This window comes from Theropithecus gelada, chromosome X (assembly GCF_003255815.1).
Source record: "Theropithecus gelada isolate Dixy chromosome X, Tgel_1.0, whole genome shotgun sequence".
Taxonomy (NCBI): Eukaryota; Metazoa; Chordata; class Mammalia; order Primates; family Cercopithecidae; genus Theropithecus; species Theropithecus gelada.
In genome coordinates, this window is record NC_037689.1 from 131894693 (window position 1) to 132023034 (window position 128342).

Consider the following 128342-nt stretch of genomic DNA (forward strand, 5'->3'; position numbering starts at 1 on the left):
GGATCTTCTTCATCATTTTCATCAATGTTTCATAGTATTCAGAATACAGGTCTTTCATCTCTATAATTAAAATTATTCCTAAGTATTTTATTTTTTGGTAGCTATTGCAAATGGGATCGTTTTCTTGATTTCTTTTTTGGCTAGTTCCTCATTAGTCAAAATCACACAAAATCATACTGATTTTTCTACGCTGATTTTGTAGGTTGCAACTTTACTGAATTTGTTTATTAGTTCAAATGATTTTGTTGGTGGAGTCTTTATGGTTTTCTGTATATATCACCCTGTTGTCTATAAGCAGGAACAATTTAATCTCCTTCTTTCAAATTCAGATGTGTTTTTTTCTGGTCTAATTGCTCTTGTAGGACTTCCAGTACTATAGAGAGTAAAGTAGTAAAAGGAGACATCCTTGTCTTGCTTCTGATTTTAGAGGAAAATCTTCCAGTTTTTTAACATTGAATGTAGTGTTACTGGTGGGTTTGTCATATGTGACCTTTATTGTGTTCAGGTACATTCTTTCTATATCTAATTTGTTGAGAATTTTTATCATGAAAGGATGTTGAATTTTGTCAAATGATTTTTCTGCATCTATTGAGATGATCATATGGTTTTTGTCTTTCATTCTGTTAATGTGATATCACATTTATTTATTGATTTTCCCATGTTGATCTAGCCTTGTTTTCCAGGGATAAATCTCAGCTAGCCATTATGTATAACCCTTTAATATGCTGTTTAATTCAATTAGCTAGGGTTTTCTGTTTGTTTGTTTATTTTTTTTTTGAGACAGGGTATCACTTTGTCACCTAGGCTGGAGTGCCTCTCACTGCAGCTTCAACCTCCTGACTCAAGCAATCCTCCCACCTCAGCCCTCCAAGTAGCTGGAACTACAGGTGCATGCCACCATGCCTGGCTAATTTTTTGTATTTTTTGCAAAGACAGGGTTTCGCGGTGTTACCCAGGCTGGTCTCGAAATCCTGAGCTCAAGTAATCTGCCCATCTTGGCCTCTCAATTTGCTAGTATTTTATTCAGGATTCTTGCATTTATGTTCATCTGAGATATTGGCATGTAATTTTCCATTTTTGATATCAGGGTAAGGCTGGCCTTATAAATTGAGTTTGAAACTGCTCCCTCCTCTTCAATTTTTTGGAAGAATTAAGAAAAATTGTCCTTCAAAAATGAAGAGATAAATGCTTTCCCAAACAAAAGCTAAGCAAGTTCATTACCACTCAACCTCTTTTTCATGTGTGTAAGATTAATCTATGTCGTAGATTCATTTCAATTACCTAGTTATTTATATATTTTGTGCCTATACAATCATGCATTACTTAACAATGGGATACATTCTGAAAAATGTGTCATTAGGCAATTTTGTCATTGTGAGAACATCATAGTATACTTACACAAGCCTAAATAGTATAGCACACTACACATCTAGGCTGTATGGTATAGCCTATTGCTCCTAGGCTACAAACCTGTACAGCATGTTACTATACTGAGTACTATAGAAAATTGTAACACAATAGTAAGTATGCATGTATCTAAACATATCTAATCATAGAAAAACATTTCTAAACAGTAAGAATATGGCTGGGGGCAGGTGGTGCACACCTGTAATCGCAGCACTTTGGAAGCCTGAGGAGGGCAGATCACTTAAGTTCAGGAGTTCGAGAACAGCCTGGGCAACATGACAAAAACCTCTCTCTACAAATAAATGCAGAAATTAGCCAGGCATGGTGTCACGCATCTGTAGTCCCAGCTACTCAGGAGGCTGAGGTGGGAGGATAGCTTGAGCCCAGGAGGTCGACATTACAGTGAGCCAAGATCATGCCACTGCACTCCAACCTGGGCAACAGAATGAGACCCTGTCTCAAAATATATTTATATATGGTATAAAAGATAAAAAATGGCGCATCTATATAGAGCACTTACCATAAATGAAGCTTATAGGACTAGAAGTTGTTCTGAGCATGTCAGTGAGTAAATGGTGAGTGAATGTGAAGGCCTAGAACATTATCGTACACTACTGTAGACTTTATAAACACTGTACACTTAGACTATACTACAGTTATTTTTGAAATGTTCTTGCTTTTATAACAAATTAACCTTAGCTTACTGTGAATGTTTATAAAGCTTACTTGATAAACTTTTTTAACTTTTGAACTCTTTTGTATTAACACAGCTTAAAACACAAGCTCATTGTACAAGTGTACAAAATATTTTCTTTCTTTATATTCTCACTCTGTAAGCTTTTTTATATTTAAAATTGTTTTCACTTTTTAAACTGCTTGTTAAAAACTAAGACACAAACACATGTATCAGCCTATGCCTATACAGAGTCAGTATCAATATCACGGTCTTCTACCTCCATATTTTGTCTCACTGGGAGGTCTTCAGGGGCAATAACACAAAAGAAGCTGTCATCTCCTATGATAACAATGCCTTCTTCTGGAATATCTCCAGAAGGACTTCCCTGAGGCTGTTTTACAGTTAACTTTTTCTATAAGTAGAATGAATACACTCTAAAATAACAACGAATTATCTCAGAATAGATATGCTTATTCTGACCTTCCAAGTTTGACTTGCATAACATTGTTGTCATCTATACTCATCTATATCACCCTAAGTTCATATTTTTTGATATGCACCTTGCAGGATGGCCTCAGCACTATGTGGATTGAGTAATTGGATTTGAACAAATGTATTAAATATCTCCATAGCTGGGAAACATGGGGACAATTTAACATTGGTTTCTGAAAACATTCACATATTTTGGAATACCAGGTTGCTCAAAACTCAGTTCTGATATGTTGTGTCTTTGATTTTTATCCCCAGTGGCAGTTTTTTAATTGGCCTTTTACCTGGATATAAAATAATAGTGCCTACCACCACCATCAAATTGACCTGGTGCTCTAATGCCAGTTGTACATGAAACACTTGCTGGCATGTCTTCATTGGCACTATAAAATGTGGCTACAAAGATAGGTTCTCAGAGTAAGAAGTCTACGTCGGTTAGGATTAACTTTGCCCCAGAACTCTGTTATAAGGCTCTCTCAAATGTAACTGTATGAATCTGGATGGGATGATGGACTCAGTTCTATCTGCTCAATGCCATTGTGCAGAGAAGCACCCTAATGTATAAGCTTTTTGTTCCCACCAAAATTCATATTAAGGCTTGGCCCCAGTGTGGCAATGTTGGCAAGTGGGACCTTTAAGAGGTGGGGCCTAACGGGAGGTGTATCATACTTTATTTTTTGTAGGAAACAAGCCATATTTAAACAATAGCAGGTAGACTTACTTTTTAAGTAAGTAATAGAAAATAAAGTATGATACATTTTTCTATGAAACTTTCTTTTCTGGTTCGTTCTGTTTCACATTTTATTTAAAATGATCAAAAAAAAGAGGATGTTTAGGTCATTTACTGAGTCAAACTTCCCTGATTCAAGCTTTCTCATTATAGCAGTTACAGTCTGTGAACTCCTAAGCACTAGTCAATAAAAGTCTATGAAAGTACAAAGCTTTATTATTCATTGTGAACTCCATTAAAAACTCAACCAGACAACAAGATGGCGCCGAAAGCGAAGAAGGAAGCTCCTGCCCCTCCTAAAGCCGAAGCCAAAGCGAAGGCTTTAAAGGCCAAGAAGGCAGTGTTGAAAGGTGTCCACAGCCACAAAAAAAAGAAGATCCGCACGTCACCCACCTTCCGGCGGCCCAAGACACTGCGACTCCCGAGGCAGCCCAAATATCCTCGGAAGAGCGCCCCCAGGAGAAACAAGCTTGACCACTATGCTATCATCAAGTTTCCGCTGACCACTGAGTCTGCCATGAAGAAGATAGAAGACAACAACACACTTGTGTTCATTGTGGATGTTAAAGCCAACAAGCACCAGATTAAACAGGCTGTGAAGAAGCTCTATGACATTGATGTGGCCAAGGTCAACACCCTGATTCGGCCTGATGGAGAGAAAAAGGCATATGTTCGACTGGCTCCTGATTATGATGCTTTGGATGTTGCCAACAAAATTGGGATCATCTAAACTGAGTCCAGCTGCCTAATTCTAAATATATATATATATATATCTTTTCAACATAAAAAAAAAAAAAAAACTCAACCAAACTTTACATTTTGTTCTCAGATGTCACTCCTGAATCTAAGATTAAAATTTTGAGTTTACTTTTCTCCCTCAAATGATATTTGCTTTAAGAAGCACTTAGGAACATTTCAAAATTTTGTTATATTATTCATCAGACTTTCCTCAGCCTTCTGTAACCAGGAAGTCTGGCCCACTATTTTTCTCTGTAACGATATAAAGGAATTAGAGTAGAGGCTGGGGTCTCTGATGTGATTACAAAAGAGTCTCTTGTAAACTAAATAGCTGAAAAAGAAACTAAAGTTTCCTAGGTCAACCTGCTTTTGTTTAGGTCCAAATGAGGTTTGGTGAAGAAATTGGAAGGTAGAAGGTGAATAGACCTTATGCAGTCTCTAGGGTAGGAAAGAGGAAAGCATTTTCATATCATTATAGACTTTTCAAGTCTGGAATAATTAAGGAACCTTAAAGATTATCTACTCAAATCACCCATCTGATGCTAAAATATCCTTTATAACACCATCACAAACTATTTGTCTAGCCTCTGCTTAGACACCTACAACAACAGTTAATAAAGCCAATTCCAGTTTTCTCACATTGATTTAAAACCTTGGCTTCCACCAATTAATTCTAGTTCTATTTTATGAACTCATTCAGAAAGAGATTAATGCCTCTTCCTCAAATATTTGAAGACAGCTTTCATATCCTCCACAACATGGCATCACTAGGTTGAACACCTTTAGTTTCTTCGTGTGTTCCTCCTATGAGAGTGGTGGTGGTTAATAAATATTTGTAGAATGAGTCAATAAGTGGTTACTCTTCTTTGAATATATTTCATCTTGTCTACATAATTTCAAAAACTAATATTTATGAAGTACTTACTATGTGTTACTTGATTTAATCTTCACAGCAACCATATTATTATCTTTATTTTACAAGTGAGGAAACTGAGACATCAAGAGGTTAAGTCACATGCCTAAAGTCATAGATTTAGAAATAACGAAACTGGGCCGGGCACGGTGGCTCACACCTGTAATGCCAGCACTTTGGGAGTCCGAGGCAGGTGGATCGCGAGGTCAGGAGTTTGAGTCCAGCCTGGCCAAGATGGTGAAACCCCGTCTCTACTAAAAATACAACAATTAGCTGGGCACAGTGGCAGGCTCCTATGATCCCAGCTACTCAGGAGGCTGAGGCAGGAGAATCGCTTGAACCCGGGAGGTGGAGGTTGCAGTGAGCCAAGATCGCACCACTGCACTCTAGCCTGGGGGACAGAGCAAGATTCCATCTCAAAAAAAAAAAAAAAAAGATAATGAAACTGGAATTTGATGTAGGGCAGGGTAATGACAATAAAGCTCATATTACACTATTCTCTGTTTTTGAAAGTGTAACTGGAAAATGAACACCAACACCAGAAGTGTGGAACAGAGTAAAGTATGACCAGCACCTCCATTTTCGATATTATATTTCTACTAACATAACCTAACATCAGATTAATGTTTGAAGGGACACTTAAACACTATTGGCACACATTCAGCTTACTCTTTTAAAGGGACAGCATTCTCAAACTGTACTCATGCCGTTGGTTTTTTGAACGCAAGTACATGAACTTGTATTTTTCCCCTGCGAAATTCTTGTCTCTTGATTCAGTCAGTCTCTCTAACTCATCAATCTCTTTGACTTTGAATCTTGCTGACTAATACAGTTATCATTCCTCCATGTTTGTGTTGACTGCAAAACAAATTAGCTAATCATACCTTCTATATCTTCTTGAGAAAACTGATGGGCAGAAAAAGTCTGCAGGAAGACCCCTGTGGCAAACCACTGGAAACTTCCTTCAAGGGTACCATCATTTCACTTTCACTTTCATCATCACCCTTTGAGTACAATCATTCAGCCAGTTGCCAATTCACCAGATTGGTTAAACAGTCAACCCATTCATTATTCACAATAGCTGAAAAGTAGAAGCAACCCAAGTATCCATCAACAGATGAATGCATAGGCAAAATGTGATATATGCATACAAAAAAATTCAGTCTTAGAAAATGTATGAAATTCTGATACATGCTATAATATGAATGAACCTTGAAAACATGCCATGTGAAATAAGCCAATCACAAAAAGACACATATTGTATGATTCCACTTATATGACATACCTAGGTTAGTCAAATTCATAGAGACAGAATGTAGAATAGAGGTTACCAGGAGCGAGGGGAAGGAGGAAATAATAAGTTATTGTTTAATGGGTATAGATTTTCTGTTTGGATCGATGAAAAAGTTCTGGAAATGGAGACTGGTGATGGTTTCACAAAATTATGACTGTACTTAATGCCACTAAATTGTATGTGTTAAAATGGTAAATTTCATGTTTCATGTATTTTAACATTTTTTAAAAGCCAGTCAACCCATATTTGTTCACTTGTCAAACAGCCCTTGTCAAATGCCTTACTGAAGTCCAGTGCACTATACCTATGTTATATGATCAAGCAGTTTGGTAATCCAGTCAAATCTGCCTAAATTACCCTGCCAAAGAGAGAAATGAAATTATATATATATACACACACACACACACATATATACATATATATAATTCCAGTTGGTCCCTTTTCTATCCAGGTACTCAAAAGCATTTTAAATAATGCTTGCTAGAATCTTACTTGTGTCAACATCAAACATGTCTTTGGACGAAAATACTCTGTAGTATATTAAGTATCAAGCACCCAGCATTCATCATTCAAATCATTATTTTACATGTTAGGTATGTCATCGTTTTACATGTGGGAAAAACTGGGTCTCAGAGAGTTATTTATGTGACTTAACCAAAGTCACATAGTAGTAAGAGTCAGAGCCAGGATTCATCACATTGTTGTCTACTTCCAATGACTTCACATATTCCTCGAAGCTCTTTTGCCTACTTTCCCTCCTGTAAAGTATTTCTTTTCTCCACAATTCTTCAATCAGCAAAGAAAGGAACACAATAAGAGTTTAAGAATTAGATCCTTCTCTATGTCATCTATCAAACTGCATCATCAGCTCGAAGCACTAGGTATATATCTTTCCCAATATTCCTCCTCCTGCTGCTCTGAATATAAATTTCCTAAGAGTCTTTTTCAGTTTGCAGCATTTATTGCAAGTTTCAGATCTTTTAGAGCTCCTTGTCACTATTCAAAATTAGTTATGCCACCCTTTATGTATTTGCTTTTGCTTATATGTCCTTCCCTTTTTGTTTTCATTCACTCATTTTTTTTTTTCAGTTAGCAAATGTTAACTGAGTACCATATGGGTTAGGCACTGAGAGTATGGTGGTTAGCATGATGAGCACCGTTCCTGTCCTCATGGAGTTTATATCTAGTGGGAAAAACAGTTGAGAAGACACTTGTATTACAATGGAAAAAGTGCTATGATAAGGGTAAACCACTGAGTTCTGTGAAACCTTAGAGGAGGGAAACCTAATCTTAACCCTATTAAAGGTGCATTGTAGGACAAGTGAAGGGAGGTAAGGCAGAACCATGGAAATCTTCCAGGAAATAACACGTGAAGTGAATTTTAAAGGATTATTGTGAGGCTTGGAGGAGAGGTCAGGGAAAGCAATTCACACTAGAAGGGCCAAAATGTTCAAAGGCCAAGAAGTAAAAGAGAGTTGGATGACTTCAGAGAATATGAATAATGTGGTGTGGCTGAAATATAGGATGAAAGCAGAGGAGTACATTTGTTGGAGATGGAAAAAGTATGTAGATCACAATAGTGCAAAACCTCGTAAACTATACATAAACTATGCTAAGGTGATTGGACTTTATCCTGGAAGTTATAGGAAGTGTTTGATGATTTGAAGCAGGGAAGTAGCATGAAATGAACATCTTATTTTCTAGCCAATCTGAAAGCAGAGTGGAGAATGAATTGTGTGGGGATATGAACAATGGAAGTGTCAAGACCAGCGAAGAAGATGCTATATGGGGTAGGAGGCTAAAAACTTAAGAGAAAAATCTCTGAAAATCAAAGCAGAGTTTTCTAGTCTCCTGTTGCTGAGGAGGCAAAGAGCAGCATTAAAAACTCTCCAAGAGGAGAGCCCTGGTAAGCATTGCAGGCCCTGGAGGAGTCTGCTCTGGGAACAAGTGAGAAGCAAACCAGCCCAAACATTACCAAACTGCAACCAACCCTAACTAGCTAAGCCCCTGACTTGGATAAGATGATTGAGCACCAGAGCAAGGATTCATCACAATGTTGTCTACTTCCAACGACTTTATATTAGATTGGTGAAAAAGTTATTGCAGTTTTTGTCATTACTTTTAAATGGCAAAAACCACAGTTACTTTTGCACCAACCTCATATATTCCTCCAGGCTCCTTTGCCTTCTTCCACTCCTGCAAGACATTTCTCTTCTCCACAATTCTTCAATCAGATGAGGATAAGATGATTGATCACTCATTCTATCTGTCTAACAGAGGAAAGCTCTAAGAAAAGGATGAACACTTTCTGAAGGAAAAGAACATGATCAGGATTCAGAGTTTCTACAATGTTTAGATACAATGTCCAGCATTTAATTAAACATTACTAGGTATGCCACAAGAAACAAAACTATAGAAATGGACCCGTAGGGAATCCAGAAATTTGAGTTAACAAAAACTTTAAAGTAAAGATTATTGATGTGTTGAAGAAAACAGAGAAAATTGATAAAATAGATAGTAAGTTGGAGAATTTCACCAGAGAATTGGAATCTATAAAAAAATAATCAAATAGCCGGGCAAGGTGGCTCACACCTGTAATCCCAGCACTTTGGGAGGCCGAGGCAGGCAGATCACCTGAGGTCAGGAGTTTAAGACCAGCCTGACCAACATGGAGAAATCCTATCTCGACTAAAAATATGAAAAAAAAAAAAAAAAAAAAAAAGCCGGGCATGGTGGTGCATGCCTGTAATCCCAGTTACTCGGGAGGCTGAGGCAGGAGAATCGCTTGAACCTGGGAGGCAGAGGTTGCAGTGAGCCGAGATTGCGCTATTGCACTCCAGCCTGGGCAACAAGAGTGAAACTCTGTCTCAAAAAATAAAGTAAAATAAAATAAAATTCTAGAATTGAAAATCAGTATTTGAAATTAAGAACTAAATATAAGCATTTAACAACAACATACACCTGGGAGAAGACAGAATTGGTGACCTGGAAGACAGTTAAATGCAGAGCGCCCAAGTCAAAGCAAAGCAGAGAGAAAAAAGAATAAAAATTTAAAAAAGAACAAACAAACATGTGGGACACATTGCAAATGTCTAATATACATGTAATTTAAGGCCCAGAAGGAGAGGAAAAAGAACAAATGGGGCAGAAGTAATTTTGACGAGAAAATGGATGAATATTTCTCTAAACTGAGTAAAGATGTCCAAGAAATTCTGTGAACCACATACAGAATAAATACACATATACAAAAAGATACACATAGGCAGATCATTGTAAAACTGTTGAAGAGCAAAGACAAAATCTTAAAAGTGGCCCAAAGAAAAAGGACAAATTATCTTCAAAAAAGCAAAATAAGTTTTAAAACTGACTTCTCCATTCCACCTTTTAGCATTTTAAAATCAACTCACTTAAAATCAGGGATACATTTATGATTATGCCTTTAGTTCTTCTCATTACAACTCCAACTGTCAACACAGTCACTTTCTTTCAGTGCTATCAACACTTCCATATTATCAACAGGTTCTTCAGAGTGAGGCACATACTCAGTGGGAGGCATTGCGGTATGACAGAAACAGCATGGTTCTGCCTCTAATGAGCTGTGTGACCTTGAGCAAGTTGGTTATCTTCTCTAAACCTCGGTGATGCTTCTCATCTGTAAAATGTAGACGGAATCCACCTGTTAGTGTTAGCGTGGCAATTATGTAAGAAATACTTTTAGCACAGTAGATATTATGATATAGGATGTCTATGAAGGCAGCCAATATCTTCTTTTTTGTTCTTTTTTAAAGATTTTTTTTTTTTTTTGAGATGGAGTTTGGTTCTTGTTGCCCAGGCTGGAGTGCAAAGGTGCAGTCTCAGCTCACTGCAACCTCTGCCTCCAGGGTTCAAGCAATTCTCCTGCCTCAGCCTCCTGAGTAGCTGGGATCACAGTCATGAGCCACTATGCCCAGCTGATATTTCTTTTGTAGCTTTAGTAAATACAGGGTTTCACCGTGTTGGCCAGGCTGGTCTTGAACTCCTGACCTAAGGTGATCCACCCACCTTGGCATCCCAAAGTGCTGGGATTACAGGCGTGAGCCACCCCGCCCAGCCAGCCTATTTTTTAAGAGCGGTTTTAGATTCACAGCAAAATTAAGGGGAAGGTAAAGAGATTTCCCATATATCCCTTACCCCCACACATGCACAGCCTCCCAATATCTTGTTTTGGGATGTAAAATTTTCAGCAGAGTAAGTAAACAGTTGACCAGATGCTTCACTTTCTTCAGAAAGAGAAGCAACTTCCACCATCTGATGATGAAGAGTATGATGGTGATCATGATGACTCTAACTACCGTTTATTAGAGCATTCACTATGTGCCAATTTACCCTTATTTACTCTGAACAGCAGCCCTATAAAACATGAGCTATTATAATTCCACTCTACAACTCGGGAAACTGAGGCTTAAAGAAGTTAAGCGACATGCTTAGAGTGGCAGAGCCAAGATCCAATTCAATAGGTACCTGACCTGGAAGTTTGTGCTTGGATTGTTAGATGACCCCCACCACTTGCCTATGCCAGGCTGGCCGTGGCCCTTGGCAAGTCTGTTCACACAGTCCATATGAAAGATCTGTGTTATACCCCACAGTGGCACCACTTCCATGCCTCCTTCCATTAGCCTGACTCAGTTTATTCCTTGGTTTCTTCACTTTGTGATCTTTGTACTTGCACATGAATGCCTCTGGAGTCCCAAACTGTATTTCCCTGTGATTTTGTCTTTTAATGTAGTTACCATTCCGCTGTATTTTGAACTTTCCTTTCTTCTGCACTTTGCACTTGCCTCAAAGGCATCTCAGTCCTTTCCCACAGGTTTCCAGTCTCCTTTAGTAACACTGTTTCAGTTTAGTAATTAAGATTCAATCATGCTGATTTCTAAGCTTCACTCTTTGATTCCATTCAAAGCACTCTTTTCATAGGGCAGGAAAGAGTTTCCAACAGGGGTCTAGAAGAGAGTAGGGAGTTTCCTTCTCTCTTGCTCTCTCTGCCCTCTTCTCTGCACCAAGGACTTTAGAGTTGGGATAGGAAAAAGTGAGTGGAAAGCAGACTGTCATTTTGTCTGACCATCTGTGGTGAGATTCTGCTCCCCTATTTATGGGTCATCATTACAGCAGAGTGGATAGTAATGATCCTCAGAATATATAATACACCCAGAGGAGATTCAAGATGTTCCGTTTGTGCTATAAGAAAACACTAGAACTTCTACCTATATTTCTTCTAATTCAAATAAAATTTTGAAAGTCAGCTTTACTAACGTTTAATGTGCATATCGACATCAAAACTTTCCCAAATCCATGTATCAGATGATCACACACAAGGCCTAGAGGATTCTTGAGTAAGAGGGAGAGTTCCACAAAGCAAACGGCTTGCCAGTAGTACTCTACCACACGCCTTGGTTTTTGCAATTTACCTGTGGAGGATTGCTATGGTTCAAAGATGGCGTCCCCTCCAAAATTCATGTTGAAACTTAATTCTCAATGCAACAATAGTAAGAGGTGTAGCCTTTGGGAAGTGATTAAGTCACGAGGCTCTGCTCTTATGAATGGGATTAGCACCCTTATGAAAGGGCTTGACATTGAAGGGAGCATTCTTTTGCCCTTCCACCTTCCACCATGAGAGGATACAGATTTCCTCACCTCCAGAGGATGCAACAACAAGGCACCATCTTGGAAATGCAGATCAGTCCTTTAACAGACACTGAACCTGCCCATACCTTGATCTAGGAGTCCCAGACTCCAGAACTGTGAACAGACAAAGACAATGGTTAAATGTATTCATGTATATTGTCTAATTTTAGCTAAACCAATCCTAATACAATGTAAAAATGATTTGAACAGACCTTTAAAAAGAACCCATAGAGGGTGGGTGCAGTGGCTCGTACCTGTAATCCCAGCACTTTGGGAGGCCAATTTGGGCTGATCACTTGAGGTCAGGAGTTCAAGACCAGTCTGGCCAACATGGCAAAACCCTTTCTCTACTAAAAATACAAAAGTGAGCTGGGCAAGGTGGTGTGGGCCTATAGTCCCAGCTACTCTGGAGTGGTGGTGTGGGACAGGAGAATCCCTTGAACACGGGAGGCAGAGGTTGCAGTGAGCTGAGATTGCACCACTGCACTCCAGCCTGGGCAACAGCGTGAGACTCCATCTTAAAAAAAAGAACCCGTGAATTGAAATGAATGCTAATAAGGTAAGCACAAACAAATGAGAAAATGGCAAAGCAAATGTTTCTCATTCTCCCAGTATAAGCGCTTCTTCATCTCTATTTCCTGGTGAAGACTGAAATACTGTAATTAGATATGAAAAAGTCAGCTAAAAGTTTTTGTTTTTTTGTTTTTTTGTTTTTTTTTGGAAACAAAAGTTTCACTCTGTTGCCCAGGCTGGAGTACAGTGGCATGATACAGGCTCACTGCAACCTCCACCTCCCAGGTTCAAGTAATTCTCCTGCCTCAGCCTCTCAAGTAGCTGGGATTACAGGTGGGCACAACCATGCCTGGCTGATTTTTTTAATTTTTAGCAGAGACGGGGTTTCACCATGTTGGCCAGGCTTGTCTTGAACTCATGGCCTCAAGCAATCCTCCTGCCTCAGCCTCCCAAAGTCCTGGGATTACAGGCGTGAGCCACCATGCCTGGCCCAAAAGTCTTTCTAATTATCAAGAAGACTATTAGAAATATGGATTTACATTCACATTTTTTGTCTAGTTTGCTTTACTATGCAGTGTTATTCTATACACTTCAGTATAAATAGTTGAAACATAAGCATCTCTCCTGATCCAATTATGTTGCCTGTTCCCTTTATTCTTTGATACAATATAAAGAGATAGAGGGGCCGGGCATGAGGACTCACTCCTATAATCCCAGCACTTTGGGAGGCTGAGGTGGGAGAATTGCTTGAGCCCAGGAGTTTCACACCAGACTGGGCGATGTAGTGAGATCTTGTCTCACTATGTTTTTTATTATTATTATTATACTTTAAGTACTGGGGTACCTGTGCAGAACGTGCAGGTTTGTTACATAGGTATACACGTGCCATGGTAGTTTGCTGTACCCATCAACCTGTCATCTACATTAGGTATCTCTCCCAGTGCTATCCCTCCCCTACCCCTCTACCTCCCAACAGGCCCTGGTGTGTGATCTTCCCCTCCCTGTGTCCATATGTTCTCATTGTTCAACTCCCACTTATGAGTGAGAACATGCAGTGTTTGATTTTCTGTTCTTGTGTTAGTTTGCTGAGAATGATGGTTTCCAGCTTCATCCATGTCCCTGCAAAGGACATGAACTCATCCTTTTTTTATGGCTGCATAGTATTCCATGGTGTATATGTGCCACATTTTCTTTATCCAGTCTATCATTGATGGGCATTTGGGTCGGTTCCAAGTCTTTGCTATTGTGAACAGTGCCACAGTAAACATACATGTGCATGTGTCTTTATAGTAGAATGATTTATAATCCTTTGGGTATATACCCAGTAATGGGGTTGCTGGGTCAAATGGTATTTCTAGTTCTAAATCCTTGAGGAATCGCCACACTGTCTTCCACAATGGTTGAACTAGTTTACACTCCCACCAACAGTGTAAAAGTGTTCCTATTTCTCCACATCCTCTCCAGCATCTGTTGTGTTCTGACTTTTTAATGATCGCCATTCTAACTAGCAGTCTCACTATATTTTTTAAAAATTAGCCAAGTGTGGTGGTGCATGCCTGTATTCCCAGCCACTCTGGAGGCTGAGGTGGGAGAATTACTTGAGCTCGGGAAATGGAGGTTGCAGTGAGCCGAGATTGAGTCACTGTACTTCAACCTGGGTGACAGAGCAAGACCCTGTCTAAAAAAAAAAATCAAAATCAAAATCAAAAGAAATAGATGGAGAAAAAGAAGGATTCCAAAATAATTTCAAAGTTTTGATCCTGGATGATTGGAACAGTTAGGATGTAGAAAGTTGAGAACACAATGCTAGATAATGTTGCTTTTGGGCAAGTTAAGACTGAGGTCAAAAGAAGATGTTTCTGAAAAGCCTCAGTAATGCACACACACACACACACACACACATACAATAGTGCATATAGAGATATATACTTAAAGACTTTCACTTTGAAGAACTTGAAAAAGTAGATTTGTAAATTAAAATTTCTATAAATGGAAGCGTATTGCCACAGAATGCTAAAGCAATGTACTATATAAGACTTTTTATAAAAATATGGATATTAAATGTTGAGTGCATTTGTAACTAATAACACATTTGGAGTGAAAAGTGTCAGTTCTAAAGTGGTGGTACATAAAACAGTGTAAGCACCATGCCATTTTAGTCACACATTTTGCAAATAAAACTTTTTATTTATTTTATTTATTTATTTATTTTTGAGACAGAGTTTTGCTCTTGTTGCCTAGGCTAGAGTGCAATGGTGCAATCTCGGCTCACTGCAACCTCCACCTTCCAGGTTCAAGCAATTCTCCTGCCTCAGCCTCCTGAGTAGCTGGGATTACAGGTACCCGCCATCACGCCTGGCTAATTTTTGTATTTTTAGTAGACTCTATTAAACATGGTGGTTTAGTAGAGTCTACTAAACATGGTTTCACCATGTTGGCCAGGCTGGTCTCGAACTTCTGACCTCAGGTGATTCGCCCACCTCAGCCTCCCAAAGTGCTGGGATTACAGGTGTGACCCACTGCGCCCGGCCAAAACATTATTTTTAAAACATGATTTCTCAACAGAAACAATGGTAGAGGAAACACAAAGTAATGGCACTGTTACAGTGTGAAAAATGACTGCAAAATCACAAGTCCATAACCAGTGAAAATACTCTTTAAAAATAAAGGTACCATAAAGACATTTTGGGCAAACAAAATCTGAATGAATTTATAGTTAGCTAGCCTGAACTGAGTGGAGTTCTTCAAGCAAAAGGGAATTAATCCCAGATAGACAATAAAAAATGCAGGAATGAATGAGGAGGAATGGACAGATAAACATGTGGGTAAAAAGAAATCAATTTGATTGTAGATAGCAGTAATAGTAAACTTTCATAGAATTAAAATGCGTGATAACACTATGGAATTTGGATGGGGTTCATCCCAATCCCTAATTTCAGGGTTGGGCATGCAATACTGACCTGGCCAATAAAATACCATGATGACTGGTTAAGTGAGGGGTATATGACCAAAGATGATGCCATAAGAACCAGCAAGTACCAGCCCTAAAATTAATCAAAAGTATCGTGATGTAAGCATTCTTTTTTCATTGGGGTTGCTAAACAGCAGGATGTAAGCCTTGAGATTCCAAGCTATCTTAATGTAACAGTGAGATGGCTTATCTGAAATGAATCCAGAACAGAAGAAAGCAGAGATGATAGATGGAGAGAGATTGATATTGGATTTAAGTTCCTGGATCCAGCCATATCTGAACCTAGTCCTACCTCTGAAATTTGCAAGTGTATGTGTCAACTTCTTTCTTTCTTTTTTAACAGTGAACACAATAATGGAAAATGAGGGTGTAATTGGAGTTAAAGAGCTTTTGGATTAAAATATTATCGGGAAAGTGGGAAAAAATAATTAGTATTAGGCCCCAGTAAGTCAAAGATGCATGTGTAATCTCTAAGGTAACCACTAAAAAGTAAAAAAAAAAAAAAAAAAAAGTACAACCAACCAAGCTAATAGAATAGAAAACTTGAATAACAACAATAAAAGATTAATCTAAAAGAAAATGAAAAAGAAAAGTGAAGGAAACATAAAATAGTATGATCAAATAGAAAAATATGTGGGAGTTGGCCGGGCACAGTTGCTCACGCCTGCAATCCCAGCACTTTGGGAGGCTGAGGCAGGCGGATCATGAGGTCAGAGGATTCAGACCATCCTGGCTAACATGGTGAAACCCCGTCTCTACTAAAAACACAAAAAAATTAGCCAGGCGTGGTGGCGGATGCCTGTAGTCCCAGCTACTTGGGAGGTTGATGCGGGAGAATGGCGTGAACCCAGGAGTCGGAGCTTGCGGTGAGCGAAATCGAGCCACTGCACTCCAGCCTGGGCGACAGAGCGAGACTCCGTCTCAAAAAAAAAAAAAAAAAAAGAAAAGAAAAGAAAAAGAAAAATACGTAGGAGTTAAAAACCCCAAATATATTGCTAATTAAAAGTAAATGACTGGTGATGAAAATGTTCTAATGTTGATTGTGGTGATGCTTGCATAACTCAGTGACTATACTAAAAGCCATTGAATTATACACTTTAAATGGGTGAGTTGAGTGGCGTATGAATTGTATCTCAATAAAGCTGTTTTAAAAGTGAATGGGGGCTAGGTGTGATGGCTCACACCTATAAACCCAGGGCTTTGGGAGGTTGAGGTGGGAGGATCACTTGAAGTCAGGAGTTCAAGACCAGCCTGGGCAACATAGTGAGACCCTGTTTCTACGCGCACACACACACACAACAACAACAACAACAACAACTAAAAAATTAGCCAGGGGTGATGGTGCGCACCTGTAGTCCCAGCTACTCAGGAGACTGAGGCAAGAGGACCACTTGATCCCAGGATTTCGAGGTTACAGTGACCAGTGATGGCACCATTGCACTCCAGCTTGGGCAACAGAGTAAGACCGTTTCTAAAAAATGAAAAACAAAAGGCCAGATGCGGAGGCTCACGCCTGTAATCTCACCACTTTGGGAGGCCAAAGCGGGAGGATCACTTAAGCCCAGCAGTTCGAGAACAGCCTGGGCAACACGGTGAGACCATATCTCTACAAAAAAAAAAAAAAAAATTTAACCAGGCATGGTGCCATGTGCCTGTGGTCTCAGCTACTCAGAAGGCTGAGGTGAGAGGATCATTTGAGCACAGGAGGTCAAGGCTGCAGTGAGCTGTGTTTGCACCACTGTGTCACCCAACATGGGTGACAGAAAGAGAATCTGTCTCAAAAAAAAAACAATAAAAATAAATAATAAAACTAATTTCAAGTGAATGGATTAAATATACGAAACAATCAAAATTGTTAGACTGAATAAAGATAAAACCCAACTACATACAGCTTACAGAAGATACACCTTAAATATAAGGTTGAAAGTAAAAGAATGGAGAAAGATATATCCTGCAAGTACTAACCACAAGAAAGCTGATACTGTTGTACTATGTATAATATCAGACAAAACATGACTAGAGATAGAGAATAATATTTTATGGTGATAAAAGAATCAATCCACCAGGGAAATATAGCACATTTTAAAGCTACATGCACCCATAACAGACATAAAGCAAAAATTAATGGAACTAAAGGAGAAATAGACAAATCCACAACTATCGTAGAAAGTTTAAATAAATGCTTTTTTTATGGCTGCATAGTATTCCATGGTGTATATGTGCCACATTTTCTTAATCCAGTCTGTCACTGATGGACATTTGGGTTAGTTCCAAGTCTTTGCTATTGTGAATAGTGCCGCAATGAACATACGTGTGCATGTGTCTTTATAGCAGCATGATTTATAATCCTTTGGGTATATACCCAATAATGGGATGGCTGTGTCATATGGTACTTCTAGTTCTAGATCCTTGAGGAATTGCCATACTGTTTTCCATAATGGTTGAACTAGTTTACAATCCCACCAACAGTGTAAAAGTGTTCCTATTTCTCCACATCCTCTCCAGCACCTGTTGTTTCCTGACTTTTTAATGATTGCCATTCTAACTGGTGTGAGATGGTATCTCATTGTGGTTTTGATTTGCATTTCTCTGATGGCCAGTGATGATGAGCATTTTTTCATGTGTCTGTTGGCTGTATGAATGTCTTCTTTTGAGAAATGTCTGTTCATATCCTTTGCCCACTTTTTGATGGGCTTGTTTGTTTTTTTCTTGTAAATTTGTTTGTGAGTTGATGGGTGCTGATGAGTTGATGGGTGCAGCACACCAACATGGCATAAGTATACATATGTAACAAACCTGCACGTTGTGCACATGTACCCTAGAACTTAAAGTATAATAATAAAAAATAAAAATAAAAAATAAACTCTAATAAAATCCTAAAAAAAAAAAAAAAACCAAATAAATGCTTTTTAGTAGATGATAGAACAAGGAAACAAAAAATTATTAAGAAGATAAGGCCGGACACGGAGGCTCAGGCCTATGATCCCAGCACTTTGGGAGGCCGAGGCAGGTGGATCATGAGGTCAGGAGATCAAGACCATCCTGGCTAACATGGTGAAACCCTGTCTCTACTAAAAATACAAAAAAATTAGCCAGGCGTGGTGACAGGCGCCTGTAGTCCCAGCTACTCAGGAGGCTGAGGCAGGAGAATGCCGTGAACCCGAGAGGTGGAGCTTGCAGTGAGCCGAGATGGCGCCACTGCACTCCAGCCTGGGCAAAAGAGTGAGACTCCATCTCAAAAAAAAAAAAAGAAAAAAAAAGATAAAAGATTTAAATAACAAAATTAACCATCTTCTCTCTCTTTTTCTCCCTCGTTTTATATATATATAAGTATATATAGAGCGAGCCATGTGCTACATGACAACATTTTGATCAACAATGAACTACATGTATGACGGTGATCCCATGAGGCTATAACGGAACTAGCTGAAACTTTCCTGTTGTCTAGTGACAGCATAGCCATCATAACATCGCAGCACAATTACTTTTTAAAAACAAATTTAGTAAGGCCAGGCATGGTGGCTCATGCCTGTAATCCCAACACTTTGGAAGGCTGAGGTGAGTGGATCACCTGAGGTCAGAAGTTCAAGACCAGCCTGACCAATATGATTAAACCCTGTCTCTACTAAAAATACAAGATTAGCCGGACGTGGTGGCAGGCACCTATAATCCCAGCTACCCGGGAGGCTGAGGCTGGAGAAACGCTTGAACCCAGGAACCGGAGGTTGCAGTGAGCCGAGATTGCGCCTCTGCACTCCAACCTGGGCAAACTCCGTCTCAATAAATAAATAAAAATAAAATAAAATAAAATAAATTTAGTGTAGCCTCAATGTATAGTGTTTACAAAGTCTACAGTGGTGTACGGTAATGTCCTTGACCTTCACATTTACACACCACTCACTCACAGAATCACCTAGAGCAACTTCCAATCCTGCAAACTCCATCCACGGTAAGCGCCATGGATGTTGTGTCATTTTTTCTTTTAAACTTTTTTTTTTTTTTTTTTTTGGGATGGAGTTTTGCTCTTGACACCCAGGCTGGAGTGCAGTGGTGCAATCTTGGCTCACTGCGACCTCCGCCTCTTGGGTTTTAAGCAATTCTCCTGCCTCAGCCTCCCGAGTAGGTGGGATTACAGGGATGCGCCACCATGCCCAGCTAATTTTGTATTTTTAGTAAATTTTGTTTTTAGTAGAGATGGGGTTTCTCCATGATGGTCAGGCTGGTCTTAAACTCCTGACCTCAGGTGATCTGCCCGCCTCCGCCTCCCAAAGTGCTGGGATTACAGGCGTGAGCCACTGCGCCGGACCTAAACTGTTTTTTGTTTGTTTGTTTTTTTACTGTATCTTTTCTATGTTTAGATATACAGATACTCACCATTGTGTTACAATTGCCTACAGTATTCAGTACAGTAAAATGCTGTACAGATTTGTAGCCTAGGAGCAATAGTTTATACACTATAGCCTAAGTATATAGTAGGCTATACCATCTAGGTTTGTGTAAGTATACTCTATAATGTTCACACAACGACAAAATCACCTAATAGCACATGACTGTATATGGAATGAGAGACAGAGAGGGAGGTTTGTTAATTTTGTTATACACACACACACACACGACACACACACACACACATAAACACTCTACTCAACGACAGAATATGCATTATTTTCAAATACAAATGTAACATTTACCAAAATTGACCATATACTAGGTCCTAAAGTGAGTATCAACAAATTTCAAAGGATTCAAATTATTCAGAGTATATTCTCTCACCACCATAAAAGCAAGCCAGAAATCCATAACACAAAGGTGACTAGGAAATTATTGACCGGGCACTTTGGCTCACGCCTGTAATCCCAGCACTTTGGGAGAGTGAGGCAGGCAGATCGCTTGAGTTCAGGAGTTCAAGACCAGCCTGGGCAACGTGGCAAAACTCCATCTCTACCCAAAATCCCAAAATACAAAAATTAGCTGGGTGTGATGGTGCACACCTGTAGTGCCAGCTACTCAGGAGGCTGAGGTGGGAGAGTCACTTGAGCCCAGGAGGGAGAGGTTGCAGGAGCAGAAATCATGCCACTGCACTCCAGCCTGAGCGACAGTGTGAGACCCTGTCTCAAAAAAAAAAAAAAAAAAAAAAAAAAAAAAAAAAAAAAAAAAAAAAAGGAAAGGCAGGAAGGAAGGTAGGAAGGAAGGAAGGGGGATTCTCAACTATGTGGAAAGTAAGCAACATACTTCTAAATAACGAATGGGTCAGACGGTAAATCACAATGGAAATTTGAGAACATTTTAACTGAATGATTATGAGCATACAACATTTCAAAACTTCCAGAATCAAGCAATGCATAAAAGGTCATTTATAGCCTCAAATGCATACATTAGAAAAGAAGAAAAGCTGAAAACCAGTAATCTAGTCTTCCATCTCAAGAAGCTAGAAAAAGAATAGCAAATAGATACCAAAAAAGAAGAAAGAATGAAATGATAAAGTAAAATAATTAATTAACTAAAAAACTAACATGCAATCGAAAAAAATCAATAAAGACAAAATTGGTTTTCTGAAAAGGATAATAAGTTTTATAGCCCTCTAGAAAGATTAATCAAAGAAAAAGAGAAAAAACACCAATCACCAATATGAGAATAAAAAAGCCTACATCACTATAGGTCCTATAAACATGAAAAAAATAATATCAGAATATAATGAACAAAATTTAAGGCCAATAAACTTGATAATTTGTATGAAATAATGAATTGCTCAAGAAACATAACTTAAAGCTGGGTATGGTGGTGCACACCTGTAGTCCCAGCTACTCAGGAGGTTGAGGAAGGAGGATTGCTGAGTACAAGAGTTTAAGTCCAACCTGAGCAACATTGCAAGACCTCATCTAAAAAAAAAAAAAAAAAAAGTCACAAAACTTACCACAAGTGACTGCTATAGTCTGAATGTGTTCCCCAAAATTCATATGTTGAAACAATTGCCAGTGTGATAGTATTGAGAGATGGGGCCTTTAGGATATGATTAACACATGGAGGGCAGAGCCCACATGAATGAGATTAATGATTATATAAAAGAGGCTTCAGAGAGTTGTCTAGCCCTTTCATCTCTTCCACCATGTGAGGACACCGCAACAAGATCTTGCCATCTAGGAAGTAAAGAGCAAGCCTTCACCAGATGTCAGATCTGCTCTAATGGGTGATGTCTGTGAAAATGAATTAATAAAAATGAAAAAAACAAAAAAGAACACTGTATTTCCTGAATTTGAATGTTGGCCTGCCTTACTAGTTTGGGGAAGTTCTCTTGGATATCACACACCGGGGCCTATTGTGGGGATGGGGGATGGGGGAGGGATAGCATTAGGAGATATACCTAATGGAAATGACAAGTTAATGGGTGCAGCACACCAACATGGCACATGTATACATATGTAACAAACCTGCACGTTGTGCACATGTACCCTAGAACTTAAAGTATAATAACAATTTAGAAAAATAATGCTACTGTCCCAGACAACAATTATATTTCTTGTATCCAGGAGCAGGTTATTCCTAAAGCCTATACTTAATGGCAATTGCTTTAAGGTTTGCCTAAGGAAAATGTTTAAATATTAATAAACCAGTAACCCATTCATTGATAAAATTCCAAAAAAACAGAAAAACAAAAAAAAAGAAAAAACAAAAAAGAATCAAAAAATCTGCTGGTGCCTTGATCTTGGACTTCCCATCTTCCAGAACTGTGAAAAATAAGTTTCTGTTGTTTATAAATTATCCAGTCTAAGGTATTTTGTTATAGCAGCAGGAATGAACTAAGATATTGACACAAGAAAAAATAGGAAATCTAGTTATCCATTACAGAAATTGAACCACCTTATTAGGCACCTTCCCAAAGAAAACCCCAGAACCTGGATGGCTGTACAAGTGAATGCTTCTAGAAATCTAAGGGAAAAAAGAAAGTTAATCTTCACAAGCACTTTCAGAGAATAGAAAAAAATGAACACATTTAAATTATTTTTATGAGGCCAAAATGACATTTTCCTCAAAACTTGACAAGGATTATAAGAAAAGGAAATTACAGAAAATTATCTCATGAGCATAGATTCAAAATTCCTAAATACAATATTGCCAAAGAAACCAAGAGCTACATACAAAGAATAATATATCAGAAACGAGATGAATTTATTCTGGGAATGTAAAAGTTAACATTTTAAAATGAATAAATATATTTACAATATAAACAGAAAAAGGAATAAATCTTATGACCATCTTGATAGATGCCAAACAAATTTTAAATACAACATTCATTCATGATTAGAAAAAATACTCATAGCAAATTAGCAATAGAAAGGAATGCTTTTAATCTTATAAAGTATATCTACAAAAAATCAACATTAAACATCACTTAAGGATGAATTTTTATTTATGTTTTAATTTTTTAAACATATATTTTAGGTTTGGGGGTACATGTGAAGGTTTGTTGCACAGGTAAATGTGTGTCATGGAGGTTTGGTGTACATATTATTTACTCACCCAGGTATTAAGCCCAGTACCCAATAGTTATCTTTACTGCTCATCTCCCTCCTCCCACCCTCTCTCCTCAAGTAGACCCCAGTGTCTATTGTTTCCTTCTTTGTGTTCATAAGTTCTTATCATTTAGCTCCCACTTTAAGTGAGAACATGCAGTATTTGGTTTTCTGTTTCTGTATTAGTTTGCTAAGGATAATGGCCTCCAGCTCCATCCATGTTCCTGCAAAATACATGATCTCATTCTTTTTTATGGCTGCATAGTATTCCATGGTTTGAATGTACCACATTTTCTTTAATGATGAATTATTCGAACATTGTTTCCTGAGATCTGGAATGGGAAAGTGTTACTACCACTTCTGCTCAACATTAAACTTGGTGTCCTAGCCAGTGCAATAAGACAGGAAAAAGCAATAAATAAAGAATACATGATAGGAAAGAAATAAAACTAGTATTTGTAGACAATATGATTGTGCACAAAGAAAATCCAGAAGAATCTACAGAAAATCTATTAAAATTAATGAGCAAATTTAGCAAGGCTGCTAGATAGGTTTATCTTTTAAAAACAGATCAAGTATACTTCTATATGTCAGCATTAAATAAATATAAAATGAAAAAAACATTGTTTTTTTGAGATGGAGTCTCGCTCTGTCACCCAGACTGGAGTACAGTGGCACAATCTTGGCTCACTGCAACCTCCTCCTCCTAGGTTCAAGCAATTCTCCCTGCCTCAGCCTCCCAAGTAGCTGGGATTACAGGCACCCTCCACCACGCCCAGCTAATGTTTGTATTTTTAGTAGAGATGGGGTTTTGCCATGTTGGCCAGGCTGGTCTTGAACTCCTGACCTCAGGTAATCCACCCACCTCAGCCTCCCAAAGTGCTGGGACTGCAGGTGTGAGCCACCACACCCGGCCGAAATTTTTAAGATACCATTTACAATAGTATCAAAAAATCAAATAATTAGGGGAAAAAAATCTAACAAAGGATATCCAAGAGCTTTATACTAAAAACAAAATATTGAGAAAATTCATTAAAATTTCATTTTAAAAGTATTTTATAAGAGAGGAAAAAGCAATAAATAAAGAGTACATGATAGGAAAGAAATAAAACTAGTATTTGTAGACAATATGATTGTGCACAAAGAAAATCCAGAAGAATCTACAGAAAATCTATTAAAATTAATGAGCAAATTTAGCAAGGCTGCTAGATAGGTTTATCTTTTAAAAACAGATCAAGTATACTTCTATATGTCAGCATTAAATAAATATAAAATGAAAAAAACATTGTTTTTTTGAGATGGAGTCTCGCTCTGTCACCCAGACTGGAGTACAGTGGCACAATCTTGGCTCACTGCAACCTCCTCCTCCTAGGTTCAAGCAATTCTCCCTGCCTCAGCCTCCCAAGTAGCTGGGATTACAGGCACCCTCCACCACGCCCAGCTAATGTTTGTATTTTTAGTAGAGATGGGGTTTTGCCATGTTGGCCAGGCTGGTCTTGAACTCCTGACCTCAGGTAATCCACCCACCTCAGCCTCCCAAAGTGCTGGGACTGCAGGTGTGAGCCACCACACCCGGCCGAAATTTTTAAGATACCATTTACAATAGTATCAAAAAATCAAATAATTAGGGGAAAAAAATCTAACAAAGGATATCCAAGAGCTTTATACTAAAAACAAAATATTGAGAAAATTCATTAAAATTTCATTTTAAAAGTATTTTATAAGAGAGGAAAAAGCAATAAATAAAGAGTACATGATAGGAAAGAAATAAAACTAGTATTTGTAGACAATATGATTGTGCACAAAGAATATCCAGAAGAATCTACAGAAAATCTATTAAAATTAATGAGCAAATTTATATAATTATATAATTAATGAGCAAATTTATATAAAAGTATTTTATTTTTTAATTTTATTTTTCCATAAGTTATTGTGGTATGGGTGGTATTTGGTTACATAAGTGAGTTCTTTAGTGGAGGTTTGTGAGAACCTGGTGCACCCATCACCCAAGCAGTATACACTGCACCATATTTGTTGTCTTTTATCCCTCACTCCCCTCCCCCTCTTCCCCCAAGTCCCCAAAGTCCACTGTATCATTCTTATGCCTTTGTGTCCTCATAGCTTAGCTGCCACATATCAGAAAGAACATACAATGTTTGATTTTCCATTCTTGAGTTACTTCACTTAGAATAATAGTCTCTAATCTCATCCAGGTCATTCCAAATGCTGTTAATTCATTCCCTTTTATGGCTGCATAGTATTCCTTCATATATATATGCTATCATATATATATGTTATCATATATATATACACATATATATGTTATCATATATACACATATATGTTATCTCATATATACACATATATATGTTATCTCATATATATACACATATATATGTTATCATATATATATACACATATATATATATCAGAATTTTTTTATCCATTCATTGATCGATGGGCATCTGGCTTGGTTTCACAATTTTGCCATTGTGAATTGTGCTGCTATAAACATGCACGTGCAAGTATCTTTTTCGAATAATGACTTTAAAAACAGAGGAATATACCATATATACCATGTTGATGGAGTATAAGAATCAATAAGATGAAGATGTCAATTATTCCCAAATGCATCTATAAACTCAGTGCAATGGCAATCAGAATCTCAATAGGTTGTTTTGATTTCATTAAGAAATTAACACATTGATTCTAATATTTATGTGGAAATGCAAACAGCCAAATAGCCAAGATGATCTTGAAGAACAATGCTGGACGACTTACACTGTAACACATCAAGACCTATTGTAAACCTGTAGTAATTAAAACAGTGTGGTATTTGCACACAAAAAGACAAATAGATTAATGGAAAAGAAAATGGCCAGAAACACATTCACATATATATAACCATCTGATTTATGATAAAGGTGATAATAAAATGGGGCAAAACGATCTTTTTAGTAAATGGTGTTAAATGTACTGGGTATTCCTGTATACAATAATTAATAAATCTTGATCTCTTACTTCACACTATATATATATGTGTGTATATATATACACACACACAGATATATGTAATACATATAATTTTCAGATGTATTGTGGATCTAAATGAGAACAGTAAATCAATAAAACTTCTACAAGAAAGCAAAGGAGAATATCTTTACGACCTTAGCAAAAGCAATGATTTCTTTAAATGGACTTAAAGAAAAATAAATAAATAAATAAATAAATAAATGGAACAAAAGGCACTAACTGGCTGGTCATGATGGCTCACACCTGTAATCCCAGCCCTTTGGAAAGCTAAGGTGGGCGGATCACCTGAGGTCAATAGTTCGAGACCAGCGTGGCCAACATGGTGAAACCCCATCTCTACTAAAAATACAAAAATTATCTGGGTGTAGTGGTGAACGCCTGTAATCCCAGCTACTCGCGACACTGAGTCAGGACAATTGCTTGAACCTGGGAACCTGAGGTTGCAGTGAGCCGAGATTACACCACTGCACTCCAGCCTGGGTGACAGAGGGAGATTCCATCTCAAAAAAAAAAAACAAAACACACACACAAACAAAACAAAACAAGGCATTAACCATAAAAGAAGAGCTGATAAAGTGGACTAAATTAAATTCAACAAATTATTTTTATTATGGGATGCTATTAAGATAATAAAAAGCAAGACACAGAGTGGGAAACTATATTTGTAAATTAGATAGCTGACAAACGGCTTACCTCTATTCAAAATACATATGGAATTTCTGTAAATTGGCTGGGTGCGGTGGCTCATGCTTGTAATTCCAGCACTTTGGCAGCCTGGGGCAGGAAGATTGTTTGAGGCCAGAAGTTCAAGATCAGCCTGGGCAACATACTGAGATCCTATCTCTACAAAAAAATTTGAAAAATTAACTTGGCATGGTGGCATGCACCTATAGTCCCAGCTACTTGAAAGGCAGGAGGATCCCCTGAGCCCCATTTGAGGCTGCAGTGAATTATGATCACACCACTGCACTCCAGCCTTGGTGACAGAGTAAGACCCTGTCTCTAAATAAATAAATAAATAAATAAATAAATAAATAAATAAATAAAATTTTTAAAAAAGAATTCCTGCAGATAATTAAGAATAGGGCAATCAGGTAGAAAAATGGGCAAACAATCTAAACAGGCATTTCCCTTTTAGCACTGCTTTAGCTACATCCAACAGAGTTTGATATGTTGTCTTTTCATTTTAATTCGTTCAAGATAATTTCAAATTTACTTTCAAATTTCCACTTTGACTCATCGATTGTATAGAAATCTGCTGCTGAATTTTTAAGAGCTTGGAGAGTTTTTTTCTTTTGTTTGTATCTTTCTGGAATTGATTTCTACTTTAGTTCTTTATTACAGTCAAAGAAAATCTCAATTCTACCAAATGTGTTTTGTTTTATGACCCAGGATATGGTCTAGCAGGCTTACTTTACAAGAAATACTAAAGGAAGTTCTTCAGGCTGAATGTAAGTGATCCCAGATGGTAATTTGAATCTACTTGAAAAAACAAAGGCACCAATAAAGGTAATTTTATAAATATGTAATTATAAGAGACAGTATCAATGCATATTTCATCTCATTTCTTCTCTTAATTTAAAAATCATTTTATTAAACAATATGTGTACAATTATATTGTTGTACCTATAACATAAAAATGGCATATATTTGACAATAAGAGCACAACAGAGGTGGGTGGGAGCAAGTTGTATTAGAGTAAAAAAATGATGCTAAGTGGTAACTCAAATCCACAGGATCAAATGGAGAGAACCAGAAATGGTAAATAAGAAAGTAAACTTCATGAATATATACCTGTTTTCTTTCCTCAGCTTCGTTAGTAGACACAAAATTGTATATTCTTTTTTTTTTTTTTTTTTTTTTTTTTGAGATGGAGTCTCGCTCTGTCTCCCAGGCTGGAATGCAGTGGCACAATCTCGACTCACTGCAACCTCCGTCTCCTGGGTTCAAGCGGTTCTCCTACCTCAACCTCCTGAGTAACTGAGATTACAGGCGTGCACCACCACACCCAGCTAATTTTTGTATTTTTAGTAGAAACAGGGTTTTGCCATGTTGGCTAGATTGGTCTCAAACTTCTGACCTCAGGTGATCCACCCGCCTCGGCCTCCCAAAGTGCTGGGATTACAGGTGTGAGCCACTGCGCTCAGCCAAAATTACATATTCTAACAACTATAACTGTATATTTGGGTTTGGAACACACATACATGTAATATGTATAACAACAGCAAAAAGGGGGAAGAGAGAATAGAGCTATATAGGATTAATGCTTATTATACATGTCACTGGAATTAAGCCGGTATAAATGTGAAGTAAATTCTGATAAGTTGAGATGTACACAAGAAGCCCTAGAGCAACCACTAAAAAAATAAAAATAAAAAATAAAAAAACCCAAAAAATACAGTGAAAAAGATCATCAAAGGAATGAAATAGTTACGCTAGAAAATATTCATGTTGTGCAAAAGAAAGCAGTAAAGAAGGAATACAGGGATAGAAAGGACATGGGATATATAGAAAACAAAATGTGAAATCGCAATGTAAATCCAACTATATCAATAATAAAATTTAAAATAGATGGACTAAAGAATCTGATCCAAAGGCATAGAATGTCAGACTGGACAAAATAAAACAAGATCCAACTATATGCTGTCTACTGGAGGAGACACACTTTAGATTCAAAGATACTAATAGGCTAAAAGTCAAAGGATGAACAGAGATATATCATGCAAACAGCAACAGTAAGAAAGCTGGAGGGGGTATACTAATATCAGACAAAAGTCATTACTATTGACAAAGGATATTTATATAAATAAAAGAGTTGACCCATCAAAAACATACACCAAGTATAAACTTATATGCACTTAACAACAGAGCCCCAAAATGATACAAGAAGCAAAAAACAAGATGTAAAGGGAGAAATTAAATAAATCAACAATAATAACTGGAGACTTGTACCCCACTTTCAATAATAGATAGTCAGCTGGGTGAGGTGGCTCACTGCTGGTAATCCCAGCACTTTGGGAGGCCAAGGCAGGCGGATCACTTGAGATCAGGATTTCAAGACCAGCCTTGCCAACGTGGTGAAACCCTGTCTCTATTAAAAGTACAAAAAGTAGCCAAGTGTTGTGGCACACACCTGTAGTCCCAGATTCTCAGGAGGCTGAGGCATGAGAATCGCCTGAATGCAGGAGGCGGAGGTTGCAGTGAGCCGAGATCATGCCACTGCACTCCAGCCTGGGTGACAGAGCAAGACTCCATCTCAAAAAATAATAATGATAATAATGGATAGAAAAATTAGGCAAAAGATCAAAAGAAAATGAAAGTCTTGGAAAACACTATAAACCAACTAGAGCTAACAGATGTATATAGAGAGAACACACCAAACAACAAAAGCACATGCATTTTTTTCAAGTGCACATGGAACATTTTCCAGGATAGACCATGTGTTGGGCAATAAAACAAGCCTTAATACATTTTAAAATATTAAAACCACACAAAGTGTGTTTTCTGATCAATATGGAGTAAAATTAGTAGACATTAATGACATAGAGAAATAGAGAAATTCATAAATTTGTGGGAATTAAATCACACATTCCTAAATAATGAGCCAAAGAAGAAATTACAAAATTACAAAATACTCTGAGATAAATGAAAATGTAGACACAACATATTAAAATTTATGAAATGCAGCTAACATATTATTTGTAGCTATAACCACCTACGTTAAAAAAAGATTCAGATCAATAGCTTAATCTTCCACTGTCAGAAAGTAGAAAAGAAGAGTAAACTAAATTCAAAGCAAGTAGAAGAAAATAATAAAGATTAGGATGGAAATGAATGAAATAAAGAATAGAAAAAAATAGAGAAAATCAATGAAACAAAAAATCAGTTCTTTGAAAAGAGTAAGAATATTGAAAACATTTAGCAAGACTGGCCAAGGGGGGGAAAAAAAAGAAAGAAAAGTCAATTCACTAAAAGCAAGAATGAAAGAGAGGACATTACTACCAACTTTTCAATAGAAAAAGGATTATAAGGGAGTACTATGAACAACTATATACCAACAAATTAGATAACTTAGATGGAATGGACAAATTACTAAGAAGACACAAACTATAAATGATGTAAGAGAAAATCTGAATAGACCTATAATTAGTAAACAGATTAAATTAGCAATTTTAAAAGTATTCACAAAAAAAGGCTGCACTGGGCCGCGCGCAGTGGCTCACGCCTGTAATCCCAGCACTTCGGGAGGCCGAGCCAGGCAGATCACCTGAGGTCGGGAGTTTGAGACCAGCCTGACCAACATGGAGAAACCCCGTCACTACTAAAAATACAAAATTAGCCAGGCATGGTGGTGCACACCTGTAATTCCAGCTACTGAGGAGGCTGAGGCAGGAGAATTGCTTGAACCCAGAAAGAGGAGTTGCTGTGAGCCAAGATGGTGCCATTGCATTCCAGCCTGGGCAACAAGAGCAAAACTTGTCTCAAAAAAAAAAAAAAAAAGAGGCTGCACTGGTAAATTCTACCAAATAATTAAAGAATGAATACCAGTCCTTTACAAATTCTTCCAAAAAATAAAAAAGGAGGGAATACTTCCTAACTGATTTTATAAGGCAGTATTACTCTGACACCAAAACCAGACAAAGTCATAGCAAGTAAAGGAAACGAAAGACCAAAAATTCCTTATGAAAATAGAAACAGGCCGGGCGCGGTGGCTCAAGCCTGTAATCCCAGCACTTTGGGAGGCTGAGAAGGGCGGATCACGAGGTCAGGAGATGGAGACCATCCTGGCTAACACGGTGAAACCCCGTCTCTACTAAAAAAAAAAAAATACAAAAAACTAGCCGGGCGAGGTGGCAGGCGCTTGTAGTCCCAGCTACTCGGGGGGCTGGGGCAGGAGAATGGCGTAAACCCGGGAGGCGGAGCTTGCAGTGAGCTGAGATCCGGCCACTGCACTCCAGCCTGGGCGACAGAGCGAGACTCCGTCTCAAAAAAGAAAAAAAAAAAAGAAAAGAAAAGAAAAGAAAATAGAAACACAAATCCTCAACAAAATACTAGGAAAGTAATCCAGCAACATTTAAAAAGGATTATACACCATGACCAAGTGGGATTCGTCCCAGGATTACAAGACTGTTTTAATACCCAAAATCAATTAATGTAATACACCATATCAATAGAATAAAGGACAAAAACCACATGATCATCTCAATAGATGTAGACAAAGTATTTGACAAAATTCACCACCTCAATGATAAAAGAACTAAACAAACTAAGAATTAAAGAAACTTTCTCAACCTCATAAAGGACAACTGTGAAAAACCCATAGCTATTGTAACATGACTCTTAATAGTGAAAGATCGAAAACTTTCCACCTGAGATGAGAAACAAAACGTGCTTGTCTCATCTCAACACTTTTATTCAACATTATATTAGAGGTTTTAGTGAGAGTTTTGGCAAAGGAGAAAAAGGCATCCGGATTGGAAATGAAGAAGTAAACCTGTCTCTATTTGCAAGTCACATAATCTAGTATGTAGAAAATCTTGAGGAATATACTACAAATGCTAGAACTTTTAAGTGAGTTCAGTGAGGTTGGGGATACGAGACCAACATACAAAACTCAACAGGATTTCTATATACTAGTCATGAACAAATTGAAAATAAAAATTTTTAGATTATTCAATTTACCATAGCATCAAGAAGAATAAAATACATAGGAGTAAATTTAACAAAAGAAGAGCAGACTTGTACACTGAAAACTACAAAAAAGTGTCAAAAGAAATTAAGGCCACATGCAGCGGTTCACACCTGTAATCCTAGCACTTTGAAAGTCCCAGGTGGGAGGATCACTTGAGCTCAGAAGTTTGAGACCAGCCTGGGCAACATAGTGAGACCTAGTTTATAAAAAATTTTAGGCCAGGCGTGGTGGTTCATGCTTGTAATCCTTTGGGAGGCCGGGATGGGTGGATCACTTGAGGTCAGGCATTTGAGACCAGCCTAGCCAACATGGTGAAATCCCATCTCTACTAAAAATACAAAAATTAGCAGAGCATGGTGGCACATGCCTGTAATCCCAGCTACTCGGAAGGCTGAGGCAGGAGAATTGCTTGGATCCTAGAGGCAGAGGTTGCTGTGAGCCAAGATCATACCACTGCACTCCAGCCTGGGTGACAGAGCAAGACTCTGTGTCAAAAAAAAAAAGGGGGGGCTGGGTGCAGTGGCTCACGCCTGTAATCCCAGCACTTTGGGAGGCCGAGGTGGGTGGATCACAAGGTCAGGAGATTGAGACCATCTGGCTAAGACGGTGAAAACCCATCTCTACTAAAAATACAAAAAAAAAAAAAAGATTAGCCAGATGTGGTGGTGGGCGCCTGTAGTCCCAGCTACTTGGGAGGCTGAGGCAAGAGAATGGCATGAACCTGGGAGGCGGAGCTTGCAGTGAGCCAAGATCATGCCACTGCACTCCAGCCTGGGCAACAGAGCAAGACTCCATCTCAAAAAAAAAAAAAATTAATTAGCTTAGTGTAGTGGTACAAACCTCTTTTACTACATTCCAGACTGCATGACAGAGTGAGACCCTATCTCAGAAAAACAAAAAAGAAATTAAAGACCTAAAAAACGAAAAAGCATATGATCATGGATCAGACTTATTATTGTTAAGATGGCAATAATCCCCAAATTGATCTACAGATTCAATGCCATGTTTTATAAAAATCCCAGCTTGCTTTGTTGCAGATTTTGATATGCTGATCCTAAAATTCATCTGTAAATTCAAAGGACCCAGAATAGCCAAAACAATCTTGAAAAAGAACAAAGTTGGAAATTTCTTATTTCAAAACTAACTACACAACTATAGTAATGAAGATAGTGTGGTACTGGCATGAGGCTAAAATATCAATCAATAGAATAGCATTGAGAGTCCAGAAATAAACTCTCACATTTATGGTCCACTGATTTCAACAAGGGTGCCAAGACAATTCAACAGGGGAGAGAATGGTGTTTTCAACAAATGGTGCAAGGACGACTAGATATCCACATGCAAAAGAATGAAATTGAACCCCTACCTCCCAGTATGTACAAAAATTAAAACAAATTTATCAAAGACTTACATGTAAAAGCTAAAATGTCCTCTCAAAAGTGTTTGAGCATGGAATATATATATTTTATTAAGCAAAAACATCAGGTTTTTAGACTTGTAGGAATTAGTTCCCAGCTCCTGAAAAATGTTCATTCACTTTATAGTGTCAGGCTGCTTTTGGTAAACCAGCTGTTTGTCAATCAGGTTTTCAGCGTCTATAAATTAATCATATAGGTTTATTCATGTCTAGAATGTCCATCATTTTTAAACACTGCAAACCATATTGGATGCCATCATAAGTTAACCCTCTCTTTCTTAGAGAAAATGGCTTTAAATTACAGAAATAACTTGTAATTGTGAAATCAAAATTGAATTCCAAAGAAGTTAGTGGTTTGGTAAGGAAACTGAGAAAGTTTTATTTAATTTGACTGTTCTTTTCTGGTGACATTTTATTTGGCGTTCTAAAGCTGTCTGATTTCCAAAATTTACATTTGTACTGTCTGCTGAATATGCAAATAGATGAGCAAAGTTTAGTTTGTTTTTAGACAAGATATCAACAATCTTTTTTGTTTTATATTTTCTGCAATTTAATTTTGATCATCATAGAAATCAAGAAGGTGATTTGAAATTCCATTTTTCAAATCAAAGTACCTAAAATGTAGGAGAAACAGTGATTTGACAAGTCGCTTGATATACTACTGTACAAAGCTTGATTTCTGGTAAAATCTGACAAAATCAGTGCTACACTGTATGAGGGAAGCACATCTCATACCCAGATTTTCCCTTTTGTTCACCCACAGGACATTTAAGTTGCAATCTCTTAAACAGGAAATGTAACTTTATTCAGTTTCATGTATGAATGATACAATGATACATATTTCTGCATGTGGCATATTTAGGTTAAATCAGTGGCCATCAATTTTGAGTTAACATTAGTGTCTTTGGGGAAGATCAAAAACTTTTCATTGGTTTATAGTACTTATCCATCTCACCCTGGACTGTGAGATTCAGTTTCCATACGTTCTTTCATATCCATCTCTGCCGTGCCTAGTCCCAACTTGTTTTCTGCTTATTGCCCAGTATGCTCTGTTTTGGTTGTTTACCTCCCTAATGCAAGTTGTATGTGTCCTTCTATCTATTATTAAAACAATATGGTCATTTAGTCTTCTTTTTTGGTAATTTCTGGGTCAAGCTGGGGTTAGTATTGTAATCATTCTCCTTTTATCTGAGCACTTAGAACACATGGTTAGCATATTTATAATGTTAAAAATCAAAGTAGCCCTATCTCCATAAAAATCACACCAAGTAATCCACAGGCAAAGTCAAAGATACAATGTTAACTGTTCATGATTGCAATGCTCAGAAATTGCACACTTAAGTTGCATCCCTTGGAGTGATGCAACAATGGATAATCCATTATTGTGAACTGCAAATCATGGTTGCCATCATGAGTGGTCAGGGTTAAAAACAGTAACAGGACCGGGCGCAGTGACTTATGCCTGTAATCCCAGCACTTTGGGAGGCTGAGGCGGGTGGATCATCTGAGGTCAGGAGGTCGAGACCAGACTGGTTAACATGGTGAAACCCCATCTCTAGTAAAAATTCAAAAATTAGCCGGGCATGGTGGTGCGCACCTGTAATCTCAGCTACTCAGGAGGCTGAGGCAGGAGAATCGCTTGAACCAGGGAGGCGGAGGCTGCAGTGAGCCGAGATCACACCATTGCACTCTAGCCTGGGCAACAGAGTGAGACTCCATCTCAAAAGAAAACAAAACAAACAAACAAACAAAAAACAGTGACAGTGACTATGGGCATCTATGCCATATCCACTTGACACTAAAAACAGTATTGCTTTCAACCCTTATTTTGGGAGACCGGGTATGGATTTGGTACCTTTGCCCTAAAACTTGAGCAACCATTGCTGAAAAATGAGACTTTTTTGCATTCTGGGGAGGGCTTTCCTGGAATACAGGATTTTTAGCACTAAAACTGGGATAGTACCAAGGAAATCAGGATGATTGGTCACCCTATTATGCCTTTAGTAGCTTTCCAGAGCACTGAAATAATTGTTTTTGATGTTTTTGTCCAGCTTTATAGTAGTTGCTTTTGGAGATCTGTTAACTTCCTTAATTCATCATGCTGGAAGTGAATCTCTGACACTATTATGTACTTTACATATTATTTTTAGTGTGTCTCTGTCTCATTAAAATGTAAACCCAATGAAAATAGAGATTTTTGTCTGTTTTGTTCACTGCTGTATTCCATGTACTTGATACATAGTAGGCACTCAATAAATATTTTTTGATGACTAAATGAATTAATGACATTTGAAGGAATGTGGAGGAGAGAATAATCAAACTAGGATAAACTAGTTAGTAAGGTAGTAGAATGGTCCAGATTAGAGATTGTAGAGATACTGGAGATAATGAAAAATACACTGACTCAAGAGACAGTTAAGAAGCAAAATTGCAGGCTGGGCACAGTGTCTCAGCCTGTAATCCCAGCGCTTTGAGAGGCCAACATGGGCAGATCACCTGAGGTCAGGAGTTCGAGACCAACCTGGCCAGCATGATGAAACCCCTCTACTAAAAATACACACACACAAATATTAACCAGGCGTGGTGGCAGGCACCTGTAACTTCAGCTACTCGGGAGGCTGAGGCAGGAGAATCGCTTGAACCTGGGAGGCAGAGGCTGCAGTAAGCTGAGATAGTGCCATTGCATTCCAGCCTGGGTGACAAGAGCGAAACTCCATCTCAAAAACAAAAAAAGCAAAATTGCCATGATTAATGATGAAGTGGAGATGAATGTGGGGAGTGAAGTAGAGGGCAGTGTCAAGAATAATTCCTTGGTCTTTGGCCTGCAGAACTGAGTGGATAGAAGTGTAGTCACTGAGTTGGGAAACAGTGGGCCAGTACCAGGGAGAAGATCATGAGTTCTCTTTTAGATACATTGTTTGAGATGCCTTTGAGATAACTAAGCAACTTCAAATAAGCAGTTGGATATATGATCCTAGAATTGAGGGGAAAAATGTTGGCTAGAGAGATATTGGCTGGAGAGATAAATGAGTGTGTCATCAGTCCCAGTGGTAATGAACATGGTAAATAATGTGATGAGTGTGAATGATTACCAAGAAGAGAGAAGAGAGGGCCTAAGATTAAGCTGCGATTGTTACTCTGTCTGCACTCAATTTTTACTTCGATTAATGAAATAACTTGATTGTAAACTGGAAGCTAAGTTAGGATTTTAAATCACAAATATCTTAAAGATTTTGAAATGCAACAATTAGAAGAGATTTTCAGGTTTTCTCCTATTTTTCCCTTAGGGCTCATTTTTAGAGATAAGGTATGTTTCACAGTAGAGTTTAGTGTCCATTGGTTATTTTGTTTCATTTTAATGTTGGTTATAGGTGACTATGGAGCGTGATGGTTCTAACTTTTTAGGTATTTATCAAATCCGCTTGTGTGTGCAGCACTGTGCTAGGTGCTATGAAGATATACATAAGACATATATCTGTGCTTACTTGAGGAATTTTCAAACTATTTGGAGGAAGAATTGTATATTAAACTTGAAAGAGGGTCGGGCACGGTTGCTCACGCCTGGAATCCCAGCACTTTGGGAGGCCAAGGCTGGTGGATCACCTAAGGTCAGGAGGCTGGCCAACATGGTGAAACCCCATCTCTACTAAAAATACAAAAAATTAGCCGGGTGTGGTGGTGGGCACCTATAATCCCAGCTACTTGGGAGGCTGAGGCAGGAGAATGGCTTGAATCTGGGAGGTGGATGTTGCAGTGAGATAAGATCGCGCCATTGCACTCTAGCCTGGGCAACAAAAGTGAAACCCTGTCTCAAAAAATAAAATAAAATAAAAATAAAAATAGAAAACAAACTTGAAAGAGACTTTAAAGATCTTCTGGTCTTCCTTCATATTTTACAGAATATAAAAGCATGTCCCAGAAACAAGAAATGACTTTCCAAGTTCAAAATGAAGTGATAGAAATCTGAGTAGAAGCCAGGGCTCCCGATCTCTAGCCTAACCAAGTGCACTGCTCTTTTTATAAAATCATGTATTCATTCAACAGATATTTCTTGAGTGCCTACTGTGTGAACGTACTGCTGCAGGCAGTAGTTTTAAATCATGCTACTTTTTCATCTGCATTCACCTCACCTCTGGTGACTAATAGTTGTATTCATAGTACTGGGGCATTCAGTAAGCAGAGTTGAGTGACAGCTGGATGTGGCTTACAGCTGGATCATCCACTTTCAATTTATAATCACTTCTTAGTGCCTGAAGGAAGAGGAAATAAGTGCTGGATTAACATATGAAGCAATTAGAGAATAATATATGTTATACGATATATAATTAAGTGCTAAATTGTATTGCATGACTGTAAGGGCAACAGGGAGGAACAGGAGCCAAGGCCCAGAGTACGGACAGCTATCTTAGATAGGACAAGCTCTTCCAAGAGTAGTAACCATCGGATCTCTCACATGTTCATCTGAGAAAGTTCAGCAAATATTTATTGTACAGGCAGTGTGCTAGGGATATCTCCCAGGGATATAAAAAGAATAAGACATGGTCCCTTCTCCCAAAGATCTAGTGGGAGAGACAGATGAAATACTTTTAATTTAAATATAATACAGTAAGTGATGAAATAGAGGTCTGGCCAGAGCGCTATGGAAGCAAAGAGGAGGGCGGCTTCACCTAATCAAAGGATAAGGTCAAGGCTTTTTGGACGCTGACATGTGAACTGAATCTTCAAGGCCACTAGGTCTCAGCTAATCCAAGAATGTTGCAAGAGGAGTTCTAGGAAGCAAGAACAGCATGAATAAAAAACAAAGACCCGGCCGGGCGCGGTGGCTCAAGCCTGTAATCCCAGCACTTTGGGAGGCCGAGACGGGCGGATCACAAGGTCAGGAGATCGAGACCATCCTGGCTAACACGGTGAAACCCCGTCTCTACTAAAAAGTACAAAAAACTAGCCGGGCGAGGTGGCGAGCGCCTGTAGTCCCAGCTACTCGGGAGGCTGAGCCAGGAGAATGGCGTAAACCCGGGAGGCGGAGCTTGCAGTGAGCAGAGATCCGGCCACTGCACTCCAGCCTGGGTGACAGAGCGAGACTCCGTCTCCAAAAAAAAAAAAAAAAAAACAAAGACCCAGTCGGGGCGTGGTGGCTCACGCCTGTAATCCCAGCACTTTGGGAGGCTGAGGTGGGTGGATTATGAGGTCAGGAGTTCGAGACCAGCCTGACCAATATGATGAAACCCTGTCTCCACTAAAAAATACAAAAATTATCTGGGTGTGGTGGCAGGCGCCTGTAATCCCAGCTACTCAGGAGGCTGAGGCAGAAGAATCGCTTGAACCTGGGAGGCGGAGGTTGCAGTGAGCCGAGATTGAGCCATTGCACTCCAGTCTGGACATCAGGGCAACACTCCATCTCAAAACAAATAAACAAACAGCAGCAACAACAACAACAAAAACCCAAAAAGAAACAAAGACCTTTGTCTCCTATTCTCCTTATCAGGAAAACTGGAGACAATTAACTTAGCTATTCCTAAGTAAAATAAGATAAAAACCACTCGGTATCGCTGATTATAAACTAGCTCTTGTAGCTAACTTTTATTGAGCTCTATGAGCCAAAAATTGTGGTAAGTTTCTCACACAATCCTTATAAAACTCCTTGAGAAAGGTACTCCTAGCATCCTTAGTTTACAAATGAGACAATGAAGACACTGAGAAGTTAACCTGAAACCAGGATTTGTGTCCAGGCCATTTGATTCTTTGCCTTCCTGTCTGAATTATGTCCTATTGTGAATATTAGCTTCCCACAAATCTTATCCATATGGAATTACTCTACCTTTTAGACTTATTATTATAATATTTGAGAGTAGTGTATATCTGTCTGATCATGTTATTTAACCAACAATCAAAATAGGGCTGTTGGTTACAGGAACAAAGGTTCTCAGGCTCACTGGAGAAGCTAGTGGTAAAGCTAGTTTTTCGTGCCGGTCCTCACTAAAATACATGCCTAAGAATGATATTAATCAGAATGAAGTCTCTTGGACATTTCAATGTAACTGATGAGACAGCCATGTTATTATTTTTTTCTTTTTTCACTTTGATGGCTGCAGGTCAGTGGTTCTCATATATTTGTGTATATCACGATCTCACCTGGGGAGCTTGTTTTAAATATATAGTTGCTGGGCTCCATTTCACACATATGCCAGAGTCGCTGGGGTAGGAATCAGGCTGCTAAATTATAAGCAAATTCATGAAATGATTTCATTCCATTTCAGTTCCACTTCTCCCCATTCTTCATTAGATTCTCCTTCTCTCTCCAGGGCCTTACTTCAGTAGATATTTACTAAGTGCCTACTATTAACCAGGCACAGAGTTCTATGGGCTGAGGATAGAGCAGTGAACACAACAAAACAAAGCTCCTGCTCCAATAGAGCTTCATTCTAGTCGGGAGACAGATAATAAACACATGAGCAAGTAAATAAGAGGTAGTACAGCACAGTGATTAAGAGCTTGTGCTCTGGAGCTAAAACAAATGTAGCCCTGAAACATGGTCTTTCCTCTTCCTGGTTGTTTGAATTTGAGCAAGTTACTTAATTGCTCAACAGTTTCTTCCTCTGTGAAATGGGACTAATAATATTCCCTGCTTCTCAGTGCTATTGTAAGGATCTAATAAGACCATATACACAAAGTACCGAGTGCAGTGCCTGATACATTGTCTGCAGTCAGAGTTAACTCCTTTTGAAATGACTCATGATTGCACCAGTACTGTGAAGTTTAGTTACTTCTGCAATATTGCCATCAACATATTAAATTAAGTTCAGCTTCTGTGTTTATTCAGCACTCAATAAACAATGTTGTAGAGATGTTGTTGTGTCTCTAAGCATTTCCCCTGCCACAGTTGCTAGTTTCCTGAGCTGTGTCTATACCATACCCAGCCTCAAATTGCTAAACAAGGAAGAGATATCAACAACAAAGTCCATCAGAGTCCCCAGCTCCTCAGTTAGTTGCCTGAGTATTTCCATCGGCTGGATAGAATTAAGAACGTTGACTGGACACAGTGGCTCATGCCTGTAATACCAGCACTTTAGAAGCCCGAGGCAGGTGAATCATCTGAGGTCAGGAGTTCGAGACCACCCTGACCAACATGGTGAAACCCCGTCTCTACTAAAAATACAAAAATTAGCCAGGCATGGTGGCAGGCGCCTGTAATCCCAGCTATTCAGGAGGCTGAGGCAGGAGAATGGCTTGAACCTGGCAGGCAGAAGTTGCAGTGAGCCGAGAACGTGCCATTGCACTCCAGTCTGGGCAACAAGAGCAAAACTCTGTCTCAAAAAAGAACAAAAAAGAAAAAAAAAAAAAGAATGCTATAAAGCCTCACCAATACAGTAAGTGAAAATTAAAAAATAAGCAACAAAAACTAAGTAGACGCTGGAAACCAACACTAGTAGGTAGATCAATCAGATGATATGACAGTGAAGGGATATATTTTTAAAAACCATCTTTCATATTTGTTGGGACAAGAACATTCACAATCATCATTATCTCTCTTGTGTCTCATAACAACCTCGCAATTCTCATTTAATTGATGTGTAAATTAAAGCTAAGTGCAGCAAATGAATTGCCCAAGTAACCTCTGCTAGTTAGTGGCAGGCCAGTGATTAGTACTCAGGACATCTGAATCTTATGCAGCATTTCATACAAATAAATAGCTTTTTTTTCCCCCACAGGAACATTTAAAATGCTTAATCCATCCACTTGAAAAATAAAGAATAAGAAATACAAAATGTATTCAATATACAAAATGCAAATACATAATACTTCATTTTCTTTTTGCATTTGTCATGTTTGCAAGTTTACATTTGTTTATGCGATTACATGATTCAAGCCCATCTCCCCAACTACACCAAAATGAATCATATCAATTTTTAATCTAACACATACTAGGTGATCAAGATGTATTTAATGAATACATGAGTGATCTACTGGTGTTGATTATAATCAGGAGGTCACATGTAGGTGAATTTAGTTGTTGGTTTAAGGAGGAGCAGAAATGCTAGCGGTATCTTATACAGAAACACTGAAAATGGGCAAAGGAGTCACTTCCTAGTTGCTGAAGAGGATGATTTGCATGTACTGGAGTTCGTGATTTGAAGTCAAGAGCAGGGCTGATCTAAGCAGAGCAGATGCGGTTGCTAAGCATTGGTTTACAGGGTAGTGAAAGTCAAGGGGCTGTCTCAATTCTTTAAAAAAGAAAAAAAGGGGGGGTTTCTTAATGCTTAGTCCTTAACAGATCTACATCAGAATACCTGGGTAGTTTAAAGAGGCAGATTCTTGGATCCAAACCTTCAGAATTTCCAGGGGGCAGTGCCAAAAAATCTGCACTTATAACAAGCTCTCCGGGTATTTCTCACTTCCAAAGTTTAAGAACTACTAGACCTGGAATAGGTCTAAGACTGTATCTGGGGAAGAGTCAGCCTTATGTTAATATTATAAAGTAAGAAGAAGAGAAACCTATGAAAGAAAAAAAGAGCAGCCAGAGAGCCAGAGTCAGGGCATTGTTGTTATGAGCCAAGGGAGGTGAAAGTTTAAGAACAAGTAGATGACCAAAAATGTCAAATGTAACAGAGATATCAAGAATGAAGACAGACCAGCCTGGGCAACATGGCAAAACCCCGTCTCTACAAAAAAAAGTACAAAAGTTAACTGGGCGTGGTGTTGCGCACCTTAGTCCCAGCTATTCAGGAGGCTGAGGTAGGAGGATCACCTGAGCCCAGGAGGTCGAAGCTTCAGTGAGCTGTGATCACGCCACTGTATTCCAACCTACAGAGCAAGACCTTGTCTCAATTAAAAAAAAAAAAAAAAAAAGAAGATAGAGAAAAGCTGTTGAATTTGGCAAAAAGATCAACTGTGGCCTTGGAGTATATTTTTTATAAAGTTGTGATGTAAAATACAGACTTTTCTGGGCCCTGACCTGTCCTTCGAGACCCAACTAAAAACATTGCCTCCCAGTGATGTATTTCTTGGACTGAGTCCACCAATCCCTGTGGTAGATAATTCTATTATAGCAGTTCACCTATTATACTAAAATTCTGTTCACCTGTTTTTCTTCCTTATTAGACTGAGAATTTATTGAAGGCAGAAGCTGTGCCCCCTTTTTTTTTTTCATCTGTTTGCCCCCCACCAGCTTTATTGAGATCTAATGGACAAATAAGAATTGTACATATTTAATGTATACAATTTGGTGTTTTGATAAGAAGCCATATCTTGTTCCTTTTCAAATCTCCAGGGTCTGGCATAATACCTGGCATACAGAAGATGTCTGTAAATGCCTGCTGAATGAATGATTGGAGAGCAATTGGAGGCAAAGGAGCAATTGCAGTCTGGCAGTGAAAGGAGATGAATCCCATAGTTTGAAGGCAAATGAGAGCAGGGCAGTAGATGCTGCTGGAGCAGGTAATAAGTAGGGAATCGGATTCTCCAGAGCATGGAAAAGATGCAATTAAAAGCACAGCTTTGAAAAGCTTTAGAAAGCAAGCGGGACAGCTCTTTCTCTGAGTCTTGAAGGCAGCATGAGAGGGTAGGTGTATAAGATAAAGTAGCTTAGCTCAGATGGCCCTTTGCTAAATAAGTCATGAAGTTAATGCCTTTGCTGAGAATGAGGTGGAAAAAGTGAGATCTTGAGCCTGAAGAAAAAAACTGGAAGAGTGTTGGTAAGAGTGTATTGGTGAATCAGTAAGAGATGACTAGATCTCATGCTATATCCCCAGGCATTAAGGGCATGTTATCACAATCCGATTCCTTTCTGTAGACCTTGAAATAACAGGCTGCATCTATCAGTCATGCTAATTGGGACTGGCTACCAGACTTGGGGCCTGGAAGTAACTGGAGTCACTGATATCTCCCTCTCCTGAACTCTCTCTGCACTTCCTTTCCACCTTTTAAGGCACTTAGTGTAGTTTATCTCCTATTGTAACTATTTATCTTTTTCTTGGTAGACTGTAAACAATTGAAGGCAAGGGCTGTGTCTTAGTCACTGTTGTGTCGTACCTCAGCATAGTGCTTTGTACAAAATAGGCAGAAGATGTCTGTACCAGCCACACGTCTCTAATATAGCATTTATCACATCATACTGTATATGTCTGCTTGCTGTCTCTTCTTTTTGACCATGAGCTCAAGGGCAGGGTTTGAGTTGTATTGATCTAGGTCTCCATTGTGTTTGGAACTTAGTAGTTTTGCAAGTGTTTATTGAATCAAAGTTTGTTGAAATGAATGCATGGATGAAATAATGAATAAGGAATAAAAGATAGCAAAATGTGGGGATTTGGGGCGGGGACTTAAAAAGATGGCATACTGCCTAGGCATTGTATTTTGTCAGTCTCATCCTGGCATCAGTAAGTGTGTAAAGCTGGTAGAAAATGATGCTGGGAAACCTGTCTTCTTGTACACCATAAATGTTTGGAATACACATTCTGGATCTTCTTATGCAAATCTTGAGCCACTCCCTTTCACAGCATAGGGCCTTGGGTAAAAGGGCTAAGGGTTCCTTGCAGCTAAATGGCTGATTTGTCCACCCTTATTAGGTACCTATTTGAAGAGTTTAACGTCACACCACCATGGTCACTGTTTGCTTGGGAAATTACACTTTAAAGTTGACATTGCAGAGAAAAGTAAAAAGACTGACGGAACAGTATAGAAACAGCACTGGACCAAAACAGTGGAAATCCACCCCCACTACAGGAAAAATGGCTCTTGAAGAGCATCTTTAAAATTTCACTAGTTTGTTAAGGCTTTTGTTGTTGTTGTTGTTGTTAAAGTCTGTGACGCCCATAGCAAATAACAAAAGCTAACACTTACATAGGGCATACTATATGCCTAGGCATTATTCTGTGTGATTTACATGTATTATCTCATTTCTCACAACTACCTTTTGAGACAAATACCATTATGATCTCCATTTTGGACAGGATGAAACTGAGGGACTGAGAGGTAATACAAAGCAATCAAGGTCATACAGCTAGAAGTGGCGGAGCTGGAGTTCAAACCCAAGCATGGCTCCAATACACCAAAGAGGAAAGCACTCGTCTAGGTGTCTGGTTTACATGTGTAGATTATAAAGAAAATCACCTTATCATTTCTGATTATGATAATCCCAGCATTTATGGAGAGTCTATTATATGCCAGGGATGCTAATAACACGCTTTAGTTGCATTATTTCATTTCTTCCTTACCACAAACCCGTGAGGCACTATTTTTATCCCCATTTTAAAGACCAAAAAAAAAAAAGGTATAAAGGTTAAAACGATTCGCCCAAGGATTGAAATGCAGGCAGGCTGACTCGACTACGAGCTTCTCAGTCTTTCCTGGCAATAAAATGAACGGAGGACCTGAAAGAGATGCCATGAGAGTACAATGAAATAATGGATGTGAAAAGGCCTCGGTGAACAAGTGCAAGGGATAAGGCCTGTCTACGTGAATCACTGTTGTGAACTGGTTACCCAGGGCCCCTGTCCAACGGTTTCCAGTCCCAACCCTGCCCCTTCTCCGCCCAACCCACAGCGATATCTTTGAATCTCTTTATCTCCTCGGATCCTGCCCCCAAACACTTGGCGGAGCGGCGGAGCGGAGAATAGAAGGTCCGCGCGCGAACAGGAGGCGGGGCCTGCCGCCTCGAGCCGTACAGGGGGTGGTTTCTGCACATGCGCTGTGTCTCTGCGGCTTCAGCGGCCCCCTCTCTGCGGCCAATCAGGGCCCGCGGCGCGCTCGGGACGTATCAACGCTCTGTGGGTCGTGTGCGTGCGAGGGGGGCGACGTAAGGGCGCTCCGCGAGCCCGTCTCTCCTCGAATGAAAGGAAACAACCTCCGGCGACAGAGCCCCGCTCTCAGGCACTGCCGGAGAACCGAGACCGACTTCTTTCTCTTTACCCTCATTGGCGCTTCTCTCCTGCCGTCCGCCTCTGGGCCCTGCCGGTGAGTCCCCACGGAACCCTGGGGCCCCCCATTCTCTGCCCGGCGGGAGAAGACAAGGAGGATGGCGGTGGCCAGGCCGCCGCCCCTGCCCGTTGTTAAAGGGGACTCTTGGTGGTCTCGCTTTATTGTCAGGGACCCCAGAAGCGCCGCTCATTGTAGACGCTTGGCGGAGAGGCTGCTGAGAAAGTGCCTTGGAGGTGCAGAAGGAGAGGTTAGGCTTACGCCTAGACTTCGGGGGAGGGGGCGCAACATTTGAGGAGGGAAAAAACTGGGAATTTTTAGTTTTTGCCGTTGCTTAGAACATATTTGGGAAGGAGGGAGACTCCCAGTTTGGGAAGAGTAAGAGGAAGATTGTTAGGATGGCAAAAGAGCTAGCCTTACGGAATGAGGAAAAACTCCGGGGTGGGGGGAATTAGGGGTGAAACTGGGGTATAAGGGGAAGCTTACAACGAAGACTGTGAGAGGGCTAACTCTTGGGGGAGGGGGCATAAAGAAAGTGGTAGGATGATATTTTCCTGGATTCGGGAGGATCGGAAAAGGACGTTTAGGGGACCCTGACTTTACGACGGAAAGGAACCTGCTGAAGTGTTTTAGAGGAAGATAGTTTTGTGACTTTAGCGCTTGATTAGAGGGAGATCTTGGAGTCTAGTGTGTATTGGGGGAATAAATAACGGAGAGGATCCGGTACTTTATGTGTACTGTCTTTCATTATATGGATGAACACCACGATATTCTTTTCCAATTTCTGTTCATTTTGATATTCTGCGTGGAAGTTAGAAAATCTTTTGTTTTTAGAAAACCTTTTATTTTCATCGCCTTACTACGTAATGTCAGGTCTTATTTATACTGTTCAAATTATTTCTCTACCCTTGGGTTTGAAACAACTGGAAAATTCCTTTAGTTTCCTTTTGAATAACCGCAAAAAGCAGTGCGAAGCATGTAATAATATCGTGCAACCAAATTCAGGTGCCCTTCCGGTATATCTTATTCGTTTATTTCTGTCCACTGTAACTTTCCTGTTAGAAATACTGCTTCTTTGGGGAATCACGTTTGTTATCTATTTTGATTTGTATATTTCAACTTGCTGTCGCGTGGAATGTTTTAATCTTCCGGAACTGCAGTTTTTGTTGTTTTGTTTGTTTTTCTGTGAAAATGCTTTTTCAGATACCAGGCATTGAATGAGCTCTGGAGTTGGTTCTTGAATGCTCTCTCTGATGTTTCAGGTTGTTTCTACCTTGGTGCTTCACAGCATCTTGGAAAATCAGAAATGCATTGATTGCTTAAGCTTAACTAATCTAGCTTTTATTTTTTTTTTTCCAGGCATTTAAATTATGTATTACACGCTGTTATTGTTGCCTCTCTATTTCTGCTTTGTAGTGTTTTCCATAATGCGATGTTTCTTTTAAAGAAAAGGCTTCATTGTTGCGTGAAAGCATCAAACTTTGATCTCTGCATGGCCTGAAAAACCTTTTAGACTAAAATTAAAATGCCATATAGCTGTGGATCATTATGAACCCCTTAGTATTGGTCCTTGGAATGCCCTTATTCTACTTAAGTAGAGACCACAAATGTGACAACATTAGATAAAAATCTGTACTTTTATGATAAAGACATTTTTTGCTAGGAGTCATTGTTTCCATGATGTTCTCCACTTCATGTTTTACAAGGAGACTAAAAAAATTACCAAGATATGCACAGATGTATTATTTGAATTTTAGTGGAAAAATCCATTTAGTAATTGCACATTGGGGAAAGTTTTTAATTGGTTTGGTGCACTTTTTTTGTGGCTCTTGTTACTTTACAAATTAAATTTAAACTGATTACAGAGAAAAATACACTAGAATATTTTTGAATGCAAAATAAAGTGTACCTTTTTTCTCTTTTAGATTTTGGGGTCTTTGATATCTAGAAAAGCAGGTTCTCAAAATTAGAATGAGAAATTAGCCTGTTTATAAATTGGAAGAGGCAGAATTCAATATAGATAGAATTTTGGGGATGCCATTTCGGAATTAATTTTAAGAATACGAAGTGATTTTTTCCATTCTAGAAATTTTCTTTATCTTAAGCCAGTTTTATAGCCAGTGCTAGGATTGTTTGGAAATTACACATTAAAGATGTCTGTACGGGATTTGATTTATACTGTGCCATCCTTTCAGCTGGCCAGGATGACCGGGAGTAATGCTGAATACATTATTATGGTGATTTCAGAGTGCCTACTATTCATTGCATAGTAGTAAAGAAACTAATTTAGAACTCAAATATAATAGCAAATTCTGATGCTGTTTATGGATTTTGGTATTTTGCATAGTTGATTCTAAAAATTTAGGCAGCTATATTCTTGATAAAGCAACCGAACACATACTTGCCTGAGCAAATGCAAACACACTTCCCTTTTGTTTCTTTTGTTTCTCTGTTATGTCCTTTTTTTTTTTCCTTTAATCCTAAAAGTATTTGCTGCCTGTTTTCAATCAGTTTCACGGTTTATAGCCAGTGCTATGAATACAGTACTATGGTAAAGTATCCGTTGCCATTTGGAAGACTGAGATATTTAAAATTATAGATAGCATTAAGAGTTTGTTAAACCTATCAAAGCAGAGACTGTCAGGGCCTTTGAAGTTGTGTTTAAAAGAAAATTCTAGACATAAATGGATGAGAAGACATGTTTTCTTTGTAGCTTCAGGTTAGATTTTGATTATCTGAATTTTATATTGAAAAGCACTGAATAGTTTGTAGATATTACCTTCCTAGCATACAACTGCTACTGTTCTTGTTGGTGAACTAATGCTTCTCGGAAAGCTGCAATGTAGTGTTAGAAAATTTTTTTTTAACGTAGTGTTATGAAACTGTTCAAATATATAGACAAATGGAAAGAATTTAGCAAATTAATTTTAAGACAAAAGTTTGAGATTTTTCTTGATTGTGATGTGTGTTGTGGCAACCTGGATCTTGAACTGCTTAGTCCTGTTGATTTGGGAAAACTATACAAATCAAGTAACTGGTTTTAAATTTCTTCTGAGGAATCCATATTAAGATTGATGATCTAAATCTGAAACCTTTCATGTTACAGCTTTCCTTCCCTTTTTTTTGACTACCCTGTACTACCTATAATTATAATGTGACCAAATTTAAGGCTCATGCAGAAAAAAATTTCTTCCTTTACACAATATTACTAATTTAAGTATGGAAGTTACTACATTTAGAAAACCACTATCAGTTTGTGACTTTAATTGATAAGCAGGCTTGGAGTAAATCTTAGAATCATATAATATGGTTGTTTTATAAATAATTGGGTCTTAAAGTTTGCATTTTTAAATAGACTGTTAGAAGCTTAACTTTTTATTTACTTGAAAATGGAATAGAATAGCAAAAATTAATTTATTAAAGACATATACCTGATTTTTTTTTAACTCAGAAATAATTTTTAAAGTGCACCAAAGTCGTAGTTAGGTAAATTCATTTTACTTTTATTGTTTTATCAATATGTGAACTTTGAGAAATTGTTCAGTTGTAGAATTCTGTTCCCACGGAGTATTCTGAAGTTTCCTTAGTAGCTTTTGCCCTGTTCTTAAGAGGTATAATTCTTTATCTCCTTGAAAGGGCACCTAGCTACACACGAAAAATATTTTACATTAATTATGCCAGCAGGTGATAATATTATACATTGTACATTTTTATCCGCACAGAAATAGTGTCAGTTATTTCACATATCCTCCAATTTGGGAGCGGTTTGATTTTTCTCAGTTACTCTAAACTTCATTTAGCTATCTGTCTGTGTATCTGTCTGTCTGTATTGATTATGGAGGCATCTTAGATTTTAATGTTAATTTATGTATACTAAATAACCATTTAAAAATGTATGTATTAAAACCTAGGTCAAACATTAAACAACTTACTTGAATATGTATAAACTGATTTTAAAACGAAATGAACTTTGTTACCTTTCTTATTCTCTGTAGCATTTCTTGGGGCTTCAAGGGGCTTAATTTGTCTGTACTAAATAAATATTTTAAAATGTGTATATTAAAACCTAGGTCAAATTTTGAACAGCTTTAATGAATATGTATAAACTGATTTTAAAATAAAATTAACATTGTCGCCCTTCTTATTCTCTGTAGCATTTCTTGAGGCTTAAAGTGGCATTCTAAAGGCAATTTAAAAATCATGTCAAGCTCAGTTGAACAGAAAAAAGGGCCTACAAGACAGCGCAAATGTGGCTTTTGTAAGTCAAATAGAGACAAGGAATGTGGACAGTTACTAATATCTGAAAACCAGAAGGTGGCAGCGCACCATAAGTGCATGGTAAGTATACCGGCAGTAACAGAGACCTTGAACCAATTCATGAGAATCTTAATAACACATGAATGTTCCTGAATACTAAAAAAAACCAAAAACCAAAGAAAACTCAGTTAAATTTTAAGAAATGGTTTATCACTGATGCTATGCCATTTTTACTAGAAAATTACCATTTAAATTTAACATCTTATTTACTGTTTTACTGTAATTAATTTATATATGAACCTTGATTTTTTTTTAATGTAATTTATAGCTCTTTTCATCTGCTTTGGTATCATCACACTCTGATAATGAAAGTCTTGGTGGATTTTCTATTGAAGATGTCCAAAAGGAAATTAAAAGAGGCACGAAGCTGGTAAGTTGTTATTTCTGCCTCTTGAGAATAAAAATTATTTAAACTCATTAAAGAGGAAATTGCTTATTTTAGAGTGTATTGCATTATTAACTAAGTATAATTTTAAATTGCAGGCTTTTTTTTTTTTTTTTTCCTGAGCCAGCAAAATCCAAGGCCGGGTTTATCTTATTTACCACTCAACAAAAAGGAATGAGTCAATATTTATACTATTCAATTTTTTTTTGCTTTTCAAAGAGAATTAAAATCTTTTTGGAGGCTGTTTACTTAGAAAACAAGCAGTTTGGTTAATTCGAGTATATATTGTGTTAAAGTCTTCATGCAAGTTTATTTTTCATAATTCTGATATGTTTTCATCTCCATCATAAAGTTATTATGGTCATTACAAATGAAGATGACAGTATCCTCTCAACAGGAAAGTGTTAGCTCTTGCCGAATGAAGTATTTTATTGTAGTTCAGCTGTATAACACAACATTTATGACTTTGGATAACTTTCAGTGAATTTCACAGGAGCTTTTCTGAAGCTGTGTTAGAGTAATGTTCCTGTAATTGTCTTCACTACCAATAACCATATTAGTAAGATATTACATTGCTCTATTGGAATAGTAGTGTCATCTCAGTTGGTACTTATGACACATTATGGTTTACTTTGAAACAATTAATGGGAAGATTTATTTTTATTTTTCTCATTTGAACCCTTTATTAAAATTACATCCATAAATGTACCTTTAATAGCTTTGCTCTCCAGTTTCATTTTTTAAAAGATAGGTTTTGCCAAACATATAACTGTGTTTGTAGTTACTACATAACCTCTTATTTCACAAAGACTCTGAGATGGTAGTTTTTGGATGAAATGGTAATGGGAAGGGGGGGCTATCATTTTGATGATCAGGAATGATATGTTTTGAAAAGTAGTCTTCTATTAATAGTTTTACATAAAAAGCAATATGAAGAAATATGGGTTCAAAGATGACATTTGAGATTTGCTTTAGGATAGTCTCAAATCCTAGTATCAGTATTAGTACAAATGAGAATTCAGAGGTCAGACCAATTTTGTTGTAGTGAGACCTTAATTATGAAAATGTTTATCTTCCCCATCCTAAAAACCGTAGATAGTAATAGAAAGCTCTGTTTTGTTTTGTTTTTCTTTTTTCTATCTTTTTTTTTTGAGACAGTTTCACTCTTGTTGCCTAGGCTGGAATGCAGTGGCGCAGTCTTGGCTCATGGCAACCTCTGCCTCCTTGGTTCAAGTGATTCTCCTGCCTCAGCCTCCCAAGCAGCTGGGATTACAGGCATGCGCCACCATGTCTGGCGAATTTTGTATTTTTAGTAGAGACGGTGTTTCACCATGTTGGTCAGGCTGGTCTTGAACTGTAGACCTTAGGTGATTTGCCCACTTCGGCCTCCCAAAGTTCTGGGATTACAGGCGTGAGCCTCCGTGCCCAGCCTAGAAAGCCCTGTTTTTTAAATGTGAATTTTATTTGATGGTTTTAGGTTTCTTCATGTTACTCTGCTGATTTCTGAGAACTATAGCACTATGTTTTTATTTCCTAGTCCTTAAAACAAATGCAGATATAAAAAAGAATGATACTTACTTGAAAGTGATTGTGCTGTAAACCTTATTACCCCTTTATTTATTGCTTGACATTATGAATATCCCTGGAAAATATTTCTGTATCTTGACTCGTTAGCATTTTGTCACTTGACACAGCTCCTATAGTCAGAACAAAAGCAGTTTTGGTCCCTAATGTTGAAACATTATTAACAAATGCAATGCCTAGTGTTACATGTTATGTGAAGCAACAGCACACATCTGTCAATATTGCTAAGTTCAATGGAGATTTAATATATTTGGACCTATTTGTTGAAGCATCAGAACTTTGTATGAGTTTTACTATTATAAATTGTTTTGATTAATTTTTAGTGTTATAGTGTAGGGAGATAATTTTTTCCCCAAGTGTAGTGTGTTATAAATAATGAAACTTGTTCCTTGATCTAGGGAATGGAACAATACTGGGAATTGAGAACACACGCTTTAGTAACAGATTTGAGTTTGAATCCCAGCTCTGTCCTTTACTAGCTAAGTGATCCTGAGTAAGTTATTTACTTCTCCAGGCCATGTTTTCCTCACCTGCAAAAGGGGATAGATAATGACAGTACTTGCCTCCCAGAATTATTGCCAGAATTAAAAGAGGAAGTATATAGGATTTAAGGTGGTGCTGGGCACATGATTAGGACTTGATAAATAGTAGCCACCACTTATAGTTATTGTTTTTGTTTGTTTGCTTGTTTGTTTTTGAGATGGAGTCTTGCTCTGTTGCCCAGGCTGGAGTGCAGTGGTGTGATCTTGGCTCACTGCAACCTCCACTGTGTTCAAGCAATTCTCCTGCCTCAGCCTCCCGAGTAGCTGGGACTACAGGTGTGTGTCACCATGCCTGGCTAATTTTTAAAATGTTTTTTATTTTTAATAGAGACAGGGTGTCGCCACATTGCCCATGCTGGTCTTGAACTGACTTCAGACCATCTCTCCGCCTCGGCCTTCCAAAGTGCTGGGACTACAGGCATGAGCACTGAGGAATACTGGCAGAAGGGAAGAACTTTTGCTCCGTTTCCTTCCCTTAGAATGTCACAGTTTAAACAACTTATATAGGGGATAGGAGTGTAACATTTATACGTTTAGGTTTGAAATAATTTTTGAAACTCCTTTTAGCCTTCAGTTTTGCTGCTTTCATTATATCATTTTTATGTGATGTGCTATCAGGTAACCAAAATTCTAGATTTAGGTTTTATTCTCTACTATTCCCTGTGTCAATTTGTCTAAGCAATAAAAGGGCTATCAATCAAATAGGAGGGGGAAAAAAAAGAGTGAAAAGCTTTATGTAACTAGATAAACTACATATAAACTAGTATAAACTAGGTAATCAGCTTCCCTGATTGACCTTTTTTTTTTTGAGACGGAGTTTTGCTCTTGTTGCCCAGGCTGGAGTGCAATGGCGCGATCTTGGCTCACTGCAACCTCCACCTCCTACGTATAAGCAATTCTCCTGTCTCAGCCTCCCAAGTAGCTTGGATTACAGGCATGCACCACCATGCCCAGCTAATTTTTATGTATTTAGTAGAGACAGGATTTCACCATGTTAGTCAGGCTGGTCGCGAACTCCTGACCTCAGGTGATCCACCCACCTCGATCTCCCAAAGTGCTGGGATTACAGGCATGCGCCACCATGCCCGGCCTCTAATTGACTTTTGAAGGCATTTTATCCTGTGAGCCTGTGAGCCTGTTTGCTCTGGCTCCTGTTCATCTGGATTTCTAGGTGAAAAGTAAGTCATGAACACTCATTGAAAATCATCGAAAACTGGAGTACTGACCCCTCTGTGCTTTCAAGACAAATTTCAGTCTGTACCTGGTGTTGACTCCAAAGTTGCTTGCTTGCCCCAAAGAAAAGAACAGAGATAAGGAGGCTAGGGCTTGAGGTTAAAGTGTATGTATCAACAGCCAGGTGGGTCAGAGTTGAGGATGAGAGGGCTCAGTAGAGCAGGAGGTGCGTGTGTATGGTTTTTATGTTCTTGCTGCCACAAGCAATTTTCCAAAGTTCATGTCAGCCACAAGGATCGAAGGCGGAAAGCCATTCTGCATGAACATTTTCATCTCCTTGACACCATCTTTCATTATATAGCACCAAGATGGACCAGGAAAAATTTGCCAGAATACTAAGGCTTTTATGATTTGATGCCCTGTTTTTTCAGTTTAGACAGATATATATTTTTCCAGTATGATTCCCAGTTTCTACTGAAGCCATATGGAGATACCACATCTGTACCATCTATTCTTACTCTCCAGTCATCTAGCCAAGAAATGCAAATTTCCAAGTAAAATTATGAGTTATCACTGCTTTTTTGAATTTGTATAAGGAGATACTTGAGAGAAGGATATTTGAAGAATTTACTGTTTCTGGATGAAGCTAGCTGGTGAGATTACTAAGGGTATCTACATTGGATAGCTTTTTTTTTTTTTTTTTTGATGGAGTTTCGCTCTTGTTGCCCAGGCTGGAGTGCAGTGACGTGATCTCAGCTAACTGCAACTCCACCTCCCAGGTTCAAGCAATTCCCCTGCCTCAGCTTCCCAAGTGGCTGCGATTATAGGCACCTACCACCATGTCCAGCTAATTTTTTGTATTTTTAGAAGAGATAGGGTTTCACCATGTTGGGCAGGCCGATCTCAAATTCCTGACCTCAGGTGATCCGCCTGCCTCTGCAGATAGCTGTTATTCTAATTGGTACCGGTGTCAGATTAGATCACAGATTACAAGAAGAGAAAAGAGTTCAGAAGGCCATTTAGTTCACCTTTCTTACCCCTATGCAAGATTTCCTACAAGCCACTCAAGATAAGATCTTTGGCCTGAGGATTGGCTGACACTTGTAATCCCAGTGCTTTGGGAGGCCGACTGGGAGGATTGCTTGAGGCCAGGAGTTGAAGACCAGCCTGGACAACAAAGCGAGACCCCTATCTCTACAAAAAAATATAAAAATATTGAAATGTGGTGTGTTCCTGTAGACCTAGCTACTCTAAGAGGCTGAGGTGGGAGGATTGCATAAGCTCAGGAGTTCAAGGCTGTGGTGAGCTATGATTGTGCCACTATATCCATCTAGCCTAGGTGATAGAGTGAGGTCCTCTCTTTAAAAAAAAAAAAAAAAGAAAAATTTGCCCTGTTCTTAAATATATCAAAAAATTGTGATTCTACCCAAGTAACCTGAAACAAGACCAGTAATATATAACACTCCTCAGAGTTGAGAAATTCATCCTTCTGTATAAATTAAGTATTTCTCTTAATTTAAAGCCATTTTAGATCTGTCTCCTTCCATTAAATAAATATTTGGGGTTTTTTTTTTCTTATTAAAAAATCCTTTATATACTTGATGACTGTCCTCAGGTCACTCCTAAACGTTCCCTGTTTTCAAACTAAATTTTACTCATGTCTTATGAAATCCTCTGAACAGTTTTCCTGCTTTTTCTAGTAGTAGAAATAGCTAACATTTGTTAGACACTTAACGTGTGCTAGGGACTGTGCTAAGTTTTTAAATTATATGATCCTTTTTAATGCTTATAATCATGTTGTGAGATAGGGAAGTATTCTCATCTTACATGTGAGGAAATTGAGGCTCAGATGAGTTAAGTAACCTGACTGTAGCTAGTAAGTGGCAGAGCTGGGATTTGAATCCAGGGTCAGTTGACTCCCAAGCCAGAACTCCTAATCACCAGGTTACGCTAGACTGTCTTTTAAGCTACACTCCAAAATCGCATTTAAAGAAACAATGATTACAGCTTAGCAGTTTTCTAATAAAGATGGAAATAGTACTGAATTTAGGACATAATCAGACTCCTATTAATATGTTCTATTAAGTAGTAATATCTTGTTAATTTTTAGGACAAAAACCCTATACACATCCTATGTAAGAATATTGTGATATTACCCTCCACATATATTTGTAGCCTCTGAAAATAAAAAGACGATTTCCACATAGTCTTCACTTTGTTATTTATTCAGTACCAGTGTAGTACTTAGCATTTTAAAGAACAGGGTGTCTTCTGTCTGGGAGGAGTCTTACCTGTTGAGATAGTTCAGACTGCTTCCTAGAGCTGGTAAGATTTAAAAAATGGAATGAGTCTAGGAAATATTAATAGGTTAGCCATACCAGAATAGGTCTTTGAGACCCATCCCAGTTGAGTAAGGTGGGATGATTGCAGGGTCTTCCAGCATTAGAGAGGAATTTCAACTCAGATAGGAAGGGATGGGGAAGGGTAAAAGCAGGATTTTTCAGGAGACAGGTGATACACAATAGTCACTGTGAAGAATGAAGTATAATGATGGCAGCATATTTGTCTACTCTACATAGATGTTCTGCAGGTATGTTAAACTCAACCTGTCTAAACCAGTTCATCACCCGCCCCTCCCCAAACCTGATTCTCTTTCTGAATCCTTTACCATCAACTCTTCCTTCTTCCATATCAGTCATGTCAGTCCTATTTGTGGGATGTCTGCCTTTTCTTTCTTAATGCTACCCTATGTCCAGTCTTGCTCCTCCCACCCTTCCAGCATACTACTGATAGTTACCTGATCTCTGCTTTTAAAAGCTAATGCCACTCCCTAACTGGAAACCTTTCATGATTTCTTACTGCATACAATACAATGTCCAGAGGCCTCAGCCTGCCATTCAGAAGTCTTGTCTTAACCCACTTTTTCCATCCTTATCTCATTCTCTCTCCTCTGGGTTTTCCAGGCATCCTGTCTCTGACCCCATTGCGGTGCACATACTGATTTTCACCTCTGCTTGCGGCTCTTTTTTCCTCCTAGCTGCCTCTTAAAAGTTCTATCTCTTTTTGAGATCCAGCTTAAGCTTCACACTTTGTTTCTGTCATATAGCATAACACAGTATGCATTGTATTTGATACACATGTGCAAGCCTTTCTTCTCCACTGTATTGTTGACTCTGTGAGAGTAAGACTGTATTCTCTTTGCCCAGCCTAGCATGACATGGGGATAATGCATAGAAAACTCTTCATATGGTGCTTGATGTCTTCTTTGTGCTCAATAGTGTTCTAATAAATGAGTGGGCACTCATTGTTGGTGGACTTTGAAGATAGAAAGGGCTTCAGCTGGATAATAGTGTGAAGCCTTAATAACAGGCTAGGTATAAATTGACTAGGGAAGTCATGGTGTAGCACAAAATTCCTCTGTTTTGGTTAATTAGTGTTTTAGTGTTGTTTGCAACTTGAGCGGTTTGAAAAGGGAGGAGAGTAATTTAGAGGGAAAAATCAGGTTGGTTATTTTTTTCCAGAGAGTATAGAGAGCTGTGTGTGCCTCAAACATGAGAGTTTTCATGTTTCTTCAGCCTTCGCTCCCTCAGTATAGTTTTGTGTTTATTGTTTCCTTGGGTATTAGTCAAGTTCCCATACAATATGGAGTTTAGAATTTACCTGTTTATCAAATACTTGAGTGCCCACTTTCTACCAGCACAATGCTAGGTACTTTGAATGTAAACATGAATAAATATGGTTTAGCCTTAGAAGTATGTAAAGAATGACACAGGAGAGCTGGGAAAGAGGATCACAATTAATTATGAGAAGTCAGAAGACTCCATAGAAAATGAGAGTTGAAATGTGTTCCTCCAGGAGAGGGAAGCTATGGAAGTCAAAGATGAAGAGTTTCAAGGAGGAGGAAGTGGTCAAAAGATATTAAATAAGTATTAAATGCCAGTGCTATTTATAGTAGATTGTGTGATTTACTTAGCATTCAGTAGGGGCAAAATGGAATACCCACATTGTATAGAATGCTACCACTTTGCTTTCTGCAATCACAGAAGCTGAAGATTCTAGATGACTCTTGGTGCTACTAAATCCTTAGAGCAGTGGTACCTAACCAACTCTACTAAATCAGAAAAGGGGCATGGGTGAGGGTTGTGCTGCAGACAGGTATCTTTTGAAAAAGATTCCCAGATTTTTTTTTTTTTTTTTTTTTAAGACGGAGTCTCACTCTGTCGCCAGGGTGGAGTGCAGTTGTGTGATCTTGGCTTACTGCAACCTCCATCTCCCTGGTTCAAGCGATTCTCCTGCCTCAGCCTCCTGAGTAACTGGGATTACAGGCACGCACCAGCACGCCCAGCTAATTTTTGTATTTTTAGTAGAGATGGGGTTGGGGGTTTCACCATGTTGGCCAGGATGGTCTCGATCTCCTGACCTCGTGATCCGCCCGCCTTGGCCTCCCAAAGTGCTGGGATTACAGGCGTGAGCCACCATGCCCGGCCTCCCAGGTGATTTTTGATGAACAATGCTGGTTATGGACCATTGCCTTGGGTCAGGGGTTGGCAAACTTTCTGTAAAGGACCAGACAATATTTAAGGTTTCGCAAGCTATGTAGTCTCAGTTGAAATCACAGACAATACACAAAGAAATGAGCGTGGCTGTGTTTTAATTAAACTTTTTATTTACAAAAAACAAAGTTTTTTGTAAATAAAAATATTTTTACTTTAATTGTAAAAAAATGTAAATAAAAATATTTACAAATAAAGTTTGTAAATCCCATGGATTAGGCCCACAGGATGCCTTCTGTAGGGAGGAAAAGAGGTAAATTTTCTTCCTGAAGATTTGTTCAGTGGCCTCATTGTCATCTGTGTACCTTAGTGTACATGCATTGTGAATATATTCATATAAATGTGAATTTTTTTAAAAGCTCCAATTATGGCATGCAGATTAATTTTAATGTATGCAGATATTTTACCAGTCATTTATATTAAAATGAACTTTGCTTTACTTTTGAGGTGATAAAGGAGAATGAATGTAAGGTCAAAGAGAAACTTGGAAGTGTAGTGGTGGAGAAAATTGGGTCTTTGGCTATTACTGAATAAATTTTTTTTAATACACAATTTTTTTATTTGCCTCCATTTAATACTTTTTGGCAATTGGGAATACTGTCAAGTAATTTCATTAGAAAATCCTCATTTATTTTTGCTAATGGAGGAGATCCAAAACCAATAATATAAACAAAACATATTCTTGGTTTTGGGGGCTATCTCGGTACTTATTTGAGCATAGATGTGGACGAGGTGTTCTTCACAGACTAAATACAGCAAGCGGCATAGCAGTTTAGAGTACCCTCAGCTGGAAAAACCCATACCCGAGAAAAGCTTGGACATAAAAATCTGAGCTCAGAAAATGTCTGTCTGAATCTTTCAATACACAAAAAGAAACTTCAGAAACTCCAATAAGAGAATTTATATTCCTTGTCGGTCATGATGCAGAAAGTTGGGTAGAGTTGGAGTGTGTTATTCTGAGCAAGGACAGGAGATGAGGTTAAGGCTTAGTTCATTTCCCTCCCATTTCCAAGACATCTGAAATAACCTATTCAGTAACTGCTTAGATTTAGCCTGTTAAATCTAGTAAAAATTTAACGAGTACTTTTCAGTGGCCCTATTTTTTAGAAGTACCTGGAATTTAAGGTCCTAATCTGTTTTTCAAGCAACTTGTCACTTTTCAATGACTGACAGCTTTCAGATTTCACTGTTGTTTTCTGGCTTTCCATTTAAACCTTAAAAGTAGTGTTAAGTTTGTGTTTTTATGAGACCTCCTTCAAAATGCTGTTTTTAACAAATAGTAACTAAAGGATCATACAAACAGTTTTAAGTTCATATTCCACCCTCCCATGAAGTGGCACTTTTTAAGGAATTTTTAACACATAAATTTAACAAATAAAAACTAAAACAGCAGTTAACCAGATAATTCAGAGCCAGAGCCATTCTGTTGTCTAGTTATTTGGATATGTGAGGTATTACTATAAATAAAGCAATGAAGCTGGAGTTAAGGAGCATTTTTGGGTGCATCTCTGAAAACTTGCCCCAACTGTACTGTCACTTTCTAGTATTTATTGGGGGTAATATTATCTGTTATTAAAAACAAAACCAAAAGTCAAGCACCTGCGTAAGGTAAGCTGCTCTCACTTTGTTCTTGGCTCATATCTCCTGTGAAAATATCCTCGGTACAGTGTTCCCTACTCCAAGAGCTTTTGGCATTTTTTTTTTCTTTGCCTACAGGCTCAAGAACGTGACCTCTTTTTGTACCCTCCTTTGCCTTGTCTGTGCATTCGTAGCAGTTTTCTTGGAGCAGATTTCTTGAGAACAGTTGACTGCTTGGCTGTGAGAATGTCTGTCTATACACTGGTAGTCAGTTACTGACAGACATATTATAGGGCGATGAAGCTGGACAAAGCTAAGTTGCAGGCAGCCTTTCCTCCCTCAGTTCCTATGGCTCTGTCTGACCATTAGGTTCCAGCTTTTCCCCAAGAGCCTATCGTAGAAGTTGACAATCTCATTTTCATTTTACTCCCCTATAGTTACGGAGAAAGCAGTATTTTGCCTTGTGCTCTTTAAGACTTCTTTTTGCAAACTGAATTTCAGTCCTGTCCTAGTTAAGTTGACTGAGGAGCAGGTATGTCCCAGCCTCTGGCTCCTACCCGACATTAGCTAAGTCTCAGTCCATTTAGTTCCTTGTGTCTCCTCTCATGCATGACTTAGTTCCTCTTTCATCAGTGGGTCAGCTCCTTGAGACTCTGCTTATGTTGCACAATTTAACCTTAAGTTAGTGTAGCTTATAGAGATGCCGTGCAAATATCTGTAATAAGACAGGGCCTCTTTTTCCAGTATCCCTAATTTGAAGCTGGTAATTAATTACTAAGGTTTGCTAGGTCGACTAGGTAGCAAACTGAATAGGAGAGTAAAAGAAAAATCATTGTTAATGAAGAAATTTTCACCTCTATCTAAATTAAGAACTTGAAATCAGGATACAAGCAGGATAAGCTGAGAATTAACATGTATGCCTATGATGGGGGCAGGAATTAGCCCTCAACAGAATGTTTGATACACGGAGCAGGCCTTTTTTGGGGGGATTGGGGGAGAGATCTTCCATTGTTCTTGAAAAACACGTTTCTGTCAGGTTAACTTTCATTTTCCCACGTTTAAGGAAACCATGGATACTGTGTAAGCATGATGGTACATGGCAGTTGACAGTCATTTTGCTGAAGCCCCAGTAGGGACTGTGGTAAATTGGAGAGCAAATGTTTTGTGTAAAGGGAGATACTGGAGCCATTATTAGGGTATAACCAACCAGGTGCCTTGTGGTAGAGGGGTCCCCATTTTCTAGTTATTTCACATTTTTCTAGGGAACACCTCTGTTTTATTTTTATTTCCTATAACATTTTTTAAACTGGACTAGCCACCTATCTGGTTTCTCAGCTCCTTTAATTTTTCTTTTTATCTCATCTTAGTTCTCAACCTTGTTTCTAGTGGGGCTAATCTTTTCTCTGAAACATTCTTGCCGCTGTTGATTCTGTGCTCCTCCAACTGGATTGATCTCCCCAATTTCACCATTCCCAGTCCTAGATCAGAATGTTTAAATATTTTTAGAAGTAGCTGAAGATAATTATGTTAAATCTGCAGGTATTAGAAACATGAATGAGAAAAAATATGCCGTAAGATTAAAATCGTCAATAATAGAGTATGTTTGCAGTGACATACTTACTGAGCACTACTTTGTAAGGCACAGTGTTAGTCTTCAAAAATAAATTCTGTATAGAATGAATTGATTGATAAAATTTATGTATTTATAAAGATAATTAGCCATATAATGGAGTAAAATGATAAGCGCCAAAATGAACAGTTTATATATATATGTATCTGTTAAGTCCCATAGGAGTTTAGAGATAAAGGATTGTTTTAGAGGTTGGAATATAGCATGGTAGACTAAGATAATTTTCCCTTTTTGTATTCATAGGTAAGCAAGCAAATGTAAACATTGTATTTTGGTTATATTATGGATAATTTTTGCTATTTTGTTAGCACCTTGCCGGAAATTCGACTGCTTATATGTGAATGCTGCATAAAATAGGTCTTGTGAATTCTAATTTAGCAAAATTCCAACTCCTAACCTTGTAAAGAAGTTTCCACTCTGAAAATATTTTTTATTGATATGTCTTCCTCTTTCTTCTCTTTCTTGAGTGAAACTGACTATAAAAGTAAAGTAAGCTTTAAAAAAATTATCTGTCTTGAGTTGCTATAATTAACTGGTTATTTGCAAAATGCATTTGTTTCACCATAGCAGCTTAAAACCAGTTACTTTGGGCAGATTTAAATTTATAACCAGCCAAAAACTATTTTGGTATATTTTGGGTTTTTGGTTCCCATCTTATTCTCACCAGACTGAGAGATGGGTATTGAAAGCATTTACTAGAGTTTTCCTAATTTGTTTTTTAAATAATATTTTTGCATATGAAAGTACTTTTGCCCATTGTAGAAAAATCAAAATACAGGGCATTATAAAGAAAACCAGCCACCCAGAGATAGCCACTTAGCATTTTGCTGTTTTTACTTCTACCTGTTTTAAAGAATCTATGTTATAAACATAGTTGGGTTCATAATTCACATAGTTTTGTATTCTGCCTCATTTTTTTAACTTAACATTACACATAGATCTTCCTGTGCCATTCCAATTTATTTGAAAAGAATGGCTGTAGAACATTTTCTCGTTTGTATAATTTATTTAAACATTTTTCTTTTTCTTTTTCTTTTCTTTCTTTCTTTTTTTTTTCTTTTCTTTTTTTTTTGAGATGGACTTTCACTCTTTTTGCCCAGGCTGGAGTGCAGTGGTGCAATCTCGGTTCACCGCAACCTTCGCCTTCTGGGTTCAACCGATTCTCCTGCCTCAGGCTCCCGAGTAGCTGGGATTACAGGCATGCACCACCACACCCGGCTAATTTTGTATTTTTAGTTGAGACGGGGTTTCTCCGTGTTGGTCGGGCTGGTCTCAAACTCCCAACTTCAGGTGATGTGCCTGCCTTAGCCTCCCAAAGTGCTGGGATTACAGGCATGAGCCACTGCACCCGACCCTAAACATTTTTCAGTTGTTGATAGGTGGTTTTACATTTTAGACTGTTCTAAATAATTCTACAGTGAATGTGCTTGTGCATTAATTGCTTGAGTCTGATTAATTTTTAGACTAGATTTATAGAGTAAAATTACTGGCTTAGAGAATACAAATTTAAAAAAAAAACCTTGTTAAATCAGGCAAATTGCATTCTAGAGAGTATGTACCAATTTCCAGCTGTATACAAGAGTGCCCATCTTAACTGTATCTTGTCAATGTTGAGCTCAATATAGTATTTTAAATGGCACCTCTCTTTTCAGTTTTGCTTGCTAATTGAATTTAATAATTTTTTTTCAAAATGTACCCATCTAAACCTGTTTTAGATGTAAGTTTCAAGATAAACTACTTTCCCTAAAGTTCTTAGTGAAGTGGGATAGTGTTTGATGCTTTAAAAAAATAGATTGCAAAATAGCATGTGTAGAATTACGTTTCACGTAAGCATTGTAATACTGTGAGGCATCTCTGCTTGGTGAGTATGAGTGATTTAAAAATTTTCTTTGTGCTCTTTTGTGTCTTCTAAAATTTCTTTAATATAATAGAACTTTGTAATTAAGCAACAGTTCAAATGCTCTACCTCCTTAAGAATTTATAAGCCATGCAAAAGCTTTGCCTTCTTGATAATTTGGCATAGTATTTCTTTTTACAGTAGTACTTTGAAGTTTCTGTATTTATTTAAGGAAGAAAGGGGTATTTCTTGTATCAATAGTGGGCACTGACCCTCATGTTTTCTGGGAAACAGCTGTAGCAAGACTGTTTCTGTTTCTTATATATGAATATTTTTAAAATGATAGCTTGAATGAGAGTGTGAGTGTTTGACTTGCTTAGAGAAATGTAAGAAATTTTATTGGAATTTATATTAGCCTCTTGATACACCAATATTGCTTAGAGGCCGAGTAATCCAAAAGTTAGGAATGCTAAGTGTTCTTCATGTTCAAATTAATAAAAAGAGGGATGAGAACACTTTAGAACAAGATGTCCAGCAACCAAGTAACAAATGAACAGTTTTTTAGATTTAGCTTGTTATGAATCTATTTGGGCATGTCATCTACAGTTAAATGGCCTCATTATAAATGTTCACTTGGTACAGTACATTATGATATGTTAATCAAAACCACTGAAAGTCATTGTTACATAACTTTTTAAAGATAACTTTTTTCCTAAATGTAGAGTATGAGCTAGTTAATCAATATGAATTATCCATTAAATTCAAAAGGTAAGGTATAATAAAATACATTGAAAGCATCTGTTATATGTTTACCTGAATTCGTAATGCAAGAGGTAAGTGACATAGATTAAACTGAAGTACCGTGCATATTTTCACAATATAATCAACTTGACATCATAAAATAGTCTCAGAGCTCAAGGTATTAAAAACACTACCTAATTCTTTTATCCTCTCTCCTTCCCTCACTTTAAATGGATTTTACCAGGTTTTCAAATAGTAAGTTATGTGAGATTTTTTTCCCACAGAGTCTCATTAATTAAGTGGAATTTCTTTTTTTTTTTTTTTTTTTTTTTTTTTAAGACGGAGTCTCGCTCTGTTGCCCAGGCTGGAGTATAGTGGCGCGATCTTGGCTCACTGCAACCTCCACCTCCTGGGTTCAAGCAGTTCTGCTTCAGCCTCCCAAGTAGCTGGGGTTACAGACGTGCGCTACCACGCCCAGCTAATTTTTTGTATTTTTAGTAGAGTTGGGGTTTCACCATATTGGCCAGGCTGGTCTTGAACTCCTGACCTTGTGATCCGCCCGCCTCTGCCTCCTAAAGTGCTGGGATTACAGGCATGAGCCACCATGCCTAGCAATTAAGTGGAAATTTTAAGAGAAACATTTTTTTCTGGTATGAGACATTTTTTCCAGTTACTTATACCCAGGAAGATCTGGATTGCATAAAAAGTTCTCTTTTATAATGTTACATACAGCTCACATTCCTGAATTACAGTATTTCAAATTTTCTCTTGACCATAATGAAATAATAGACATTAATAATATTCTGTTAATTTTGTCAGTGTTTAACGTGGGAACAAAATACCCCAGAAGAGTTTTATTCCGGTTATTCTAAGGAGAGAAAACAAGAAAAATAGCATTAATTACAAAAGTTTTCAATAACCAATTTGTTTCCTTGACAGAAATTGATATGCCTCTTATCTGATATACAGCCTTAGAAAGTCACATACTAATAATAATATTTTGTCGTTTTGCCTTAGATGTGTTCTTTGTGCCATTGTCCTGGAGCAACAATTGGTTGTGATGTGAAAACATGTCACAGGACATACCACTACCACTGTGCATTGCATGATAAAGCTCAAATACGAGAGAAACCTTCACAAGGAATTTACATGTAATTATTTAACTTCTCTTTAAGTTTTTTTTTTTCTTTTTTTTAATAATTATACTTTCTTTGGGCTTTTGTAAAAATTTTTCCCATTTCAAAGCATTTCATCGTCATCATAAAGGGTGTTTTTGATAAGAAATTTAATACTTAGAGAAATAGTACAGAAAGTTTAATAATATTTTTTGAATCCAGCTAGTGAATGGGGGTGAAGTGTACTGCTCATTTTCTTAACTTGAAAAGTGAGTTTAATTTAGTCTGCTTACTAATTTTTGATTTCTTCATTTTTTATAGGGTCTATTGCCGAAAACACAAGAAAACTGCACATAACTCCGAAGGTACATCATTTAGCCACGTTTCAGCCACTTTTCAGTTTCAAGAAGAAATTTGAGTACAAATTAGTGAATTGTACTATATCAATTTTAACCATAAGATATATCTCAACATTCAGTACATTTAGAAGAATTGAGAAAAGTGTTAGGATAAACTAATGTGCATAGTAAAAAGATCTGAACTTTTTTTTTTTTCTGAAACGAAGTCTTGCTCTGTCACCCAGGCTGGAGTGCAGTGGCGTGATCTCAGCTTACTGCAACCTTAGCCTTCCAGTTTCGAGCAATTCTCCTGCCTCAGCCTCCTGAGTAGCTGGGATTACAGACGCACGCCATCATGCCAGCTTATTTTTGTATATTTAGTAGAGACAGGGTTTCACCATGATGGCCAGGCTGCTCTTGAACTCCTGACCTCGTGATCCACCTGCCTCAGCCTCCCAAAGTGCTGGGATTACAGGCGTGAGCCATCGCGCCCAGCCAAGATCTGAACTTGTAAGAAAACTTTTACCCCAAAGTCCTTGTAAAGTATATGTTGAAAATCTATCTTTAGTAAGAAATTACGCTGGTGGCTGCATGTTTCGTTTCTTTTTTTTTTTTGAGATGGAGTCTCACTCTGTTGCCCAGGCTGGAGTGCAGTGGTGCAATCTCGGCTCACTGCAAGCTCCGCCTCCTAGGTTCACACCATTCTCCTGCCTCAGCTTTCCGAGTAGCTGGGACGACAGGCGCCTGCCACCACGCCTGGCTAATTTTTTGTATTTTTAGTGGAGACGGGGTTTCACTGTGTTAGCCAGAATGGTCTTGATCTCCTGACCTCGTGATCCGCCCACCTCGGCCTCCCAAAGTGCTGGGATTACAGGCGTGAGCCACCGCACCTGGCCTCGTTTCTTTTCTGTTTTCTTTCTTTTTTTGAGACGGAAGCTTGCTGTGTTGCCCAGAGTGCAGTGGCGCAATCTCGGATCACTGCAGCCTCTGCCTCCTGGGTTCAGGCGATTCTCCCGCCTCGGCCTCCTGAGTAGCTGGGATTACAGGCACCCACCACTACACTCTGCTAATTTTTGTATTTTTAGAAGAGACGGGATTTCGCCATGTTGGCCAGGCTGGGCTTGAACTCCTGACCTCAGGTGATCCACTCTCCTCGGCCTCCCAAAGTGCTGGAATTACAGGCATGAGCCACTGTGCCTGGTCAGCTGTGTGTTTCTTTAAGGATGCTAATTGGGATCCTTGCTACTGTCATATTATAAATGATGTGAACTTGGTAATAGTAGTACATTTTGTGATCACCAGGCTTTCTGTTAAATTTTTATTCACATTTGTAGTACTTAAAAAAATGCGAATGTGTTAATAAGTAACCAAATTTAAAATACAAACTTTAAACATTATTTTATAGTTTGTTTCTACTTAAATTTATATAAAACCAGGTTAGTCATGTTTATATGTAGTTAGCCAAGTTGTACTTGGTCTGTAAAAAGTATGGGAAAACTCTGATACTGAGTTCTGACTTGTTTCAAACATTTTCAAACAGATGGTTTTGATACTTTTACTAGCAATATAAAATGGCTTAGATGTAATCTGCAATTGTTCTATTCCTTCATTTAGATTAGAAATCTTTAAAATTTTTGTTTGCTTTTGAGAATATGTTGCTTAGAATTATAATGGTTTGAGCACTGTTGTTTTAGGAAGTTGTTTCTTTTATAAAGATTTACCTAATTATTGATATTCGCATGTTAAAATTGGTGGCCCTTTTTGATCTCTAGATCTTGGCTTTTGTAATACAAAACAATATTGTTTCCACTTCTGGACTTGAGATTAGTCCAAATACTTTAAAGTATTGGTTAAAAACACAGTCATTAGCAAAATCTAGTCTTTAAGGTAAACAAACTGGATAAATAATAACAATGTTTTTCGAGGTGATAAAATATGACGCAAAAAAACCTTAATAATGCTTTTCTTCTGTTTTCTCCTCACTGAATTCTAGAATTGAATTGGAAAATCCTTTGTGAAAGATTGAGTATGCTTTTCCACCTTTAATTATTTCAGATTTTAACAGTACATTTATTTCATACTCTTTAAGATTATAGTGGCCCTGTATGGTTTTTTCTTAATCAATTTTTAATTTTTGTGAGTACAGAGTAGGTGTATATATTTATGGGGTGCATGAGATATTTTGATACAGGCATGCAATGTTAAATAAGCACATCATGGAGAATGGGGTATCCATCCCCATTTCAAACAATCCAAGTTAAGCTGAGGATTTAGACAATGTTATGCTGTATGTTAAGCTGAGGATTGAGACTATGTTATGCTGTATGTTAAGCTGAGGATTGAGACTCATGATCTGATGAATACAAGTATGAGCACACTGAGACAGGATATTTGAGATAATTAAGGATGATTAATATATACTGATTAATATAAACAGCTCCCATTTTATTCCCTGAATTTCTGAAGCTGATAGTACCATCTAGTGGTAGGGAGAAGTCACTGCAAACTATATAAAGGAGAATAATTTTGGCCATGTTTTAGCACTGTGAAACTTAATAGTGAGAGATCTAAATTCATACTTTTCAAGACAACTTTTCTTTTAATGTAACTGGCAGCATTATTATAACTTCAGATTTGTGATACAATTAATTTGAATTTGGGATTCGATGTGTACGTCTGTAGAACAGTGGGCGGGGGTTTGTATCATTTTTATATATAGTGTATTTATATTCACATTGTGGACCTTGAAAGAATAATTCTATAAAGTATTAAAGCTTTATGTTTATTGATTTCTGGCTTTTATCACATTGATCTATATCAAATTTAGTTGATTTTGAGTGCTTTGTCAGAAACAGAACTTCCAATTATTCCATTGTTCTAATGGGAAACGTATGTTCTCCTTTATGATCGTGATTTATGATGGGAGGTTATAGGATTGTATTTCAGGGACTGTCTTTTAAGAATTGTGCTGCACTAGTCTCCAGAGCAAAGAGGAATGAATATCTATGGTAATGTCTTGGTCATTTGCCATCTGTGGCTCAATACTTACTTTGCTAATACTTGATATGATAAATGCTATTAATATATCATTCAGTCTGCCATGTTAGCTTTATATAAAATGAGCTCTTTTGAAATACTAAATTTGAGAATAATTGCATAATATAGCAATTCAATTTTCCCATCACAAATAAAATATTATTGAATATTAAATACCTAAAACCTATGTCATCCGTTTTGCTTCAGAAAAAGTGGACTGTGAATTTGAAAAGCAATTTAAAATCTATATGGAGTTTTTAACTATCATTATGTCACTAGGTTATTAGAATGCCCATCCCAGGAACTATATGTATTTACCTGTTAGTGGTGATGGGCTTAGATAAGCTGCCTATAAAATCATTCCAAACATACAAGAAAGCATTTCTGGGCTGGCGCAGTGGCTCACTCCTGTAATCCCAGCACTTTGGGACGACAAGGCTAGTGGATCACCTGAGGTCAGGAGTTCGAGACCAGCCTGGCCAACATGGTGAAACCCCGTCTCTACTAAAAATACAAAAATTAGCTGGGTGTGGTGGCGCACACCTGTAATCCCAGCAACTCAGGAGGCTAAAGCGGGAGAATTGCTTGAACCCAGGAGGCGGAGGTTGCAGTGAGCCGAGATTACGCCATTTGCACTCCAGTCTGGGTGACAGAACAAGACTCAGTCTCCAAAATAAAAGGAAAGCATTTCTGATGCAAAATATCTCCCCTATCAATGGTGACAGTTAACTGAGGACACAGTCCCTCTGGAATTATATACAAGCTGGTAAATATATTTCAGCTACTATTTGCCAGGCCTGTTAGGTAATTGGGGAGATAGGGATAAATTAGATGGGTCTCTGCCCCAAAGGGCTTGAAGTCTAATGTGAGAGATGTACACTAAATAAATAGTTGCACAAGTAATAGGTTACAATTGTAATAAATCATATGAATGAGAAATTAGAGTGCCATGAGCAAATGTTTGGGGGGACCTGTGAGAAAATTTCTTTTAAATTAAGTCTTAAAAGACTAAAGAGGATTATGCAGAAGGAACAGGATCTTTGAAAACTTAGACAGGAAGGAACTTGATACTTCCAAGGAATTGATAGAAAGCTATGTAAGTAAAAGATAGATCGGGGCAGGCATGGTGGTTCATGCCTGTAATCCCAGCATTTTGGGAGGCTCCAGTGAGGAGATGGCTTACGGCCAGGAGTTTAAGACCAGCCTGGACAACATAGCGAGACCCTCTCTCTACAAAAAATTTAAAAATTAGCTGAGCATGGTTCTGTGCACCTATAGTCCCAGCTACTCAGGAGGCTGAGGCAGGAGGATTACTTGAGCCCAGAATTTCAAGGCTGCAGTGAGCTACGATCACGCCACTGCACTCCAGCCTAGGCAACAGAGTGAGACTCTGTCTCTTACTCAAACAAACAAAAATGATAGGTAGAGTGGCACATGAGGTTGGGAGGAGAATACATGGGCCAGATTGGTAGGGATTTTGAATATCATCCTAAGAACAGCAAGAGGTAATTGAGGGTTTTAAGCAAACAGAATGGCTTGTTGTAGGAATCCTGTTTAGTAATGATAGCAGGCTTGGACTAGAGTTGTAATTACGGGGTTGAGCAGAAGTAGACAAATTTAGGAAGAGTGTTTGAAGATAGAATTGATAGCACTTAGCAGGTGCATCCAGTATAGAGATGAGGGAAAAGAGATATTAGAGATGACTCCAAGGTTTCTGGCATATGCAAATGGGTGACTGATGTTGCCATTTGCTTAGATAACAGGAGAGGTGAAGTAAGCTTTTGGGGAAAGTTGATGACTTAAGTTTGAAAGATCAAGTTTAAGATACCTATTGGCCGGGCGCGGTGGCTCAAGCCTGTACTCCCAGCACTTTGGGAGGCCGAGATGGGTGGATCACGAGGTCAGGAGATCGAGACCATCCTGGCTAACACGGTGAAACCCCGTCTCTACTAAAAAATACAAAAAACTAGCCGGGCAAGGTGGCGGGCGCCTGTAGTCCCAGCTACTCGGGAGGCTGAGGCAGGAGAATGGTGTAGACCCGGGAGGTGGAGCTTGCAGTGAGCTGAGATGCGGCCACTGCACTCCAGCCTGGGTGACAGAGCGAGACTCCGTCTCCAAAAAAAAAAAAAAAAAAAGATACCTATGAGCTAGTTAAGTGGGGATATCAGAGAAGCAGATGGATTGATTATATGGTTCTTGTTCTCAGAATAGAGACCTTGGCTAGAGATAGAAATTTGCCAAGTGAGAGTATAAATAATTGCATCTTTGTGAGTGGAGTAAAAATCCCCTAAGGAGAGAGTTCAGAAGAGGAAAGGGCTTAGGACTGAGCCTTGAGGAACTTTTAACAATTAAAGGCTGGGTATAGAAGGATGGGCCTGCAAAGGGAGAGAGAAACAATGGCTAGAGAGGGAGGAGGAAAGTCAGATTAGTGTTACATCCTGGAAACCAAAGGAAGGAAGAGAGTAGTTCCTGAAGGAACCAAATGGTCAACTTGGTAGACTGTTGAAAAAGCATCCATTGGATTCAGTGACAACGGAGCCATGGGTGACCTTAGAAAATAGTTTGGGTAAAGTAATAGGGGCAAAAGCCATATTGATATGCACCTCGGCAAATGGGAAGTGAGAAATTGGAGATTTGTGACATGGCATGTTACATACATGTCAAAATTCATAGAATGTACCACACTAAGAGTACCCTAATGTAAACTGTGGACTTCAGGTAATAATGATATGCCTATATTGGTTCATCCATTGTAACAAATGTACCACTCTGGTGTAGGATGTTAAGAGTAACACAGGTAAGCCTCCTAATAAGTTTGCTTGTAAAGGGGAGGGGAATAGTTAGAAGGAAGTTAAAGGGTGGCTTTTTTCCCTTGATTAATAGACTTTATTTTTAGAACAGTTTTAGGTTCATAGCAAAATTGAGCAGAAAGTACAGAGTTCCCATATATCTCCTGTTCCCCAACCCCTAACACACACACACACACACACACACACACACACACACACACAGCCTACCCACTATTAACATCCCACACCAGACTGGGTGATATTGGCACATCATTATCACCCAAAGTCCATAGTTTAAGTTAGTACACTCTTGGTGTGGTACATGCTATGGGTTTTGACATGTATATAATGACATGTACCTACCATTACAGTATCATACAGAATCATTTCATTGCCCTGAAAATCCCCTGTGCTCCACCTGTTCATCCCTTTTCCCTCCTAAACCTCTGGCAACCACTGATACTTTTACTGTCTCCATAGCTTTGCCTTTTCCAGGATGTCATGGTTGGAATCATACAGTGTATAGCTTTTTTCAGATTGGCCTCTTTCACTTAATTGCCTTTTATTTTTATTTATTATTTTGAGACAGAGTCTCACTCTATCACACAGGCTGGAGTCCAGTGGCTCAATCATGGCTCACTGCAGCCTCAGCCTCCCAGGCTCAAGTGATCCTCCCACCTCAGCCTCCTGAGTAGATAGAACTACAGGCATGTGCCACCACACCTGGCTAATTTTTTTTTTTTTTTTTGGTAGAAATGGGGTTTTGCCACATTGCCCAGGCTGGTCTCAAACACCTGGGTTCAAGCAGTCCTCCACCTCAGCCTTTCAAAGTGCTGGGATTACAAGTGTGAGCCACCACTCCCAGCCTTTGGCTTTTTTTTTTTTTTAAGGAGGAGAATTAATTGATTGATAGACACTTATGAGAAAGGATGCTTTGGGTAGGAAGAGATTGAAGGTAAAGGAAAAAGCATTCAGCACACAAGCAAAACAACTGGCCTGTGATAAGAGGGCATTTCCACTGTAGTAGGAGGAAACAAAGAGGATAAGTGGCTCCTATCTGGTCTGTCTTCTCTGTGAAGGAGAATGTAGCGAAAGGTGTGAGGGTTGGAAGCTGGAGGAAAGAGAACTATTTGAAAGAATAGCTCTGAAGACGGGGAGAGGAAGTTTGCTTGGAGAAATGTAAGGTTTCCAGAATAGGTTAAGGGCGCTGTTGAGGTTAGTACCTATGAGTTTATGCAGTGATTCCCATCAGTCAAGTGATGTGACTTTTCCACCAGTAATTCAGGATCCTGTATGTGCATAGAGAAAGTGGCTAGTAGGGTAAATAAAAATTGGGATCTTGCCAAGTGAGTTTAATGAAGTAAAGGGATATGGGAGTTTCAGATATTTGCAAGAGAGCAGTTTGAGCGAGATAGGGAGGGAAGTGATGGCAGGAGAACAAGAAACAAGAAGTCATCAATGGACTGGAGGTCCTAATAGGGTTGAAGAACAATGAGAATGAAAGTACTTAGGAAAACAAGCATTTGTGGTCCCAGAGTGTGACATAGGGATGTCAGAAATAGAACCATTTTATGTGATTATAAGGTTTTTGAGTGTGGTAAATTGGGGAGAGTAATGCCCAATTTACCAGTACACCAACACTCCTCCTAGTATTATAAAGCCCTGTCTGTCCCTTTACTGATTGTCTTCTCTTCTTAACCACTATTTTCCTCATCTTACCTTCTTCCTAGTTTATGCTCCATCTTCTTCCTCCTAAGTTCTCACATCATTTAACAGTGTGAAGTAGAAAGGATATCTGGACAGAAAGGATATCTGGACAGAAAGTCTGAAACTGCCCCACGAGGTCTTAACTTGTTTAACTTATTCACAAGGTGAAGTGTCCTCATGTATCAAATGAGACAAATTTTAGTTTTGGGGGAGTTGGGGAGGGCATAATTTAGTGACAGATATGTAACAAACATTAAAATACAGTGGTGACATCATGGCTGCATTTTACTCTTAAACCTTTCAGGAAAAAATGTGTATGGATATTGAGAGAGAATGAATGATAAAGCAAATGTGGTAAAATATTATTTTTAGAATCTGAGTGAAGGGTATACAGGAATTTTTATGACAACTTTTTTTATAAGTCTGAAATTGCTTGATAAAGTGGTGATAAGTGTTAGAACTACAGTGACCCACAAAATCCCGTGCTTTCTGAGATGGTGTAAAGGAATCTTTTGTGCCTAACCTTGGAGGCTATAGTCTGTATTTTATTCAAGAACCTGGTGGATTCCCTAATGGACAGTTCTGAAACTTTATATTAGAAATTGCTTGTCAAATGATATAACTCAGATTATGTTTCAGGAAATAGGGTCACCATAGTTATGTTAAAAGTATCTTTAAAATGTTATAATTTATGTAGATTTGCAGCCTTTACCTGCTTTAATATTTACTTAGTGTTTTGTTTGTTTTTTGTTTGTTCATTTGGTTGAGACAGAGTCTCATTCTGTTGCCCAGGCTAGAGTACAGTGGCACGATCTCAGCTCACTGCAACCTCTGCCTCCCTGGTTCAAGTGATTGTCCTGCCTCAGCCTCCCGAGTAGCTGGGATTACAGGCAAGCGCCACCGCGCCCAGCTAATTTTTCTATTTTTAGTAGAGGCAGGGTTTCACCATGTTGGCCCGGATGGTCTCAATCTCCTGACCTCGTGATCCACCTGCCTTGGCCTCCCAAAGTGGTGGGATTACAGGCGTGAGCCACTGCACCTGGCCACAGTTTGCATTACTTTTATTAAATAGAAATATAGGGAGATTTCGATGTTGGTATTAAGCTCTTTAAAAACCTTTTAAGTTGAGTAGCACTGAATAGACTTATGAAGTACTGGGAAGCAGTATTATATACTGGTTAAGAGTATTGGCTTTGAAATAAGGTCTGTATTTGAATCTTAGCTCTGCCACATCCTAGGCACATGATCTGGGGCAAATTACTTGATCTCTCTCAGAGGAGAGCGTTAGATATTGCATCTGTAAAATTTGTTTTGTTTTTTTTTTTTAAACCTACCTCATAGGATTATTCTAAGGATTAAATGAAAAATAATGTGTGTACAACTCTAAACAATGGCTCAGTACAGGCATACCTTACTTTATTGCACTTCAGTTTTTTGTGCTTCACAGATACTGCATTTTTTACAAATTGAAGATTTGTGGCAACGTTGCATTGAACAAGTCTGTTGGCATCATTTTTTCTGACAGGATGTACTCACTTTGTTTCTGTCACATTTTGGCAATTCTCACAATATTTCAAACCTTTTCATTTTTTTTATCCGTTTTGGTGATCTATGATCAATAATCTTTGATATTGCTATTGCAAATTGTTTTGGGACATCATGAACCGTGCCCATGTAAGACAGTGAACTTAATTGATAAATGTGATGTGTGTTCTGGCTGCCTACCCAACCAACCATTCTCCATCTCTCTCCCTCTTTTTGGGCTTCCCTATTCTCTAAGACATAACAGTATTGAAATTAGACCAATTAATAACCCTCTAATGGCCTCTTAAGTGTTTAAGTAAAAGGGAGAGTTGTACTTTTCTCACTTTAAATTCAAAGCTGAAATTATTAAGCTTAGTGAGGAAGGCATGTTGAAAGCTGAGACAGGCCAAAAGCTAGGCCTCTTGTACCAAACAACCAAGTTGTGAATGCAAAAAAAAAAGTTCTTGGAGGAAGTTAAAAGTGCTATTCCGGGGAACACACAAATGATAAGAAAGTGAAACAGCCCTATTGCTGATATGGGGAAAGTTTTGGTGGTCTGGATAGAAGATAAACCAGCCACAACATTCCCTTAAGCCAAAGCCTAATCTAGAGCAAGCCTCTGATTCTTCAATTCTATGAAGGCTGAGAGAGGTAAGGAATCTACAGAAGAAAAATTTGAAGCTAGCAGAGGTTGGTTCATCAGATTTAAGGAAAGAAGTCTCCATAACAATAAAGGTACAAGGTGAAAGCAGCAAGTGCTGATGTAGAAATATAGTGAGTTATACAGAGGATCTAGCTAAGATCATTGGTGAAGTTGCCTACACAAAACAACAGATTTTTAATATCAATGAAACAGCCTTGTATTGGAGGAAGATGCCATCTAGGACATTCGTAGCTAGAGAGACGTCAATGCCTGGACTCAAAGCTTCAAAGTACAGACTGAGTCTTGTTAGGGGCTAATGCAGCTGGTGACTTTAAAGCTAATCCTCATTTACCATTTTAAAAATCCTAGGGCCCTCAGAATTACAATAAATCTACTCTGTTTATGCTCTATAAATGAATGATAGCACATCTGTTTATAGCATGGTTTACTGAATATTTTAAGCCCACTCTTTTTTTTTTTTTTTTTTGAGACGGAGTCTCACTGTGTCTCCCAGGCTGGAGTGCAGTGGCGCGATCTCGGCTCACTGCAAGCTCCGCCCCCCGGGTTCACGCCATTCTCCCGCCTCAGCCTCCCAAGTAGCTGGGACTACAGGCGCCCGCTACCGCGCCCGGCTAGGTTTTTGTATTTTTAGTAGAGACGGGGTTTCACCATGTTAGCCAGGATAGTCTCGATCTCCTGACCTTGTGATCCACCCGCCTCGGCCTCCCAAAGTGCTGGGATTACAGGCTTGAGCCACCGCGCCCGGCCTAAGCCCACTCTTGATACCTACTGGTCAGAGAAAAAGATTCCTTTCAAAATATTACTGCTTATTGACAATGCATCTGGTCATCCAAGAGCTCTGACAGAGATCTACAAGGAGATGAATGTTGTCTTCGTGTCATGCTAGTACAGCATTAATTCTGCAGTCCATAGAGCCCATGGACCAAGGAGTACTTTGGACTTTCAAGTCTTATTATTTAAGAAATACATTTCATAAGGCTGTAGCTGCCATACATAGTGATTTCTATGATGAATCTGGGCAAGGCAATTAAAAACCTTCTGGAAAGGATTCATCATTCTGGGTGCCATTGAGAACATTTGTGATTCAAGGACAGAGGTCAAAATATTGACGTTAACAGGAATTTGGAAGAAGTTTATTTCAACCCTCACGGATGACTTTGAGAGGTGTAGGACTTCGGTGGAGGAAGTCACTGCAGATGTGGTAGAAATAGTAAGAGAACTAGAATTAGAAGTGGAGCCTGAAGATGGGACTGGATTGCTGTAATCTCATGATCAAACTTTAACAGATGAGGAGTTTGCTTCTTATGGATGAGCAAAGAAAGTAGTTTCTTGAGATAGAGTGTACTTCTGGTGATGATGCTGTGAACATTGTTGAAACGACAACAAAGTATTTAGAATATTCTGTAAACATGGTTGATAAAGCAGTGGCAGGGTTTGAGAGGATTGATTCTAATTTTGAAAGAATTTTTCCTGTGGGTAAAATGCTATCAAACAGCATCTCATTCTATAGAGAAATATTTCATAAAAGAAAGAGTCCATCCGTGTGGCAAACTTCAGTGTTGTCTTAATTTAAGGAATTTTCACAGCCACCCCATCCTTCAGCCATCCACCACCTTGATCAGTTAGCAGCCAACAGCATCAAGGCAAGACCCTTCACCAGCAAAAAGATTACAACTTACTGGAAAGCTCAGATGATTGTTAGCATTTTTTTTTTTAGCAATAAAGTATTTTTAATGAAGGTACATACCTTTTTATATACATAATGCTATTATACACTTAGTAGACTACAATATAGTATAAACATAACTTTTAAAGGCACTGGGAAGCGAAAACATTCGTGTGATTTGCTTTACTGCGATACTTGCTTTACTGTGGTAGTCTGGAAGCAAACCCACGATATCTTGAAGATGTCTGTAAATACTGTGTTCTATATCGTTATTATTCCTTTAAACTTCCACCTGCTTTTATCACCATCTTTTCATGTGCTCTTCCTTAGATGACAATGGAATTTAAATTCTTTGTACTTTAACCTGGAAAATTTTAGTAGTGTATTCATATTGTGGTCTTTGCACCGTGTAAAACTGACTCCATATTCTTTTTTTGTTTGTTTGTCTCATTCTGTCACCCAGGCTGGAGTGCAGTGGTGTGATCTCGGCTCACTGCAGCCTCCACCTCCCAGGTTCAAGCGATCCTCCCACCTCAGCCAAGTAGCTGGGATTACAGGCGCCCACCACCATGCCCGGATAATTTTTGTATTTTTAGTAGAGGCAGGGTTTTGCTACGTTGGCCAGGCTGGTCTCGAACTCTTGACCTCAGGTGATCTACCCGCCTCAGCCTCCCAAAGTCCTGGGATTATAGGCGTGAGCAACTGTGCCTGGCCTACTCCATATTCTTTCTGATTCACCCATGTGCAGAGTACTGTGTTAGGCATTGTGTATGCCCATGTTTGATTTAGCACATTGTACAAACTTTCATTATAGGAAATTTCAAACTTAAGCAAAAGTAGAAATAACAGCATAACGTTTCATCTTTACCCCCCACTTACTTTCTTCATCTGGATTATTTTGAAGTAATCCCAGGCATCAGATTTCATTTTAGCACACTTAATTAATAATATATTTTGGGTGTATGCTACACATTTGTATATCCATGTGTATGTATATGTGCATGTGTTTGTATATGCATGTGTATGTGTATATATATTATATACATATATATATGTATATAAATCATTTACCTGATACCTTTCCTGGAAAAGCAGGAAACTGAGTTCACAAATGACTCCGCACTTCCAGAGTAAATGCACATCATGTTTACACTGGAAAAAGCAGGACGAATGTCCTCCAGTTTTCCTTTTGCAGCAACTATGAAGATTCAAAGCAGAGGTGGTGATGCTTGCCTCAATCTTAATGCCTGTCCTTTTTGTTTGTTTCTTTTCTTTTTTTTTTTTTTTTTAACTCTGACAAGCATTTATTGAGTGCCTGCAAGGTGTGAGCACCTTGGGGAATTTAAGAAAGAGTCCCCATGTGGACAAAGAGCTTACAGACTACACAAGATATGCCAAGAGTATTAACTAACAAATATAATTTTATAGTTTACAAAGCATTTTTCACAAGTAATTTCTTCAAGCAGCCTTGTAAGAAAGGTATTAACATTAGTCCCATTTGACACATGAGGACACTTGTGAATGGTAAGTAACTTAACCAAGTTAAGACCTAGTAAGTGGCAATTTCAGACGTTCTGTCCAGTTATCCTTTCTACTTCACACTGTTAACTGATGGGAGAACTTAGGAGGAGGAAGGTGGAGCGTAAACCAGGAAGTTGTAAAATGAGGAAAACATTGGTTACTAAGAGAAGAGAATCAGGAAAGGGACAGACAGGGCTTTGCAGTACTAGGAAGAGAGTTGGTGTCCTGGTAAGTTGGGCATTCCCCTCCCCATAGGGGCCAGAAAAGAGCGGAAGGGTAATAGAGAGGGGCCTGGCCATTCTAAAGTGACACAGACATCTGCAAGCTGTGCTGATAAGAGGCTGGGAATGTTTGGTGGCTTGAGAAGGAGGACAACCCTGTTTTGTCACCTACTTTATCAGCCTGGATTTTTAGAAATTGCAGTTGTGAATACAAGTGTAAAATTTTACCTTTTATCGTATTTATTTTGAATAGGTACATGAACATTGTACAAAAATCAGGCTTTCCTGTCACCTGTGCCCTTGTATCCTTTTCTGAATTCTTCTGCTAAAAGCAAACACTACTATCTGTGAGTTTCTTGTGTTTCCTTCCAGACCAATTATGTGCATACATAAGCATAACTGTTCTTTTTCTAACATCCAGGAGCATATGGAAATGTGTATTTCCATGACAATGAATATTACTATTTTAAGAGCATCCTTGTAGTTATTCACTGACATATACATATTTGTCCCAGCTCTGCCATTCTCTAGCTTTGTGACCTTGGGCAAAATTATTTAACCTTTCTAAACTTCCTTATCTGTAAAACAGGGTGGTGGGGGGTGAAGAGGGGGTTGGGAAGATGACCGTTACAACTTTGTGGAGTGATTGTGAGGCTCAAATGAGATAATGCATATAAACCACATAGCGTATCTGGTATAGTGAAAACTCGAAAGCTCAGATGTTAGCTCTTACTATTCTATTTCCAACTTATACACACATATTTACAAATGAAAGCTGTTAAGATACTGTACAAGTGAGCAAAGATAAATGGAGAAAGATGTTCATCACATTTGTAACAGCAAAAACACTGAAAACTTACAAGTCATAACCATAGGGGGCTGGTTAAATATGATGGATTACTATTAGCTCTTACATGGAAGGAGGTAAATTCCTATATACTGACATGGAAAGTTGTCAAGCTATATTAAGCAGAAAAAGCAAGATGCAGAATAGTGTGCTTAGAATACCATTTTAAAAACGTGCATATGCAGAGAAAATAATAGCATTTACTGAAAGCGTCTTATATGCCAGGCACTGTTTTAAGTACTTTACATGCAGGAATTCATGTAATTAATTTAAGAACACCCTGAGGTAGGTTTCAGGTCCAAAGATACACAGTATGTGGAAGATCCAAGATTCAAACCCAGATTCTTACACACTGAGGTTGAGAAAAGAAGCAGTTAACAGTGCTTTCCTTGGTGGGAGGTCAGGAGGTTAGGGAGGGAGGCAGGTTAGGGAGCCTGAGGAGCCAGCTGGAAGCACAGAGCAGGTGGAAGTAGAAGGTGAAAAGAAGATTTTTCACTTTTTTTTTTTTTTTTGAGACTTGCTCTGGCTCCCAGGCTGGAGTGCTATGGCGTGATCTCAGCTCACTGCAACCTCCGCCTCCTGGGTTCAAGTGATTCTTCTGCCTCAGCCTCCTGAGTAGCTGGGATTACAGGCGTGCACCACCACACCCAGCTAATTTTTGTATTTTTAGTAGAGACAGGGTTTCACCATGTTGGTCAGGCTGGTCTTGAACTCCTGACCTCAAACAGTCCACCCGCCTTGGCCTCCCAAAGTGCTGAGATTATAGGCGTGAGCCACTGTGCCCAGGCCTAAGGATTTATCTATTAATAAAATTGGTTATATCTGTTTTTTCATGATTACAAATAATACTGCAACACCTTCCCGTATACGTAATATACTTATGTACTTATACGAGTGACTCTATGAGATAAAAGTCTTAGAAATGGGATTGCCAAGTCAAAGGGTCTATGCATTTAACGTGGGGAATGAGTACTGTCACGTTGCTTCTGAAACTGTTTACCCAGTTTATGTTCCCACCAACAGCGTCAAATTCCCATACCTGTGCTAGGTGTAAGTCTTTTTGTCTGATTATTTCATTTAATTTTAATTTCCATTTTCACTGGTGAGGTTGGGCATCTGTTCATGTTTTCTTGTCATTTATATTTCTTTTGTGAATTCCGTTTTCCTGTTCTTTGTGCGTTTTTCTCTTAGAGTTTGTCTTTTTAAAATTGATATGCAGGTGTTCTCTATAATATAGATATTCTGTCACTATATGCAAATGATCTTCCAATTTATTTATTTATTATTATTATTTTTTTAGACAGAGTTTCGCTCTTGTCACCAGGCTGGAGTGCAGTGGCGCGATCTTGGCTCACTGTAACCTCCGCCTCCCAAGTTCAGGCGATTCTCCTGCCTCAGCCTACTGAATAGCTGGGATTACAGGCACCCTGCCACCACGCCCAGCTAATTTTTGTATTCTTAGTAGAGACAGGGTTTCGCCATGTTGGCCAGGCTGGCCTCAAACTCCTGACCTCAGGTGATCTGCCCACCTCGGCCTCCCAAAGCACCGGGGTTACAGGCTTGAGCCACCGCGCCGGGCCCAATGTATTTCTTTTAACTTAGTTTATGGTGCCTTTAGCTGTACAAAAGTTACTAATTTTTAGTCAAATCTCCCAGTCTTTTCCTTTAGGGCTTCTTACATGTCCTGATCCAAGATTATTTTTTTAAATTATCCTCTATTTTCTCCTATTGTATTAATAGTTTACTTTACAATTAGATTTTTAATCCATCTGAACTTTTTCATATAGTATGATGTATCCGTTTTTAAAAGATGGATAGCCAGTTGTGCTGTTATATCTTTTCTACTCACCTGAAATGCCGCCATTACCATACTTTCAATTTTCATGTGCATGTGCGTCTGTTTTCAAACTTGGAGATTCTCTTCCACTGGTATGTGTCTATTCTTGTGCCAGTGGTTTAACTGCTATTGCTTTATAGTATATTTTGATATCTTCTTTTCAAAAAGATACTCTTGTGTATTCTTTTTTTCATCTTGTGTATTCTCATCCATTTTCCAGAAGACCACAGAATCAACTTTAAGTTTCATTTCATAAAGTCAGATTAGTGAGAGCTGATTTTCTGTCTATCATGTTCATTCAGAAACATAGTCTCTCTCTCCATTTAGGGGCACTTGTTTTATATTTTCTTTCTAACACATATTTTTTTGGGTTTATTGTACCTTTTTTTTTTTAACTTGTATTTCAGATTCAGGGAGTACACGCTCAGGTTTGTTACCTGAGTATATTATGTGATACTGAGGTTTGGCGTATGAATGATGCCATTACCCAGGTACTGGGCATAGTACCCAATAGTTAGTTTTTCAACCCTTGCCCTTGTCCCTCTCTCCTCCCTCTAGTAGTCCCCAGTTTCTATTACTGCCATCTCCATGTCCATGAGAACCCAGTGTTTAGCTCCCACTTATAAGTGAGAGCATGTTGTATTTGGTTTTCTGTTCCTGCTATATCCTTATTGCCACAAAGGACATTATTGCATTCTTTATTATGGCTACAGGGTATTCCATGTAGCAGGGCATTCCACTCCAAACCACATTTTCTTTATCCAGTCCGCTGTTGATGGACACCTAGGTTGATTCCTTGTCTTTGCTATTATGAATAGTGCTGTGGTGAACATACCAGTGCATGTGTCTTTTTGGTGGAATGATTTGTTTCCTTTTGAATATATACCCAGTAATGGTGGTGTTGGGTCAAATAGTAGTTCCGTTTTATGTTCTTTGAGAAATTTCCAAACTGCTTTCCCCAGTGGCTGAGCTAATTTACATTCCCACCAACAGTGTATAAACGTTCCCTTTTCTCCACAGCCTCACTAGCATCTATTGTTTTTTGACTCTTTAATAATAGCCATCCTGACTGATGTGAGATGGTATCTCATTGTGGTTTTTATTTTAGCTTTTAATAACTATTTAAAGTCTGCTGTTTTGATAGGTGAAAATGATATATCACTTAATTTGCACTTTGGTTCTGGAGAAGTTAAATATTTTTAAACTGTGCTTATTAACTACTTATATTCTGAGAATTATCTGATTATATCCTTGATCTATTTTTCCATTTGGGTCTTAATCTTGTATGAGTTTATCATGTCATAACGATACTAATTCTTTGTCAGAGGTACAGCAGAAGCAGATATTTTTCCAGTTTTATTTTATTTTATTTTATTTTATTTTTGAGACAGAGTCTTGCTTTGTCACCCAGGCTGGAGTACAGTGGCATGATCTCGGCTCACTGCAACCTCTGCCTCCTGAGTTCAAGTGATTCTCCTGCCTCAGCCTCCCTAGTAGCTGGGTTAACAGGCACACGACACCATACCCAGCTAATTTTTTTTTGGAGTTTTAGTAGAGATGGGTTTTCACCTTGTTGGCCAGGCTGGTCTCGAACTCCTGACCTCAAGTGATCCAACCACCTTGGCCACCATGCCCGGCCTTTTTCCAGTGTACTGTCTGCCTTTTAATTTGCCACTTTTTTTTTTTTTTTTTTTTTTTGAGACGGAGTCTCACTTTGTCGCCCAGGCTGGAGTGCAGTGGTGTGCTCTTGGCTCACTGCAAGCTCTGGCTCCCGGGTTCATGCCATTTTCCGTCTCTGCCTCCCGAGTAGCTGGGATTACTGGCATGTGCCACCATGCCCAGCTAGTTTTGTATTTTTAGTAGATACAGGTTTCTCCATGTTAGGAGGGTCTCGAACTCCCAATCTCAGGTGATCTGCCCACCTTGGCCTCCCAAAGTGCTGGGATTACAGGCGTGAGCCACCGCACCCGGCCCAAATTTATCACTTTTTAATTTATACTTTTCAGAAGTTCGAAAGTCTAATATAGTTAAATATATGAATTTTTCGTGACTTTTACTATTGATGTTAAAGTTGTTAAAAATTTTTGTGGAATGATTTCATATTTAGAACAAATATGCCATGTGGGAAACTAATCATGTTGGCTTGATAATGGAATCAGTTCTTAAGTAATTTTTATAGATGTTTAATAATGTTATTTATTAAACATCTTGTTTATTAATGTTATTTGTTAAACAACTATTAAATGTTATTTAATAGTGTTATGTATGGTGTTAGTGATGCTTATTTTCATAATAGATAACTGAATATATTATATGTGTATACATATGTATAAAACTGAATGTTTTATATATACATACACATAGATGTCTTAGAATGATTGAAACGGTTACGATTTTTCATTTTGAGAAATTTTAATATTTGGCAAGTGCAAGAATTCTTTTTTGAGATGGAGTCTTGCTTTGTCACCCAGGCTGGACGTGCAGTGGCACAATCTTGGCTCAGTGCAACCTCTGCCTCCCGGGTTCAAGTGATTCTTCTGCCTCAGCCTCCCAATTAGGTGGGACTACAGGCGCGTACCACCACGCCCAGCTAATTTTTTGTATTTTTAGTAGAGATGGGGTTTCACCATATTGGCCAGGCTGGTCTTGAACTCCTGACCTCGTGATCTGTCTGCCTCGGTCTCCCAAAGTGCTGGGATTACAGGTGTGAGCCACCGTGTCCAGCCAAGTGCAAGTGATTCTGACAGCTTTTAGTGAAATTCCCTGTATTAAAGATTGTCAGTTTGAATATTTAAATTAAGTAGTATATTCTGACATGAAATTTGCTATTGTGTTAAGGAGAGAAAACATCTTTAATTGACTTCTCTGTCTTCACAGGAAGTTATTCACATGAATTTATGTTGTTGCCTATAAAACACTATCCAATAACTTTTACCTTTTCCCCTTAACTCCCTCAGGTCCTACCACAGCTCTGTGAAGTTGCACTCATGTATATTGTTATTAACTGTTTTGCAAACAACCTAATACTTGTAGTTCCCTTAGTTTATATATATTCAGGTATACCAACTGAATTGCCCTTTTCTTATAATAAATGTACTTTCGTTTCTAATAAACAACCTTCGAAGTAGTAGGAAAGATATTAACATCTGAGCATAGGAGTTGATATGGTTTCTCATTGAGAAATTAGTCTCTAGAATTATAATCAATAACATGGTAAAGGAAAAAATGGTGAAGATATTAGAGCCATACCTAAAACTTTCCATAGTTTGACCTTATGGCAAGTGAACATTTGGTTTTTATTACCCTTTTAAACACTAAATATTAATATATTATCTTATACAGAGGCCCTCAATAAATAAAATATTTATAGTAAACTACTGATGAAACACCTTTCATTATGGTAGAAATTCTTTTCAGATTACTGAGAAATGCAGTTCTCAAATTTCTGCGTAAGTTTTGCTTAATTCATTAAAGCATATGCAACTAACTAGCAACATACTTCTTTTACTGCTTGTATTAGAAATTCTTTTTGTACTTAATATTTGTTTAATTACTTGATCCATTAGTTCAATTGTAAATGACTTCCTTGTTGAATTTATTCATTCAGTTTTCATGATAGTTTGAAGAGTAATCTAGACCAATGTTATCCAATAGAACTTTTTTTGTGACAGTGACACTGTATATGTGCTGTCTAATACAGTTGCAACTAGCCACATATAGCTAATAAGTTCTTGCAGTGCAGTCAGTGTGACTATGAGACTGAAGTTTTAATTGTGTTTAATTATAACTGACTTAATTTTTTTAAGCCACATGTTGCTAGTGGCTACCACATTGGATAGCACAAATATATCTACTTTATTTTCATTTAGTTTTCCAAGTTACAATAAGTGTATTTTCTAGGTAAGTGTTCTACTTTTACAAACTCTTTGAAACCTATGGTAAAAAAAAAAAAAAAAATACAAAAGCAAACTCTAAAAATTAATTTACTAAACTATCTGTATTTGATTTTTATTGCATTTATCTGAAACATTGGGTTGCTATATTGAGCATACCGCAGACCATTTCTCCTCATTTCTGGAGACAGTTTCATTCTAAGAAGAAACATATGTCCTAAAGACCCATGAACTAATACTTATTTTGAGATTGGTCCATAAAAGGTTTTTGTTCATTTTTAAGCAGCTGATTTAGAGGAAAGTTTTAATGAACACGAACTGGAGCCCTCATCACCTAAAAGTAAAAAGAAAAGTCGCAAAGGAAGGCCAAGAAAAACTAATTTTAAAGGACTGTCAGAAGATACCAGGTCCACATCCTCCCATGGAACAGACGAAATGGAAAGTAGTTCCTATGTAAGTAAAAAAAACTGTTGGATTCTTACTTTTTGTTGCACCATGAATATTTCATTTAAACTATAGGTGAAGTTCATCATTTGAAATGTTAAATAAGCTTGAAATACTGATAGCATATTTTCATGATTTTTTTTTAAGTTCTTTTTTTCTTTTACATTTGCAGAGAGATAGGTCTCCACACAGAAGCAGCCCTAGTGACACCAGGCCTAAATGTGGATTTTGCCATGTAGGGGAGGAAGAAAATGAAGCACGAGGAAAACTGCATATATTTAATGCCAAGAAGGCAGCTGCCCATTATAAGTGCATGGTAACCATGGTTCTTTTAAGCCCAATTTTGTTTTTTTGTTTGTTTGTTTTTCTTTGTTTCCCCTGTGATCTAAAAGCCCAAGTGATTTTTTAAAAATCATTTAGCTAGTAACCAAAAAACTTCCCCCACAAGTATTAGTATTTTAGAGTTATGAATAGTATATCTTGTAATCCCAAATCTTAATAAAATTTAGATTTTGTTAAATTATAGCCTTTATGTTTTAGTAGGATTTGAAGTAATTCTAATTATAGTTACTGTAGTTAGGATAATCTGTAATTAATTATTTCATAACTGTAAAAATTTTGTCTTTATAAGCATGTCATGAAATATATTTTAGACTTTTACTATAACCTAATAATTATCTCTGTTGTACTTAACACACTGTATTACAGTTGTTCATTTATGAACTTATCTTCCCTAACAGACTCTTAAATTCCTTGAAGATAAGAATAAGTTTTTATCTTGACATCCTTAGATCCATGCCTGACTTACAGTATACATAAATATCTTTGACTTAGAGTGTATTGAATGACTCATCCCATTGATAAGGTTTTTAAAATTACATTATTTATGTCACAGGTTCTTAACCAGAGTACATATCATATTTACCTGGTGAGCTTTTTCCAAAATATGTGCATCTAGGAACCCTGTGGAATAGATCTCATATGTGTCTAGTTTGAAAAACAAAATCCCCCAAGTGATTCTGATCTGCATCTATGGTTGAAATTTGCCAATTTAAACTGTTTTTTAAAACTTTGTGGAAATGTAAAATAGTTGAGAATAGAGTGACATTGTTGAAATTTTCATTGCTTGAAGCGATTTAATCTTGGCTTCACACTGGCAATCTTCATTTTTATTTCAATGTCCATAATTTTGGCTGTATTTTATTTTTTATTTTTTTTATTTTTTTTTTTTTGAGACGGAGTCTCGCTCTGTCGCCCAGGCTGGAGTGCAGTGGCCGGATCTCAGCTCACTGCAAGCTCCGCCTCCCGGGTTCACGCCATTCTCCGGCCTCAGCCTCCCGAGTAGCTGGGACTACAGGCGCCCGCCACCTCGCCCGGCTAGTTTTTTGTATTTCTTAATAGAGACGGGGTTTCACCGTGTTAGCCAGGATGGTCTCGATCTCCTGACCTCGTGATCCGAATTTTGGCTGTATTTTAATCAGACATGTAAATATATTAAAAATATTTGAGCAGATACTTGATTATTAAGGAAAGATTATCTTTCTTCGGAAATTAAATATAACACACTTGTTATCACATTTAATGTTTTCCTCATAAGGATTCTGAATGTTAATGTTCCTGCATTTTTCTTCTCTAGTTGTTTTCTTCTGGCACAGTCCAGCTCACAACAACCTCAAGAGCAGAATTTGGAGACTTCGATATTAAAACTGTACTTCAGGAGATTAAGCGAGGAAAAAGAATGGTCTGTAGTTTTTATATTTGTTATGCAACATTACACTTGACTTGCTGCTTTAAATTTAGAGTACATCCCAAATTTATCCAGTCATCAGAAAATTTAATATAAAGTAGTTCATATGTTAAAGCAAAGTATATTGACTTATTTGTAATATAATAAAGGATGTTGATGTTACTGAAACTTATTTCTCTTTCTATGTAACTTCATTACTTAAGAGGATTATACTGAGATTTATATACATTTCAAGGCATTTGCAAGCCTTTAACAATAAAATAAATGAAGATATGAATGTGACAAACTTTTTTAAGTTTAAAATGTTACATTGTGTAAGCTTGCTTAAAGGAAATTTTTTTCAGGGCTTTCTTTTTAAAGTACACATACACAGGACTGCCTCTTAAAATGTTTGTCATAGCGTTAAAAGTTTTTTTAAATAAAATAATATAAAACACACCTTAGTCTCATGTTAAACATACTGAATTACCAACAAGTAGCTCTAAGAAATATTGGCATCTTTATTGATCACTTACTCCTTTATAGCTTATGAATGCTATAATAATATCAGTTGTCTCTAGAAATTAATTTTTAAATTTTTTGTTGGGAAATTTTCAAACATACACAATTGGAAAGCCTAGTAACACGTATCTATCCATCATCTTGCTTCATCAATTACCAAAATTTGTGGCACTTGTTTCATATAGGCCTTCTTTGTTGTTGTTGTTTTGAGACAGAGTCTCACTCTGTCGCCCAGGCTGGGGTGCGGTGGCGCAATCTTGGCTCACTGTAACCTCTGCCTCCCGGGTTCAGGTGATTCCCGTGCTTCAGCTTCCCAAGTAGCTGGGATTACAAACATGCACCACCACACCTGGATAATTTTTGTATTTTTAGTAGAGACAGGGTTTCATTATGTTGGCCAGGCTTCTCATGAACTCCTGACCTCATGCAATCCACCCGCCTCGGCTTCCCAAAGTGCTAGGATTACAGGCATGAGCATCTAGCTGAAAAGGAAACTTTCATAACAGAGCCTGTGGTACTGAAAAAAGGAAAAACCACTTTATCGTATTATTCAGAGCAGTGTTGTATAATACAGCTAAAGTTCAAATAGGTGACTAAGATAGCAATTCAATTATCTTACCAACTTACTGTTTACCTCTGCACCATTGAGGGTTGGGGTAAACACTAACCTAGCATTTCCCCCAAGTGTGCCCTAAAGGAAGTTAGTTCATCAAGATGTTCCCCCACCCCTCCAGAGATAAAAGGGCATCTAGATTTCAATAAACTTGAAAACTGTTTACTCTGTGCCCGCACCCTTGGAGAAAAGGCTGTGAGAAGTCCTGCAATAAAGTGATGTGCTTAACCTATCCTTTCTCAAACTTATTTGACTTGAAACCCCTTTTTCAACAGTTACCTTTTAATCTCCGAACATTCTTCAGGCAAGGCTTATCTAGGCCAAACTGAGAAGTCTTGAAAAGATTTCAGCCCCTTTAGTCGCCCTCTGCACTTTTGTCTACTGGTAGTGATTCTTCTGTGGGGGAACTGCTTTTCTGGTTTCTTATTCTTTCCCCTAATCATAATAGGAAAGGATCTGATCTTAGGGAGGGAAAGAAACCAACCACTAAAATATACAACATCATTTTTTTGTGTATTTGGCAGTATTGAGGAGAGTCTTACCTACATTTAGATGTCAGACCTGGGATGGTCAGTAGTTTTTCTAACAAGCCGGCAGTTTATAAATGTTAAATAATAGAAACATCAGGGGATGGCAATATTAGAGGGCTTATCAAAGTATGGTTTCAGTTGCAGCGTTATTTCAGTTATATGCTACGTGATAATTTCAGTGTATTCTTTTTCAATAGAAAATGGCTGCTGTTTTCTTGAAATACTGCTTACGATTATTTCTCTTTCCTTATACAGAAATGTACACTTTGCAGTCAGCCTGGTGCTACTATTGGATGTGAAATAAAAGCCTGTGTTAAGACTTACCATTACCACTGTGGAGTACAAGACAAAGCTAAATACATTGAAAATATGTCACGAGGAATTTACAAGTAAGAAAACAACAATTGTCTATTTCCCTAAACATGTTAGTAAGTAACTGTCCTTAAATAGATGACATTAGTTTACTCAATCTCTATTCTTAGGTGATATTTAGTTAAGTATAGAATAGAATACTGAGCACATTGTGTAAGGAATGAGTACTACAATTGGCATTTTCCTCTGACTACATATCCCTGGATTAGCATTCATCCATCCAATGTTAGTTATGCTTCCTGTGTGCCAGCCATTGTGCTTGAAGCTGGGCATATAACAGTGATCAAAACTACATATGCTGGGCCGGGTGCAGTGGCTCACATCTGTAATCCCAGCACTTTGGGAGGCCAAGGCAGGTGGATCACCTGAGGTCAGGAGTTCGAGACCAGCCTGACCAACATGGTGAAACCCCGTCTCTACTAAAATACAAAAATTACCCAGGTGTGGTGGCAGGCACCTGTAATCCCAGCTACTCGGGAGGCTGAGGCAGGAGAATCGCTTGAACCCAGGAGGGAGAGGTTGCAGTGAGCCAAGATTGTGCCATTGCACTCCAGCCTGGGCAACAAGAAGCTTACAATCTATTGGGAGAGACCTATTATTTAAGTGGCCAGACAAATATGCAATTACAACATAGCAGCATAAGTGTTCCAGAGAAGTTACAAAGTGTTATGGGAGCATGTAAGAAGGAAGAGGTAACCTAGTCTGTAGTGGGGAGTCTTTAAGAATTTTCTGAAGGAAATAGTGCTCAGCTTTAAGCTGAGATATTAAGGACAAAGGTGAGCCTTGGTTGGGAGAGGTATTCTGGGCAGAGAGAACAACATATGCAAGTGCCCTGGGTGAGACACAAGCAGAGGTGGAAATGGGGAGATGTGTTAGGAGGCTAGTGCTGGTGGTCCAGGTGAGAATTATTGGTAGCTTAGAATAGGATGTGATAGATAGAAGGCAAAAGGTTCTCTTGAGAAGATGGTGAAAAAATAAAGTTTGAAGATTTGGGTTTGGGGGTCACCCTCTTTTTTATGGGTCTTCCACTTACCTGTGCTGCCTTGAGCTAGGTGGTGTTAATGTAATGGTTCCATTTGTTTAATCAACTGGAGTATAAGTTGGCAGGGACCCCTGAAGTTTTTATTTGCTGTCCAGAGTTGTAAAGCACTTCCTTACTCTCACATGCCTAGAATGCAATAAACCAATAACTTCCGGGTCTAGTATTCTGTGTAAAAGACAATGTGCACAAGCAGTCACCAAGCCATTTGGGTGCTTACATAAGGTGCTATGCTATATAATAAAATTTGCCAAATTCTGTTTAATAATCAAGGCACAAATGTTTTCAAGGGAGTTCTATAAAGCCTTTAAGGAACAAATAATCCCAATGTTATTTAAGAGATCCAGCACATAGCAAGAGATGGAAAACTTACTGCTTCATTCTGTAAAGCTTACGTAACTGTGGTACCAAACCTAACAAAGATACGTTAAAAGACAGACAAACCAACTGTAGACCAGTCTCCCTTTTTTTGCTTTGAGACAGGATCTGACTCTGTTGTCCAGGCTGGAGTGCAGTAGTGTGATCATGACTCACTACAGCCTTGACCTCCTGGCCTCACGTGATCCTCCCACCTCAGCCTCCCAAGTAGCTGGGACTATAGCCAAGCTAATTTTTTTAATTTTTTTTTTTTTTTTTTTTTTTGAGGAGGGGTCTTGTTATGTTGCCCAGACTGGTCTCAAACTCCTGGGCTCAAGTGATCTCCCTGTCTCAGTCTCCCAAAGTGCTAGGATTACAGGCATGAGCCATGCCCAGCCACAATCTCACTTTTATAAATATACAAAAATTTTAAATAAAATATTAGTAAATCAAATCCAGGTCTGTATTCTAAGAATTGAAAGACTGTTCAGGCTGGGCACAGTGGCTCACACTTATAATCTCAACACTTTGGGAGGCTTAGGTGGGAGGATTGCTTGAGGCCAGGAGTTCCAGATCAGTGCAGGCAACAAAGCGAGACTCTCGTCTCTATATAATTTTAAAAATAGAAAGAAAAAAGACTGTTCAAAATTAGGAAATATATTAATATAATTTGTTAGTAGAGTAAATAAAAATCTTATCACCTTCCTTATAGATGGTGAAAAGACATTTGATAACATTCAACATCAGTTTCTGAATTTTAAAGTAACAAGTGCTCTTGGTAAGCTAGGAATCTTAATAGGTGTTTATGAGAAAAACAACAGCAAATAGCTTATTTGTTGTTAAAGTAAAGGAACAATGGTTCTTAACCAGGAGTGAGCCTCAGAATCACTGTGGTGTGGATAAGACCCTCTTTTAAAATGTTCATGCCTGAGCCCTACCCGTAGAGATTTAAATTTAGTAGGTCTGGGTTGGGGCCCAAACCATGCACTTTTATGACTCCCCAAGTGATTCTTATGTTCATCTCTAATTGAAAACCATTAGACTATACTTTAATTCAGATTAGGAAGAAGACAAAGATGCCAACTACTAGCATGACTTTTAACATTCTTCTAGAGAGTTAAGCTGATGCAAGACAAAAAGAAAGAGGCCCAGTGCAGTGGCTCACGTCTATAATCCCACACTTGGGGAGGCCGAAGCAAGAGGATTGCTTGAGGCCAGGAATTTGAGACCAACCTGGGCAACACAGTAAGACCCATCTCTACACAACATTTAAAAATTAGCCATGCAAAGTGGCACACGCCTGTAGCCCCAGCTACACAGGAGGCCCACACTGGAGAATTGCTTGAGCCCTGGAAGTAGAAACCAGCCTGGGCAACATAGTGAGACCCTGTCTCAACTTAAAAAATAAGGCCAGGCGCAGTGGCTCACGCCTGTAATCCCAACACTTTGGGAGGCTGAGGCTGGCAGATCACGAGGTCAGGAGTTTGAGACCGGCCTAGAGATTGCCCCACTGCACTCCAGCCTGGGTAACAGAGCGAAACTCCGTTTCAAATAAAAATAAATAAAAGTGTGTAATAAAATGATCAATATTTGTTACTTATATCATTGTCTACCAAGAAAATTCAAAGGAATCAACTTTGAATTTATTAAAATTAGTAAGAGCTCAGTAAGATTGCTGAATGTGAGATGACTTTTAAAAAGCAATTCCAGTAATAACTAGTTAGAAAATGTAAACGAAAATCGTCTGCCATACCCCGCCAAAAACACATACACTAAAGATGAATTTTTTCCATTTAAAAAAAGCACACACAGCTGCATCTGAGAGAGCAAGTCATGTTTGGAAATAAAATATTTCTTTTCTCTTTAAAAAAAAAAAAAAAAAAGCACACACACAAAGCTTTGTTTTGGGGTGTGGGTGGGGAGACAGGGTCTCACTCTGTTACTCAGGCTGGAGTGCCACTGCATGATCATGGCTCACTGCAGCCTCGACCTCCTGGGCTCAGGTGATCCTCCCACCTCAGCCTCCCGAGTAGCTGGGACTGCAGGTACACGTGACCATGCCTGGCTAATTTTTGCTATTTTTTGTAGAGACAAGGTTTCACCATGTTGTCCAGGCTGGTCTCAAACTCCTGGACACAAGTGATCCACCCACCTGCGCCTCCCAAAGTGCTGGGATTACAGCTGTGAGCCACCATACCTGGTCAAAAATTGCATTTTACAAAGGACTGAAATGAGTGGTGAAATGTATTATGTTCCTTGATAGAAAACTCAGCTTCGAAAGACACCTATTCTCACCAAATGTATAAATTTGGTATAATTTTGATCAAATCCAAATTTTTTGACATTTGAAAGGCTAAATGTGATATAATTTTCACTTGTAATGGTTGTGTTTACCTTATATAACAGAAAAAAAAAATAGCAGCTTAACAAGAGAGAGGGTTGCTTTCTCACCTAAAAGATATGCAGAGAAAAGCAATCCAGATGTGGTAGGCAATTTTTCAGTGTCGTCAAAGACCCACATCACCATCCTTCTGCTCACCCCTCCTTAAGGTCTCCTTCCACATATGTGTGTGTATGTTTTTGTGTACGTAGAAAAATCTCTAGAAACGTATTCAACAAGCTTAATGGTTATATTACTTCTCATTAGTTACATAGGGATGGAGGAGAAGAGGCAAGTTTATATTCTCCATGATAGGATTCTGTAGTGTTTGAATATCTTCATGAGCAGTATATTATTATTAAAGTAGCCATTAACATTTTAAAATAACAGGCTGATTTTAAATATCCAAAATCAGATTATATGGAGAACTATTATATTTAAAATGTAACTTTTAGATGCTTTTATTATAATAGTTTTAAATGGAAAATATTTCCATTTTCATTTTGGAAGAAAAATGGAAATATAGATGAGAAAAAATACTTAATGTCAACTTTAATTCTACCATGCAGAGGTAATAATTTTAAATCTTTTGGAATGTTTTCTCTTAGACGTTTATGTGATTATGTGCATGTATTTATAAAAACAAGATTTTCTGCTGCTCTGCCTATGGGGCAGCCATCCTTTTATTCCTTTGCTTTCTTAAAAAAAAAGATTTTCTTATCTATGCCGTTTTATAATCTCTTTTCCACTTATCTGAGACATTTTTGTGTGACATTAATCAATTTTACATCTTGGTTTTTTTTGGTTTTTGGGTTTTTTTTTTTTTTTTTTTTGGAGACACTCTCACTCTGTCACCTAGGCCGGAGTGCAATGGTGCGATTACAACCCATTGCAGCCTCAACCTCCCAGGCTCAGGTGGTCCTCTCACCTCAGCCTCCCAAGTAGCTGGGACTTCAAGGGCACCCCATTATACCCAGCTGATTTTTTTTGTGCAGACGAGATTTCACCATGTTGCCCAGTCTGGTCTCAAACTCCTGGGCTCAAGCGATCCACCCGCCCCAGCCTCCCAAAATGCTGGGATTACAGCATGAGCCATTGTGCCCAGCCTACATCTATTTTAATGATTGCATGGTATTCCATTATATAGGTGTATCAGTTTATTCTATTGGTTCCTTTTTCAGACGTCTAGGTTGTTTTTGCTTTTTAGCTATTAGACAACCATATTTCAGTGACCCTCTCAAAACAAAAATATTTGTACTTGGATCCATAATGATTTGAATTGCTCTTTTATTTTTTTCCTATTGAGATTTGTTTCTGCAATCCACTTGTAATGTAGATTCCAGATAGAGACCATTGAGTTCAAATGAGAACCCATATAGGTGGGTAGTTTGGCAAGAGAAGAAGGGACAAATAGGAGGAAATACAGGGAGGAATATTTCTGAATGAAATGGCTTCCCTGGCCGGGTGCGGTGGCTCACGCTTGTAATCCCAGCACTTTGGGAGGCCAAGGCAGGCGGATCACGAGGTCAGGAGATCGAGACCATCCTGGCTGACACGGTGAAACCCTGTCTCTACTAAAACTTCAAAAAATTTGCCAGGCGCAGTGGTGGGCGCCTGTAGTCCCCAGCTACTCGGGAGGCTGAGGCAGGCGGAGCTTGCAGTGAGCCGAGATCGTGCCATTGCACTCCAGCCTGGGGCGACAGAGCGAGACTCCATCTCAAAAAAAAAAAAAAAAAAAAGAAATGGCTTCCCTGTCTCCTAACTATGGCTTTTCTTCCTTACCAGCCCTTTCTGGGTCCTGACTGTATTCCTATTCGAAAGACGAGGGAGGGGTACATAATAATTGTTATTTATGTTTATCCTGTATTTATTGTATTTATTGTATTTTTAACCATTTAAATATGGATTCTTTTAAAATGTCAGCCTCCCACCATAAAAAATGGAGTTCTGGCCGGGCGCGGTGGCTCATGCCTGTAATCCCAGCACTTTGGGAGGCCGAGGCGGGTGGATCATGAGGTCAGGAGATCGAGACCATCCTGGCTAACACGGTGAAACCCCATCTCTACTAAAAATACAAAAAGTTAGCCAGGCATGGTGGTGGGCGCCGGTAGTCCCAGCTACTCAGGAGGCTGAGACAGGAGAATGGTGTGAACCGGGAGGCGGAGCTTGCAGTGAGCCCAGATGGTGCCACTGTACTCCAGCCTGGGCGAAAGAATGAGACTCCGTCTCAAAAAAAAACCAAACAAACGGAGTTCTGTGACAGCAGGGACCTTGTTTGACCAGTTGACACCTGTGACCTTGGCACCTAGACTAGTGAAGGCCATATAAGGGCCTATGGGAAATATTCTGCAAGTAAAAACTAATCCCGTAAAATGATTAAAAGTTGCTCCAATAACAAAGCACTTGTCCTTTTAGAGGAAACTTTCTATTAAAAAGATGATTTTCAAATGTAAACAAAAACAGAATAGTATAACAAGTCCTCATATCAGCAGTTACCAAGTTATTGCCACAGTTGCTTTATCTAATTGTTTATTTTCCTGAAGTATATATATTAAAGCAAAATTCCAGATCTCTTGTTATTATATAATTATTATTCCATTATCACACTTTGTAAAATTAACAATTATTTCTTAGTATCATCTTATACCCAATCCATTTTCACATTTGCCCAGTTGTATAAAAAAAATCTCATTTTAGACTTAATTTGTTCAAATCTGGATACATGCAAGGTCCATCCATTGCATTTGATATGTCTCTTAAGTCTAAATACGGACATACTTGTCCCCTTATTTATTGAAGAGCCTCGATAAATTGTCCTAAGTCCCACATTCTAGATTTGTCTCTTTGCCATTTCATGATGTCATTTAACTTGTGTCTCTATCCCTCTCTCCCATTTCTTGTAAACTAAAAGTTGGTTCAGAAGTTTAATTAGATTCAAGTTATATTTTATGGGAAGATTCTTCATAGGTGCTATTGTGTAGGAATCTCACTCTTGATATTTAAACTCATGATTTAAAAATGTAAAAAGGTAGTTCCCAATGTGTAGTATTTGAAGTGTACAAATTCTCCCTAGCTCTTTGAAAGTTATTGAAAATGTTTTAAGACTAAAAAGAAAAATAATGAACAAAACTAGATTAAAGTCAGTTGTTATTGTTGTCCACTGTATCCTGAACCCCACCTCTGCCTTTTATTCTACTCAAATATTAGACCTAGTTTAGGTAATCTAAACTAGACATGTGAATTCCTAGATGATTTCTTTTATCTATTGCTGACCACAAGAGGGCATCCAGTGAACATGTTCTAAGCATTCTTCCATTGTCGTCTTATGTATAATAGACATAAAACTGAGGAGTCGCCTCCCACTCATAGGTGGGAATTGAACAATGAGAACACTTGGACACAGGGTGGGGAACATCACACACCGGGGCCTGTCGTAGGGTGGGGGGAGGGGGGAAGGATAGCATTAGGAGATATACCTAATGTAAATGACAAGTTAACAGGTGCAACACACCGACATGGCACATGTATACATATGTAACAAACCTGCACGTTGTGCACATGTACCCTAGAACTTAAAAGTATAATACAAAAAGAAAAAAAGGGCTCAAATCAGCCTGCCCTTGTTTGATTGTCCAAATCACCTATATTATGATTTTTATTAAAAACTTATGAATTTTAAATATACAGTCTGTATACCCAAATAAAAGGTTAGAACCAAGCATGATAAAGTGTCACTCCAGAGATAACTTGCCAGATTTAAAGGGGAAAACCTACCTTTACAATGGAGAAATCTGGCCATCACCACTACTTTAACCAAATGATCAAACATAGTGTTACCCAGTAGCAGGATATTTTGAAATTAGATGCCTCCTGAAGTATGCAGGATTGCCTACAAAATGTCTTGACTGAAAAAGAAAAGCTGAACCTGAAGCTGACCAAGCCCTTAGACCTTATTCCCAGTGTGTAGGAAATACAGGGCAAGAGAGAACCAAATAAAACAGTACCACAATTAGACAAGTCCAGAATGTGCTACAGTTGACAGACTGGTCTGATCTCATCCTAAAGAGTCAGTGTCATGTAAAAACAAGAAGGTGGAAGGACCAGTCTAGATTAAAAGAGACATAGCCAAATGCAGTGCTGGAAAACTGTTAGATGACTCATGTAGGTATTCCAGTGAAGGCTAGGATGCTGATAATGAAAAGACATTTGAAGAGTTTGAGTAAAATTGTTTCATCAAATGTGAGCAGAAGGCAGCAGTATAGATAGAATATATATTTCCTGAAATGTGATTTTAAATTAAATATATGAAACACATTTATAGAATTTGATTATTTCATCAGTATACCTGAAGGTTGGTATTTTTAAGTTGGCCAAAACTTTGCTTTTAATCTCATTGGGCAAAATGAGGAATTGCTTTATGATAACTGTCATCTTAAACCAGAGATTTTGTTTCAGATGAACTTTTATTATCTCAATAATAGTGTGTTTTCCTATCTTTTAGATAAAAATGGGTCTGTGGCCGGGCGCGGTGGCTCAAGCCTGTAATCCCAGCACTTTGGGAGGCCGAGACGGGCGGATCACGAGGTCAGGAGATCAAGACCATCCTGGCTAACACGGTGAAACCCCGTCTCTACTAAAAAAATACAAAAAACTAGGAGGGCACCTGTAGTCTCAGCTACTCGGGAGGCTGAGGCAGCGTAAACCCGGGAGGCAGAGCTTGCAGTGAGCTAAGATCCGGCCACTGCACTCCAGCCCGGGCGACAGAGTGAGTCTCTGTCTCAAAAAAAAAAAAAAAATGGGTCTGTAACTAATTGGGGAGTATTTTTTAAAGTGTGGATGAGGAAACCCATGTTTTAAATGGGCACTAGCCTCATCCACTGATGTTGGTAGGAATGTTCAACAGTGACAAAGCATTTTGAGATTTTTGTCTTTCATCGTTGTAGATTATACTGTAAAAATCATAGCGGAAATGATGAGAGAGATGAAGAAGATGAGGAACGAGAGAGTAAAAGCCGAGGAAAAGTAGAAATTGATCAGCAACAACTAACTCAGCAGCAACTTAATGGAAACTAGGTATGAAAGTTAATTATATGGGATCTGTTGTGAGGATACAATACACACTGATATATACATGTTGAAGTAATGGTATGCAGTAAGATTTTTTTAATCCTATTATGTTTAGTTAAGAGCATGTTACTAAAATGCTGAGGATTTTGTAGGCTTGCATAGTAGTTGTTTTTTTGTTTTTTTTTAACTAGCTGATTTTGTAACCATAAAAACAAGCTATCTGCTTTATCAATAAGTATAGTTGTAATGTCAAATCAATAAGATAATCACACTCCTCAATAACATTATATTGATTGTGTTCCCCTCAAGCATCATATTTTACATTTTTTTATCATCTTTTAAACAGGTTCATGGGACAGAGTTAGAAAACTGGGAATGAATAAGACATCCATAACTACTATTCTTTTTTCACTGTTTTCTAAAATCAAAAAGGGTTTGTAACTTTTTACTGCCCAACTCTTAGATCCTTCATTGAACTGCCTAAAAATGTCTTGTTTGTTTTATGAGCCTTCACTAGAAGGCTGAGTTTGACATGTTGATATTACGTAGCTATAGTTTGCAGTTTCTGGGAAGCAATTGAAACACTATTAACCCTGTGTATAGTGTCAACAGTTAAAGCAGATGAAACAAAGTAAGCTATATTTCTGGACTGAACATAGTTCTGCTGTTTAGAGTGTTTAAGTTTGTTTAGTGGATCCATACTCAAAGGAAAGCATAAGCAAATTTTCCTTTACAATGCAAACATGCCACTGGTGGCAGCACATGGTAATTTGTGGATTTTTTTTTCACACTCAAGTAATGGAGGCTAGAAATGAAGAGAACCTTCTTTTTCTCTTGGCTTTAACAGCACATGCTAAAAATCTCTTCCAAGAAGTACGCTAAAGCTTTTCATTTGGTTCCTGTTAAAGTTGTTCTCACTGACCAGCATGGACTCAGGCAACTGCTAATTATAAGCTATGAGCTCCAGTGCTTTTGCCAAAATTCTCTTGACAGCACACCTCCTCTCTTTCCATGTTATACAGAGGACTTCTGGCAAAATGATTGAGTCCTTCAAGTTTAAACTAACATTTGGCAACAGCAAATTAAATGTTTTTAAGATGTAAAGAAAGGGTTACCGCTTGCTAAGGACTTCAGACATCATGTCCGAGACGTGTTCCTCTCAAGTGCCCTGTTGTGTGGAACACTTCCCATACTGGCGCAGAGTACGTAAGGAGGTCTCATGTGCTGTAAGAGTAAAAAAGTCTTTGCATAAAACAGTATTTATTTTTACTTTTGTGACCACTATTTTAGAAACTTTATTTAATATTTTAATGTTTTCAGTCATTGCTTTGGTTATCTATAAAATAGGCTTTTGTGCCCTACTTTTCTTCTTGTAGGGCTTGGTGGTGTTTTATCGATTGTCAGAATTGGTTTTGAAAGCCTAAGAACCCAGCTTTTTAGAAAGGATTTTCACACTGGCATTTCTAGGTAGTGATATTTTCTTCCACTTACCTGCTGAAGCACATTTATGCATTTCTTTATGGCAAAACCAAATAACTTTAGTTGTGGTCTGCCTGATATTACCATAGCACCTCAATACCAAGGGAAGGGATTTTGACTAGTTGAATTATTAAGCCACCACAATAAAGCAGATTTTTAAATAAGGAATAATCATGTTAACTTGACTGTACATTGAAATATTCTACATCTGATAGAGCAGCATTTTAAAAATGTAACAGGTGGAAAATTACACTGTGCTTAATGACTGCTTTTTTAAAAAACTGTGAGTCCCTTAAAGTCATGTTTGTCAAGTGTGTATTCACACATTTACTTAAATCAAGGGACTCAATGCTTGCTTTTATTTTAACCATCTTTTACTATTTTTAGAAGGAAACTAGCTTTAGTAGTGGGTTGCCCTGTATGTTTTCTCTTTTTGCTCTTAATATGCCATTGGGTTTTTGTGTGTATGTGATTTTCAAAATTCATGACTTGAAGTGCAAGGACAGATCTAGCTGTTTGTTTACCAAGCTATGTGACTTCTCCCAAAGGATCTGTACTTTCTTTCCTTACAACAGCTTGAAAATCATTATTTTAAAATCCTTAAATCACTGTGTCTAGATCATTTTTTACATTGTGTGCCATAGACTTACCCATGGGACAACAGAGCTCCTTCATTTTTGAACAACTACTGTAATCATTTTTTTTTTTTTTTAGGAAAAAATGGAAGGTGCCAGGGGTAATCATGGCCAGTCAATAATTATATAAAGGAGTTCAAATACTATAGCTGTCAGTTGATGAATTTGTTATGTAGTAAAATGTATGACTTTGTATGGGTTTCTTCAGCCCTTTTTCTGCCACTAGCAACCAGAATAGCACTTTACCTTTTGGTTGGCTAGATAAGTGGCTGACTACCTGTTTTTCTCACTGTGGTGTGATTGGCTAAACAATCTTGCATTAAAAATTCAAATGTAAATTGAATTCACATGAAAAATCATGTTTGGTTGTAAACCTCCAATGTTTTGATTCTCTAATCACGTTTTCGTCACATGCTGAGTAAAAGTGCCTTACAATGTAAAAATTGTACAGTACTTATGTTCCCAAGTAGCATCATCATCTTCTGGGTAGTAATTACATTGTGGTATTAATATTTAGAAAAATGGACCTCAGCAGTGTATTTACTGTACATCTCTTAAGTCTTTAACTGTAGTTTTAATAAGCATGACATTATTTGATAAGTATATAACATTTACATCATTTCAAAAAATACTGCCGTTACTGTCTTTTATGCATATTTTAGCCTGAAATTTTGAAGCGTCTTTTTTCTTTCTTTTTTCTTTTTTTGTTTTGTTTTTTGTTATTGATATTAAACAGTGTAATCTTTGCAAGCGTATATTGAAGATTATTCTGGAGCATTTATTGCCTTACCAGAAATGTTAGTAGGAAATGTTCTTTAGAGTAGAAAGATAGACTTGAGTTTCTATACTTTTAATAAGAGCTCTTTGTTCCTGGCGGGGAGGGGGGTAGGGGGTGAATTTTACTTTCATCTCAAGTTATTAAAAACCCACAACTGAGGTAAATTTTATTTCAAGGATCAGCAGTTTTGGAATTTCAGATAGTACTTGCTCAGAAGTACATGCTACTCAAGATATTAAGAGATAACAAGATCTGTAGATCTGCTATTGAATCAGAATCTGTGTACTTGAACAAATGTATGAATCTCAAATATCTCAAAGCAAAAGAAAAAGTGTTCTAGAGTGTTGTTGCTTTTTAAAAAAAGCACTGAAGTTAGACCAAGGTATACAGTTTTGTTCTAACAGACATTTAGGTTAATTGTAAAGATAAGGAATGCATTATGGGTCAAAAATCAAACATTCCTCTCATGTTATGTATATTTTGTTCCTGTTATATTGGCTTTATTTTCAAAATTGTAGTTTGTAGTATTAGTTTCCTTTTATTGGTATTCTTGCATATACTATTCATTCAATAAATGACTTATGACTTTCATATTTGTTTGTCTTTTTTGTGAAAGTGTATACTGAAGCTTATTTGATAACAGCAATAGTATTGTGTTCCTTTTAATCTTGCTTTATTTCAGAGTAAAATGCCTAGCTTAATAACTTTTCATTAAACAAGTGTGGGAGAAAAAAAAATGTGAATTTGAATTCAGTTCAAAGTTTCACAATATAAAGGTTTTATCATGAAGAGAAACTGCAATCTTGTAAGTACAATCAAACTGCATTACATCTTGGTTTTTTTATTACATGGTTCAGATACCCATAGTTTAAATCAGATCCTCTGGAACCTAGTTAGAAGGTTATTTTGAAAATAAACCAAAACTCCTAGTACAATTTATCAGATTGGTTATATGGGTACAGGATTAATATCCTTGTCATTGTCATAAAGGGATTTTACCTTATATCTTTAAATGTACTCCCATTACCATGGACAGTGTGCTTCTAGTACAGTGCTTATATATTGAGGTTTGTCACATCCCGGGCAGAAATCAAAGTTGTAATTAGTAGGATATGCTCATTCCATACACACAATTCCTAACCTGCAGAGTGGGGGGAAAAAATCAAGTAACATGTTCTAATTAACTCCGGAGCATAGGATGGTGTACTTCACTGCCAATGTTACCTAGTAGTGCCTGGCACATATGTGCCTGTGTGTGTTTAAAATCCATTATTAAGTCTCAATTGCCACCAATTTTTAAAGTCTCATTTTAATTGCCATAAAAATATGGAGATGGGGAGTTGTGTGCTATTCTTTAGCTAATTGAAGCTATTTAAGCTGTTATTTTTTTGTTGTTTGTTTGTTTTTCCAACTGCAGTCGCCAGCAGTTGCTAAAGTTCCTCCAAAGGATGGACCTGGTAGAATTTCTTAGGAAAATTCTCTAGCCAGCAGATGGCTAGTTTATCTTTTTAAGAGAAAAACCCAATTCCTTTTATATTTATATATTAGACTAAGTCCTCAGTTGTGTAGGCAAAATGCTGCTTTATACATCAACCAATGTTACATAATACTGCCTTGTTCAAATAATGAGGTAACTGAATATTAATGATGTAAAGCAAAAATGTATTTGTGATTTTTATTCAGAAGATGAAAGCTATAAAATAACCAATTACTATATAAGTTAATGGTGGCATTTGGAAAGTGTTACACGATAGCAGACACGATCTACACATGGTCAGTGTACTGAAGTCAGTCAACCAGACCTGCATCCTTGTCAAAAGACAGCAGATCCATAAACATCCAAATTATACCTTTGCCTATACCTCTCAGTGGCTATAAGTGGGTTTTTATGCTAGTGGTCAGGCAGTGGTGGGGAGATAGGGAAAATAAAATGCAGCTGGGCAAAGAGCTAGCTAGCTCTACTGTGTGAACAATAATATTCCAATGAAAACAAGAGTACTGTTTGAGCGGGTAACCTTTTAAATGGAACCTGAGAGACTAGATAATGAAGACAGTATTAGGAGTTGAGAGACAGAAACTACACTTTAATATGGAGACTGGATTTAGAGTTTTTGTTGAGTTTCTATAAAGTAATTGGTACAGAAGGGTAAGTTGTTTCTGAGTATTTTAAAAATCAGACCTGTTTACAGATTTTGTATTAAAGTAATATATAGTCATAAAAAGGAATGAATTACTGATACATATGCCAATGTGTATGAGCCTGGAAAACATGCCAGGCACAGAGGTCACATATTGTATGATTCCATTTATATGAATTGTTCAGAGAGGCAAATCCATAGAGATGGAATACAGATTAGTGGTTCCCAGGGACTGCAAACATGGGGGAATGAGGAATGACTATTATGGGGTATACTGTTTCTTTTTGGGGGTGGTGAAATGTGGAATTAGGTAGTGGTTAATGGCTGCACGACTTTGTGAATGTACTAAAAATCATAAATTATACCCTTTAAAAAGAGTGGATTTTTTTTTAATTATTTTTTTTTTGAGATGGAGTTTCACTCTTGTTGCCCAGGCTGGAGTGCAATGGCACGATCTCCGCTCAGCACAACCTCTGCCTCCCAGGTTCAAGCGATTCTCCTGCCTCAGCCTCCCAAGTAGCTGGGATTACAGGCATGCGTGACCACGCCCGGCGAATTTTGTATTTTTTTTTTTAGTAGAGATGGGGTTTCTCCATGTTGGTCAGGCTGGTCTCGAACTCCCTACCTCAAGTGATCCACCTGCCTCGGCCTCCCAAAGTGCTTGGATTACAGTCGTGAGCCACCACACCCGGCAAGAGTAGATTTTATGTGAATTTTATCTCAATTTTTAAAGTGCTATGTAGCCATTTTATAAAATTAAAATACAAAGGTATATGAAGCAAAATGTGAAAATCTCCCCTTCTGTACAAGCCTACTCCCTAGAAGTATTTGATACATAGTCTTCTAAATGCTTCTGTACATATGTAACAAACACTTCTTTTACATAAATAGAATCATGCATAACACAAATAGAATCATGCATAAAAAAAGAATATTTTTTACCATAAATAGAATCATACCTACAGTTCTGCACCTCATCTTTTTTACTTGAACAATATTACAAGGTGTCAGTACATCTAGATTTCTCAATTTTTTTTTTTTTTTTTTTTTTTTAGTAGCTCCATGGTATTTCAGTGTATGGATGAACTGGAATTGTTCTCTCCAGCCTTACATATATCCTTTATGCAAGTAATTTCTTAGAATAAATTTCCAGAAGTAGAACTGCTAAGTCAAGGGTATGTACATTTAAAGTTTTGATAAAAATTGCCAACCAGGGCCGGGCACGGTGGCTCACGCCTGTAATCCCAGCACTTCAGGAGGCCAAGGTGGGCGGATCACGGGGTCAGGAGATTGAGACCATCCTGGCTAACACGGTGAAACCCCGTCTCTACTAAAAATACAAAAAATTCGCCGGGCGTGGTGGCGGGCACCTGTAGTCCCAGCCACTTGGGAGGCTGAGGCAGGAGAATGGTGTGAACCCAGGAGGCGGAGCTTGCAGAGAGCCGAGGTCACGCCACTGCACTCCAGCCTGGGTGACAGAGTGAGACTGCATCTCAAAAAAAAAAAAAAAAAAGTTGCCAGCCAGCCCTTTTTGGCTCACATCTGTAATCGCAGCACTTTAGGAGGCTGAGGCGGGAAGATCTACCAGGAGTTCAAGAGCAGCCTGGGCAACATAGTGAGAACCCCATCTCTACAAAAAAACAGAAAAAATAGCCGCACGTGGTGTCATGTGCCTGTAGTCTCAGCTGTTCAGGAGGCTCAGGTGGGAGGATCCCTTAAGCCTGGGGAGTCAAGGTTACAGTGAGCCGTGTTGGCTCCATGGCATGCCAACCTGGGCAACAGAGCAAGACTCTATATCAAAAAAAAAAAAATTACCCATCCATTCTAGGGATTAAGCTGTGTCCACTTCTCCACTCCAGAAGAGTGCTTTTAAGTGTGGTGCCTTTAAGTGTTTTTTAAGAAAAAAACACACACTCCAGAAAATTCTATGGGGTTTGATTGTATTGTAAAACCCATATAGACTATATCTGAAAGTGACATATGAATCATCTTCGGGAAATGGAGCACTACATTTCGTTTGTGAAAAGGCTAAATTGAAAAGTTTATTTCATATGTATTAACAGCAGTAGCTGGTGAATCACTTCCCTTCCTGCTTTCTGAAAAGTAACAGATTGCTCATCACTGTCTATTGTTTCCAGATGGACCTGCCCTGTGTCCAGAGTCATATGTAGCTCAGTTCAGGACACCTGAAGGGGCTGTGCACTGTTTTGTTGAAGAACTGCTATGACCTTTATCTGTCATGTGATGATTCTTATTCCCAAAATTATGACTGTGCCTAACAAGTGGTCAGTACGTGAAACAAGATGAAATCATCTGAAGTTTTCACTTCAAGTAGTTGTTTTGTCCTTTTATTAATAAAATCTAAGCCTAATCAGAAAAATTGTCATGATGCTTTTAGCTCATTTGCCAAAAATGAGCTATTATTTTTATCATTTAGCAATTTCAAGCAACAGTTACCTGCATGTCTGAAAATAAATTGGTAAAAATAACATGGATACTGAATTATGCTGGTCAGTCAGCATGGAAGTTTTAAAATAAAGAATAAATTGAATGTAGTGAAGGATGAATTAATGCTACATGAAAATTAGTTTTTTCTAATTCTCAAAATCACATTTGATGCTAATTAGTATTTATAACATTAGCCAAACAACAATTTTATTGAAAAATGTTTGTAACTTAGAACTGTAGCAATCATGGAGACTGCTGTTATTTTTATTTCAGAGGCTAGCCAGACAATTTAACACAAAGGCTTATTTTCAAACGTTCCTGATCCTTAAGCCCAATAGGCTTATGTTCTATATTTAGTATTGATTTAGTATTACCAGGAAGCAATAATTCTTTGGACCCTGTTCTCATATGTTCCTGGTTAGAGAGCAAGCACGAAAGATAAGCAGTTTCTGAAAGTTAACAGATCAAAGAGCTGGAATTTTGGCATTATCCTCAAATACAGCATTCTTTCTGGACATCCCTTAGAAGAATTGTTATTAAGCGCTTCAACCTATTCCATGTGCCCAAACAGCTTAGGGCAGCTAGCCAGTGTGCTGGGGATGCCGGGGGAGAAAAAAGCGTTAAAGAAAACATATGTTGCTTAGCAAAGAGGCAGGGTAGGAGAGAAAAACTTTAGGCAGCCTCTACTGTGGTCTTTGGAGCATTTAATAACTGGGGACACACCATTGCATGAAACTTGGAAATGCACCCTACAGTTTATAGGCCACTTCCTAGAAAGATTTATGCAAAACTTCAAACAGTCACAACTTTATTCTTTTTTTCCTTTGATGCCCTCCGGGAAACCCTCTTTTCTTAGTTCCCGTATCTGTACCACCCCTTCAAGACCACTCCTTTTTTGACTCTTCTCCCTACCCCTAACATAAGTGTCACCTGGTTCTGGTCTTTGCCATCTTGGATTATTCTTCCCTATCACCACGATCTGCTTACAGGTGCCACCTGTGTGTTCCACATGATTATCTTCCACTCACTGCAGCTTCATGCTAAGTCTCAACACTTCTTCTGGACATGTCTACCCAATCTGGTGGCTACCCAAGTGTGAGTCCCAAACTAGGTTGTCCTGACCTAAATTTTATCTGTTAATGACACCATCAGTCAGTAGGGTTACAATTGGTCTACTTGGATTTCCACATCCACTTGCTAAGTTCCATAAAATCTACCACTCTGCCTTTTGGATCCATTCTCTCCATTCTTATTGCTGATAAGCTAGTGTGGTTTCTACCTTTTTTTTTTTTTTTTCTGAGATGGAGTCTCACTCTTGTTGCCGAGGCTGCAGTGCAATGATGTGATCTCAGCTCACTGCAACCTCCACCTCCTGAGTTCAAGCCATTCTCCTCCCTCAGCCTCCCGAGTAGCTGAGATTACAGGTGTGCGCCACCACACCTGGCTAATTTTGTATTTTCATTCAAGGCAGGGTTTCACCATGTTAGCCAGGCTGGTCTCGAACTCCTGACCTCAGGTGATCTGCCTGCCTTGGCCTCCCAAAGTGCTGGGATTACAGACGTGAGCCACCGCGCCCAGCTGTCCATTAATTACATCTTGATACCACTGACCTCAGCTTCCCCACTTCTCTCACCTCCCCCTGCCTAGAATTCACCCCACTCTTATATCTGGGGAAGATGACCTGCTAAAGAACACCACAACAGTGCAGACTGATGCCACTGCAGATATTTGGCATTTGGTCTCAGGTTCTCCACATCAGTCTTCTATCCTTTTTACCTACTTGTCTTTCCCATTATAGTACCTAGAAACTATGACAAACATAAGCATGCAGACTCTAGATTTTGGTGGCCCAGGTTCAAATTCCATGTAAGCTTGCTTAATTTATTAAGCCTCTCTCCACTTCCATTATCTCATCTTTAAAATGCAGATAGAGGCAAGGCACGGTGGCTCACACATGTAATCGTAGTAATAACTGATTTGGGCAAGAGTCATCAATGGGTGCTAAAACTAGTGGGTGAAGGCTCGATGAGGAATAGGATACTTACATACCCCCGAACTAAGCCACAAATTGTTAATTACAAAGGAGAAAGTAGTGATTTTACAATGGCAAGACACTTACTGTAAATGGACAATGAAAGAACATCAGTAATGGGAAAAAAATGACGCTACTTACCTCCTGCCTTGCTACTCTTAGAACAAGTATAATTTCTGTGGTAGTCCTCCAAAAATGCATAACCTGAGTCTGTTCATGGGGAAGCATCAGACAAACCCAAATTGAGGGACATTCTACCAAACAACTGGCCTATATACGTCAAAAATGCCAATGTCAGGAAAGGCAAAGTCTGGGGAACTCTTCCTGGTTCAGGAGTCAATGTGTGATCCTGGACTGTGAAAAAAGTAACTATAAAGGATGGTATTGAAACAGTTGTCAAGATTGGAGTATAGTAGTAACAAATCAAGGCTAAATTTTCTGATTGTACTGTGGTGTGTTAAAGAATGTCTTTGTTAGAAAATACACACTGAAATACAGGTCAAGGAGAACAATAGCTCCAATTTACAAATGGTTCTGAAAAAATATATATACACACACATACAAATAGAGAGACAGAGTGAGAAGGCAAATGATAAAGCAAGTGGGACAAGATTTTTTAAAACTGGTGAATCTGAGTAAAGGGTACTCAGGAATTCTTTGTACTACTGTTGCAACATTTTTGTAAGTTTGACCTTACATCAAAATTTAAAGTTTTAAAAGGAAATAAGAAAGAGAAGGCATAAACAATATTAAAAATAAAACATTACTATAGATGTAGTAGAGATTTTAAAGATCATGAGGAAAACACTAGAAATAAGAGTCTTTATCTTTTAGATATACATACTGAAATACTTACTGTAAAGTGGTGGGATATCTTGAGATTTCCTTGAAAATAATTCAGGGGGCCAGGCACGGTGGCTCATGCCTGTAATCCCAGCACTTTGGGAGGCTGAGGTGGGCGGATTACTTGAGGTCAGGAGTTTGAGACCAGCCGGGGCAACATGGTGAAACCCTGTCTCTACTAAAAATACAGAAATTAGCCAGGCATGGTGGTGAGTGCCTGTTATCCCAGCTACTCGGGAGGCAGAGGCAGGAGAATTGCTTGAACCAGGGAGGCGGATGCTGCACCACTGCACTCCAACCTGGGCGACAGAGCTCAAAGTAATAAATAAATAAATATCTCTAAATAAATAAATAAATAAAATGCAGGTAGGAATCATACTTCACTCACAGACTTGTGAGGATTAACGAAGTTGAGCATAGACCCAAGACTCTCCCATCCCCCAATACATTGGCCCTTGTACCTGTGTTCCCAAGTCTAGCTTTTCTCCTCTTCTCATATAATTCCCATTTCTCTCCTCATATAATTTTCTTGAAAGTCAAGTTACCACTTGATGTCTCCATTTTTATATTTTTATTATTTGTTCGTCAACCCACTGCACTCGCTTCTGTCTCCCCACCTTCATTTCTCTCAACTACAGAAAAACTGCCCCAGCAAAGTTTACCAATGACTGTTGCGAAAACCAATAGGTGTTTTTCCAGTCCTTTTTTTTTGTTTTTGTTTTTTGAGACAGGGTTTTGCTTTGTCACCGAGGCTGGAGTGCAGTGTACAATCACAGCTCACTGCAGCCTCAACTTCCTGGGCTCAAACAATCCTCCTGATTCAGCCTCCCAAGTAGCTAGGACGACAGGCATGTACCACCACACCTAGCTTTTTTTTTTTTTTTTTTTTTTTTTTTTTGAGACGGAGTCTCACTCTTTTCGCCCAGGCTGGAGTGTAATGGTGTGATCTCGGCTTGCTGCAACCTCCACCTCCTGGGTTCAAGTGATTCTCCTGCCTCAGCCTCCTGAGTAGCTGGGACTACAGGCATGCGCCACCACACCCGGCTAATTTTTATATTTTTAGTAGAGGCAAGGTTTCACCATATTGGCCAGGCTAGTCTTGAACTCCTGACCTTGTGATCCTCCCACCTCAGTATCCCAAAGTGCTAGGATTACAGGCGTGAGCCACCGCGCCCAGCTTGCTTTTTTTTTTTTTTTTTTAATTTTTGTAGAGATGAGGTTTTGGTGTGTTGCCCAGACTGGTCTCAAACTCGAGCTCAAGCAGTCCTCTCGCCTCGGCCTCCCAAAGTGCTGGGTTTACAGGCATGAGCTACTGCGCCCAGCCAGTTTTCTTACATCTTGACTCTACTTAATGTTCCTGACAATCCAAGTGCTGTCACTTGGTCCTCTGCTAATCTGCTCTTGCAGGTGACCCAACAATAGAAGTAACACATTTAATAATAAAACCAACATTGCAAAGTTCACTGGCTGGGACCCTCCATGGACTATCTACCCACCCCCTTCCCTGCTCGCAGAGATTTAATAGGAATCTACATAAATTCTGCTGTTTCCTTGGCAAAGGTAAAATGTCTAGATGAAGGGTGGGGTGAACTATACAGGGAGGTGAAAGGGTAGAAGAGAATTGAGAAAAGTGGGAGTTTGGGGACCAGTAACATCCAGGGGTAATGGAGGTGATTAACCAATTTGCTTATGAAAAATGCCACATGGTAGAGACAACTCAAAGCTCAAGGCGCACTGGGAAACCAAAATGCATTTGTGTACATATGTAGACATATGTAATTATTGTCTAGTCAGGAAAAGAATAGTTGAAACACATACCTTCTTATGAAACTGTGAAAATCACCAGATGAAAGGTTGTGAGACCAAAAGAGAATTCTAGTCAAGATTCCAAGCCCCATATCCAGATGGAGTCAGGCAGCAGACAGCTGAAAAATGGTGCTGCCATTCTTCTCCAGGAGCCCTTTCTGCCACGTCCCTCAATGACATCTGCCTTCTACTGCAACATTTCTAGGTAGAGTTCAGCCCATTTCACAGTTCTTCAATTCTGCTGTTCAAAGAGTTGCCTCCTTATGCCTGTAATCCCAGCACTTTGGGAGGCTGAGGCAGGAGGATCGTTTGAGCCCAGGAATTTGAGACCAGCATGGGCAACATAGTGAGGCCTCATCTCTACAAAAAATTAAAAAATTAGCCTGGGCAACATGGCAAAACCATGTCTCTACAAGAAATACAAAAATCAGCAAAGCGTGGTGGCATGCACCTGTAGCCCCAGCTACTTGGGCGGCTGAGGTGGGAGGATTGCTTAAGCCCAGGAGGTTGAGACTGCAGTGAGCCAAGACCATGCCACTGCATTCCTGCCTGGAAAACAAAGCGAGATCCTATCTCAAAAAAAAAAAAATTAGTGGAGAATGGCAGCACGTGCCTGTAGTCTCATCTACTGGGGAGGCTGAGGTGGGAGAATCGCTTAAGCCTGGGAGGTCGAGGCTGCAGTAAGCCATGATCACACCACTGCACTCCAGCCTGGGCAGCAGAGCAAGACCCTGTCTCAAAAAAAAAAAAAAAATCAACTTCTTGCAAGTTCCACCTGTTGATTCTCCTAGTCCTACCTTTCAGAAGGGCTACACGGGAGCAATGTGAGGTGGAGAAAAATAACGGTTTTATGGTCTGAAACACCTGGGTTTGAAAACTAGATTGGCCACTCATAACTGGTAACTCTGAGCAAGGTACCATTCCCCTTCTCTCAGCCTCAGCCACCACCCCGTCTGTCAAAATGGGAGTGATATCCCTTAAACCACTGCATTGTCTTAAGGAGTATAGAAGATAAAGTGATTGTAAGTGAAATTAGCTGGTTCATAATAGTCCTTTTTTTCTTTTTTTTTTTAACAGAAATTTGTATTCCCTTTTCCACACCATGATCCTTCACATATAAAATCAAGAAGCTAGCCTGATTTTAAGTGTATTTTTTTCACTATTAACAGGTGAATTGATGTTTATTACACATAAATTATACAGATAAGTAAAAATAAAAATTTTAAATCTCCTGTAATTCTAGTACCCATAGGCCACAATTGTATGTTTTGTAAAATCTTTCAGACATTTCTACAAAAAATAGGTTCATACCTATTAAGTTATAATCTACTTTTTTCACTTAAAAATTGGAAATGTCTTCCCAGGTGATTATACTCTGTCATTCTTATTGGCTGCATAATAGTCCATTCTGTGGATGTATCATGGTTTACTTAACCATTTCTCTATCATTGGATGGTTCTTTCCAGGTTTTACGGTTGCCATTTTGTTGTTGCAAGTAGTGCTGATCTAATCACCAAGAAATAGCTGAGACTCCCGATTGAAAAACATTCTACAGAACGACTGGCCTGTACTCCTCAAAAAAAAAAAAAAAAAAAAAATATATACACACACACACACACACACACACACATATACACATATATATATCTACACATATACATATATATATATATATATCTCCTGAGAAACAAAGAAAGGCTAAGGAACTGTTCCAAACTAAAGGTGACTGAAGACACATGACAACTAAAAGTAATGCTTCATCCTGAATTGGATGCCGATTTGGGGTGGGGGGAACCCTTGCTCTGAAGGACATTTTGGGGACTATTGGCTAAATGTAAATATGGATTGACTATTACATAATACTGTGTCAGTATTAGTTTCTTGATTCTAATCATTGTACTGTAGTTATGTAAGAGAATATCCTTATTAGAAAATACATACTGAAGTATTTAGGAGTAATGAGGTATCATGTCTACAATTTAACTGGTTCAGGAAAAAATGTGTGTGTATATATGAAAAGATAAAGCAAATGGGGCAAAATGTCACAAGTTGGTGAATTACAATTTTCCAATTTTGCTTAAAAGTTAAACACACCAGCAGAAACAGCAGCTCTTTCCAAGGGAGTCTGAAGAAGGTTCAAAACTAGGGTGAGCAAACTCAAGGAATAGGAATAAGAGGAATAAGCCTCAGGGAGGGCATCAGGATATTTAACTAAAGAGCCATCTGAAGGAAAGAGTACAAACTATTTGGTTCAGATGAGCTAGAGAGTACATTCTTCTTCCCCAGTACTCAGAATGATTCTCAACCTTTTCCACCGAAGTGCACTCAAAATAGAGGAAATTGACCTTCTGCACTGTTTTCACCCTTAACTTGTGACTGTTTGGTTTTGTTTGTATCTCCTGTCCTCATCTATCTTAGATTCCTTTTTCATTTTGCTGAAGTAACACTTCTTTTTTTCTTATAGGACACATGGGTAATAAACATCTAAAAATAAACAATGTGAGATGAACATTCTTGTACATAGAGCTTGTTGCCCTTGTCTGATTTTTTCCCTTAAGATAAATTTCTAGAACAGAAAATTCCCAAGTCAAAGAGTTTTTTTTGTTTTGTTTTGTTGTTGTTGTTGTTGTTGTTTTGAGACGGAGTCTCACTTTGTCACCCAGGCTGGAGTGCAGTGTCATGATCTCTGCTCACTGCAGTCTCTGCCTCCCGGGTTCAAGCGATTCTCCTGCCTCAACCTCCTGAGTAGTTGGAACTACAGGCATGTACCACCACGCCTGGCTAATTTTTGTATTTTTAGTAGAGACGGGGTTTCACCATGTTGGTCAGGCTGGTCTCGAACTCCTAACTTCAAATGATCCACCTGCCTTGGCCTCCCAAAGTGCTGGGATTACAGGCGTGAGCCACCATGGCCAGCCACCAAAGTTTTATACATATTTTTTAAAGTCCATTGATTCATATCACTAAATGCCCTGCAGAAAGTTTTTACCATGAACACATTACCCAGCTTCAACAATTATGAACTAATTTCCCATCTGGTTTCGTACATTCCTCCTAATCCCCTGTCCCCACACACCATGGTTTATTTTGAAGCTAATTCCAAAGACATCATTTCATCCTCATATATAACATTATATGTCTCTAAGATGCATACTTTTAAAAAATGCAATCACAATACTATTATTGAACACCCCTTCCCCACCAATTTTAAACAATCATCTCTGGTTGTCTTCAAACATCCGGTGTTTAAATTTCTCCAATGGTGAATGCTATTAAGTGTTTGCCATTGTTATGGAAATCTCTGCAGATGGTGGGAGGAGCAAATGCATGTTCTTGGAGTTTTGTTTGAAATCGAGGTGAAAATTCACATTATATTTACTATATACATATTATTTGTCGTAACATTACAATTTATATATGTAAAGATATGTATGAATATAGGCATATACTACAGGCAATTCTGGTAGACTGTACCAAATCAAATGCTCATTATTCTAGTTTTATACTAACTTAAACTTCCCAAAGACACTTAAGAATATTAGGAGATGCAATCAAAATAACAGATAAAAGACAATTGCTAAATAATCATTAGAAAAAGATGTCAGGAGGCCCGGCGGGATGGCTTATGGCTATAATTCCAGCACTTTGGGAGGCCAAGGCAGGTGGATCACTTGAGGTCAGGAGTTCGTGACCAGCCTGGCCAACATGGTAAAACCCCATCTCTACTAAAAATACAAATATTAGCCAGGCATGGTGGCACGTGCCTGTAGTCCCAGCTACCCAGGAGGCTGAGGCAGGAGAATCGCTTGAACCCAGGAGGCGGAGGTTGCAGTGAGCTGAGGTTGTGCCACTGCACTCCAGCCTGGGCCACAGAGTGAGACTCCATCTCCAAAAAAGAAAAAGAAAAAGATGTCAGGTATTAAACCTTTAAAAGTCCACACACAAAGTGGAAGTATAAACATTTCTATATCGTGTAGTTTTTATAGTTTTATCTAGATTCACCTATTAAAATAAACTATTTTAAAAGGTTTTTTAATTTCCCTTTTTTTTTTATATATGGAATCTTGCTCTGTTGTCCAGGCTAGAGTGCAGTGGCATGATCTTGGCTCATTGAAACCTCTGCCTCCCAGATTCAAGTGATTCTTCTGCTTCAGCCTCCCAAGTAGCTGGGATAACAGGCGCCTGCCACCACGCCTGGCAAATTTTTGTATTTCTAGTGGAGATGGTGTTTCACCATGGTGGCAAGGCTGGTGTCGAACTCCTGACCTCAAATGATCCACCAGCCTCGGCCTTCCAAAGTGCTGAGATTACAGGCATGAGCCACTGAGCCCAGCTAAGGCTTTTAAAATTTCTAACAAATGGGCCAGGCGCGGTGGCTCACGCCTGTAATCCCAGCACTTTGAGAGACCAAGGTGGGCAGATCAGCTGAGGTCAGGAGTTCGAGACCAGCCTGGCCAACATGGCGAAACCCCGTGTCTACTAAAAATACAAAAATTAGCTGGGCGTGGTGGCACACACCTGTAATCCCAGCTACTTGAGAGACTGAGGCAAGAGAATCGCTTGAACCCAGGATGCATAGGTTGCAGCAAGTCGAATTTGCGCCACTGCACTCTAGCCTGGGCAACAAGAGTGAAACTCCGTCTCTAAATAAATAAATAAATAAATAAATTTCTTAAAAATGGTGGAAAATAGGCATAATCTTAATTATACAGTGCACATATTCTTTATTAGCATTATATTCATGCAGATATTATTCCTTTAAACTGGTTTCTTATATTATGAAGGTATTTCCAAATATAATCCATGGTGACTTATGTTCAGTGGTATCCATTTGATGTAGCCTGTGGACCTGGGTGTAGTAGATGCTATTGGTGCCCTGCCCGGCTCTCTTCACCAGCTAGCACCCCATCCCACATCTATTTCAAGTGCAGCTTACCCCTGCGACCTCTGATTATCTGCCCTTGCCTGATGGGAACCTAGGAAGCTATACTCCCCTTACAGCCAACGAATGATTCTAGGATACAAAATCCCTGGCCCCTGCTTCAAGCAGGACTACTGCAAATGTTTCCCGCTGTGGACGCCAAGGCTAAACTGTATCTAAGACCATGTCCTTGCTCAGTTCTCTCCCGTTCCCTATCCCACTTCACGTCCTCCCTCATAAGTTTTAAGTGCACCCCTTCCAAAAATCAGATAACAGAAATATCACGCCAACCAAGGAAGGAATTGTGCTTTTAGTTTAGAAGTTTAAGTTTACGTTGGAGGTCTACTGGTAATGAATTTTTGAGAGAATGTGTTCGTCCCAGTGGCATTGATACAGACTATGAAACTGAGCGCTAGAAATTGAGAAAGAACAGCTTAGGTAACGTGGTGAAACCCCGTCTCTACAAAAATTAGAAAAATTAGCTGGGCGTAAGTGGTGCACACCTGTAGTCCCAGCTACTTGGGGGACTGAGGTGGAAGGATTGCTTGAGCCCGGGAGGTAGAGACTGCAGTGAACCGTGATTGTACAGCTGCCCTCCAGCCTGGACGACAGAATGAGACCCTCTCAAAACAACAACAAAGAAGCGGAGCAAGAAGGGGGCTTTGTCTATGTCTGTCAGAAAATAGAACATAAAAACCAATTCCCAGGCAACCACAGCTAGATTTCTGTTACTGATTTACTCAGCCCTACTTCGTCTTCCAATTTTAGTAGCAGTCTACCTTCATGAAGCCATCTGCCTCTAGGCTAAAATAGTTCTGGAAATCCTGAGTCTTAGGTGCACTGGAATGGTCTGTCAGTTGTATGCACCTGGTAGCAGTATCAGCTTACACTGAGAAGCCTGTTTCTAGTATAGTCCTTCCTCCTGAGGCTCTGAGACTATTCTTTTTCATTCTTTCCAGAAGACCGACTCTCTGGCCCAGGGCTGCTGCACAGGATTTTCCACAATGATGAAAATGCTCTATGTCTGTGCTGTCCGATGCAGTAGCCACTAGCTCCAAGTGTCTATTGAACATTTAAAATGTGGCCAGTAGGACTGAGGAACCAAATTTAACATTTTAATTTTAATTAATTTAAACTTAGATTTAAATAAGCATGTGTGTGGCTAGTGGCTGCTATATTGGGCAGCACAGCTCTAATTTTCTAGCAAGGACATTTAGGCCATTGTGAAGAGAAAGCAGAGACCGCCTACTGAAAGGCCAGATTGTTCTGGCTCCTTGCTTATAGTAACCAAAAGTATCCAAATGCAGGCAATGAATGGGTCTACCTGTAACTATTTAGTCTATGATAACAATGGGGGCAAGAACAAGGGAACAGAGAAGGCCTAGTGAAATCTTCAGGGTGTTAGAATCTGTCCTGTACAGAGTGTACTATAATCAGTAGCAAACAATAGAAGTATTTTAAACTTAGCAGTCAAATCTTTACAAGTTGATTTGTTAAGTTACTTTGTTAGCCCTTACATGTGAACAGTGAGTTTGTCCTACCCTGCTTGAAAAGATGTAATTTCATTATAATATTTTACCTACACAAAATTAACCTAAAGAAAGTTGAATTTTTTTTTTATTTGACAGCTTTCCCTATATTGTGAGCCTGAAATATAAAAGTTTACTATAGAGTTCATAAAGAAAATGAAGCGGCCGGGTGAAGTGGCTCACACCTGTAATCCTAACACTTTGGGAGGCCGAGGCAGGAGGATTGCTTGAGTCCAGGATCTCGAGACCAGCCTGGGCAACAAAGCAAGACCCCATCTCTACAAAAAAAAAAATATATATATTTTTAAAAGTACCTGGGTGTGGTGGGGCATGCCTATAGTCCTAGCTACTCAGGAGGCTGAGGTGGGAGGATCACTTGAGCCCAGGAGGTGGAGGCTGCAGTGAGCCATGATCACCCCACTGCATCCCAGCCTGGGTGACACAGCGAGACCCTCTCTCTCTCTCTCTCTCTCTCTATATATATATATATACACACACACACACATATATATATCTATATCTATAGATATAGATATACACACACATACCTATCATACCTATTTATTTATTTTGAGATGGAATCTCGTTCTATCACTCAGGCTGGAGTGCAGTGGCACAATCTCAGTTCACTGCAACCTCCACCTGGGTTCAAGCAATTATTCTGCCTTAGTCCGCCAAGTAGCTGGGATTACAGGCAACGCCACCACACCCAGCTGATTTTTGTATTTTTAGTAGAGATGGGTTTCACCATGTTGGCCAGGCTGGTCTCGAACTCCTGCCCTCAAGTGATCTGCCCGCCTCGGCCTCCCAAAGTGCTGGGATTACAGGCGTGAGCCACCGGCCTGGCCCCTAATTATTTCTAATACACGTCCTACCCCCATTTTTGCTTGTGATGCCATTGTGGGTCACAGGATGAGGAAGCAAGCAGCCATCTAGGAGAATGCAAAAGATGGTTTGGGTGTAAGATACTGTAATAGGAAAAAAAAAAAAAAAAAAAAACCTGTTCTCCTACTCTCTACTCTTACTCAGCACAGAACACATCTGTGACAAGATATGTTGGGGTTTTCCCCACACACCAAGCTATTCTCCAGCAAACACCAGCTAGATGCCCTATAATTCAGTTCAGTTCCATTCTGACACTACCTGGAGATAGCATCAGATGCCACAAGGTAAGGGCTCAGTCCCACAAGACTGCCCCCACCCCACTTCAGACGCCAATTGCAAGTCCCAGGTTGTGACCTTCACTTCTGACCAACCAGCTGTAAACTGGGGAGTTCCCATTCAATTAATTTGCTAGGACAGCTTACAGAACTCAGTGAAGCATTACTTAACATTTACCAGGATATTTCAAAGGGTACAAATGAACAGCCAGATGGAAGAGGTGCACAGGGCAAGGTGTCAGGGAAGGGCATGGAAGCTCCATGCCCTCAACTGGTGCTACCCTCTGGTGCCTCCACGTGTTCAGCAACCCAGATGCTTATCAAATCTTTCAGTTTTTGTAGAGCTTGATCTCTAGCCCACCCCTCTGCACCTGCCAGGGGTGGGGCTGAAAATTCCAACCCTCTAATCACTTGGTCTTTCAGGTGACCAGCCTTATCCTGAGATTATCTAGGAGCTCTATGCAAAGTCATCTTTTAGCCTAAACTCAGGTATGATCAAAAAGGGCTCATGAGGCCAGGCGCAGTGGCTGAAGCCTATAATCTCAGCACTTTGGGAGGCTGAGGCTGGCAGATCACCTGAGGTCAGGAGTTCGAGACCAGCCTGGACAACATGATGAAACCTTGTCTCCACTAGAAATACAAAAATTAGCCCAGCATACTGGCGCACACCTGTAGTCCCATACTTGGGAGGCTGAGGCAGGAGAATTCCATGAGCCCAGGAAGCGGAAGTTGCAGTGAGCCAAGATCGCACCACTGCAACAGAGTAAGACTGGGTGACAGAGTGAGACTGTCTGAAAAACGGGGTGGCGGGGGCGGGGCTCATGAATAAGAAAAGTCATTCCTATCAGTAGGAAATCCTAAGGGTTTGGGGTACTCTGTCAGGAACTAGGGACAAAGACCAAATATATTTCTCATACTACAGATACCTTGTCAGTTTTATTCTGAATTTGGGGCCTGATCCTGAAAAAGAGATGTCTGATCAGAATACAGATATCTGAGAACTCCAAGTAGCCACAGCCTTATCTATATTAATAACCAAAGTGACGATGCTTTCTGAAAACCACAAGAGAAGGTAACATAACCTTAAGGATTTTAGCTCCTCTAGAAGTTAGGAACCCTATTGTTTTGTTTGCTGATTCTTCTATAGTTGTCTATAGCAGAAGCACTCAAATGCAGCATGTAAACATGAAAACTAGCAGAATTTTTTTTTTTAATTTTTTAAGGTTTTAGATTTTTCTTTTTCCCTAGACTTCTCGGCAGAATGCAGACCTTTTAAAGAGTACACATTTAAGTTATGGGAGGTAAAACCTCTCAGCCTTCTACGTGGAAAGTGAATTCTGTTGGGGGTAGGTGGTGTGCCCCTGTAGTCCAAGCTACTTAGAAGGCTGAGGTGGGAGGATGGCTTGAGCCAAGGAGTTTGAGACCAGCATGGGCAACACAGCAAGGCCCTGCCTCCAAAGGAAAAAAGAAAAAAAAAGACAGTAATTTTTTTTTTTTTTTTTTTTTTTACGAATTGATTGACTGATTGACAGAGTCTCACTCTGTCACCCAGGCCGGAGTGCAGTGGTGTAGTCATAGCTCACTGCAGCCTCGACATCCTGGACTCAAGCGATTTTCCTGACTCAGCCTACCAAGTAACTGGGACTATAGGCATGCACCACCATGCTTCACTAATTTAAAAAAAAAGAAAAAATTGTTTTGTAGTGACAGGGTCTCTCTATGTTGCCCAGGCTGGTCTGGAACTCCTGGCCTCAAGCGATCTTCTGGCCTCAGCCTCCCAAAGTACTAGGACGACAAGCATGAGCCACTGCACCTGACCAGGAATTTTTAAAATTGATACATAATAGAGGTACATATTTTCGGGGTACATGTCATAATTTTTTTTGGTTGTTTTTGAGATAGAGTCTCACTCTGTTGCCTAGGCTGGAGTACAGTGGCAGGATCATAGCTCACTGCAGCCTCAACCTCCTGAGTTCAAGTGATCCTTCTGCCTGAGCCACCCAAGCAGCTGGGACCACAGGTGCCCACCACCACGCCCGGCTAATTTGTTATTTTCTGCAGAGATGATGTCTTGCTGTGTTTCCCAGGCTGCTCTCAAACTCCTGGGCTCAAGCAGTCCTCCCACCTCAGCCTTCCAAAGTGCTGGGATTACAGGTGTGAGCCACTGTGCCTGGCCTTCATGTGATAATTTAATACGTTCATATAATTTGTTTTCTTTGGAGGGTTTTTTTGTTTGTTTGTTTGTTTGTTTTTGTTTTTTTTTTTTTTTTTTTTTTTTTTTTTGGCGGCGTTTTCGCTCTTGTCACCCAGGCTAGAGTGCAATGGGGCAATCTCGGCTCACTGCAACCTCTGCCTCCCAGGTTCAAGCGATTCTCATGCCTCAGCCTCCCGAGTAGCTGGGATTACAGGTACCCACCACCACACCCAGCTAATTTTTTGTATTTTGAGACGGGGTTTCACCGTGTTGGCCAAGCTGGTCTCGAACTCCTGACCTCAGGTGATCCACCCGCCTCAGCCTCCCAAAGTGCTGGGATTGCAGGCATGAGCTACCGTGCCTGGCCCATTCATATAATTTGTAAAGATCAAATCAGTGTAATTGGTATATCCACCACCTTAGAAAGGAAATTCTTTATTGTCTTACATCAAGAAAAAACTGTATATTCAATACAGTCTCAGTATTTTTATTGATGAGCTACTAGTTTTCTTTATTGTACATATGTTTCTCTTTTTCTAAAAGAATTTATTGAATATACCTCAATATATACACATTTAAATATACAAATTTCAACATACACATACTAAATAATGATAGGGTGCATTATTTAAGCTTTTAACCTTAGTTTTAAAAATACAGTTACTCTTAAAAAGCTTATTATAAGACACTGTTAATTTTTACATCATAATTTAAATGTTATAACTACTGCCCAGAGCTTGGTTTCTAATAATACCATTCTCCAATATAAGAAACCAGAGCTCCTGGTGCAGCATCTTCTGTGGCCCCTGGTCCCCTTGCTCCCTGCCCACCCAGGCCCCTTCCTCCGGTGCTCACCTGGGGCCTCCATCCCAGAAGCGCAGGGCTTATTTTTCTGATTAAAGAAAATAAAAAGCGCGTGCCACCATTTTTTATAATAGCATCAGCGTTTATAATTTAAACAGAAAAAAAAAACAAAAACAAACAAAAAACCCAGAGCTCTTTGTAAAAATGGCTGATTCCAAGGCTAGGGCAGGAAAAGTAAAAGATGAGCCTGGAATATCTTGTGGTGCCAGAAATTAAGTGCTCAAAGAGTGATGAGGACATATTGAAAGGATACAGGAGCCAACATGAAGGGACTCCCAGTAGCCAAATATTAGACAACGTGGGCAACAAAGTATTAAGTACTACTAATGGATCATTCCCTATAGGATAAAATCAGAATCGCTGAGTTCATGATGATGTAAATAATTTCTTAAAAAAATAAATGAGACCTGTAATCCCAGCACTTTGGGAGGCCGAGGCGGGCAGATCACGAGGTCAGGAGTTCGAGACCAGCCTGGCCAACATGGTGACACCCCATCTCTACTAAAATTATAAAAATTAGCCGGGCATGGTGGTGCATGCCTGTAATCCCAGCTACTCGGGAGGCTAAGGCAGGAGAATAGCTTGAACCCAGGAGACCGAGGTTGCAATGAGCCGAGATTGCACCACTGCATTTGAGTCTAGACAACAAGAACGAGACTCCATCTCAAAAATGAATAAATAAATAAATACATGGGGAGAAGGGAATTCGCTTCATTGCAGTAACATCCCATCTAATAAGTGAAGAAAGAATGATGATAATGGAAAAATCAACATTCAACGAACACTTCGGGAATAGTTATTTCAGGCAAGAATCATCAATGGAAATGAGAAGCATGTGAGTTGATGGATTTGTTAGACCGGTTTAATCATTCCATAATGTAAACATATATCAAAACATCACATTGCACCCCATAAATATATATACAATGATTTGTCAAAATAAAATGGAAAAAAATGAATTTTCATGGAAAATAACAGTGAACATAGATATAAAGATTAGGGAGTAACTTCTGGCTTCAAATATTAAAAATATGAGTGCAAAAGACTTATGGGAAAATAAAAAATAAAAGTAAAAATAAAATATTTAAAATACTTTCTAGTAAACTACCTGGTGCACAGTAGAGTTCTAAATGTAGAAAGGATTCTACATGTAATTGGGATTACAGGTGTAAAGGATTCTAAATGTAATGATTAAAGGTGCATTCCAAAAAATACAAAACAACAAAAACAAAAATGATCCATTCCATTGTTTCTCAATTTCTCCTCTCAAATTCATGACCTCAGCTTCAGAATTCAACTTTGTTATAGTTCACTTCTTCCTTTTTTTTTTTTTTTTTTTTTTTTTTTTTTGAGACAGAGTCTCACTCTGTCGCCCAGGCTGGAGTGCAGTTGTGCAGTGGTATGATCTCAGCTCACTGCAACCTCTGCCTCCCGGGTTCAAGCAATTCTCCTGCCTCAGCCTCCCGAGTAGCTGGGATTACAGACATGTGCCACCATGCCTGGCTAATTTTTTGTATTTTTAGTAGAGACGGAGCCTTACCATGTTGGCCAGGCTGGTCTCAAACTGCTGACCTCAGATGATCTGCCTGCCTTGGCCTCCCAAAGTGCTAGGATTACAGGAATGAGCCACTGTGCCCGGCCTATAATTCACTTCTTAAATTGAAAAGTATACACACAAAAAGACTCATCAATGGATGCTAAAATTAGTGGGTCAAAGTTTGATGAGGAACAGAATATTTATACAGTTTCAAACTGTCATTCCTCATATTAATTACAAAGGGAAAAATAGTATGTTTATAGTGAAGAGATCTGGCAGAGGCTGTCTTGAGAAAGTAATCCAGATTAACGTCATCATTAATGAAATAAATTGACATCTTGGGCCTCCTAATATGAAGCACTGTGAAGGACAGGCACACCATTACTACTGTTGTATTTCTGGCCCAAAATGAAGCACATGAAAATTTGTTTTGTTTGTTTGTTTTGTTTTCTTTTTTAGACAGAGTCTCTCTCTGTCACCCACGTTGGAGTGCAGTGGCACGATCTTGGCTCACTGCAACCTCCATCTCCTGGGTTCAAGCAATTCTCCTGCCTCAGCCTCCTGAGTAGCTGGGATTACAGACATGTGCCACCATGCCTGGCTAATTTTTTGTATTTTTAGTAGAGATGGGGCTTTACCATGTTGGCCAGGCTGGTCTCGAACTCCTGACCTCAGTTTATCTTCCTGTCTCGGCCTCCCAAAGTGCTGGGATTACAGGCATGAGCCACCGCACCCGGCCCGTTTACACTGGATGTTAACAACACTGAAGAAGGATAAACTGAAAAGTCTGAGAGCGAGCGAGCGTGAGAACTCATGAGCAAGAAGAAATAGAGAAGTTCAGAAGGAGGATCAGGAAGGTGGCGTTCCAGAAGCCAAAGAAACAGATTCAAGATCAAAGTGGTAAATTTTATCAAATGCAATAGAAAGGACAGTTATATAAGGCCAAAAAAGTGTCCACTGGATTTGGCAAGAAAGCAGTCATGCAGTCAATGGTGTCTTTTGCCAACAGTTTTTGTACAATGGTGGGTGCAGAAGACAGATCACAGATAGTTTGAGGAGAAAATGGAAAATGAGGAATTGGATAGAGCAAATATGGACAACTTAAAAAGCTAGCTGTAACCAGAGGAAGATGCATCGTCAAGGGAGGGCTTTAAACATGTTCATTTATTCAATTATTTGTTTACTTATTTATTTTTAGGATAGGAAAAACTTGAGTCTGTTTACAAGCCTAAGGGGAAAAACTAGAAAGAAGGATAAACAAAAGCTATGGGAGGATAAAAGCAGCATTTGATAGAGGCAAGTACCAAAGGTGATGGAATGCAGGGCACAGATGGATCTGCTGGCCAGAGAAGGGACTCCTCACCCCTGGGCCTGGAGGAAAGCGGGAAAGAAGGAAGAAGCAGTGTAGATGTGGACGGAAAGAAACGGATGTGGTTCATAATTGAATCCTTCAATCTCTTCACAAACAAATGGGTCAAGTCTGTTTTTCTACAGTGAGGATGGTGGAGGTTGAATGGGGATGCATGTTTACATTACTTTTACCTGTAATCCCAGCACTTTGGGAGACTGAGGCAGGAGGATCACTTGAGGCCAGGAGTTCAAGACCAGCTTGGGTAACACAGTGAGAACCCCGTCTCTATAATTTTTTTTTTTTTTGAGATGGAGTTTCCCTCTTGTTGCCCAGGCTGGCGTGCAATGGTGCAATCTTGGCTCACTGCAACCTCTGCCTCCTGGGTTCAAGCAATTCTCCTGCCTCAGCCTCCTGAGTAGCTGGGATTACAGGCACGCGCCATCACGCCTGGCTAATTTTGTATTTTTAGTAGAGACAGGGTTTCTCCACGCTTGGCCTCCCAAAGTGCTGGGATTACAGGCATGAGCCACTGCGCCTGGCCCTCTGTAAAATTTTTTTAAAAACTTAGCCAGGCATGGTGGCACATGCCTATAGTTTCAGCCACTCAGGAGGCTGAGGTGGGAGGCACCTGAGCCCAGGAGGTTGAGGCTGCAGTGAGCTATGATTGTTCCACTGTACTCCAGCCTGGGCGGCAGAGCAAGACCATGTCTTGAAAGAAAGAGAGAGGGGAGGTGGGGGGAGGGAGGGAGCGGGGAGGGGGAGGGAGGGAGAAAGGGGAAAAAGGGAGGGAGAGAGGGAGGAAAGGAAAGAGGGAGGGAGGGAGGGAGGGAGGGAGGAAGGAAGGAAGGAAGGAAGGGAGGGAGGGAGGGAGGGAGGGAAGGAGGGAAGATCATGGTTTGGTCCAGGCATGGTGATTCACACCTGGTAATCCCAACACGTTGGGAGGCCAAGGTGGGAGGATCCCTTGAGGCCAGGAGTACAAGACCAGCCTGGGCAACATAGCAAGACCCTGTCTCAAAAAAAAAAAAAAAATTAGCCGGACTAATCGGGATCCCTTGAGCCCAGGATGTCGAGGCTGCAGTGAAGTGAGCTATCATCCCCACTGCACTCCAGCCTGGGTAACAGAGCAAGACCCTGTCTCAAAACATTTTTGCCTTTTTTAACCTTTTTTTTTTTTCCTTCAGGGAGGATGACCTTAGACTGTTCAGAACATTACTGGTGGGAATAACAAAGGGAGGTGACCAAGGATTTATACAGGACCGTGGAGGGGCGTTTAGAGCCAAGTTGAGATCTGAGCCCATGAATCTGTACCAGTCTCCATAGTTGTGGGGTTTTCTCCAGCAGTACCCAGCAGCCTAGTATATGGATAGAGAAAACGGGGTGTGTTTTGAGCCAGGGTATGGCTTAGCCATCTTGGCAGAGCTGAATCATAGGGTTACAAACGGCTTCCAGGAGTCGGGCAGAGTGATTCAGGTGGGATGCAAACAGAACTGGTAAGTAAAGGAAGCCAGGAACAGGGTGGGAGACCACAGAATTGGAGATCTCCTTGAATCTGAAACACAATTAGGGTGGCTAGAGGGAACCGGAGAGGAAGCAAATTGCAGTCAGAGATTAGGATACTACAGTTTAAGGGCTGCGGTGAACAGCACTGGAAAGCATCCCTGTACCTTATACCACTGTAGGAGGCTATACAGTCTAGTTTCCCTGAGACAGTCCCAGTTTACATGGCATTCTAACATTTTGTCTAATTTAGCATTTGTCCCAAACTTCACTTTCTAACAACGTTTAAGTATTAATAGTTGCATTTAAATAAGCCAGGATGAGTCTATTGGGCCACCATAGTTTTATTTTTAGAGACAGCATCTTGCTCTGTCTCCCAAGCTAGAGTGCAGTGGTGCAATCACTGTAACCTAGAATTCCTGGGCTCAAGCGATCCTCCCACCTCAACCTCCCAAGCAGCTAAGACTACAGGCACGCACCACCATGCGTGGCTATTTTTTAATGTTTTGTAGAGATAAGGTCTCGCCATGTTGCCCACTCTGGTCTGGAATTCCTGGCCTCAAGCGATCCTCTCACCTCGGCCTCCCAAAGTGTTGGGATTACAGGGGTAAGCCACCTTGCCTAGCCTAGGATCACAACTTTTTAATTCCAACTTCTGCCTTGGTCTCATCTACCAGCTTGTGAGATGCATATACAGAGAACCAAGTTCTCACTTTAACACCGGGTTAAACCTAAAAGACAACCAGTGATAACCCTTCTCCCTTTTTCTAATCTTTTCCAAATACAATATAACTAACTCACTCAAGGATAGCATGTAGGGCGTCCACTGATAACAAAGCAAGTGCAATCAGGCAGTAGGGGTTAGGGACAACGAACTCATTTTATTCCCAGGTGGGAGTAAGAGGAGTATTCACCATTGTGCGCCTTGCTGAATAAGTGGTGTACCAGCCAGCTGTCCCCATGCCAAAGCCTGCAAGATACAGGAAGCTGCCAGGCCACCAGTTAGTAGGTCAGTAGATGCAGGAAATTATACATTTACATGTCTGTAAAATATATTCAGGAAATAAAGGCAGAGGAGTCCTGCCTTAGAACATATATTGAGTAGTCTGAATACTTTTGGTATAATGGTTATTCATTATACAGTGTGTATCTACAACTCATGTTTTTATTTTTTATTATTATTATTTTTCTAAGATAGGATTTCACTCTCCACCCAGGCTGGAATGCAATGGTATCATCTCAACTCACTGCAACCTCTGCCTCCTGAGTTTAAGTTATTTTCCTGTCTCAGCCTCCCGAGTAGCTGGGATTACAGGTGCCCGCCACCACGCCCAGCTAATTTTCATATTTTTAGTAGAGACAGGGTTTCACCATGTTGGCCAGGCTGGTCTCAATCAAACTCCTGACCTCAGGTGATCCGCCTACCTTGGCCTCCCAAAGTTCTGGGATTATAGGCGTGAGCCACCACGCCCAGCCCAACTCATGTTTATAATAATGTTTTTGGGTTTTTTTTTCTAGAAACAGAGTCTCACATTGTTGCCCAGGCTGGTCTCGAACTCCTGGCCTCAAGGGATCCTACTGCCTTGGCCTCCCAACGCTGGGATTACAGGTGTGAGCCACTGTGCCTGGCCTATTTTATTGTTTGGTAATGCTTTTGTAAATTTTGCAATCAATTTCTCCAGCATATAAGTTCGAAAACTAAAGTGCGTAATTAATGAAAAAGTAAATACTGAATCTGTTTCTCAAGAAAGTTGATGATAAATGTATAACATGCATAAATCATTTGTCCGCATTTATCAACCACTCACAGGGCACAATGATGTCACTGACCACATGAAAATCAGAAGACATAAATCTGCAGAGAAAGCATCAGCATCTACCTCAAAGGTTTGTAGTTCGTTGTTTTTTGTTGTTATTGTTTGTTTGTTTTGTTTTTTGAGACAGAGTCTCCTACTGTCACCCAGGCTGGACTGCAGTGGCACGATCCCAGCTCACTGCAACCTCTGCCTCCCAGATTCAAGCGATTCTCCTGCCCCAGCCTCCCAAGTACCTGGGATTACAGGTACCCGCCACCATGCCCAGCTAATTTTTTGTATTTTTAGTAGAGACAGGGTTTCACCATGTTGGCCAGGCTGGTCTCAAACTCCTGACCTCATGATTCACCCGCCTTGGCCTCCCAAAGTGCTGGGATTACAGGCGTGAACCACCACGCCAGGCCAGTTTGTAGTTATTTTAAGACTGTGGCCAAAGATGATTTGACGAGGTACAGCCACAGAGACGTATTTACATACTGCTCTGTGAAGAACTTTTGTTTAGATCAAATGACTTATTTAGATCAAAATTCATTGGCTCATTTTCCATTTTATGTTGCCTTATACATGACGAAAAGTGAAGCACTACTTGTAATGAGTAGCTCTATTAGCAGAACTTCACTATCTTTAGATGGTTCCAATAGAAAATCAGTTGTATTAGTCGGGGTTCTCCACAAAAACAGAAGCAACAGGATGTACCTAGATCTATCTTGATCTATCTGTATGTCTATATGTGGGGTTGGGAGAGATTCATTTATTTTAAGGAATTGGCTCACGCAATTGTGGAGGCTTGCTGAGTCCAAAATCTGATGGTGTAGGCCTGCGGTCTGAAGACTCAGGGAGGAGTTACAGTTCCAATCCAAAGGCAGTGTGCTGGAGAATGCCTTCTTGATCAGGGGAGCATTCTTGATCAGGGGAGGTCAGTGTTTGTTCTATTAAAACCTTTAGCTGATGAGGCCCACTCACATTATGGAGGGTAATATGCTTTACTCAAAATCCACCGATTTAAATATTAATCTCATACAAAAAACACCTTCACAGAAACATCCAGAAGAATGTTTGACCAAATATATGGGCCAAGTTGACACATAAAATTAACCATCACGGCCAGGCGTGCTGTCTCACGCCTATAATCCCAGCACTTTGGGAGGCCGAGGCAGGCAGATCACGAGGTCAGGAGTTCAAGACCAGCCTGGCCAACACGGTGAAACCCCATCTCTACTGAAAATACAAAAATTAGCCCGACGTGGTGGCACGCACCTGTAATTCCAGCTACTCAGGAGGCTGAGGCAGGAGAATTGCTTGGACTCGGGAGGTGGAGGTGGCAGTGAACCAAGATCGCGCCATTGCACTCCAGCCTGGGTGACAGGGTGAGACTTTGTCTCAAAAAAAAAAAAAGAAAAGAAAAAAATTAACCATCATGTTAGTTAATTCCAATTATGGTTCAATTTTACACCCCATTTATGGAATAAAAGTAAAGTTTATGGAGGCCAGGCACAGTGGCTCATGTCTGTAATCCCAGCACTTTGGGAGGCTGAGGCAGGCAGATCACCTGAGGTCAGGAGATCAAGACCATTCTGGCTAACCTGATGAAACCACATCTCTACTAAATACAAAAAAAAAATTAGCCAGGCGTGGTGGTAGGCGCCTGTAGTCCCAGCTACTCAGGAGGCTGAGGCAGGAGAATGGCGTGAACCTGGGAGGCAGAGCTTGCAGTGAGCCGAGATCACACCACTGCACTCCAACCTGGGTGACAGAGTGAGACTCCGTATCAAAAAAAAAAAAAAAAAAAAAAAAAAGCAAAGCTTATGGA

At 39.0% G+C, this 128342-nt stretch overlaps 1 protein-coding gene and 1 pseudogene across 4 annotated transcripts; both read left to right on the forward strand.

Moving 5' to 3' along the window:
• The first annotated feature begins 3556 nt into the window (after window positions 1–3556).
• LOC112615717 lies at window positions 3557–4102 on the forward strand (annotated as a pseudogene). Its single transcript, XR_003117449.1, has one exon. The product of XR_003117449.1 is annotated as a 60S ribosomal protein L23a pseudogene (transcript).
• Window positions 4103–44809: 40707 nt separating this feature from the next.
• PHF6 (PHD finger protein 6) lies at window positions 44810–100988 on the forward strand. Of its 3 annotated transcripts, XM_025373205.1 has the most exons (11): window positions 44810–44994; window positions 49110–49293; window positions 49541–49642; window positions 64313–64446; window positions 64732–64775; window positions 84740–84906; window positions 85070–85213; window positions 86534–86638; window positions 88544–88677; window positions 97380–97509; window positions 97850–100988. In XM_025373205.1, exons 2-10 carry the CDS (start codon window positions 49156–49158, stop codon window positions 97507–97509), a joined length of 1098 nt encoding a protein of 365 aa, XP_025228990.1. In that variant the 5' UTR covers window positions 44810–44994; window positions 49110–49155; the 3' UTR covers window positions 97850–100988. The 3 variants fall into 3 exon arrangements, with proteins under 3 accessions (XP_025228990.1, XP_025228992.1, XP_025228991.1); XM_025373206.1 differs by lacking the exon at window positions 49541–49642 and having other exon boundaries at window positions 44842–44994; window positions 97850–100986; XM_025373207.1 differs by lacking the exons at window positions 88544–88677; window positions 97380–97509; window positions 97850–100988 and having other exon boundaries at window positions 44820–44994; window positions 84737–84906; window positions 86534–86812.
• Window positions 100989–128342: the final 27354 nt, after the last annotated feature.

What these genes read in the sequence shown, in the direction of transcription:
- PHF6 (XM_025373205.1), top strand. Translation starts at nt 49,156, where the DNA reads ATGTCAAGCTCAGTTGAACAGAAAAAAGGGCCTACAAGACAGCGCAAA. An exon ending in CCTTCACAAGGAATTTACAT is followed by an intron (nt 64,447 to 64,731) that starts GTAATTATTTAA and finishes CATTTTTTATAG; the next exon opens with GGTCTATTGCCGAAAACACA. An exon ending in CTGCCCATTATAAGTGCATG is followed by an intron (nt 85,214 to 86,533) that starts GTAACCATGGTT and finishes TTTCTTCTCTAG; the next exon opens with TTGTTTTCTTCTGGCACAGT.